General features: G+C 41.5%; 4 protein-coding genes across 7 annotated transcripts; all 4 read right to left on the bottom strand.

Annotated features, from left to right (window-relative positions):
* Nucleotides 1-39,355: 39,355 nt before the first annotated feature.
* rassf10a (Ras association domain family member 10a) lies at nt 39,356-41,420 on the bottom strand. 2 transcript variants are annotated; one of them, XM_030785838.1, is made up of 2 exons: nt 40,300-41,420; nt 39,356-40,236 (listed from the first exon to the last, which is right to left on the bottom strand). In XM_030785838.1, the coding sequence occupies exons 1-2, from the start codon at nt 41,186-41,188 to the stop codon at nt 39,806-39,808; spliced, it is 1,320 nt and encodes a 439-aa protein (XP_030641698.1). In that variant the 5' UTR covers nt 41,189-41,420; the 3' UTR covers nt 39,356-39,805. The 2 variants fall into 2 exon arrangements, with proteins under 2 accessions (XP_030641698.1, XP_030641690.1); XM_030785830.1 differs by having other exon boundaries at nt 39,356-41,420.
* A 3,497-nt stretch (nt 41,421-44,917) lies between these two features.
* tead1a (TEA domain family member 1a) lies at nt 44,918-78,520 on the bottom strand. 3 transcript variants are annotated; one of them, XM_030771801.1, is made up of 13 exons: nt 78,433-78,520; nt 77,877-77,991; nt 65,370-65,625; nt 54,351-54,415; nt 53,968-54,030; nt 51,114-51,248; nt 50,767-50,813; nt 50,283-50,345; nt 50,041-50,164; nt 48,578-48,751; nt 46,533-46,673; nt 45,911-46,063; nt 44,918-45,324 (listed from the first exon to the last, which is right to left on the bottom strand). In XM_030771801.1, the coding sequence occupies exons 3-13, from the start codon at nt 65,569-65,571 to the stop codon at nt 45,211-45,213; spliced, it is 1,281 nt and encodes a 426-aa protein (XP_030627661.1). In that variant the 5' UTR covers nt 65,572-65,625; nt 77,877-77,991; nt 78,433-78,520; the 3' UTR covers nt 44,918-45,210. The 3 variants fall into 3 exon arrangements, with proteins under 3 accessions (XP_030627661.1, XP_030627670.1, XP_030627679.1); XM_030771810.1 differs by lacking the exons at nt 77,877-77,991; nt 78,433-78,520 and having other exon boundaries at nt 50,041-50,166; nt 50,303-50,345; nt 51,123-51,248; nt 65,370-65,541; XM_030771819.1 differs by lacking the exons at nt 51,114-51,248; nt 77,877-77,991; nt 78,433-78,520 and having other exon boundaries at nt 50,041-50,166; nt 50,303-50,345; nt 65,370-65,541.
* Nucleotides 78,521-82,710: 4,190 nt separating this feature from the next.
* On the bottom strand, nt 82,711-94,667 carry parvaa (parvin, alpha a). The gene is made up of 13 exons (XM_030772796.1): nt 94,476-94,667; nt 90,302-90,391; nt 90,119-90,189; nt 89,882-89,984; nt 89,644-89,784; nt 88,907-89,022; nt 88,275-88,333; nt 87,241-87,260; nt 87,035-87,096; nt 86,855-86,923; nt 86,500-86,601; nt 85,221-85,293; nt 82,711-83,764 (listed from the first exon to the last, which is right to left on the bottom strand). Exons 1-13 carry the CDS (start codon nt 94,609-94,611, stop codon nt 83,688-83,690), a joined length of 1,119 nt encoding a protein of 372 aa, XP_030628656.1. The 5' UTR covers nt 94,612-94,667; the 3' UTR covers nt 82,711-83,687.
* Nucleotides 94,668-96,362: 1,695 nt separating this feature from the next.
* mical2b (microtubule associated monooxygenase, calponin and LIM domain containing 2b) lies at nt 96,363-143,938 on the bottom strand. The gene is made up of 35 exons (XM_030788935.1): nt 143,675-143,938; nt 139,487-139,694; nt 138,484-138,600; nt 136,655-136,756; nt 134,079-134,234; nt 133,239-133,339; nt 130,933-131,190; nt 130,042-130,157; nt 129,586-129,712; nt 129,396-129,483; nt 127,875-128,022; nt 126,323-126,522; nt 124,060-124,166; nt 123,829-123,900; nt 123,570-123,701; nt 122,060-122,179; nt 121,346-121,795; nt 120,915-121,022; nt 119,824-119,949; nt 118,901-118,999; nt 116,689-116,793; nt 115,225-115,411; nt 114,457-114,518; nt 113,786-114,131; nt 108,562-108,673; nt 107,917-107,975; nt 106,558-106,626; nt 105,503-105,612; nt 104,258-105,089; nt 103,232-103,311; nt 102,015-102,113; nt 101,732-101,825; nt 98,268-98,367; nt 97,800-97,873; nt 96,363-96,547 (listed from the first exon to the last, which is right to left on the bottom strand). Exons 1-35 carry the CDS (start codon nt 143,936-143,938, stop codon nt 96,363-96,365), a joined length of 5,613 nt encoding a protein of 1,870 aa, XP_030644795.1.
* Between the last annotated feature and the right edge of the window lie 241 nt (nt 143,939-144,179).

Raw genomic sequence — 144,179 nt, 5'->3', positions numbered from 1 at the left:
CCAGCTCAAAGTGCATGCCATGCGTTTAACATGTTAGTGAGCCATAGTTTTAATGTCTGTGCTTTACTGATGTTTACCTCATATGGATTCCAGGTAGACTCATACCCGTGTGTGTGTGTTTGTGTCCATGTTTACAGGGCTCTTGGCTGTGTTCCGTACCGGTCTCACCATCATGGAGCTCCTGGAGTCGCGGCTCATGAACATGGTGGATGAGGCTGTGGTGTTACCTGTCCTCCTCAGAGTACCTGTGGATATGTGAGTGTTTAATTCAAAACTGTGCTTCTCACAGTGCCTGTGGATATGTGAGTGTTTAATTCAAAACTGTGCTTCTCACAGTGCCTGTGGATATGTGAGTGGTTAATTCAAAACTGTGCTTCTCACAGTGCCTGTGGATATGTGAGTGGTTAATTCAAAACTGTGCTTCTCACAGTGCCTGTGGATATGTGAGTGGTTAATTCAAAACTGTGCTTCTCACAGTGCCTGTGGATATGTGAGTGGTTAATTCAAAACTGTGCTTCTCACAGTGCCTGTGGATATGTGAGTGTTTAATTCAAAACTGTGCTTCTCACAGTGCCTGTGGATATGTGAGTGGTTAATTCAAAACTGTGCTTCTCACAGTGCCTGTGGATATGTGAGTGGTTAATTCAAAACTGTGCTTCTCACAGTGCCCATGTGAGAACTGTCAGAACTGTTACCAGTCGTCAGTCAGTAGGAGACTATCGAGGCTTTATAACAGTACTGTTTTTTAATTGGACAGAATTCACTAACAGGTCTCTAAAACACCTCTGTAGGACATCTCTCAAGGGCTGTAAGGTTTAACAGAGAGAGGTAGATTAATGGACGGAAAACAGAAGTGCAATGAAAGAGTCAATGTTGAACCATGCTAGTGGATAATACCATATTTAATGTTGTATGGGGAGTGCGTCTGCGATAGAGAATAAAGGAGGATAAGAAGCTTAACAATTCTGTGTGTGTAGATATCTGTCAGTTCTGCTGTTAAACACAAACAGGACTGAATTGGTGCTGCGTCATATAAATATTTTGTATTTTTATTCACTTATTTTTTTCTCCATCCATTATGACAATCTAGCCACAATCATATTAAACCAGCAGTCAAAATGTCTTCATTAGTTTTTAGCATTTTCTTTTGTTATCCTGTATTTATCCTTCTTTTTTTATCCTCAGCTGTAAACTAAAACAAGTCTGTGTGTGCGTGTGTGTGTGCGTGCGTGCGTGTGTGTGTGTGTGTGCGTGCGTACACATTAATGTTTGTGTGTGCGTGTGCGTGTGTGTGTGTGTGAGAGAGAGAGAGACAGAGAGAGATATGAGGAATGAAAAAGGATCTCTTTCGCAGCCTGCGGTTAATACTGACTTGACAGCTAACGGGATCTCACCCATGTGTGAGAATCACTCTGTATTGTTAAATTGTGGAGAGCCAGTCTGTTCCATGCTGGTCTTTGGTCTGGTGTGTGAGTGAGTTGTTATGGCAACTCTTCCATACTCCTCTATTGTAGGCCCAGTGATGGGTTTGAGGCGTGAAGACGCGTGCTCATGACCTTTGACCCCTGGCCCATTCTACACCTACCCTCTATTCTGCTTCACTGAAGCTCCAACACAAACAACAACTCACCAGGACACCCAGCTTCTTTACCTGCTTCTTCCAGAATCTGCTCTGAAAACCGCATCAATTCATTCGAGAACAATTTAAATCATGACATCTGGGAAGCTGCCTTTTTTGCTCGAAACAATCTCGCGTCTCGCAGCGTCCGACCAGTTTAGAAGCTATTTGTAAAGGATAACTGCCACGAGAGACGACTGAATCACGCACCCTTTGTTCAGATCTTTTTTTCTGCATTGTTTAAGCAAATTAAGCTGTTGTTTTGTTTCACTGGGGTATTGGGTTTTGTCATGCAGATGCCGGCACATACAATGCTGCCACACAGTTTGGAGAGGGGCTCATGTTGCCGTCCTGGCATTGCGTCCGTGCCAGAGGGATCCTGGTTAAGTGCCTTTCCTCTGATTCACGGGCCAAGGTTCTTTTAGGAGTCCGGGAACTGAGCTGCCTGAGAGAGAGAAAACTGCCCTTTCTCTGAGAGACAAAGTTTGGCAGAATGGGGAGGGAAAAAAAGGCAAAGGCCTTCAAAAACGGTCAGAAACCACCAACGACCCACTCCTTCCCACTCACTCCAAACGTCTTTGACGTCCAGTTTTCAGCCGGGAGTCAAGTAGCATTATGTCATAATTCCATTAGTCGGAGCTGTTCATGGGGCGGACCAGCTGGTCCCTAGGTGTTTGTCGTTAAAGTGACTGTCTTTCACCTGTCAGCGTGGGCTTTGTGAAACCGGGCCCTGGGTTCGCCGCGCGGAGAAAAAGGGAGGGAGAGAGAGACTGGGGTGTCCTTGTTCTTTCACACAATATGCCCCCTGCTTCATTCAGCCTTACTGACATGTCACCCCCACTCCCCCGTGCAAAGCCTTGACAGATCATTTGTTTGCTGCCTTTCTGTGACAAGGCCATTTCAAGGCCTCCCCTCTCCTCACTTTTTTCTCTTTTTTTCTACAGTCCTTATGTAACACTTGATGGGACATCCAGCATGAGGGCAGAACTAGCTGATGTTTAGAGGGCTAATTTTAGAGGGTGGGGGGGTGCTTTGGATGAATTGTCTAGCATCTTTTATAACATTGTTTGTTTTTAAAGGTGAATATGCCCTGCAGTGCCACCTGTGTGTAATCTGAGCTCCTGTACTACAGCCTTGTGAAATACAAGTATTGTTATTTTGACAGTTTTTACAGATGCAGTCGTACCGTACATTGGAGAGAGCAGCCTAAAGTATGTTAGGAGATGAGTACCAGGGAGCTTTGACAGGGAAACACATGCTTTTGTGTGTTTGATGGTGGCCTTCAACAGTATGTCTTCCCTGTCACCATTTAACACAAAGTGTAACACGTGTGTGTGTGTGTGTGTGTGTGTGTGATCTCCTTAGATCTCAGCACTGTGTACTGATACCAGCTCTCTGGAGTACTGAGGTACAAGAATGGGAGATCACTTGCATGAACAGCCTTGTTCTGGAGGAGGCCAACGGACACTGCGCAGGTACTGAAACACACACACACACGCACACACACACAGAGTTTTGCGCTTATTCACATTCATGTTCTGAGTAGAAATGTATAGAGGCTCACTTCTAGATTATTCCGGTACACTCGGAGAGAGCGGGAGTGTATGTTATTATTACGGCAAATTTTTTGTCTATGAGACATGCATGTGCGGAACTCTGTGAGGACTCACTATTGTCACGAATGACAGAATATTCTCCACATAGAATGATAGCTCCATTCACGTATCTTTCCTAGAAACATACAGTACAACACGTGCAATACAACACATACAATTCCAATCTGATGTACATGAACCAGAAAAAACAAAAAAACAAAACTACATTCCAAATCATTCTGTCAAATAATGTGCTAAGTGTTCCGTAACATGCTTTGTTTGTGATGTGAGAAGTTGTATTGTGGAGCTTTATGTTGACCATATGCAACTACCGCAGTGTTTTAGCAGGCCAGTCTGAGGTTAGAAGCAAAGGTTAAGTGTTGGGTCTGACAGAGACACTGACAGAGACTGGATGAGGGCTTAAGTCACTGCTTTATCTGGCCAAAATGTCAGCGGCATTTTGTGTGGACCCATGGGAAGACACTAAATTCCTCCCACAATGCTTGCTCTGTGCTGGGTGTGTTCTGACTGGGTGCGATCATTAAACTCAAGGACAAAAAGACTCAACCATTAGAACGTAAAATGGATCTCGGCGTTTTCGCTCTGCTAAAACAGAATCCGGGGGCTTTGTCTTTTCCATACAATTTTACACGACATCATAGGCATCCCCCATCCCCCTGCTACTGAAACGCGTGATATTCTAGATACCTCGGCTCTGACAGTAATTCAAACTGGAGAGTGAAGTGATGTTAACTTAAAGTGAATTGGATACCTTTTGTGGCTGGATAGCTCCACACGCACACACACACGCACACACACACACACACACACACACACACAGTGTAGGTGAGCCCGACTACTGTGGATTATGTCATAGGGTGATTCCTCTTTTTTGTTTTTTGCTCTAAAATTCTCTTATTTTCTCGTGATGCCCTGGTGTCAAATGCCTTCTGTCGTTTGTCTCCGAGTGAAAGAGCTCCTTCACACACCCAGCCACAGTTCTTACATAACTGTCTGCTTCACCAAGAGATGTGGACTGAACCACCCCAGTGTGTCCCTGCCCTGTCCCGTCCTCCTGAACTCTTACTGCTGTCCTCTGGTAGACAGAGGAGAGATGTTCCACACTGCTCTAATCCTATTCGTACTCCGAGACTATAAGCTGCTAGATCACTGTTCTTTTCAAGTAACTCAATTCTTTACGAGTGACTCAAAACAATGATCGTGTTTTGGCAAAGTAATCGACTGGCGCTCAGTCACGTGAGTTTGTTTTTGTCTGATAGTCTGCGTTTTCTATCAGAGATACACAATAGAAGCATCGCGACAGCAGACATGACGAAGTATTGCCAGACGTGTAGCTACGCCTGCACGCCGTGACTCATCGACTTTTAATGCAGGAGAAACTCCCGAGGGCTCCGTCAGAACGAGACTGTGTGTGTGTGGTGTGGTGTGTGTGTTTGTGTTTAAGAGCGGCTGCCGAGGGGGTTTATTGTCAGTTCTGGATCTGGCAAGAGGCCCCTCAGCGCCAGGCTAATTGAAAGGCTGAGTTGAGAGTTTTACAGTGTGGATCTCTCATCAGGGCAGAGAGAGTGTGTGTGTGTGTGAGAGAGTCAGAGTGAGTCATGACCAGGGGACCTGCTGTCTCCTCTGCTAACAGGGTAATGAAAAGAAACCCCCTCACTCACTCACTGACTGACTGTTTTCAATGCTCCTGTGGACAGCCTGCCGTGACGTGAGTCTGCTACAGCTGTTCTCTAACAGGCCTGTGAATACAGTGTCAGTGACCACTGGGCCGGATTATACTGTATCTGTAGATTTTCGCAGTACATTTATGATAATGTAGAATACATGACTTTGACACAATAATGTTGTTTACTCTTTGCAGCATTTATATATTGATGCTGTGATTACAGGGAGCCATTTTCAATGTCTCTTCTGCACCTCATGTCATCGTCCTCTCCACTTTAACTCATAATACCTTTTTTCTCTTTGTTTTACAAATTAAGAAGCTGAGTGAAAGGAATCGCAGTTGTAAAATATCTGTGATCGTGGCAGATATTGTGTGTTGAGTTTTTAGGCAGTCTAACTGACTGGGTTTTTGTAATATGTTGTCAAAAGTATTGAAATCAAATTTAGGTTCTTTAAGTATTCAAAAATAATCATCATTTAACACAAAAATTGGCCTGAGCATCAAAACGGAGACAGTAAGAAATTGTAACCTTTTTCTCAGAGTTTCATTTGGCAAAATTTTTAAAATGCCAGTTTTTCCCTCAGATTTTCCTTAAACGTTAAACTTTAGCTTCTCTGTGTTTTTAATCAGTTCAGAAGAGGAGGTCCAGATTAGCCACTGTACAAATGTTTATTTTGTAAACCTTACCCAGAGGGTCCAGTATCTTTTTTAAGAGTTGCATTTGGGGTCAGAAAAGACCTCTGTATTTGCTGCAGAGAGAGAGAGAGAGAGAGCAGGAGGGAGAGAGAGGGGATTGTATTCTGCTTTAGTGAGCTTGTTGGCAGGTTCAAACCTTTGCTGTGCTGCTACCTCAGCACAACAGAGGGACTAATAGCAGGTGTTCTCTCTTCTCTCTCTCTCTCTCTCAGTCTGTCTCTTTGGTGCAGTGACTCAGCTGTTCTTAATGCTAACAAAGATGTTCTTGCTCTGGTTTAGCATCTATTGGCAGTCTCCCTTCATCCTCCTGAGACAGGGAGAAGGGATACAAAGTCATCACCAAGCCTCACTGCACATGCTCCAAGTTCTCTGAACAGCCCGTGACTGGACAGTGAACTGTTCGTTGGCTGTGTTTTATGTTTATGTTTTATATAACAGCTATGTGTTGATATTGGGGGTCATAGTTTAAACTGTGCTGTCTTGCCCAGGCGCAGTGCATATTATTCATATTTAACATTTTGGAATGACTTTGTGTAATTCGATACTGCTGAGCAAACTTTTGAGAACAGCCAAAAAAGCAAGTGAAGAAAATGTGAAAAATCTTAAACCTCTGTTTTTGATGATTCATTGGAGTATGTTTTCAGCTGGAGTTGAGTCAGTGAAATGTGATCAGTTACCATCTGAATGACCATCTGAATTTTTTTTCTTTCTTTTTTTTTTTGAGCTGAACTAAAGTCCTGAATCTGCTCTTTTGGTCACCTTGTATTATCCTCTTGCATTTGCAAAACAATATTTTCAGGCTTTTTGCTTTTGTGCGGCTTGTCCTCTAACCTTGGACGGTGGATTTGCAGAGGGTATTTTCTTTTTTAACAATCACATTTGACTAAAGTTCTGCTCAAGGGACCTATGTTCTGTAAACCAAGCATTTGTGAAAGACACATCTGATTAAAAAAAAATCTCAAGTTTGGTAAATGGGTGAAAAAGGGAGGGAAATTGGCCGGGCAGCCAATCAGATGTCTCTATTTGGCCTCAAATGGTCAGCACAAAGACATTGTATGGTGCAGACTGCAATCTCCCTTAGGCTAGTGGACACAAAGTGGACACACACTCAGTCAGGGAGATTAGTTCAGGGCTTAGCCAGGTTGGAAAGGTGACGTGCCTCTGCTTCTCCAGGGACAAAGCCCAGGAGCACCTTTCAGGTCTAAAACCATACCAAAGCTAACAACTAACAGCCCCTGTTCCACCCCATGTCTCATCCCCAAAGGCTCGGAAGAATATCCTTACCTCTCTCCATCCTCAAAGAAGCGACCTAATTTATGCCATTCTGTGTGACCTTACTTGTCTAAAGGTGAGAGATTTGTTTGATCTTTCTTCTGTTGTTTATTAATTTAGCATTGATATAAAGCCCCGTTTTTTGTTGAAGTCCCAGATCACATGTCCTGTGTGCACTTCCTCCATGCAACTTTTGTAACTTTTTAAATCACCAACCACTCCTCCACTTGAGAAAGTAAAATGAGCTATACCGTCTAAGATAAAAACAGACCAGGCATAACACAGCTGCAAAAATCTTTTGTTTGTGCGTATATATAATTGGCTGAATGTTTGACTCCTGTCAAATTTTCACTCTCCCAAGTCTTCTACTCAGAAACTGTCAGACTAAGTTCATGAAACTCATATCTCTAAAGAGTCTTTAAAACGGTTTCCTTGCCAGGGGACAACCCATAGCAGGGCTTTTATGAAATATTCAATTTGATTTACAGTAACATTGACTCGACTTAATAAATATTTAGCAGCGGCCCTGAGACTCGGAGGAGACGGCTGTGGCTGTTACGTCATGGATTATTCTGCCTGATGCTTTGTTAAAAAAAAAACAAAAAAAAACAGGAAAAAAGAAATGTTTGTTCAGAGATAATAGGTCAGTAACTCATATGAAAGACTGTAATTTCATGACGTTTGTCACACAGGGATCTCATTTTTTTTCTACTTCTTTTTCTCTTTTGTTTAGCTGGTGGTCTCTCAGTAAATGGTATACAATTAGCCCATAAGTCATGACTATAGCCTCGCGTGTAGCGTTTTCCCCCTATAATTAGTCCCTGCTGCTGATGGCTTTCTTTAGATATTACTCCTGGAGAGAAACAAAATTGGAATAAGGAATAAAGACCAAAAAAAAAGATCAAACAGGTGCAAAGAAGGAATGTAAGGAATGTTACTATTCTCATTACATATCAGACTGAACCAGGAGTCACTGCACAAGGCATCTGAGAGAGAGAGAGAAAAAAAAAATCCTTTTTGAAATGTGGGATGTTGGTGACAGTTGTAAGAAAAATTATGTGGAGGGAAAAAAAAGCTGCTCTGTAGTGTTTGTTAAAACACAAGGCAGAATAAACAGAGCAGGACGTTGTGGTTTGCAGTGACTACCTCTCTGTCCTTATGTTTGCTTGGTTCCCATAAATCAGCATAAGTTGGGGATATTCTTATTAAAAAGAAAAAAAAAAAGATGACGAAGCAACAAGGTCTTTTCTTTGCGTAGAGAATAAACCCAGGCAGCATTGTGGGTAACTGTGTCAGGCATCTGGAGACCACCCCTGTCAGGGTAAGGTAACGGCTGATTCCCTCTTCCTAATGTAGTGTGAAAAGGCATTGCATATGCTAGTCGGCCTTGTGACAAAGTTTGTTACATATTACAACTCCAAACGTCTGCACTCCGGGGAAAGGAGTCATCTTCGAGAACGACAGACTTTGCTCTGATCTACATACTTCAAATACTCCAAAGTCGTTCTCCATCATTGTAATTTATCACTTTGTTGGGTTCCCCATTTCTGAAAATCCTTTAAAGGTTTTTTTTAATATGCTCAACAATTGGTTCTCCCAATATCTGTGTTAAAATGATGTGTGTTTGTAATTCTTTATTCTTTTCTTTCTTTCTTTCTTTCTTTTCTTTCTTTCTTTCTTTCTTTCTTTCTTTCTTTCTTTCTTTCTTTCATTATTTGCTCACTCACTGGCTCGCTCGCTCACTCAGAGACTGCTGCATTGTTGAGTAGAGAGAGATTTCATCTGAAAGCACTCATATGTTCTGTATAGTCCCCAATCCATCTCAAAACAAAAACCATATCACCCAAAGCAAGAAGAATAAGGAAAATTAGAGGCCTGGTCCTTACTGCACATCATTTACCTGTCAACAGTAATTACTATGAGATCACGAGGGGGGGCGGGGGGGATGCCTTCGACAGAGCAAAATGGAAAAAAAAAAGGTACTGAAAAGGTATCCTCCCTCTTCCTAACCAAACCCCACTCTAAGCCCCTTTTTTTTGGCTTTTGGCCCCCATGTTGACCTCTGACCCTGACACAGACTTAAAGGCCCATTAAAACCCTGGTGCTGAATTGCAGGGTGTGGTGGGGTCAAACTCAGGGTCATGAGGTTAACACTCACGGCCCGTCCCTCTCTGGCCTCTCCCAGCGCTGGGGTTTGCTTTCTCCTTCACAACTGCCTCTTAACTTTTCAGACGTCTTTATGCTCCCCCGTAAAGACATCCAAAGCGCACTCAAGGATTTGACACGTTTGAATCCAATGAAGAAACAGTTTTGGATGAAACTGAAAAGTGTCTCTTTGAAAACGGATACTTTTACTACCTCCATGGGTGATGGTAACAGGGTTAGAGAGCCAACCTGCAGTCATTTTTGCATTATGAAGAGACTGCTGAAAAAACATGGAGCTAAATGTAAAGTATCGGTACTGTATACAATTGGCCAAATTAAACCTCACACAATGTGGAATGTAAGTTCAGATTCTGCTCATTAATGTAGCTGAATACCTGTATTGTGAATCTACGTTGGCATCGCCTCCGCATGTGTGTGTGTGTGTGTGTGTGTGTGTGTCTGTCTGTCTGTCTGTGGGTGAGAGAAATCGATCTCTGTGGCGGACAGTGTTCACGGCCGTCATCTTGACGTGTGTATTAACATGGGTCGTAGGAGAGCAGCGGGGGGCGCGGTGAGTGGCTTTTGTGGTCTGACCTTGGCATGATTGATCTTCATCAGGGGGACTGATAGATGGCTATGAGGCAGAGATGAGTCCAGGCTGATTGATAGCTAAGGAACCTGCGCTGAATGAGCACAATGTCAGACCAGCTGACCTCCACGGATCCTCCCTTTTGTTTCTCCATACACTCTTCATACACGGAGACTCCAGAGTCACTTTCCCACCGCGAGCCAGAGTGTTTAAGGAGTACTCCTCTTGAATTGTGCGTTTCTACGCTTAATTCAGTTTTTTAAATGATGTGTGAGGTTTCAAAATGTTTTTTTAAAGACCCTAATACCTTACTGATTTGTCAGTGTTGGACTGAGCTCACAAGTTCCAACTTGTAACAAAACATCACAAGAGATCTGACTGTGTAGTAGGTTAGAAAATGAATGAACATGTCCAGTATCAAGAATGTATGATCTACGAGTTCCCCACTGTGATTTGGGACCAAGCTGTGTACGTTAATGCTGGCATAGTCACAATAATTATGTAAACATTTGATTGGCAGATTTGAGCCCACAAAGTCCTCATGGAAGGTGTTTTCTACCAAAATGTCCAAGTGCATTGTGACATTACTGCTTCACAAGACAAGTCTCACAAAGAGAACTGCATCATAGGTTTTGACGTTTTGTAAATAATAAAAGTTATTGACAAAATGTGTAGAAAAATTAGTAAAACCTAGAACTAAATATTTAGGATACAGTGTCTTTTCAATGAAAGAAAATAACAGAGTTTTTCTGAGTTTTGACTCATTGCATAAAAATATAGCGATAATAGATGGTGAAAAGCAGAAGTTCTTTTACTTCGGACCCTTGGACAGTAAGGCAGTTATGCAAAGAAGTTAAACTTTTTGAATATTGACCCCCCCTTAATATGATTTCACAATTAGAAATATAACTGGACTTCTCTGTCAGCATGTTGCATACACAAATTAATTTCACATGTATTGAAAGATATTTTAGCCCATGACAGTGAGAGAGAGAGAGCTTTTGTTTCTTTGAAAAACTACTCTTTGATATGTCTAGCATTTTTTTCTTTTTTGATCAATGTTTTCTTTTTGATGAAAAGGTTAAATATGGGTATTAAGAGCACAGAATTATGTCTTTTGTTTTAAAATTAGTTTTTTTCGTTTGGTAGATTACAGATGAGAGAGGCTTGAGGTGGCGTTGCCATTAGCACACGTTTAAGGTCAATGAGTTTCTTTTCTGTTACGTTTATAGTCTGCTTCTTGAGGTCCATTTGCCTTTCAAACAACCTGTGTGTCGTTGGATAAGGCAAATCGAATGTTAAATAAAACACATCGCCCTCTGCTTGTGTCTTGCCTTGGAAAATAGCTCAAACATGACCTAGTTAAGTTCCTTATGTTTGTACTCTGATTAAAACCACTCTTCAAAGTTCGAATCTGGACAAAAAAACCCCCCGATAATCGTGCTTAATAAAAAATACCACTGTGTATTTCGATTCTGTAATCTGTAATTACTGCCTTAAGCCCCTATCCATCCGTCTTTTTTCTAGAAGATTCCACTCTAAGTGGGTGATCCTTACTAGCTGCATTTGTCCATTGTGTAGTCTGTCGTCCTTTCATGCTTAAACAAATTTTTAATTTTTTAAAAACATTTTTTTTTTCGAGTGTGTGGGATCATTCTTGGCAGTACTTTTTTTTTGGCCAACAAACTAATTGTGCTTTAATTCCCCACTAAGCCAGTGTCGCACATTTATTTTACTCTAGACTGAAACACGCACCATTTCGTGCATGTCAAAACTATAAAAGTCACTTGTCTGTGAAATCATATCTCAATGGCAGAACTGGATTAGCTTGTCCAGACAGAGACTTGGCAAATGGACAAAAGCCTTGTGTTTTCCTCTGGCCTGCTATGGGATGTTGGTTAATTTTGGCGCGTTTTCACTTTTTCTGAAAATGCTATGTGTGTGTGAGCTTCAAAAACTGTGGGTCGGCGAGAAAGACAACATGTGCGTTTGTTTATCTTTAGGCCATGATACAATTGAGTGCGTCCATAACTCAAATCCTCTTGGTGGTTTTTTTTTTTTTTTGCCTGAAGTGGAGATTTGATCTTCTAAGACTATTCAGACGTGCTCGGTTAATCATTTCTTGTAATCTGTTGAGCTTCCTCTGAATGGGTCGTGTTATGTGGGGGATTTTACCAAACATTCTGTAAGAAAGTGCTCCAGAATTCCCTCATCCTTAGGCTCCGTAGAAGCCCCTTAGGTCGCCTTACACTGTACTCATTGACCGTGAACGCTGTTTTAAGGGTAAAATTATGTAGTTCAGGTAGCTGTGTTTAAAATACATCGTCAGTCGTGCTTTCTGTGCCTGATACATTTTGAAGTTTTGGTGAATGCTGTGGTAGCTGTTTTAACTGAGGCTTATTTCCCTTTTTTTTTTCTTTTTTTTTTCTTTTTAAAGAATCATTATGAAACGCATTTGTTCGGTCAGCAGCTTTCTTTATCGTGTTTGTGTGTGTGCGCTGTGTGTTCCTTGGCTCAGTCTCCCGCCGTTTGTCATTGTCTCCGGGGTTAGCTGTTGCTTGCCTTTTCTGTTATCAGCTTTCCTGTTGAGGTAGGCCTCTGCCCTTTTCAGAACAGCTGCTAAAACCACTACACACACGCGCATACACTGTCCTACAACCTCTACTGCCTGTTTGTTTGCACTGTCTACTAGTTTGATAGTATCACTCCTGCCTTTCACTCCAGTCTGCGATTTTTGGCGCCTATACAGTCAGTCATTTAGGACTGTGATTGAATGCGTTTTACTCCTTCTTAAAAGCACCTACTTTGATGAAGTTGATAACTTAATTTTTTTGGGGGGGGGGCTTTGTAGTTTTATTGGGGTCTCTACAAGTCTGCCTGTGCCTTTTCCTGGCTCCAGGAAAATTGTGAAAAGGAAATTGTGCTCCTAAGGAAAATGGGAAAAAGTGTTTGTGTGTGTGTGTGAGAGAGAGAGAGAGAGAGAGAGAGGTGGAGGGGGGAGAGGGAGAGAGAGAAAGAAAGAAAGAGAGAGAGAGAAAGAGAGGTGATGTTACTGTTTCAGCTAATTTAGACAGAACCAACAGCTGCCATTTGCTTCCCTCCATCTTTTTCCTTTCTACCTGCAGGGCAAAATGATAGACAGATCTTTTCTCTGCTCGTCTGCAGGGAGGACACACAGGCTCTTTGAGAGAGGAGTCTTTTGATCTTAGAGATGGACCTCTGATAAGGTGGCCTGCAAGTCCACACAGCTTCCTATAGTCTGAGAAAGTTCATCCTAACCTTGAGAAAGTTCATCCCAACCACCATGAAGAGTGGATACAGACTCTTCTCCAAACTGTCAGGCCTCATTAAAAATGTTTATCCTCTGCTATGTAAATAAGGCAGACAGAGCAGTGTTTATAAGCACAGCCTGTTGCAGTGTACAGCGTTTAGTAAAATAGTGTTAGACTCCACCCCTCTCAGCTCATCGGTCGAGCATTAAAACAGAACCTGTAGTCTCAATGTGCACTTTTCTGTTTTTGATAGGGTAACGTATTCTTCTAGGACTCATCTGAACGTACTGATTTTATCTGGTCAACTTTAGAAGGGAGAGCTCCTGAGGTTAAGTCACGCTATCCTTTTCAGGCCTGAGGAGCAACAAGCAGCCAGCAGGGTTAGGCCGTGCAGCTCAGCTAATTCAGTAAAACCCTGTGTGTTGATTAGTTTGTGAAAGGTTTAGCTTTGCCCCTAAAGTCACTTCATAAAGCTGTCAGATTCGGTTTTGGACAGAGAGATGGAATCTGAAATTGCCTTGGTTAGGGTTTAGTAGGTGTTCATACTGAAAAAAACATCAAGAGCTGTTCTCTTGGTGCTGCTAAACTTCAGGTTTAATCTCACTCTGCTAGCGTTCTTGTGCAGAGATTCCATGGCAACTGGTTACCAGGCGACGCTGTTGATTTGTTTTGCGTCAGAGGAAGTGGTGGCTATCAGTTTCAGGGCAGGAATATGCTTTCACTGCTGAACCGTGCTGACCTGTACTCCTCCGCAGCCTGGTTCACACAGGCACCTCTGTAATGGAAAAAAAAGAGGGGGAAAAAAGAGTTTGACATTTTGTCTCTGTTTGAGTCCTCTAACACTGCTTAGGCTTTCAGTGGTCACAGAATTAACACTCAAAACTCAGTAATTTATTACAGCTATTGTATAGAACCATCTCAGAATACCTGACAGTTATTTTAAACATCCAGATCTGAATTTATTAATTTAAAAAAAAAAAAAAAATTATACAGCCAAAGAAATGCAACTGCTTGTTGTCCTGAGTGAATATGAGCCTGTGGCCTCCTAAACAGGAGTAAATTAAAATTTTGTGTAATAATGCATTTTATATTGCTGTATAATATAATGAACATATTTTATGTCTTCCTATCGTCTAACCAAGCAGAGCTTTACAGTCCACAATGGCAAAACAAATCCTCATCGTCGACACTTGAATTTACACGCTTGTCTGTCATTACTTGGATTTCAAAGCTACCAAAAAGTTTGTTTGTGTGGAGGTACAATGAGTGCTTCCTTTGTCTGAGTAAAGTGGACTTAAGAGCTTTCACAAGTTCAGCACAGTAACATGGGGGCTTTGAAGTGTTTTCCCTTTGAATTCAACATAGGCAGGACGGCAGAGGTCCTGTCATCAGCAGAGAAGGGGCGTGTACCCGATAGATTCAATGTGTATGTGGTTTGTTAGATCTGACTTTGCCTTATAGATTAGCTGTTCCAAAAATGGTTGGGCTATTTGAGGGCATTTTGTTCTCTTACGTAGGAACTGTCAGAAACTTTTTGGATCTCTCGGTGTTGATAGAACCTGCTGAGATTGCCTGTCTACTGTGGTGAAGTTTCTACGGTTGATTCCTGTCGTAGTATATCTATGTGACGGTCTTCAAACAGACCCTTAACTTCACTGCTTTTCGGGTTGGAAAAATACTTATTGCTTCATAGTTCAAGACGGAAATGTGTTAAGCATTAACCAGCTGATCTGGTATTTGTTTTCCCCTCTAATTCTTTATTAATAAATTGCCAAGGCATGCGTAATCAGCATTACAACTGAACATACATGCAAATAGCCTCTTTGCTTCATGTTTTATCTGCATAATCAGTGTGGAAACCGTAAAGTATCTGCAAAGTTGTCTTTTTCGTCGCCATTTGGAAAGCGGTCCAGTGGAGCAAAGTGTGTATATAAAGTATAGTGAGAGTACTGAGTGCTGAACGTATTTCCTTGACTGTTGAAGGATAATCTCCGGGAAGTAGAAAACCCTGGAAAACTGTCTCTTAGCTGATATCGTGGCTACTACCAGAGCTTTCGTGCCTGACACAAACATCGTCTTTCGAAACTGAAAGCTGGAACTGCCTCAAAGACTAATTACATTGGAGCATACCTTTACCCTTTCATTAGTACCTGACTCAAGCGGTAGGCTAATCATATTTCTAAATCACCTGAGGCTAGACTCGCACCTTCAAAGAGAGCGTGAATCGTTTCAAGTGTACGTCAGCGGACAGAGGAAATCACAGGGTCAAAGCAAGCAGACTTTATAGTAGCCTAGTTTCATCGTTACACACACACACACTAACAACACACACACACACTGCGTACATTAAAAGCTGATAGTATATAACCTGAGGATGACCGACCGTTTTGTCCCACTCAGCTATGCAGCTTCTGCAAATTTTGGATCAAGTAAATGTGAAATGAAATAGTGCATGCAGGCCAGTTTAATCAAGGCAGGCAGATCAGCCCATATGTTAATAATCTGTTTCCCTTTCACCTATTTCTGTCTGATGTTGCCTGTCCGTTAAACTTTCCCTCTGAAAGGCTTTGAATCAGCATCTGTTCAGAGAAGGGAAGAAAAAAATCTGTTGTAGCGATAAATTGATGGTGGGGGTGTGGGGTGAGATGGGGGGATAGAAACAAAGTCCTCTCCTGCTATAAAACAGTGCAGAAAATATTTTCTGTCATCACGGGATTAACCCCTCATCCCTGCAGATTTGTGACTCTGTTATTATGGCATTAGACCGCCGGGAAGCCTCTATTTTGCATCATGAGCTAATCCGGTCGACTCGCACTCTTCGAGGCAGAAGCCGCCGGCGCGTTGTTTATTGAGTTTTTCACCAATTAGCATCTACCTCAAAGAGCAAATTACACATCTGCAACTCCTCTGCCCTACTGTCCTACATAGCTGCCTTGCTCCAAGGAAACCTCTGAAAAGAATGAACTGAATGTATAATACGGTCATTTAGCACATACAGAGTCAAATGGATCTTTAGGCTATGCTGTATGCTTTAAAATGACAGGTTTGACTTCTATACCACATTAGCTGGCTGTCAGAGAGCTTGCACACATGCCAATACTTGTTGCTTTTTGAAGTTTTGCTGCCATAGAAAAGCTTTTAAGTTAGCTCTCCTGTTAATAGAGACAGATTGGAAAATAAGCACAGGTTTATTGCTTTTATGCTATTGTTAACTGACTGCTCTATCAACATACTATGTGTGTGAGGGTGTGTGTGTGAGTGTGTGCGCATGCATACACACACACACACACACACACACACACACACACACGCATATACACACAAATATATAAATATATATTTGAGTATATATTTTTATTTGTTCGAATCATCTGATTATCTAACAGTTTAGATTTGTAGATTTGTCATGTATAAGTTGATACCTTAGCATTTAGGGATGTTATTGCTTTGACCACTGAAATTTTTCAAATAAAAAGTTACCTGTTCAAATTTACTTGTAGAGTAAAATGAAGTAGTGTTCCCACATTTTTGGGAATAAAATGTAACTCATTACAGCTGGTGTTTAAAACTGCTAGGGAATGGTCTGTCTGATTATACTGGCACAAAATGATCACCTTCCTCTGTTCCCAGACAACGCAGAGCAGAGCCATGCTGCTCCAAAGTCCCCTGAGCCTACAGAACAGACACTTAATATCAAAGCACCTGAAGAGGAAATCAAGAAGACCACCAAGAAAGGTATGCAAGGTTTGCCAAGGGGTTCTGGGTAATGTAGGCAGATCTGAGTCTCCTCACACTTGTTAACTAAATAGGACATAATAGGAATGAGATGAATGCTCTGTGAAAGGTACACAAGGTTACCAAGGAATTATGGGTGATGTAGGCAGGTCTGAGCTTCCACACACTTGTTAGCTAAACAGAACATAATGGAAATGAGATGAACGCTCTGTGTCAAAACTCAAGTACCCATAGACCCAACACAAATTAAAGCAGGTAATTGGTAGTCAAACGTTCTCAGTCGTGCCAAGACCGGAGTTTGGCAGCGTGACACGTTGCGCAGAAACTTATAGCATCCATTTGAATCCAATGAAGAGATGCAGATTTGTGCCACTGGCTCAAAGCCCAGAAACAAAATGAGAAAAAAAGGCCAAGTTCATCCTTTTACAGTATCATGTCAGACTATTGTATACATCTCCACAGTCGGCGCTGTTGTCAGATGACAGGTTGTTTTCCGATCCAGCTGTGTAAACAACAAAATTATCTTTTTGTAGAAGTAGACAAAGCCAGTATGTGTTTGTGTGTGTGCGTGTGTGTTTTTTATCCCGCTGGTGAGATTGCAGGGGGCAGATAGGGCCGGCTTTTCAAATCCCGAGGACCGTGTGCGCTTGGCATAGATATTTCTCCTCCCGTATGTGGGCTGCGGGGTGGCACAGCTGTGTAAATTTGATTTACTGTGATAGCGCTCGGTTTGAACCACTGCTGTTTGTTTCTGAGTGTTTTTCAGTAAAAATTCAGTCTTTTATACATTTGAGTTGAGCTTTTACTTTAGCTTTTTTGTGCCTGTATTTAATTTCTCACGTTTAACGTGTTGACATCAAAAATGCATCGTATCAGAACTTTGTGCCTGTGTTTGCTTCATATACAATCATTTTCCTGTCAGAGGTCATTCTTAATAAAGTTATGTTTGTTTCCAACTGTCTGTAGGATCTGCCACTAAAAGCGTCTTTGTGCGGTTCCTACGCTTAGCTCAACGCTACCTCTCTGATCCCAGCAAACATGGCGGGGGTGCTAAGCCCTCCCCTGCGAAAAGCAGTCCTGCTGCGGCCCCCTTCTCCAAAACCAGGGCCTCTGCCTCCCTCACACAAGCACAGGTACAGTACCACAGGGCTCTCTCAGTGTGGGGAGTTCAGCATGAAACACGTAGAGATATTAGTGTATTGACTATTTAGAACATGTGAAGGTAACTAGTGTATTTTGTGAAGATTTGTTCCTCTTTAAAGTGCCTTTGTGTGTAAATTTGAAAAACAGTCATTGCTTTACTGGATTTGAGTAGTGAGTTTTCCCCTTGAGAAACTTAAGCTCCATACCAGTGGATTTCGTCATCGACAGTTGGACCCCTGCAGGCCATTTCAGAAAACAGTGCTTGTTATTGAAGCACATGGGCGTGTGGCGTGCTATTGAGCTACATGGCTTTGTGGATATTGAAACCGTGGGGTTATAGTTACTTGTTTAAAAGGGGGGTCACTATATAACCTGAGGGAGAATTTTTTTTTTGGAACCTGTATTCCCTTTGTGTTGTATGGCATGCCAGACAACATGGTAAAACTGTAAACTTGATAGCAGAGGCTTAAATACCATAGTGTAGTACGTGGAGTCATTTTTCATACAGACATTCAGTGAGAGAGAGAGACAGAGAGAGAGTGCATTCGTTCTCAGGTGTTTCAGAATGTGCCAGATTTTACAAGGGCGAACATCTCACTCGTAGTTTGGATTTTTGCCATAACTTTTTTTCTCACGCTGGTCTACCCACAGCCCATGTAAAGAGACTACTGTCATTTGTGTAAATTAGATCCAAGCAAAGAGGAGGAGCCAGAGGAGACTGTCCCAGAACACCAGTGTGGGTGGGGTCAGGAAAGGACCGCCCTCTTCACAGCTGGAGTCAGGTGGAGGTGGCGCTGAAGACAGGTGTGTGTGTGTGTGTGTGTGTGTGTGTGTGTGTGTGTTTGTGTGTGTTTGTGTGTGTTTGTGTGTGTTTGTGTGTGCTGCAATATGTGCAATATGTGCTGCACCAGAAGCTAAAAAAAGCTTTATTTAAGGGGCTTTGTCGATGGCATTTTACACCTGTGCCATTTTGATAGACTTTTGATGGACCATTTTGATTGACTTTATGACCAAAGCTTCAAGCCCCTACACCCTTTGATCACCTGCTTAGCACAGATATACGCAGTGAGACAGTCATAAATCAACTGTAAGAGTGTATTGTATAGCTTGTTTTGGGCTTTTCGTGAGTCCAATGATTTATGGCCTTGTGCCTACGTTTTTTTAGAGACACTCTTTACTTTTTTTTTCTCGTTGGCGCCGCAGCGAATGTCTCATCTCTGAGAAAACGCTTACGGCCAAGTCAGTCCCCTCTGTACAGATCAAGCATTTTTTTGGCTTTAATCACACAACTGAGTATCTCGTGCAGGAAAATCAAGTCTGCATGAACGTCAAACTTCTTCTTTTTTTTTTTTCCAATCGCTAAGAGGTTTTTGACGTAGAGCACATTATTGAAATGCCTCCAATCTGAACACGCCTTGAGGTGGACAAATGTTCCCACTTCTGATGCTCCGTCGTTTAGTTATCATTTCCAGATGCGCTTCATTTTATTCACAAACGCAAATTATCATTGTCTGTCTGTCTGATCTTTATTGACTGTAGGCAGAAATGGTGCCCTGGACAACCTGTTTCAACAGGGTCAATACAGTTGCCATCATCCAGCTGAGAACTTCTTAGATACGTTTCATAAACGTTCTTTTTCTAACGCAGAGTATGCCATATCAGCAGAAAGAAAAACAAAAAGCCTGGCGTCAGGGCTATTTAAATTATTTTGGAGATTTGCTGTCTAAAACATAAGTTTCATACTATAGCTCTTGAGTAGCTGGTATGGAATTGAGGTTGACTGAGGACAACACCCTGTCACGTGCCTCGCCCAACTGCACATCCTCAGAACATTCAACCACTACTTCTTTAAAATGAAAAACATCAGAAATACCAGGGAATCAAATAATAATACCTGTAATTAGACGGTAAAGATGTAATTTTAAACGTGTCTTAATTCACATGATCTTTACTGTATTGTATATAACTGCTCATGTGATATGAGGCAGCATTAGGTACTATGGTGGTGTAATTTTGGCAAGATGATACAGACTGGCTTTCAAAAAGGCAAAGAACAGTGACTCAGTTTTGTTTCCTTAGAGAGGAGTGTGTGGAAGAGAAGCCAGGAGGTGGAGAATGTAGGGAGTAAGTCCACCATCTGAGGGAACATGTTGATGTTATGCCCAACAAAATACAATGTTGAATTGAGGACACTCGAATGCTTCAGAATGATCCCCCATGCCACTGACATCACATACGTCAGAAAATGGTTTGGAAAAAGTTTGTTCAGACCCTGCGTGCTTGCAGTGTTCACATTGTGCCTCAGGTAGAAGCCCAAAAAAAAAACCCCTAACCAAATTCCAGTCACCAAATGTAGACATCTGTCCTATCAATATTCTAAATTATGTTTCCCCTCATTTTGGGGGGGGGGGGGGATGAAATGGTCCCAAGAGGATTATAAATGCTGGGGAAAAACATCTTCCAATTACATACTCTGTTCTGAGAGTTGAAAATCACTCTGAAATGAAAATTGGGCTTGCTGGATCAGGGTCATGTTGTTTTGGTGTGAGAGGAAAAGAGAGAGAGAGAGAGAGAGGTAGAGGAAGGAGGAAAAGAGGCAGTGTGTGGGATTTTGGGCAGAGGCCAGAAGAATGTGCGCATACCTGTCATTCCTCGCAGGTCTTACATTAGTGTCAAGTGGGTAAAATGGCTGGAAGGGGACCAGGTCACTAAGGGTCAATGAATGGATTATTCTAATTGGACAAGATTAGGAAATGAGAGCAAGAGGCGAGGCCAGGCCAGTCTCTTAGTGTCACAGCCAACCCCCCCGCCCCGCCCTGCCCTACCCCAATACTCTGCTTTTCAGCACATAATCTGCCTTCCACAAACTAGAGGATTAGAGGCATTAAGCACTGAGAAAATAATGAGCAGGGGCTAATTTGGTAGAAACAGAAGCTTTCATTTAGCTCTCATTTAAGACGTTAGAATGGGGTTCGCAGCTCCACTGGTCTGAAGTGGTGATAGTGGGAGGTGATTCGGCGGAACCTGTAGGTCAAAGGTCAGCGCGACTCCGATATCTCAGGCTTGCGGGCCGAATGCCATACTGAGATGTAACATTTTTGCCGAGCAAACATAAGAGTCCTCAGCGTTGAGAAATGCATGGTGAGACATTCATGCCATTGGAAGATGGAGATGCCACAGACTGTCAGTGGTCTAAGTCAGGAGGAACTCCATTTAAGGCAGTCTTCTTTCAGTAAACCTAATCTGCCACCCTTTGTACAACCAAGCTGTCTGCGTGGTCTTCTTTTCTTTTTTTTTTTTTCCCCCTAGCTCTTTTGCTTTTGTGGTTTCAATTCGTGCCCTGGTCCATTTGTTTCATTTCTCAGTGCTCCAGGTCTGTAATGTAGTTTGTTAATCAAATCACTCTCGTCTGGTTTATGTTGTTATGTTGCCACGGGGCGTGCGTGCGTGGGCGTGCGTGCGTGGGCGTGCGTGCGTGGGCGTGCGTGTGTGCGTGTGTGCGTGTGTGTGTGTGTGTGGGCGTGAAGGCATGTATGTGGGCGTGTGTGTGTGTGTGTGTGTGTGGGCGTGAAGGCATGTATGTGGGCGTGTGTGTGTGTGTGTGTGTGTGTGTGTGTGTATTCTTGTAAACAGGGTGTTGGAGTAGTATCATATCTCACCTCCAACCACTACAGCTGCTTCCTCCCCACAGACCGCGACTCTCTAGATAAAACAGCCCACTGAGGTGTGTGACAAGTCATCATTAGTAATAGTTAGCGTGCTTAACTTAGCCTCATCGTGTGTGTCCTTCCCCACTGCTGTTTGATGTGTTTATTTTCCACTTCCGTCTTGACAACTGCAAAATTACTGCAAAGTCGTGGCAGGATGTGATGGCCCCATTCATTATGGTCCTGAGCAAAAGCTCTCGGTTAGGATAAAATGAATAAATATATTTTAAAAATGTACAAAATGTATTTAAATTCACTTTGAGTTCCCCCCAAAGACGTTTGGTCCAAACTGATAAAACAGCATTGGAGTAATGGCTGCATGCTTCTCCACAGCCCTGTGCCGACCTTCAGGAGACTAAGGTCAGGACCAGCGGGTCGCGTGGCTCGGAGACGGAGCAGTAGCCAGCCCGGCAGAAAGTCCCTCCAGCTCCGCACCAAGACGACCCAGGGCTGTCACTCCCCTTCCTCCCGGGCCGCTGCTCCCCCGGAACAGAACCAGCCCACTGAGGCTTCTCCACCAAGTCCGCACAGGTAAACCAAACACAAACGGGTCATTCGTCATGACGGGGATTAGTGACCTCTTGAGAACTGCACCCTTTCACCTTCAGTCACGTTTGACTTGTAGATTAAGTGTTCACACTTTAAGGTTTGTGTTTATCTATTCAGCCAGTTAACCCAGACTGGATGGATATTAAGTCTGCGATGATCTTTTGAACTACATTTTCATCTACTCGTCTCCTCATGACACATGAAATTACAATCCTGTCAGATTAGCTGACATCAGTGGACATTTGTCAGGTTGTTGATGTAAGGTGTAATAAAGTATTCTTCAGTAAGGTACAGCTGCTTTGGTTCTGGCAGGTCATGTATCTGTTGAAAACTTAGTGGTCCTGATTAAGGCTTAATGAGAGGTATTACTCCTTGTCGAAGCATTTAAACATATCGTTGACAGATGGATTCTTTGTTGTGGGAACGGAAGTCAAAGAACACATCGCCCTGCACAGAATGTCTGAAATCTAATGTTTCATTCAGAAACTGAATTTTTTTGCTTTCATTACTTAATAAGAGAATTTTGGAAAATAAAATAAAAATGTAGTATGTAGAAGTGGTAATAGGGATTCAGTAAAATTGTTTGTGACAATCTGTGAGAAAACAAGTTCTTACATTTCATGTGGCAGGTGTCTTACTCTGGGACCTTTATTATGTTAATCCAGATTCTAATTCCGGAACACTCCGTAGACTTTGCTTGTTTGGAATGTGATTAGCCTAGTTCTCTCTCCCCACAGTTCAGTTTTATCATGAGGGAAGCCCTAGTCAAGCATGGAAGAAAATCGCAGTTAAAGAACACAAAACGATAGAATCCAGACATAATAACTCAAGGCTGAGAAAGAGCAAAAACACTCTGATATGAAAGCAGACTCCATTACACACGTATCTCTCTCTTTCCTGTCTGCTCCTACTTTTTCTTTGTCTCTGTTCCACCTGCGTTAGATACCACTTGTTTTGCAAAAGTTTTTCAAACACGCTCCTATCTTTCGGTGCCCTGGAAAAAGACGAACTATGCCTGGGCCCAAAAATAACCCCAAACCCTGCCTGCATCCCCCTTTTTAGTTCCTGGGTTTTTCATTCAGAGTCCGCAGGCAGCAGGAGGAGGGCCGGAAAAGGCGGAGGCGCGAAGGAAAATGACAGAGCCCCCTCGGCGCGCACGGTTATGTCAGCAGCCCCATAAAAAAAAAAAAAAAAAAAAAACCCTGTTCTGCGCTGCAGAAATCCTGTGTTTATGCCATTCACGTACCCCCCTTATCCCCCCCCAGAGCCCTGCTCCCTGACATCGTAACCGTTTCTTTCGGAAAGAGCTGGAGCTAGGACGGAGGACAGAGTAGATGAGTCAGGCCAGCTATGAAAACAACTATACGGCCCTTCCATTCTCAAGGCCTTTTAACTGCTTCACATAAACTCAAGGTTCTCCTTTGTACTGTCCTTTGTACTGTCATTGAACTGCTGCCGGGGGTGAGGGTGGGGTGGTGGGGGCTCTGAAACCTTTGACTTGCAAAATGATAGGGTTTTTTTTTTTTTCTCTCTCTCTGACGGAGAATAGACTTTACCAGCTGAGAATATTCAGTGTTCTCACAGAGTGGCTGAGATAGGAAGACGGGGTTCAGGTAAACACTCCCAGTTATATCTGAGCACACACCAAGGACTCAGTAATTGCTAGTGTGACTCAAAAAGCAAAAGTAGTCCGACTAGATCTTTTCCTTTTTTTTGTGTGCGTGTAACGCACGGTTTGAACTCGAGAGGAAAAATTTTACGACAGAAACAGACTGATTCCACTTGTTGGTTCATATGAGATAATGCCCTGATAGATTTTTTTTTCCCTCTGAACAAGCGTGGGAAGGTGTATGTTATGTCAGTGCTGTACAGCTGTGCGTCGTCACTCAAAAACACGAGGCCATAATTCTAGCGCGTTCATTTATGATTTGTTTTTTGTTTCTGACTGGGTGTGTAAACAAGTCAGTCTCCTTTTTAGTTCAGTGTGAATGTAATTATTTTCTTGTAAAATTGAGATGCCATTAAATTTTGGATTATTTTTGGAAGTTCTCTGTGGTAAACATTTAGGAAAAGTGTTTTTGCTTTGAAATGTGAGTGTGAAACACACTCTCACCAACCACACCTTTTAATACTAACGAGTAGCATTTGACATTAGAAGTTAAAAAGGCACATTTTTATAGGTAGGAAGTTTTTTATTTCCATAATCTTATGTTCTCTCATATTTATGGTTATTATCCATGTAAGCTTTACTGCCTCTTTGCATCATCACAAATGTTGAAACACAAAATCACACACGTGGAGAAAATGAATTGGTCCCAAGTGTGCCGTGTGTGCCGTGTGTGCCGTGTGTGCCGTGTGTGCGTGTGTGTGTGTGTGTGTGTGTTTGTGTGTCTGTGTTTTGAGACGCAGTGCACAGATGAGTAATCCCATGTCTTGTATTTGATGGTTTTGGCCAGGCACGTTGTAAGGAACACCCCTGGGAAGAGTGCAGATTAAACTACAACATGGGGCTGGAGCCAGTACTCTCTAAAAAACACAGTGTAGAAAGATTGAGCAAGAGCGTGGCTATGGAATTATCATTACCACACATGGGGTCCCATGCTTCATAAGACAAACTAAATGGGGATTTTCTTTTTATCCACGGAGCATGAAGCGTAAGAGAGAGAGAGAAAAGAGAGAGCGAGGGAGAGGATTACTGATCAAAATCACTTTGTCCTGTCTCAAATAAGAAGAAAGAGCTGAAATATCTCAGTGGGAGTGTTTGTGAAGTCATTAGATGTAACACACACAGAAAAAAACCAGAACAAAACTGAAAGACAGCCAGAAGCAGCGTGAGCTGGGACTGGGAAACTCACTGCTCTTCTGTCTGGATGCCACACTGAGCTGGAGTGGCCTTGACTTATTCATGATGTCACTCCTGATTTCCCAGCATTACCCTGCTGTTGAAAGCCGACTGGGAAATCATTACAGCCCATATGTTTTGAAACATAACTCCGTGTGAATTTTTTTTTTTCCCCATTTCTTTTTTTCTTTTTTTTGTGTACGCATGGTCGCAAAGAGAGATGAGGGGGGAGAGAACGACACACACTCACACTCACACACACACACACACACACACACACACACACACACACACACACACAGATAGACAGATAGATACCATAGATATATAGCTAAATGCTAGGATGAAATGACTGTGATTGGTTTCTTATGATCATCTATATTAAATTATAAATCAAACCAAAATCAAAGGTGAAACTCACAGCTGTGTGCACTTTGGCTTTGTTGCCAACTCCTTTTTTTTTTTTCTTTTTTTATCCTGAAAACATGTGAGGGAAGCAAACATTTCTCAACACTAGGACATGATGAATGTCACAACGGCACACCCACCTGTTTGTTCAGTCCCTGATCAAAGCAAGCCCACCTTTCTTTAAGACGAGTCAAAGTGAGATGAAGCCTCTTCCCTAGGTTTCTATAGCACTGTGAGAATTCCCCTCACCACACACCTGCCCTCTCACCTCTATGCCAAACCCTTCTCTTTTCCTCTGCATGTCCCGTTATCAACACACAGCAGATCAGAGCTAACGACCGTTCACTTTCAGACCTCTGCTTACCCACAAACTCACGGTCATCGTTTGGGCTTGAAAGTATTTTGCTTTGTGTGTTTGTTTGTTTGTTTAATCCAATTTAAGCTGCTTTGTTTCTGACTAGTGTATGTAGAATTTGTGTTTAGCCTTGGACGTCTCTGACGTTCGGGGGGTTTTGTGTAAGGTCACTGGAGTAACATTACCAGAGGCGGCTGAACCTAACCCTCTGATTGTTCTGTTTGGTTTTTTTCCTCCCTCTCCTCTCCGGCATAATTACATTTGAATAATGCATACGTCCGCCTAAGCATATAGGAAATAATTGCTTGCTTTTGTCTAATGTGGTAAGCAGTATCTCAGATGTGTCCCGAGCTCTGTGAAGACAGTGTTTCAGTTACCTTCCCCTGGGACAAGCATCAAGACTGAATGACAGCCAGCTCAACTCAAGCTACTGTAGACAATGATTGCCCAGTGTTAATCCCTGTAAATGTAACAATGAATTTTTCGGCCTGTTTTTTTTTTTTTTATAGCCCGTTTTTAGTGTTTGAATCTGACACTTAAAGAAGTGCTGTACCGGAGAGGTTCCGTACGGTGTCAGAGGTTGCAAAGGTCAGGGGGGGGGGGGGATGGGGGGGTCACGACATAATGTTTTATTCTGTACGCACGTTCATATGTGCACCACACATGGGCAGTGTTGAGCTGCCTGGGGTCAGAAGGTCACAAAGCTGCTTTTTTGGATATGAATCCAGTGGCAGCCTTCTCTAATGCAGCATATTACAGCAGTGGAATTTACCCAGTCTTAAGCCCTCCAACCAGCTGACAGCAAAAAAAAAAAAAAAAAGAAAGCATGATTTGGGACTTCAAATTAAGCCGGACTAAACTGAAGCACATTAAGTACTTAATATAGCAAGTTCCTCATATTTAATAGTTTGTGAGCAATCTCTTTTTGTCTTACCGTCTTTTCCTCTCACACACACACTCTCACACACACACATATAAACCAAGTTTTTTTTCTTTGTTATATGACAATCTGTGTCATGTGACTCACAACGTGAAACATTCGGTCTGTAATCAGTGGAGCTGCTTGTTTCCAGTCAGTTCTGTGTCTGGTGTAGGCAGGTGGTGGTCTGTGTGAAAGAGAAGGCTCTTGTGAGAGAGAGCTTTGGCAGAAAAGAGAGTGAGAGAGAGAGTCTGTGTTTGTGTGTGTTTGTGTGTGTGTGTGTGTGTGTAAAACAAGGAGGTGAAATACAGTGTTCTGTGTGTGTTTCTCCTCAGGGCACTAGCCACTCTGCTGCTGTCGAACGGCATTAACCCCTCTCTGATCTCATTTCTATCAGCCCCGCACGATAATCAGTATTTTTCCATTCTTCCCGTCTTTCATCCGGAGCGGGTGCTGTAAGCGTTTCGTCAGTGCCCCTCAGCCCGTCACGCAGGCCACTCTGACCCGGGCTCCTGTCATTCAGGATTACAGCAGGCGGACGGGCCGAGAGCACCAAAGCCATGGACGGCCAGACGTCTCAAGCCTGCTGTCTCCATCTCAGGCTGGCTTTGACTGGGCTTGTATTGTCCAACGCGCTGTCTTTCCCCAGCCTCTATTACCTCATGGTTCTAACACAGGACTAAATCCAGCGTGGCTAAACTCTTCAGGGTAATCTCCCCATAGTCTGATGTGACGTCCGCAATAGAGGCATGACGTATAGCAGCTGTTCTTCTCACCGCAGGCCGGGGAACGTAAAAAAAACCCCGACGTTCCGTGAGCTCTGACGGAGGAGCGGTTTTTATGGTGGACGGGAGAGAGAGAGAGAGAGAGAGCCAAAGCCACGTAATGGCTCTTCGTTGCTCGGGGAAGAAGAGTGAAAAAAAGAAAAAGCAAAAATCCCTTTGCATTGTTTGGAGGGATTTTTTTTTCTTTATCTGGGAGTATGTTTAGCGTAACGCATATCTCGTTTAGCCGTAGCTCCTCTCGCGCTGTGTCCCGTCGCACAGATGTGGAGGCAAAGCTCTTTGACCGTAGATCTGCCAGATGGAACAAAGACACTCTTTAGATTATGACTTACAAACCCTGCTATGTTTATGTCAACAAATTAAAAAAAAAAAAAAGAAAAACTTAATATCTTTATGTAAACAATAGCAACGGCATGTTGCGTAATATTCTGTGGATGCTGTGATAAAAGATAAAAGAAGACCCCACCGCTCACTGACAGAATCTGTTAGCACGTGTAACCGTCGACTAATGTCAACATAATAACAACATGAAAAGATGTAAGACAGATGTTATACGTGTGTATGAAATAATGCTATGACTAACTCTATGTCAGCAGCATTGTGGGTAACCTCAGCTGACCTGAAAGCACTTTTAGAAGAGGTTGTCTTTTAAGTAGTGCAACCAATGACATATCACAATGCCACGATGTCATCTTATGAGTAATTATGACACAGTCAGACAGCTGCGGGCTTTATTTGACACAAATTTATTTATTTGATCAAATTTATTTATTTTATCAACTTGATGTCTTGCTCTCACCGTTTTTACTGTTTTTTTATTTGTTTTGTTTTTTTTCTTTCCTTCCATTTCAAACACCACGTTCCCTGCGGTATTCCGGCTTGCGGTATTTAAAGCACCGGAGACATTCTCCATTCCGAGGCCTCTCATTGCCGTTTTTCTTTCCCCGAGCCGGAGATGGGAAGTGCTCTAACAGCCTCAGGTGAAGGAGGCGAGCGGGAGCGTCCCGTGCTTTTAGCGTTCTTTCACTCCCGCTGCGCCCGTCTCGGTGGGAGAATCCTAAGAGGCATGTAAACTAAACAGGCCTGGTCTCTCTGAAAGGACTCCATCTGCCCCCTCCTTTTGTGTCAGCCCCTGAACTGCCACAGTAACAGCAATGTTTAATCCATGAGAACTCATATACATGTGCAGCAACCGCAGGATGTGTTTGCAACTTCAAAAATTTTTTTTTTTTCATCTTTTTTGTTTTAGTCGTTTTCCCATCTGTGTATTCATCCGTGTACTCACGTTCGGATTAGAGTTCATTGTCAGCAAAAATGTTCTAGTCTCTAGCTGTACTGTTCTAGTTTCAAACATGTTGTTCCCATTGTAAGTAGCAATAAATAATTAAATAAAGACACCTGTGCAATTATGTTTTTTTCCCCCTGAGGGTAGGTCTGTATCCCTTAGTGAAAGAGTACAAACATCCATCTAATCTCATGTTTGTTGTTGTTGTTGTTTTTCTTGAAATGCAGGGATCAGTCACCAAGACGTCCAATGCTGGTTGAAAGGAACGTCGCCATAATAAGCCCAATCCCAGCAAGCCACATTCGGGAATCCCAGTTAATCTAAAGAGAAGCAGAAACACACACATCTGGGCAGAAGAAATAGAAACCGTCTCAACCTCAGTCTGGAACTTTTCTCTTGAACTTTCTCCTGTCGTTCCTGACACAAACACTACTTGATCCATTTACATTTAAAAGACTTGTTGTCCTGTTTAGTTCTCTTAAATTTGCCAACTTGTTATTAATGTCACTTTTTAAATGCACTTAAATGGAAGAACACCTGGGAAAGACTCTGTGTAGGACCTCAGGGGGGTTTTCCTCGGTGTTGATTCAACCCGTCCCACTTTCTCAGACTGGGTGTCACAAGACAAAGGGAATTCTCAAAGAGAGCCTTTCAGGAACGTTGGAGCGGGGCCAAGGATCCAATCATGTCAAATAGGTGTTTGTTCAAGAGTTGGAAGGTAACGTTCTCCAACCTCAACCTGCGCCGCAAATCATGGCTCCTACAGTTAAAGGAGCTTATGTCGCCCAAGCCTCCTTAAGCCCTGGTGAGAAAAGCCAACGTCAGCGGAAGTTTCTAGACCATGTATTTGTTTAAGTCGAAGTTTGTCGCTGTGTGTCAGATTATCAGTGAATTGTTGTGATTTTTTAATAGCAATTTGAAATAATAAAAGATTAATGAGGTTCTTAATGGTCTCTCATCTCTAATTTATGTTGATGTCCGGGATCCAAGTGTTTAACGGCGTCTAGTGTGGAAACATCAGCACTGGCTTGGCAGTGTTCTGAGATCTGCTTTATATTACACACCGCAGAGTTATCAAATATTTAACATTTAAATACTGAAATACGTCCTTATTGTTTCAAACTGATAAAAACACATCGCAGGTTAGAGGGCATATGTTGAAGATTTTATAGGGTTGTGTTATTGGATTGTTTCACTAAATGCCCTCTACATATTGATAGCATACTGATAAATATGAAAATATGCAAATGTGAATTTAGAGAGTATAGACAAAGAGACACATTAAACGTCTCTTTTCCGAACTTCAGTTAAACCGTTTTGAGTTTTGAATGTTACGTCAGCATTATAGTTTTGATTTGTCAGCAAGCTGAGTTATTGTTCGTGTCCTTTTGGACTTAGTTAAGAATGACAACACATAACTGTGGCTGATTTTGTGATCATTTGTCCCCAGTCAAAATCTATAAATAGGAGCCCTGTCGAAAGTACATGAACTGTGACTATACTAACAGGAAAAGTAACTAGACAAGTACTGTGTTTGTGTGTGTGTGTTTGTGTGTGTGGGAGTGTTGTGGAGTGTTCTGAATGCTGAAACTCCATAATTATCCTAGGTGCAGGTTTTACACAAACACAACCTCAGGCCAGCAATGACTGCACTGACATAGTAGTCACATGATTTTACTGTAGATGAGCTGGTTTCTGGTTTGTTTTTCTTTTCTTTTTTTTGTTTTGTTTTGTTTGTTTGTTTCTTGTTTGTTTGTTTGTTTCTTTCTTTCTTTCTTTCTTTCTTTCTTTCTTTCTTTCTTTCTTTCTTTCTTTCTTTCTTTCTTTCTTTCTTTCTTTCTTTCTTTCTTTCTTTTCTTTCCTTTTCTTTTCTTTTCTTTTCTTTCCCTGAGAAGTGATTTGACTCCTAACTCCCTCATGCGAGTTCCTTTTGATTTAGCTTAGAGAATCCAATACTTTCTGTTTTCTTTTCCACCCTCCACCCCACCCACCTGACTCTCATGGCTTTGTCTTGATCCTTTGTGATAGTGACACTGAAGTGTGTCTGTAATTTAGGTACTCCCCTCAGTCAGTCAGTCAGTCAGTCAGTCAGCTATGTCCGCTCAGGAAAAAAAACAACAACTCAGAAGTATGTACCTCCTCAGTCTTGGTACACTTTAAAATATACAAACTCACACACACACACACACACACACTTTTACCACACACATTCTTTTCCATTTGTCCAGTTTTGTAACTTGTATAAGATTTACCAGTGTCCTTGCCCTGGTATATGCCCTCACATACAATATGTTATAGTATTGCAGCATTTGAAGAATGCTAATAAAGAACCAGTGTCATCTATGTCGAGGCACTCCTTGGTACTAGTATAGCTAATAGCTTCATAGCTACATGTTACTATAGTAGTTACTATAGAAACTACTGTTACTATAGCAACACAGTAAAATAACAACACCATTTCTGTAGGATCTTAAACTGTATCTTATTATACAGTTGACTTATGTCTTACCTATTGCTAGCTGCTGGACTGGTAGAGTGTATGTATATCAGTGTCTGTGAGGAGGGTATCTAGGTTGGGAAGCATGCATACCTGAACTCCCTTCCCACATCCACCTCCCCCTCCACCCTCCACCCAATCTGGTAGAGTAGTGACCTATTAAAGCGCTGGAATGCTTTGAGAGAACCCTCTGACCTTGTAATGGCTCAGAACGACTAGTTCAGGATCAAAGGCGCTCCTCAGGCACTGGCCGAAACAGTGGGGCGGGGGCGGGGGTGGGGGTGGAGGGGTAGCTGCTCCTCACACATGCCCCTTCTTAACCTGGACCCCAGAAAATGGGAGTTTGGACATGTGAGGTCAGAACCGAGGTCATCGCTTTGTGTGTACATTAAAAAAAAACAAAACAAACAAACAAAAAAAAACCCTGTCCTATTCCCTCTGAACTTCTCACTGAACAGAACACAGGTTTGCACTCGTTAATGTGGCACATCATGCATAATTCATGATTAAAAGGCTACATTAGTCTAATTGTTTGTGACAACACACGGTGAGTGGAGAAAAAAAAATCAATCCGTGAGATCCACTGTTCTCTTAAGATGTTGTACTTTGGGAGGAGAAGTGTTATATTTTAACCAAATAGTGTGCCACATTGAATTAGTGTTGTCTTTTTCTGTGCTGAGGACAGAAATGGAAAGCACAAAATAAAGTCAAACATTAACAGTAAAAATTCAGCGTCTTTGTTTAAAAAGCGTTCTTCATCTGAATTTCCCAGCAAACCCTCTCGGTTCCGGATCTAAGCTTCCGTCGTGTCTGTTTGATGTTTGACCTTTTCTCCGTAACACTGACGAAACTGGTAAAAACTAAACATGCCTTTCTCTCGTCCAAGGCGGGTGAAAGATGTGGAGGCCCGTGAGCCAGTGTGTTCTGCGGTCAGCTAACAATTAGTCTTACCCCCTGTTTGTCGGAAGTGAGGTTTGACAAGGCCTGTTCAAAGACTCTGGAACATCTGTGTGAGCAGGAAAAGGAAATCAGAGAAGTTTAATTACTGACCGCTCTCTTTTTCACAAGCTTTCCACAAATGGAGAGGGTACTACACAATTCATTTGGGGAACAGAGATGTGGTTTGGTAAAGTGCATATTTAGCACACACACTGCTGATGCATGGTGTAGACTTCTTACTTGGGATTGTCAGACTCATTGGATTAGGACTTATGACAAGAGCGTAATGGTCTTTGCTTGAAGCGAGATGGTTCCTCTGTTTTTCTTCCTTTTTTCCCTTCAAGGGCTCTCTCTCTCTCTCTCTCACTCTGTCTCTCGCTCTCTTTCTTTCTCTTGCTCTCTCTCTCTCCTCTCTTTTTCTATCTCTCTCTCTCTCTCTCCCTCTCTCTCTCTGTCTTTCATTTTCTCTGTCTCTCTCTCTCTCCTCCCTCTTTCTCTCTCTCTCTCTCTCTCTCTCTCTCTCTCCACCCTCTTTCTCTTTCTCTCTCTCTCTCTCTCTCTCTCTCTCTCTCTCTCTCGGGTGAAGTCAGGAAAAGTGGAGCGCAGGAAAGGCAGAGTGGCCATCTGCTTCCTGAGATTCATGCGCTGGGTCGTGTGACGGAGCAGTGGGTGCCAACATCCGGCACATGTGGATGAAGTCAGCCTGCCCCTCTCCCCTTCCCTGCACCTCCAGCCTACATCTGGAGCCCCGAACAACACTGTGCTCCTGCTGGAGTAAAACCTCTGCTCCAGTGGAAAAGGAGCTACCACAAATTTCTCTCAAAAAAAGTACAAGACCTATAAGAAGATGAGTGTTTTATGCCAACAGTCAGGTCTAGCTCAGTATGTAAGTCCAGTTATTTATATATATATATATAAACATATAAACACTTACGACAGATCAATTTCTACTAATAGGAAATTGTTGCATTGGTTTAAAACCCTAATTACCTTCCTGTTAGGAAGTAACGTGGTAGCCCACGTGTTGTCTTGTTTATTAGTTTGCCTTCAGGTTATTAGCTTAGCTTTAAAAATACAGCCACGCACACGTGCATGCCTATGTGTGTGTGTGAGTGAGAGACAGAGAGACTGTCCTATTTAAAAGATAACATTAACAGGTGCTTGTGTAAATTGGTGATATATGAGAAGTGAATTCTCAGGCCAACCCTCTGTTCAGTCCAAATGCTCAAACACATTCTCCGGTGAGAACCTGTTCCTCATATCGAGCTTTTCCTGCCTGTCAAACACATATATCACTCCCACCTGTTACATCATTCCTGTGGGTAAAACCACAAGGGTTGAGAAAATGGATCAAATGAATCATTCTTTTTGGATCAGGAGTGATGAAAAAAAAAAACAAAACTGTTGACACATTACAGGCTTTGACAGCAAACAATGCTAAAGACTCAAGAGCATAAACGTTTGCACATCTCTTCATCCTTAAAAATACAGACAGTTATTTCTGAGACTGATCTTAATCTCCTGCTTGGAAAGAAGACCGGACAGTTTGGTGAGGCGTTATTCTGGGAATGTCTCGGTTAAGAGGAAACATGTTTGTAATTTGGCTTGAGAAGACAGGTATGTTCTTCTGTGGAGGAATGCTAGGCCCTGCGGTCGGGCCTGTGTTGCCACACAGTTAAGTCTTGTTTACCTTTGACAGGGGCTGTGTAGCATGGGGTCAAGGCTTCATGGAGGGATGTGTTTACTCTAGTGAATGTGTAATCAGGGGCCACCTTTGGGTGGGCATCCAGTCCTCTACCTCACTGTTCATGGCCTTCACTCTCTCAACACTAGGAGTAAACCTGTGAATTCACCAAATCAGCACACACCTGACTGGCCGACAACACACACACATACACCATGCATAAAGTTATTTTATATACCGGCATGGGATGCTGACTGTATTTCTCAATGGACTGAAAAAAAGACAACATCTTGATAGATAAGAACATGAAATCTAGGACTCTCACATCTCACCTGATTTATTTTACACACTCAAAACTGTTGCTGTGAATTTATTTTTTTTCATACACCTTACCTAAGGTAGGTGTGTGCGTGTGCGTGTGCGTGCGTGTATTCTGTAATATTTCCCTCTGGCAAAATATGTTGATAATAGTATGGTGCCAGTACTATTAGTATAAATATCTGAAAAATGTTGAAGAATATAGATTTGCTCGCATTAATTTTACAGTCACGTGCTCTATAAGATGTGTGAGGTTCTAAGTCAGTGAATCTCTGCACGGATCCGTTGCATTTCTTATTTTGTGCCCATGAGCAAAGCTGTCCAATTGCATTCCGTGTTTCCTCTCCGGGTTCATGTAAGAGCTTTGACTGGTCTTTAAGTAAATAAGGGTTGCTCTCTGTCTGTGTCTAAGTCTGTGAAATTGCCCTGTCAGATGGTACCATAGTAACTACGTTGTTGTCATCAAAGATTCATAAAGCGTCGCACTGGCCTCACTCCATTTGCCTTGACAGACTGATGTGAAGATCCAAACTGGCTCGTCAAGTTTATCAAACATCAGCTTACAGACAGACTCCAAACACAATTATGCTTTCCCCTTCCCTGCCTGCGTCAGTTGCTGCTTTGGCTCTCTTTTAGTACAAAAATAGAAGTTTCCAGAATGTTCTTCCTGTACTGTAGGCCTACACCATTTGCATCCTTTCATTTATCATGCGGTGAACTGAACTATTCCATGGAGGCCTTTCCATGGAGTGGCAGTGAAACGTGTTGACATTTTAATGTGTTACATAACCACCGCGCAGCGAGAGCACAGTCTCTCATATAGATTGTTTCCTCACCTGTGTTTCTCCATGGTGGCCCCTTTATTACAGCCAGTAAACATACTCTCAATACACAAGACATTTCTGTGACTCTGTGTGTGTGTGTGCGTATATGCACATGTTCATGCATGCTTAAAGGTGGAAGTGTGCGTGTTGTAATATGTATATTTACTCAGGGGATGGGATGTCACATGCGTTGTCATACTTATGTCATGTTTCTTCATTGGCTTCAGAGCACTTTGAAGTTACGGCCTACATACATATTACAGAACTTAAAAAAAAACAAAAAAACAAACAAACTTGAAAATGTTTTCGGCTTTGACCATATCACTGCATTGGTCCCCTTTAAGCACACTTTTGCAGTGTGAGCTGCCCGCCTGTACTGTCCACATTTTAAAGGGAAGTCACAGCTTGCTTTGCTGTGGACAGCAGTTTGGTAAAGAAAATTGTTGTATTGAGCCAAATGAATTCTGTGCCCAGGTTCGTTGGGAGCAGCTGTGTTTTTTGTGTGCCAGGTTGCCCAGGGTACAATGCGCTAATCCAACTCGACACAGCAGAAAAATAATACCCATAGACAGCTGTTCTTCAAAAATATAGATCTAGGGCCTCTGTCACTAACATGTATTGATACTTGTTTTTTTTTTATTATTGTTTCTATTACTCATAATGAAACGTTGCTTTTGCACTGAGAATTTTGGAGTTTATTCCACATGTGCAAGTTTCACAGAGGCCATTGTCATTACTGGAATTCTGAAGTAGAATTTAGTCTTATCACTTGGTCTCCAGTGACGATGAGTATGAAAAGACCATCATTATATTTTGTATATTCATACAACATAAATCACATACTCTAATCATTCACTCACTTCCCTGTCCACATCAGACTGAATTTCCCAGGTCCATGCAAAGGTGTTAGTCACCACTAAGCCAAAACAAAATGTCAGAATAAAGACCAAAGCCTTTAGTTGACCCCTAGTGACCACTTGCTCCATGATGCTTGGAGAATAATTGCAGGATTTTGAAAACTGAATGAACATTACTTTGAAGCCTTTCAAACCGAGAGCTGAAAGAGAGTAACAGACGTACAGACGTACAGACTGTTTGCTTTGATATCTGTAGTAAATAGTTTATGTGTAGTAAATCATATCTGTTTTTGTTCGTTTGTCAGTGGATTAAAGAAGTGGATTCGGTCTGGCTGTGTTCTGTGTGCCCTCGCTCGAACAGCTGATGTTCTTGAGGGGCCAAGGGAACGTAACTCCGGCCCCCTGCTCTAATTTGATTTCACGCCGGAGTACAATCAAACCTCAGATTACACAAGAACCACTGAGTTGATGAACAAAAAGAGTGAGGACATGTTGAGTTCAGGGGTATGTGTGATGTTAGCCGGAGGCTTTCACACACATGGAGGCAAGCCACATCGAGGTTAAAGAGATGTCCTCAACTGATCTAGTGGATCTTCTCATTAACGATAATGACATTTTCTAGACAGCGGAGCGCGACGGAAATTCTAACATGCTGGCTGGAGATTATTTAAGGACAGTGTCACAAGGTTATGCTAGATGACCTTATCTTAAAAGGTTGCTAGGTTGATTGGTTTGATATGGCGATAAACAGCCTTTGAGAGAAGCCTTATCAGCCAATGGCGTAAACGCAGCTGCAGGCACTTAATGGAAACGCATTCACACGGTGGGCAGTGTTAGACGTAGCCTAATCAACCCTATTTACTTACTTTCAATGTGGTTTTATACCATTTCGTTTGCCTGGTTACTTCTTACGTTCTCTCTCTCTCTCTTTTCCCTTTTTTCTCCCTGCAAACATAACTTTAACACCCCCCACCCGCACACGCGCACGCACGCTAACGATTGCGGTCCGTGCGGTTAGATGCTGTCATTCCAGAACTTCTTATTTGAAATTTAATGTCTTACTCTATGTAGTGCTGAAACTATTATTTCATCTGCTGATTAAAGTGGGGCGTTCCACATGGGTAGTTTTTTCATCTGTGTACAATGCATCGTGTCCAAATGTAAATAATGATGCTTTAATCTTTCAAAACGAACCTCCCATCTTGAGTTAATGACAACTCCTTATTATATGACATAATTTTTATTACATGACATAATTTTCCTGCTTAAAAACACACTGTAGGTAGAATATTAGTGACGCTACTTTGATCTACGAACCATTAATTATGTTTGTTAAATGAACCAACATCAGCTATGGATGGAAAAGGATTTGCTAGTTTAAGATGAAGATCGAATTAGCCCACACATGCATAGTAGTACCATTCGTATTCCATCAGCCAAACCCAAACACACACCACGGTGGATGAAAACATCATTATTTCTCTCATACTCATATTCTTTCTGAAACGAGCTTACGCCCAGGCAATCACTGTTGATGACAACGTAAATGTAAAAAGTTCAGTGGGTAAATCTCCTATAATTTGATGATGCAAACAGCACAAGAAAGTCTTCTTGTCATCGTACTTCAACATAATCAAACAGCTCCGGTCACTCAAACGCCACGCGTCAGCCCAGTGTGTCAGGTCTCGACCGAGTGTAGTACAGTAGAGATATCCAGAACTCGTCAAACACGGACAAACCGTGAGAGTCTCAGCTTGGCCAGATGTTCCTGACTAACACACCCACTGTGGCTGCTAACACTGTCATAATTGTGACATATCTGCCGAATATCTGTTTTGAACATTTTGAGAACGTCTTAATCTGATACAGTTTAAGGAACGACCCATTTTCTCTCTTCCTCTCTCCTCCTTCGTCTTCTATTCATGCTCCATAAACTCTTTGCATTCATTTAAGTGAACCAGGGAGAAAAGCAGGGACATAAGGGTTCTTATGACCTCCAATAACTTATACAAGAGCTGAGGACACAAGCATACTGTAAAAAAAAGAGAGAGAGAGCATCTGTTCATTCTAAAGCTTTTGTGACCAGAGGACCTTCATTGTCAAAAGTCTTTCAACACTGTCAGTTACTCTACTGTTTGGAGCCTCTAAACCAGAATTCACAGATTATTTGTATATTTGTACGTTATTATTAATAACCCTTGCGTGATCAGGTGTTGCATGAAGTCAAATATTAGACATATCAAAAATCAGTGCTGTCCAGCGTGTTTTTGCCGTTCTCGACCACAGGCCAAGCACTACAAGCTCCCCTTCCTCCAACTGACAAAATACAAAATTTAGATTAAAAAAAAAAGCTTAGCTGCGTGTGAGATTCATCTGCTTCCTGTTTTAAAACATTTAAGGATTACTGCATAAATCCTTTTGATATACGGATGAATGTACTCATTGGCACGTCGGCAGCAGCCAACACTCACATATACTATGTTTATGAGCTTGACTGCTCGGACGCTTTCATACTATTACTGCCACTGTTCTTTTTTCAGGCCAACTACTGCTACCTGTGTTAAACAAACTGTCCCACACTGTGAGCAGTGAACCTAATGAACCACACACACAAACACAAAACAACACACACACAGCTGCCTCTGGCTTGTGTAACCATCACACACACACACAATCCATTTCACATTCGTTTTTGACTCATGTTTGTGATTGTCTCACAATTGGTTGTTTGACAAATGAATTTGCAACTTGCTCTTAATTTAATGAGGATACTGTTCACTATAAATTAGGTATTTAGATTACTAGATGAAATATCCCATATTCATCAATGAATCAACCCAAGCAGACATGACTGGACACATTTCCATACTCCTTAAGATTAAATCCTACTCAAATCTATGTAGGTGGTGACCACTTGTACCATACTTACGCTTAAAGATTTGACTCAGTTTTTTTTTTAAAAAAGCTTTTAGTAATTATCTTGTCAAAAAAAGGTCTAGTCAGGATTTCAGTAAGTCTGTTCACGTAGGGTGTTCTGAGCCCCAAAGCAATGGAATTTGGTTTCAGACATATGAAAAAAAAAGACTCTAATAACTTCAAAGCAAACACCTTTTGAAGGCCCTGATGCTGCTCGAGATTTAATATGGATGTCATCACAACACTCTATTGTTTGGGGGGGGGGTTGCAGATTGTGTGACTCCGGGCCCTCCATAGACAACTTGCACTGTCTGGTGTAAGAGCTTGTGACAAGCAAATGAGTGAGTATTTCAGAAAAGTAACTAATGAAGATCGGGAAAAAACCCTTAATGCCAAATTCCACTGTAATGTGTCTGGGTCTGGCTGGGTTAATAGACTGAACATAGTTAAGTTTAAATTGCAGCAGTCTGCGTCTGAAAGGTGTACGCCTGCACCAATCATACATTATGCAGTCTCGGGTTCACGCATCGTTGCTCTCGAGGTATGACTAATTAAATACAACGGTGCGTGACGCGAACATTTCAAAGAACGCCCACCCCAAATTATGATATAAAACACCTTTGATCCACAGACTTTCTTCCCCGAGACTTACTGTCAGATGTATGTTGGTACTTCATATTGGCAAATCATGCAGAAAGAACGGCCTCGTTTAATAAAATGCGTTTCCTTGATAACTTTAATTCCACAACATGATTACGTACACGTTAAATGGCATCAAAGTCCTCACGGTTATGCTCTGTATCTGCAGTACAATGCAGCCGTTTGGTTTTCTTTGCTCTAAACATTTAGAATAAATAAGTTTGTAATATCTGATCTTTACACTGAAAATAGAGTCGGAACGTACACGTACAATTCAATTTTCCCCACGATAGTCTGATAACAGACATGATCCTACAAATGCATTGGTATATGAGTCACTATTTGGTGTGAAGCCTTGTTTGTGGCTGCTCATTTAACCGATTAGCTCTGTGAATAGGCATCTAATTGTGAGCTGTCCATATTTACTTCAATAATTTAATGCATGCGGTTTGTTCAGAGGAAACTTTAAACATATGGGAGTCACTGGATTGAGGCGCATAGTTCCTTAAGTTTGCACACCCAGGTGTAGTCATACTAACGATTCGCAAACAGGTGTGTTATCCGAGTCCTGGCTATGCATGGAACTAAGTCCGGTGTCCGAATCATCGTCGTTAGCGTTACAACTCTTTGAGAGACCACGGGCTTGTTCTACCCACTCACTGTTCTTTTCTATAGAAGGCAACCCCTCGGTTTCAGTGACTACGAGTTCGTCTTTGTTTTCCTCTGCGTCGTTCGCTTCATCTATTTCCAAAGAGTCGACTTTCGCAAGCAAATCCTTCAACTCCTTTTCTTTTGCATCCCACAGTTTCTGGCTCATGTCCAAATCGCCCTTAACAGCCTCTAAATCTGTATTCAAACGAAGTCCAATGTACAAACTTGTGTCCAGTTGCGTTTTGATTCTCTCTTCCTCCAAAAGTAATTCATTTTCCGATAAATTGTCTACTTCTGGCGCAGCGGCGTCTGTTTCCGGAGAGGCTGTTACCTTGATGGCCATCTCCTCTGCTAAACTCTCGGTATCTACACTGGAAAGCTCCTCTTGGCGACGCCTCATCCACCTGTGGTTAAGTTCCTCTTGAATCTCACCCGTGAGGCTGTCCAGGAGAGCCTCGCGCTCAGCAAGCTCCTCTTGAAGTCTGATAACTTCCTCGCACCTTGACGCGTACTCCTCAAACTGTGCAACAGCCTCCGCCGTGTATGGCACATCACGCTCTACATTCGAATCCGTATCCGAACTCTGATCGACTAAATATGTGTCCTGCACGTAATTAATTCCATGTCTTTTCATTCTGTCAAAGTGAACTTTTGCTTCATACCTTTCGATTTCACTGTCCAGTTCTCTGATGCGCTGGATTTGTTGTCGAATGGTATGATCTTGGGAAATAACAAGGTGCACTAGTGTTTCCATTTTCTCGACTGAAGACTTATCCTTGGACATAGCTTCTTCTTTCTTTTTGTTCATTTTGTCCAACTTTCTGAAAGCTTTTCGCACTATACGGCGTTGTTTCTCCTGCGAGAGGGCCATGGTCACTCTCGCCGTGCCCTTGTACGCGCACGGACTTTCCTTACTGGGCACAACACGCGCCTCAGCGCTGCGCGGTCCGTTGTTTGGTATATACGCATCGTTCTTTACCAGAACAAATCTGACATTTTCCTGCTCGTCTCCCCACGCACTCCAAAGACGCAGGATTTTGGTTTTGTTGGGTAAAATCCTCTCGAAACCTCTCCATTTCTCCACAATACAGTATGACTGGGGAGAGCTGGAGAGCATCGCCGCAGAGGCACCTTGCTTTAAGTTTTGGTCCTCCAACAGGACTCTTATAACATCGGCACAGGTGGTGCGCCTTGACAGTCCCGACACAAGTTTCTCCTCCCGACAGACCCATACTGAGATTTTACAGTCACCGGGATCCATTTTGAGTCGAAAGAGGCAGTTGTCTTAACACGTTTCGAATTTCGAAGACTTATCTCTTAGCTTGCGCTTTTTGTTCCTTTTCATTAGCCTTCTGTCATTTTGCTTACTCGGTGCCAGATCATGTTGTCTATCTCGTGAATTTATTCCATGCTTTCGCTCGGCGCTCCTTTCGTAACTGCCTGTACCTCACCAACCGTCTCCTCCAGACACGGTGTCCACCTCCCACCTCAGCTCACTTTGTTGTGACTCTTCCAACTACAAAATCGCGTTTCACGCGCGCAAGCACCTCCTACAGCTTCTCGCTGGATCATGTGACACTGTAGGACAACTCTTCATAGCATATCATACTCTGTAGGATTTATTGCTCAAAATGTAATGCGAAGTGATATTTCCCACTATTATGTTACATTATATTATAGGCTACTGAGTATAATAACTAACTATAATCTGTTGCAATTCATTGTTTCACAAGAAAATAACAATCTATTATTAGATCACTTGATCATGTGATATCACAGTTGAGCATCTGAAATATTCTTGTCTCAAATATTTGTCTTTCACTTACGCCATTTTAAAATGTTTGTTAGGAAGCTGCGCTTTAGTAGGACTCAGAGAAAAGGATTTGTCTGCCATCAGTGTTCTGTCATATATGTATGTTAACGGCCTGTCCGGAAACGAAAGCTGCCATTGCCAAGGGATTTAGACCACTGAAACCCAAAGTGACCTGAGGGTAAGACTAACTCCGCTGATGAAATAGAGTGTAAAGCTTTTAAGGTTATCATAACGGTTAAAGATCTTCCCACATCAGCACTGGCCGCACAAGCTGTCACTTAGATGTCAGGAACAAACAAACAAACAAACTGTTTATGTCTATATATGGCAGACATAAAATGCAGTGTCAAATTTGTGAGAGGATCAATTTAGTCATAATAAACGATAAACTTTCATAAATGAAATAATGTTGACTGTGAGAACACCTGTAACTGTTTAAGTAGAACTGATGTTATAATGATGTTGCACAGCCCGTGTAGGCCTATTTTAACAAGATTCGTCTATTTTGCAAATGCATGGCATAGAATTCTGTATATTTTTCATGTATGGGAAAAGAAACGTGGGCCACATACACGAGAAAGCCATTCTTTAGAGTGTGGCGCCATCTGGTGGTAGAACCGTTTGCGTGTCTCACCGCCCTCACGAAAAATGGAGCCATACCCTATGATACGATTTTATAGGAAAGTAAGTGTCTATTTGCTCAGGAAAATGCTCTGTGGAACGAAGACTTCACACTTTATCGTTAATAACGGGACAACTCTAATGTCACGATGAAAAGCCAACAGCATGTATGCTATGGATCTAAAATATACCCACCAAAAGCATGTTCTGCAACCTCTAGAGTGGTGATACACATTTAGTTCTATAAAGGTTTATATTCTTAGATTCTAGAAGCTACGTTTACGGAGGGCAAACACTTTAAAGTTTTACAGATGTGACTCTGGAGCATGTAGTCCAATGTTAGAACACGCATTAAGTTTAACTCACCTCACCTTTATCCTTTGTTAAACTGAAGTAAAGTACAAAAAGCAACATTCGTGAAGCTACATTTTTTCCTTGAATATTAAAAAGTCAGATCCCAAAATTCTCTTAGTGCTTTCTAAGCAATATATATAAATATAAAATCCTGTCACCAACAAAATATACCAATATCACCAGTGACAAAGACCATACAAGAAGTAAGTCTTCACAGAGTATAGGTTTTGTCAAGTTTTATTGTCATTTCACTAAAACGAAACCTCCAGTAATGTATCACCTTCAAACGAATTATATTCTCTCAGTCCGTATGGGAACAAGAGGTTCAGCAAAGCGCTCAACTGTGCCATTAACGTACCAGCGAATGGAGACCACTGAGCTGTGATTAGGCGGGTTTCTTGGTCTTAACATGGAGTGTCGATGTTGTCTCTAAGTCAAATATCCAGAGAAAGACGATTTTAAGACATAGAATGGACCGTATAATGCTCTGCAATGACGCATATCAAAAACATATGAGAAAACTACTTACAGAAACATAGTCAACACAAAGGGATAGAAATAACCACACACAAGGACAGTTCTCCACATTCTCCAAAAAGCAGATTAAAAACACACTATTAATAACAAAATTACAAGAGGAATAATAACAATAAAAAATTGAAATACTCGACCAGAAACCACTTTTTGATTCTCTTTTTTTTTTGTTGTGTCTTCATCCTTCTGCAAACCATACGCTGCGCAGCCGTGTTGCCTAAAACCCTAAAAACTAGTGACACAATTCCAACGTGGTCATTTTAACCCTGATTTGGTAGGACATTGATCAAAAAATGTCAACTGATTCTTCTTGCTATAACTTCTAATATTTTCAGCTAATCATTTTGTAATTACCGGTAAGTGAGATCAAAATTCTGTAAAAAGGCTGAATATTTGTGATCACAAAACACTCTTTTCTTAAATCATCAGATAAGTCTGTTTGCGGAATAAAAATTATTTTGTATGGGCAGACATAAAGACACACACATATAAACACACACACACACACAATGCCCAGATTCATTATAATGTCTGTTAAAAGGCATTTAAGGTGATCCATACCCAAACTGAGTTTGACTTTTTGGTTTTACTGCTTGAATACCTTCTTTTCGGAGCTGAAGAGTCCATATCAAAGGCACTTTGATGCTACGATGTGTGTAGCATTTTCAGTTTGCTTGACACTGACATATTGACGCTCTGACGTATTTTTGGTCTATTCAAAGAAAGGCAATATTAGTGACTGTGTGCTTAGATCGGTAAAATGATTGCGTAGAATGTATGCCTCTCCCCACAGTAATTTTTAATAGGTCACGACGGACGTTGTATGTATACATACGTTTCATGGTTAAAACGGTTCGTAATTAAAAGCATGCAAGCAAAGGGTATTTATCAAAACAAACACTAAGGCACCGCATACTAAATATGCTTTGGCTGACACGTACTCATCCTAAAATCGATTATTGTACTGCTGGTCAGACGTAGCCTAACGTTAATCTGAAGTAGCACAAAACAAGTATAAATGTTGCCTTCTTCTATATTACACTCACTCACTGCCGATAATTAACTGATTATAACCGCACTGCTTTGACGTGTTTTTTCATATTTGTCAATGGGCTCCTTCATAAATCCATTAAAATTTGGTTTGGTTACACTTTTATATTTGGGAGGGAAAATGGTGGGGGGGGGGTTTCAAAGAAGGGCATTGCTTTTGCCACTACATTGGAGTTATATTGAGAAGGGCACGTTTGAATTCTTACGTATTAGAGGTTAGGTATTTCAAGAACACTACAGTACCTTTTTTAAGCTTTCCTTCAAAAGTTACAGTAAATAATGGAGTTAAATAGACATCTCTGTCTTTAGGAGAGCAATATGTGAATCTTTTTTTTTTAATATATATTTTTCTTCCATGATATTGAACACGGTAGAATGAAAACCATATTTCCAGAAGCAAGACAGACACAACTTTTGTCTGAGCAACTTACACACAAAACACATTCATCTCTCATTAAAACAGGAGATGATTCCCTCCAAAAAAAAAGAAGAAAAAAAAAGAGAAAAAAAAGTAACAAAACTGTACCACTATTTTTCCTTACTGTTTCACTCATATACATTTACATTTAAAACACAAAACATTTAAGACAAAAAATTATTATAATACATGTAACTGTCAATAGACTTCACCCAGAGGTGATAAAAACACACACTGGATGGGACTTTTATTTTGAAGAGGCACAGCCACTTATAAGAGGTTGTCAAGTCTATAAAAGGTTCTTGCAGTGAAGTCTGGCTGTCCTGTCTCCTCACAAGGTATTAGTTGTACTGATTTTGTGGCGTAGTTTTGTTTCTGTTGAAACAAAGACGCCTCCGTTCCTCGGGGGGACCTTGGGGGGTGAGGGGTGGTGTCTGGGGCAACGACTAGCTGCCTGACATGTCTCAGTCTACATGGTGTGAATGTATGTCTCTCATTCCTTCACCAGTGTGTAGATATGATGTTGTGCACCATGTTCACTGTTGGACACTTCAAACACACATGCCATGCACAGCAGGGTCTCCTGTGTGTCTCTATTTGTGACCACCTAGAATAAATGAGAAAAAATACATTGTTGGTGACAATTAGACACACAAATGCACACAGAAACGTGTGCACGCACACACACGCACACACACACACACACACACACTCTGGAGAAGGACACTCACTCCACTCTTTAAAAGGATGTTGACTGTGTTAGCCGTGTTTTTTTTAAAAAGTTGCACGAGCCTCACCTGTCCTAACCGAGTTGTTTTTCTTTTTTTTTTTTCCCAGAACAAAGCTTAATGTTAAGGTATAAAAAATATTTTCATTTTTTAAAGAAATATAAGCTGTGATTTCAGATACAAAATCAAATACATCAATTAGCAGTTTATCATTGATTGCTTTATCATGCAGTTTATCATGAAGCTCTATTGTGTACACAATCACAAACAGAAAAGCTCCTCTCATTACATTAGATCTTTCTTTCTTTCTCTCTCTCTCTCTCTCTCTCTCTCTCTCACTCCCTCTCTGTCTACACCCCCCCCCCCCCAACATAACAGTAGTGTTCTAGAAACATCCAGATGCTCAACCTCATCTTTTTTTTTTGTTGTTGGAGTAACAGTGCGATGTAACCAACTGGTACTTACCAGTAGAATAGTGAAGTTCTCCAGTACACTGTTCATCATATATTTCTCAGGTAGGTGTTTTAGTTTGTGGATGAAGTTAATCATATATTCACACATGGGCGATCGGCTGATTTTATACACGAAGCGTCCATTCTCAAAACGCGCATACTCCGTCTACAGGTGGTGGGGAAGACACACAGAGAACATTGTTTGAAAGCAGCTACACTGAGACCAAAAACAAACGAACAGACAAACAAACAAAAAAACAGATTTGTATGCTTTCATATTTTTTAACTAAAAGAGAAGCGTTACAGGTTAATCAGCTTTAATCCTTGGGAATCAATAAGGCTAATTTAAAGATCAGTCAGTAGGCATGATCATTCTTCTTTTTTGACCTTTTTTTTTTTTTTGGTCATAAATGACACAGATTTTAAAGCTGTCTGAGATGGAAATTCTCTTGTCAATTAATCAAACAATTATTCATGACCTGGGCAAAGGCTGAGTGTTCCTGTACACACAAAAAAAACCAAGAACAAGAATGCGAAAACAAAACAAACAAAAATCAGTGACATTATTGTACTATGTGAATTTTCTGTGAAGTTAACGCTTTTAGCTTAACGCTAACCAGACTCTCACCACGCACCTCCACTTTCTCCACCACCTGTTTGCCGAAAGAGCAGACCTTGGTCGAGCAGGTGATGGTCATGTTTTCTGAGCTCTCATACTGACTGGTCACTCCATAGAACGCCCCAGAATCTTCCTCGATATTGCAATTCAGGTCAGCCTGTGAAACACGGAAGACTTTCTCTGGTCACTGCCAACAGTGAGGAACTGGCTTCTATATTATAAGACAAGGGAGCTTCCACGAAATATTATTTTCATGTATTACTGTCAAGCCAGGGGTTCCACAAACATACAGCCAAAAGAGAAAAAAAAAGAAAAGAAAAAATAATCAAAGTGAAAGACATTTGAAATGAATCACCGATGAAAAGAAATACATGTAGCTTTTGGTTTTGATGAAACATCTGCTCAATGGAGAGGGCCTGAATTCAACTGAAGCTGCAGAAAAACCTGTATGTATGTATGTATATGTGTGTGTGTGTGTGTGTGTGTGTATATATATATATATATATATATATATATATATATATTTTTTTTTTTATTTTTTTTTAAGCTGTTTTTCAATGTATCTGTCTATGTGTATCTGAAGAAAAATATATGATGAATTAATGTTCATACAAAAATATATATACTGTATATAATTGGTTGCCAACGTTCTGCCTTCCAAGCTATAGAAACGTTTTATACTGTTGTGCTGACAAAGTACAAGCTAATAAATAGACGGGGGGGGGGGGGGGGGGGGGGGGGCAAACAAACAATTCTGCTAGCCTTCCAAAAACACAGTTTTATGTTTGTGTTTGGCAATTAAAACCATGAATAGACTGTATTGCTTTTTCTTTTTATACCTCTATCTGCTTCAAGGTTATTCATCTTTGACGGTACAAACGGACAGCTTCTCCATGCAGTCTTTTAAGTTTTAAAATCAAAATTTGTGCTGATTTTGGTCACTTCTATTCACATGAAATCACATGCATTCTGGTATTCTTTGGGAAAAATTCTGCCATTTCTTGGGGAAGTTATTAAGTGTGGTAATTTCCCTAGCTGAAACTGTAATAATTTTGCATAATATTTGCGTTATAGCCAATAGTGAGCGTGCAATGACACTAACAAATTTTAATCTAGCAAAAGGATCTGTTGTGTTAGCTGCACTTCACACAGCACACTTTTATTTACTGACAAACTGCCAACAGGCAAACTTCTGTGTTCAAAATCACAACAAATAATTCTTCAAAAATAAGAGCAAAGCAGCATTTTGTGTACCTGAACAATGTTAAGCCTTATTTATAAAACAAACAAAAACAAAAACAAGCAAACAAACTCTGTCAGTTATTAAGACAAATCAGTCTAATGCAACGGATTTTAAAAAATATGCCTGACACAGTGAACATCCAGCAATGCCCAGAGAGTGGTGCAAGAGAGGGAGGGAGAGAGAGAGAGAGAGAGAGAGAGAGAGAGAGAATGTGAGTGTGAGAGTGAGAGAGAGAGAGAGAGAGAGGGAAAGAGAGAGAAAGAGAGAGAGAATGTGAGAGTGAGAGAGAGAGAGAGAATGTGAGTGTGAGAGAGAGAGAGAGAGAGGGAAAGAGAGAGAGAGAGAGAGAGAGAGAGTGTTTGTGTAAAACAGAAGGATTGGTTATCACAGGGTGTTTTACTCTCTGTTTCCTGTCAGTGCCAGCACCTGTCGCCCTGAGGGGCAGGTGTTTAAACAAAGCTGCAGCCTTGGAGTCGACAGCAGCCACAGCCCTGTTCAAAGACCTGTTCCACCAGCGTGATGTCTAACACTGACACCGCTTCACCACCACTATCTCACACTCTCACCATGTCAGGAGTACAGCACCCAGTCACAGCTTAAACTCCAAACAACACTTCCAACACTCGCATTTGTTTAGCAACACGAAGTAGAGTAAAAGAAAAACAGAGCCGCATAGAAGCACTGGAACGTGGCTAATCATTAATATATCTGTAGAGTCAATCAGTCTCTCAATTTTAATTAACCCAGTGCATTGTTCCATCCTCTGGTTCTGGGCCAGTGTATTGTATTAAGCATATATGTCAATATAGAGGACTCACCCAGAACTTAACTAAGAAGAAAGAGTTCTGAGGTCCTTTCCCAAACAGTTCTTTCAAACCTCCTTTTTTCTCGGGGAATTTGTCGTAGATTTGACGGATATCCACCGACTCCAGGAGGGCGTCGCTGTACGAGTGGTTCGTCTGGCCGATGTGCACAAAGAGATGCTTGTTGTACTGGAAAGGAAAAAGAAAAAAAAGAGAGAAAGCATGGTTAGGATATGGTGATGCCCTGACTTAAATTGAACCTACTAGGAAAAAAAAACCTGATACAACTCAATGACTCCAGTTGCAGAGCTGTGCTGGTTGTGCTGCTTTTTACCTGAGCAGCTGTGTGTGTGTGTGGTTGCTGATGGAAACATAAGTGGCCTGGAGTTCTTAACGGGCAAAAATTGTATAGTGTCACATTAAAAAATTCAGTTAGCCCAAATAATAAAAGTTTGATGAAGGCCTGCTGGCTAAGGCTTTTAACACTGGTTTTCTCTTTATATTGAGTTTATGCTACTGCTCATGTCACACTGTGTTTGGGTCTGTTTCTCAGCATCAAAGATATATTGATGTGTGTGTGTGTGTGTGTGTGTGTGTGTGTGTCTATGTGTTTAGATGTACTTTTTTTTTTTTTTTGAAGATGTCTCTGAAGCTCTGAAAATAGTTATTGAATATTTGAGGAATGAAGCCCTTGGGAGTATATTAATAAAGCTATTTCAAAGTCTCGCCTGCCCTTCACCTAAACAGAACTTTTATATTCTCCATCTACAGTTCAGAGAATACACATCATTTCACTTATTGTTGCAAATATAAGATTAATGGCTACTGTCATGAAAGATAAGAATAAATAAATTAAAAAAACAGTGCTTCACAGAGATGCTGACAAAATGATAGATCACCCACGCCAACAAAAAGAGCAATGTAACAACTGTATGTGAGAGACAGAGAAAAAAAAAAAGCCATTCAAATCCAAAACTAATTTTTCTCATGACCTGTGCAGGCTGTGTCTTTTAGTCCCAGATCTCAACCAAGAAAAAAAATGATTACTCTTTTCGCACGGCTTTAAACAACCATGCTAGTTTCAATAGTGTTGTGAATCTTAAAAGGGTTGTTGCTGATTGGTGATGTATCGGACACTGGGTAAAGCATGAAACAAACAGGTATCATTTCCCAATGTTTCCTGACTATGTTCAAACTATTTTAAAATGGAAAAATAAAATAAGTTAAAATCTACACTGCTTGATTAAGATTGCAGGACAGTATTTAGAGTGTGGTCCTTTCTTGATTATATCGTATAAATATGAGATCCTGTCTGATTCCACTGCCAGTGCAACTTAGAGAGTGATTGTTCTAAAAACAAAATTCACAGCCAAAGGGTGTTGCAGGCAGAAAAAGGACAGAGAAATGGCAGGTCATGACTGTGCTCGTGGGTGGAGCGATGGAGATGTATTGAAAGGCGGAAAGTTTCTTTTGCTCACTGAGTCGGGATCTCGCTGCTGTTCCAGAAAGGCGGAGAACTCGACTAGCCGGAGTTTGGAGGTGCCAATGGAACGGCCCTGCCAGGCGGGTGCGGTGGGGGCTGGGGCCGTGGGGGGGGTCATAACCTGTTAGAGGAGAGACCGTCAAGTCAATAAAAAAAAGTTCTCCAAAAGGACAGCCAGTGTCATTCTGAAGATCCAGAACATCATGTAAAAGAAAAGGACAGGAAATGGAGTTGTGACCTGAAATGGCCGTTGTCACTGCCGTCTGAATGGGGTAGGCCTGCTGTGTAAACGGTTTTATACTGCAGAAAAAGGGGCAGGGACAATAAGGACAACAAAACAAACAGCATACAACATCACAGAGAGCAGTCTAAACTCATTCTAGCCAACACTACCACAGGAGAGTCTGTTGGTGCAGTCAGTAAACATTGTAGAAACACAGAATTCTATCTGTTTCCTTAAGGCTCTCAGAACACTTAGTTATAGAACATTCTAAGAATATCATGTTTTTATGTTTAGTGACAATGTCTGCAACGTACTTGTGATAATGTTTAACATTAACTTTAGAATAAACAATGTCAGGTCTTTACAATTTTAGGTGTATTATGTGGTAGGATTTAATTATTCAATATACACAGATGCACAAAGAACAGGCGTTTCAGCAGAGGCTTGATAGTAACATTTAAAACAAGCAAAATCGGTTTGAGTCCGATAATCACTTACTCTTGTGAGGATCCAGCCTGACCCGTGGATATCATGCCCTGCCAAAACTAGACAGAAAACCAACCGGTAACTGTACAACACACATGATTGAAACAGAACAAAAACCAAAGCAAAGCCCATTCATTTACAGCAGTTTATGTTTATTGATGAAAATCGATGTTTCACGAAGAACTGATTATGAGACACGCATAAGAAAACATAAAAGGTTCAACATGCCAAACCTCGCCGTGTCCTATTTTAGAGGGACCATCTTAAAGGGATTGTGGCAGTATGAAATAGCATTAAGCCTCCACATCCGTAAAGTTGTCTGAATGGGTGGTAATGCGTTTTTCGGGTAGAGCTCTTACCCCTGCCGCCCCGGGGAAGGTGGGTCGGGGGATGCCTGCCAAACCCAGCTTGTTGTGGATGGCCGTGGCCGAGACGATCTGAGCCGAAGACATGGAAGCCATGCTCTGGAGCGCTTTGTCCTTCACGCTTTGATCCTTCGACAACAAGACCGGAAAAAAAAAAAGAAAAAGAAAAAACAAAGGGGTTTAGCCAGAGTGTGCAGGGCCAGGAGGGATGCAGCAGGAAAAAAAAAAAAAAAGAAAAACAGTCTTCAACAAAAGCCACACACACACACACACACACACACAAAAGAGGCGGCACAGTGTCAATTCCCTTCAAGGCTTCAGAGGCAACTTTCATTTGTGAGAGGAGCTTACAGTTTAACAAGGCAGTTTAAAAATGAGGCATTTCACCTATCAAAGATTTCATCTTAAACACATTTCTGTCTGTGAGACACTATGCATTCCTTCCGCCAAAACGCTAAACCACTACGCTAAGGTCAATAACGAACCAGAGCATTTCACTTCTATTTCCCATCATAAATCCACTTTTTCCAGCTGACATGGAAAAGCCAGCAGCCAGTTTCTCCCTACTGGGCTTGTATACACTTGGCAATTTGAATGACTGAAACAAAACTGAAGAACTCTTTTCTCAACTGGTTTTTCTTCGTCGTAGATGTTAGTTCGAGAAGCACAAACAAACTTACGATAAGCTCGAGAGAGAGAGAGAGAGAGGGTTCGGTTAATGGCATGATGGGAATTTTGTGGTTATCGGGGTAAGAAGCAACCAATCAGTAGCAGGCACTGCAGAGGGTGCTCAAACCAGGCCGTGTCATACAGGAGTCAATATAAACACTGGCAAGATGAGAACAACACAACCATGGGGTGGTGAACACTTTCTAGACATATTTGCCAATGTAACACTTGTAAAATAAAAGAGCACCATTAATTCAATTCATCATGTATGTACGTGTGTGTGTGTGTATACATATATATATATATGTGTGTGTGTGTGTGTGTGTGTGTGTGTGTGTGTGTGTGTGTGTGTATGTATGTATGTATGTATGTATATATGTACATACATACAAACACACACATTCACACTCTCTCTCTCTCTTTATATATATATATATATACACACACTACTAGATTCTAATTATACACATGTTGGCTATGATTCATAAATAGGTGGTTATTTATGGCAAATGTGAAAGAAAGTGTTATAACCATGTGGTGTGGGTCAAAAGCAGTGCTTTAGTAAGGACAGAAATGCAGAACCCTCCTGAATGATGGGACAGGGGCGGCAGACTGAATTTTATTAAGGTCAGAGCCCAAAGCAAAGCACATTATTTAGAATTGTACTCACCATGTTTGTGACCTGAATGCAAACATATTACATACTTTAATTATCCTGCATTCACGACTCATCAACAGGTCAACAGTGTTTGGCTATAAAACCAACGCAGAAGTCTTTGGTGCAAACATATTCACAATAAAATCATTTCTGAAATGAGTGTTCTAAACAGATCAGTTTCAGCCCTGAAAGCATGTAGAACCATTCACGTCATATAGAATTATATAAACAATTTACGTTAATGTTTTCCTTTTGTCTCACTCATACTCTCTCTCTTTCAAAATAGAAATTATGAGATTAATGCTTTTTAATAAAACAAAAGGTATTTACGGCATGTGTGCTAAAGCCATGATGTGCACACATTTGTTTCGCTTATGCAAAAGTTATATGGCCAGTGATTGGTAAAGTTTGTTTACACATGCAAAATAAGTATATAATTAGTAGAGGAAGAAAAGAAAATGTTAAGGAGCTGATGGATGGAGATCTTCAAGACTCAGTTAGGTTATGAGAGATGAGGAGTGGACTCCAACCTCCTGTCTGCATCGCAGGAAAAGAGCAAGCAGGTCACTGTCCGACACGGGCGAGAGAGAGAGAGGGCCAAAGCAACACAAGTGCAACATCCAGTACTCAAAGCCAAAATTCAGAAAGGCAGAGAGGAAGAGCTCTGCTCAGAAGACCAAAGCCTTTGACCGCCCTCATGTCCAATACCTCGCGTCTGCCTGCTAATAAACGTCTTAGCATGCTGCTCTGTACATGTGGTGTTAGCTAGCTTGGTGATCCGTACGTTTGAACTTCCATCTCCATCTGCGAGTTATTCACATTCAAAAAACTTTCATAATGAAATACAGTATAGGTCTGCTGCTAAACAAAGTGGAATGTGTTGTTTTTATAACATGTCAGGTACATAAACTGATCTTTTTCATGCACATTATGTTACTGTTTTAGACAGTACTCTGAGCTTTGGGGAGATCTCATTTAGACTTTCTCTTTTTTTGGACATTAGAGAAACTTCATTTAAATTGCAGACGGCCGTGCTGCTCCAGTCCTTGACGGACGCTAATGGATTGGCCCTTTTCACTGGACGTTTAACACCAGGCCTGTGAGGCACTGATGTCTCGCTCTCTTCACAAGCACTTTTGTCAAGCCAGCATAAATAAGGGTCCGGTCCAGTCCGAGTCAGAATCGCTGAGCGGGTTGTTACATTGCCAAGCTGAACGCTCTTCAGTCCAAAACAAACTCACTTTTGTAAGTAAGAGGAAGGAAAGAGAGAGAGAGAGAGAGAGAGAGAGAGAGAGACAGACAGACAAACTGGCAGAGGGAGGAGGGGTAAGTGTGTGTGGAGGGGGGGGGGGGTTGGGTTTGGGCAGAAAGAGTCAGTCCAGCCAGGCACATACTAAACAGGACAGTCACATGCGCGGCAATCTAGGTTACGGACGGCACGACAACACGGCCTCCGGCCGTCTCTACGGAAACGGTGGCGGTGCTTGCGTTTGCGTAAAGGAGCAGGGCTGTAATACGTACCTTTAATTTGGACTGAAACTCACGGGATTTTCTCCGGGCGAGGACCTGAATGTGACTGGAGACCTGCGGGGAGGGGAGACAAACACAAAAGACACAACTGGTAACTACGGCAACCGAAAGCCCTCCTGCCATTAGGGGCAGACTCATCTACCTTAATGAAAACCTTCTTATGCTGTTCTTCACATTATATATTTAATAAAGTTGTAGATTACAACTTATTAATAAGGCTCAAAGTTAATAATACAAAAACGTTTTTTAATGTAAAACACTTATCATTAATGATTAGAGTTATTTAAAAAAAGTTATTATTAATGTTACGTTCAACAACTGCATTTTTCAACCTTGTAATTTACTGTGTTTGAAGTGCAATTCAAAAAACAAACCTGCTTCCTCGTCCTTGTCTTTCCTGTCCTTAATTTAATATACCTGGCAATCAATTCATTTCGACCTGTAGGGGAAAGGAAATATTCAGTTTAATCAGATAAAAGGGAAACAATGAGAAGCCTCAGGTCTGTAAATGTGCTTAAGATTTAACATATCAACATAACGTGCTAACGTGCTATTTTTCAAACTACTGGGATTTATTAAAGTGAAATGCAAACTTTTATTCTAAACAGGACTGTTTCAAGAAAACAGACAGTCATGTAGACAGTACACACACACACACACACATACACACACACACACACACACACACACACACACACACACACACACACACACACACACAGAGCCCTGAGTCCTGATTGGTGTAGAGGTGTGTGTTACTGCTGTTTGTCTGTGGCCCGTGCTCTCCAAAGCCCTATACTGTGAGGGCCATTGGGGCTGTAAGGACAACATGTGACCTCAGACCAACAAACACATCATCTGGGGATTTTCTGCTGCTACCATTTAATGCAGCGTGCCTACACTGCAATCTCCCATGGCTCAGACCTGGGCCTCGTCTATTCTTCCATCACTCACTCACTCTCTCTCTCTCTTTCTCTCTCTCTCACACACACACACACACACACACACACACACACGCGCACACTTACACTGTGTACACATATCACCACAATACAACCATTCATGCATGCTTCGCTCTCAGATCAAAAGGCCCCAAACAGGCAGCTGTACGCATGCTTACTGCTGAATAATTCATTCTTTTCAGACGCTTGAAAACACGCTCAGCAGGACCTGGCAAGCGTGCAAAAACAACCTCCAGAGAATGAGGCCTGGGCCGTCGGGCGAGCACAGCCCCCCCTCCTCGTCGTCGAGGAGAGGGCACGCTCCGAGCGGCGTAAACTAATCACCCGGATGGTTCTATTTTTCCCCCCACACAGGGCGAAGCTACGACGACACGCCGAGAGAAAAAGGAACCGAACATGCTAAATCGCCAGGAGAGCTAGGGCTAACAACGTTTTGCGGGATACTTTTAATTTGATTAGAAATGAGATACATTCAAGTTTTGACTCAAATTTAGTGAAAGTTAAAGATGAATTAAGATGTACAGACTCTTTGATAGCAGCAGGCATAACTAATTATGCCTCAACTCCAGTAAAACTACAGAGCAACTCTGCAGCTCTCATCACCACAGTACGGATATGAGGGCATGTAAAGACAACTTCATTCTAGCACCTTATGCTAATATGCACAGAGAAACGGTAACACGGGGGCAGCTGGAAACGAGCTCATTTCAACTCAGGACACCAAAACACTAAAACATGCCAAATCTCAGGTAGCTGATGATAACTTCCTGCGAAAATTCAGCCAGTGATGGGTCGGTGATGATTCAAGAGACTCATCACTGGCCATGAGCGAGTTCATATAACAGAGAACCACTCACCGGCTCTCAGACACTTCTTAATTTCCCACAAATAAAAGATGTATCTAAAGAAGGCAAGGCAAGTGGAGCAACACAAATGAAGCGGATTGGTGTGTGTGTGTGTGTGTGTGTGTGTGTGTGTGTGGGTAGCTGTGGTGGTGAGTAATGCGGGCCAAACTCGTGGACTGAATGAGAGAATGACCACTGGAGAGTCATTCTGGAGAGCAGTGAGGGATCTGAGAGCTGTGGAAAATTCCTTTAGAGAGGAGAGGCAAAAAGCTGCGGAAAAGGGTCAAGGCTGTGGGATGACATGGCGCGGGTGGGGGTCACAAAACAAAGGCTAGTGAAGATGTCACGGGTCAAAGGGTCACGAGGTATTAATGCCGGGGAGGGGCTGAGACTGTTCCAGGATCAGTTTGGAGCTCTGGTTGAGATGGGAATAAGCCAAGCAAGATGATGACTTAAGCCGCCCTCCCACAGTTCCTCTCAGCCAAAACGAGCCTGATGGATGAGCGTCCTGCCTGGCCTGGGGTGAGGGTGAGGGTGGGTGACCCCCCCCCCCCCCCCCCCCCCCCCCCCCCCCCGGACCCTTTGAGTCCGAAGGCAACAGAGAATCACAAGACAGCAGAACGTGTTCATAATGCTGCCCTGACTGCAAACGCCTTAGTATAAACATTCTTCTGTGAGAACCCAAAGTGCCTCTTGAATAAGTGAGAAGTGTTGTACACTGAAAATAAACACAGATTGTTGACCCCCCCCCCCCGCCCCCCTAGTATTGCTAAACTCAATTCTTCAACAGGGTTTTGACAAGGTAATGCTTCATTCAGTTTTAAATCATAAAACAGGTAAGTCAAAGACTTGGAAATTACTTCAGGTTTCAGATTTGCTTTGAGGAAGAGGTAAAGCGTACGTAGCTGCTGAAAGTGTGGAACGCTGAGGGAGCTTAGCAACTGTATGGACTTTACAGTCTGTTTAGTGATGCTTTATTTTACAGTTTGCTAATTACCAGTTATTAAATAGGAAACGAGATGGTACTAAAAATACAGTTATTAGGATGGGAAACACCAAATAATTTCCTGATAAGTACATAAAAACCTATTAGGAAACTAGATGGCAACAACCCTAACCCTAACCATCTACTTTCCTAGTAGGTTTCCATGTACTTCCTAGATAATATCTTAGTACTTAATACACATTTCTAATACTTTCTGAATAACTATATTTTGTTGCCATCTAGTAGGTTTCTATGTACTTACCAGGAAATTATTTAGCACTTCCTATCCAGTTTTTTCTGGCACTTCCCTAACAACTGTATTTTTATTACCATCTGATTTCCTAGTTAATACCTGGTAATTAGCAGACTGCAAAATAAAGCATTACCGTCTGTTTTTCACACAGGCTAACTCAGCGACTGTGTTTGTTTTTGAAAAGAACTCCCATGGAGCTGTGTTTCACAGGGTTATGTCACAGGCTAAAAGTAAGCCCAGTTAGGGATCTCTCACTCACACACACGGAAAACCACAGGCAACTGCGGACACACACACACAGAGAGAGAGAGAGAGAGAAAGAGAGAGAGAGAGAGAGAGAGAGAGAGAGAGAGAGAGAGAGAGCGACTTCAGCATACAAAGCTTGTTTCCCCTCCTCTTTCGCTTGATTTCTGAGGCTCCGCTGAGGGGAAGCCATTTCAAAGGAAACAAGACTCCAAATCCAAAAGCAAGTCAAAACTTTGATGATCTAAAAGCCAATAAACACACCGTCATTTGAATGTTCTTTTCCATCCGTGGTTTGTCGAAATTTTAAAAGAGACCACAAAAGTGGTACAGCCCATGGCTATACTATGATTTAGAATTGGACCTGTTGCTATGAAAAAGGCGGTCCAGCTGTCACTCATTTAAACGTTGCGACAGGCACACTTTGACATAGCAGATCACACAAAAAATAAATGCATGAACAAACTGGTAAATGACAACATCTGGTACCAACAACTAACATCTATTACAGAGAAAAACAATTATTATATCGTTATCTAACCGGTGTCACATTCAGAGACGCTTACGTTTCTAAATTCACAACTTGAGTTTCTAGGACTCAGTTTTGCACCACAAAAGGTGCCTCAGACTGGTCTGTATTTATATAACAAGCACATTCCTCCTCCTTCTCTCTGTCCCTCTGCCTGTCTCCCAGTGTGCACTGGGGGTATCTGAGCGAGGTGAACGGGCGGGCGGAGCGGGCGGGAGCCCCCAAATCCGCTGGACAATGGCTCTGCAGAGCCGCCAACACTGATGGATGACTTGAGGGTCTGGGACTGACATTAGCATGACAATTCGCTGAGCCAACAATATGGAGCCTTTCAGTAGGAGGTCCCTGCCCAGGGAGGAGAAAAAAAAATTAAAACAAAGTCAGACAGAGACAGAAAAAAAGAGAAAGAGAGTGAGAGAGAGAGAGAGAGAGAGAGAGAGAGAGAGAGAGAGAGGGAGGGACTCCGAGAGGCCAGTGCTTACACAGCAACAGCTACTTCTGTCCATCTCATACGCAAACTGAACTGAAAGTACATGAAAATGGTAACAGTAATAGTTAAATTAATTCAGTTCGGCTAGTTGAATCAACCTTGGACGTGGAGGTTCTACTGGAAGTTTGCCAAAGCTAAAAACTTTTTCCCAGAATGCATATGACTTGGTTGACTTGCTAAGGTTGTGTGATTCAAATCACACATAAAAAAACAAAAGGTGCATGCTCGCTTCACTCTACCTGTTGATCTAGCATGCAAACAAGCCGTCAGAAAGGAGAGAGGGAGAGAGAGGCAAAATGCCATATGGTTTTAAGTAAAGGTCAACCTCCAAAAAACCAGATGGTGGTCTAAACAATCCCCTCGTTCCGAGTCAGGCAGCTTAAGCTGATATCATCTGTGGCCAGAATGCAGGTGTTTTCCTGGGAACGCGTCTGACGGCTACTTCAGATAGCACCATTCATTCATACTGACACTCTCTCTCTGTCTCTCTCTCTCTCTCTCTCTCACACGCACACTCACACTTACTGGCCTGCTACCATCTGATTAGAGTGGACCAGCTGTCCTTTTTGAGTGGCGTAACCCGAAACTTGATGACAGCCCTGTGTCCCCAGGCCTCATTCAGAGGGTGGGTCTGAGAGAGATTTCAAGTCCAAAGTCAGATGGCCTGAAACTGTGACGGAGCCCTCTGTCTATCCTGGTTTACCCCCCAAATCCCCCCCGCCACCTTTTCCCCCTTAACTTGCTTTGGAAGAATCGAAGAACAATTAGACTGAGTGTATGTGCATATGTGCACGCACACACACGAATACACACATGCGCGCGCACACACACACACATCCACCAACACATACCGACACCCACAGCCTGACAAACAGAAAGGTAATAATACATTTCTAAAAATGTCAAAAAAAAGAATGAAAAATAAACAAATGACAAGTTTTTTGGTCCACTTCATCAATAATAATAATAATAATGATGATAATGATGATGATGTCATGAGCTCCTTTGAGACCTCGCTGTCTCAGTAATTTTACCAGAGGAACTTCAGTTTTTTACTGTATGTTTACCTGTAGGACTCCACGTCAGCTTTTTACTCCCTCTCTAATGAGAAAGCCACAGACCACAGGAGCCTGCTCTCAGTTTGGAAATGGACAACGCACTTTATTTCATCTTTACATCTGAGCGGGTACTTACTGAAAATCTGATCTCCCTCCTCTGAAGCAGGCTGTGTGTGTGTTTGAGCATTTCTGTATATCCAAAATGCCAAGCTCAAGTCATTAACGGGTAAGCTGAGTTGGTTAGAAGCTTTTGACTTTAATGGGCGTAATTAGCCATGCTTCCTCTCCCTTTCTCTCTCACTGTGTGTGTGTGTGTCTGTATGCGTGTGTGTGTGTGTGTGTGTGCGTGTGTGTTTGTGCGTGTGCGTGTGTGTGTGTGTGTGTAACTGTGCCCTGATAGGGCACACTGCCTGGAAACCTACCACCAGGATGCTGGAAATCACACATGGAAATTAGAAACAACCCGGATTGACCCTCCTCTTCTCCCTGACGCAATGCAATTACTGTGTGTAATGTCTGTGCGTGTGTGCGTGCGTGTGTGGTTCATATCTAACCTGCCAGCTGAAAACCACAAAAACTACACATGCTCAATTGGACCAGACAATTTTTTCTTAGGACAGTCTCTGTTGTCCAAGCGAATGCTTATTTACAACATTTACTTAAGAATTCTGTGATGCAACTCATGACAATTTGACCCAATCAGTTTCTTTCAACAAAAAAATCAAAACTCTTTTCGATGCCTAAAAATAAACATGTACTTAATTTAACTTCCTTAGAAAACAAGACTAAAAAAAACTGTTCAGGCTTCATATATCCTTCATATACTGTACATATAGGACTTTTTTGTCAAGCACACACAACACGTGTTTATCTGTCAGAGCTTCACAGAGAAGAGATTAAATTATAAAACATTCTTGAATGAGCCAAGCAAAAAAATTGAAAAAGCATTGTGTTGGCTTCACTTTAGTCAGTGGCACATTACAAGCCGGTAATAAACACGAAATACAACAAAATGGCCTTCGTGTTTCCAAGACTAGCATATCAAAAGAGAGACATCCACCATTCAACTGTTATCAGTCCTTTTCAGACATACAACTTAGATACTCATCTCTCAACACAGAACCCAGAGAGCGTGGTGAAGTGTCAGCTGTGGATATAACCATCCAAATATTTGTCATAAGAAAAAAAAAATCACAGGCTTAATATGACACCATATTACTTTCTATTTTTAATCACCACTTTTCTCGACGCTCTGTCGTTTCACTCTGGTTGAAAAGTGTGAAACCAAGACAAGCTGAGACATGCCAGCCCAGTCCCACCGAAAGACTCCCTCCTGATAAGCCTCCTCCCTCTCTCCCACTGTGTGTGTGTGTGTGTGACTCTCACTTATTTCCCTCCTCTGTAAAAGCAGAATTCTATAACACTATTCTCCTGGGTTGATCCGTGCACTGCAGGTATTGTGAGTGAAGCTGTACGCTGCAGGTACTGTGAGTGAACTGAGCAACAGGTGCAGGCTCCCAAGCTAATCCCCACACCTTGACTAAACTGCCACTGGCCTGTGGACAGCTATCAGGAGGCTCCTTTCACTGGCATGAAATGTTATGAATTATCTGAGAATGTGACAGTGAGAAATCTAGAAAGTTAACATCATTTGGTCCAGATGTTTCACGCGGGCCGCCTTGGTCTTAAGGAGGAACTCGGAACCAAAGGTTTTGATTTCCACTGTTTGTGTGTACATACCTAAGTACAAGTAAGCAATTTTAAGCCTACCTGTATTTTTCCATTAAACATTGTGAATCACGCAAGTTGCCATGGCAATTCCGTACCTAAAAAAATTACATTACCAGTACATTACATCTACCGAAATGATGGGGAAACATCACATCAGGCTGACCTCGTCGTTGTGCCTGCAGCTCCTAAACACTTCACAAGAAGCCACACATATAGCTTTGTAGGGATGGTCCCTAAATGTCTTCTGGAAAAAGTGTGAACCTCCTTAAGCTTTGAATTATTCCACTCTTCAAGCGTCGCAGGGACACAATACAACCTTTATCATAAAGCAATTCACTGTGTGTTTCACCAGCACTTCCCTCTTTCTTCATACACGTCCATTCTGAGGGTCTGACCTTATTCCGGCGCTCTCAACGAACCACAACAAAAAAGGTGATTTCTCCGTTCCGCGCCGTTATGGAAGGTAAAATAAACGCTGTCTGTCTTAACCCAATCTTCCTTATAACCCCTTAGCACCCAATAACGACGACAATATACAAGACATAATATTACTCTGTCTCTGTCTCTGTAGGGGTAACGCTCCCAAGGAAAACGGAAGAAAAATGGCATTCATACGCAGTTGAGTTTTCGGCTGCTCTAATTCAAGAATATTGTTGTTGTCATCACTGACCGCTGATGCTCCATGAAAACGTTTAGCCAGAGGGTGACCCAAGAGTGACTCAGATCTCAGATACCCCCCAAAACTCCCATGAGGACATTAAGGAGGCTTAGGCTAGCTGCCGGCTTACAGAAAACCCATAGTATGTCATAATAATGATAACGTATCTCATAATTTTGAGTTAGTATCTCATAATTATGACTTACTGCCTCATAATTATGACTTAGTGTCGCATAATTTTGACTTGCTGAACGTATCTCATAATAATGACTTACTGTCTCATAATTATGAGTTACTATCTCATAATTATGACTTACTGTCTCATAATTATGAGTTACTATCTCATAATTATGACTTAGTGAGATAGATGACTCTGAGATAGATGGCGTGTTACAATATAAGTCTGTGCCTACTGAAATATGTCATGCAATAGACATATGCAATAGACATATGCTTTGAACATGTTCAGTATCACCTACTGTACATATATAATCAACCTTCACCATCCCGACCCGAGCACCCCCCCCCACCCGTCCAGTCCAGTCCCAGCAGATACGTCCAGGGATGCATTTCTTTCCCAGTACACCCCTGCTCTCTGAGTCGACACCAGCCCAAATTGGGTTTCGACCAAGTGGTTATGTTATCACCACCAAGCACTGTTAATTTTTGACCGGTAAATTTAAAACATTTGGCAAGATAGTACTGTGAAAATGACGCACGGAAGGGATTAATTTACCCCCAAATCTATGATCTGATAAATCAAAGAGGGAGCCGTGAGGACCGAGAGAGTCAGCGATGGTCCACTACGGACAGATGGTCTTATCAGACATGCACACGCACAGTAAACATCGTCTCCTCTCCTCTAACCTGGAACATGTTGTGATATTTGGACTGTAACAGATTGCTAACAGAGCCACACTTCAGACCACCGCCGAGGTAGTGGAGAGGATGTGTTTCCTCTGAGACAGCAGTTATGGGCTGGGGTGGAACTGCTACGATTAGATATGGCCTTCATCACACCCAGCAGGAGCCTGTCAAATCAACTTAGCCATACTCTCTCACTGCCAGGGTTAATCACTCAGAAAAGCGGCACAAAGCACTCTTCGATATCAGTTATAAAAAAAAAGGTGGGTGGGGGGGGGGGGGGGGGGGGGGGGCATATGCTAATTTTGTCGAATGTGAAAACACTTGACATATGTTAGACACACGACTGATTTCAAACACAAAAGCCCCGATCTGCTGATGACAATGCAGCGAATAACCCTTGAATGGCATCTCTTTATTGGAAATTAAAATAAATAAATTAACACTTGCTTTGTTTGTTGTGGTGTTGTGTGACCACACTTTGTGGTAGAAGCCTGGTTAAGAGGGTAAATTTAAGTGGGCCTTTAGGTTCGGTCCCCTACACTTTCTCCTATTGGAGAGCTAGTGCTCATTGCAGCTGTCACAATGGTGTCTACCGCTGGCAAAACAAACCCTGCAGCCTGGCACAGCGCCAATGGTGTTGTGACTCAAAAACAGCCGAAAAAACCCTCAGGTAAACAGGGCGATAAGCTCAGCCACCACAACCACAGCACAAAAAAGGGGGAAAAAAGGAAAGAACAACCCCCCCCCCCCCCCCCCCCCCCCCCCCCCCCCCCCCACCACACACAATGTTTTGAAGTAAGAGCCAGTTGCTATAGAGACTGTTGCTAATTAACTGCATTGAGCACACAGAACAGAGAGACTGGGGTACTCTGTACCTGAGTCTTAGGCACTGAGTATAGAGAATTGTAAGTCGCTTTGGCTAAAAGCGTCTGCTAAATACCAAATTGTAAATTGTAAATTGAGTAGAACATGATGCTAACATACCACAACCTATAGGTCTTTCAGAGGGGAAAAAAAACAGAACAAAATTGAGCTTATTTCAATAGGACAGCAACCTATATCTCCACCATTTGGAAAACATTCAGCATTGCAAGAATTTGACATGCATTGCTAATAAAAGAACACTGTTTTGTTTGGTTCTCATTAGTTCTAAGAAGTTTGAACAGGAGCTAATCTGGCCTATACTGTGACAAAAGCAGCTCTTGTATTGAACAGCAAATTCCTGCCATGGGAAATGAAAGACTTAACAAAAAAGAACGCAAACCGTGACGTCCAAAGCAATCCTGGACGCTTGGATTTTAACTCAGACCTTGATCTTTTCACAACGTTACTATAAAAAATGTCAGCCGAGCCCTTCACGCTTTTTGTGAGGGAAAACCACGTTTGGGTATATGAGAACCAGCTGTAATTAAAGCCGTGGAGTTCAAATCACATTACACATTGAAATCACATACGGCCAGCACTTTAAAAAAAGGATCAGTGTGAAATCAAGAAAACTATGTAAAACCTATTTGCGAAAACTTGAAATAATTAAACCGACCCTTTATCATGATAACAGTATAAGCGCTGAGTCCTCAAGGTCAGAAGTTAGTAAGAGAATCAGTAACCATTCTAGTTCTCTATATATCACATTTTTTATACAAGAGAATCAGTAACCACTCTAGTTCTCTGTACATCACACTTTTTATACTAGAAAATCAGTGACCATTCTAGTACTCTGTACATCACACTTTTTATATTGGAGAATCAGTAACCATTCTAGTTTCCTATACATCACAGTTTTTATACTAGAGAATTAGTAACCATTCTAGTTCCCTATACATCACAGTTTTTATACTAGAGAATCAGTAACCATTTTAGTTCTCTATACATCACAGTTTTTATACTAGAGAATCAGTAACCATTTTAGTTCTCTATACATCACACTTCTTAATACATGGGATATAAATTTGACAAAGATGAATATGCTCACACTCAATGTGAGCAATACTTTTTCTTCTGCATGTTTTCTGTACCCAAAGGGCTTTTTGAAAGTGTGAAGGAAGGGGGGGGGGGGGGGTTTGGGAAGAAAAAGGGGGCCATAAGAAACTCCAGGGTTGAGGCAGAAAGACTGAATCTGTCATTTAAGACCATCAGTTATTCATAAATGGGTTACTAATCTGACAGAGGTTTCACTGTTAAGCGAACTTTACATCTCTCTGGGCACTGTATTCTCTCCAGACCGATCAACTCATCTGCCAAAGAAAGCAGTAGGAGCAGCAATCCCTCTATACATGACATCATCTCAACCAGGAACGGTGGTGGGGGTGTTTCGGTAGGGAAGAGAAGGAAAAGGGGAGGGGTTCGGGGAAGGGGGGGGGTAGAGAAAGCGCAGCTGGTGTCAGCCACACGACCATCTGCTCTTCACTAATGGTTTACGCTGGCTTTACAACAGGACTCATCAGAACTGCTTCTCCAGGGGCTCCACAGCCCAGACTCTCTCCTCGCACTCTCCCAGGACCCACTGACAACTTCCCTCTCACAAACCCTGTCTCAAAGCTACCTTTCTGCTCTCCACTACAGAAAGAGAGAGAGAGAGACTCCTGTGGACTGTGGGATTACGTGAAATCACAATGCTCATTCACACAAGACACAACAGCACCTGTCCAACCGTGGCAGAATTCAGACGGAAACCGAGCATCAAAAGTTGGTTCAGAAGTCAGTCACAGCTGTCGAGGCTTTGGTATTGGGAGAGATCAACGACGGCGATCCAAAACCCCCTTTTGGACTCACCGTACATCTTTCCCTCATCAGACAAGATGATTTTCCGTCTGCCGCAGGGGGGGTAAATGGCCAACGCCTCCTGGAAGCTCTGCTCGATGTCGGGGCTCCACACCCCCTCGGCATCGTTGTCTGTGGGCTTGTCGGCCGAGTCGCTCATCCTCTCGATGTCTTCTCCAGCGCTCTCGCTGCCACTCCAGCTGCTGGGATCCATGACGACGCCCGGGAACTCTGAGCCAGAGTCTGGAGCACAACTGCAGTGAGCGACCTGAAGATACAGCAACAGAACATACAAAACAGTCAATGCCGATGTTCTGTTACTGTGCAAGGAACTCAAATCACTTAAAAAAAAAAAAAAACACTCTTCACGCTCCCTCACACCAACAGGCCAAGTTATTAGAGTGTCAGAGTCAAGATGATCAAGAAAAGCAAGGGAGCAAATAAACCTGTCAGCATGTTTTCTCAGAAATGCCGTGAATCTGATAGAATGTGAACGATTCTAATCACACCTTGTAGAGAAGCTCTTCTCACTGCCTTGACAAAAAGCATCTCCATCTCTATATTAGGTTCATCTGAATTCTCTCTCAAAAAAATAAGTCATCAAAATAAAAGCATATTCACAAGGATATGACTGAAAGGTAATAAAAGAAAGTGGGGGGAAAAAAACCCTCTGTGTAAATCAAGAGCTAATTTAGGAGAGGCTCTTAATCCATCACAGATGGCATCTTGTTAGAAAAACAAGAAGTCAATGTTGTCAAGCAGAACATTTTCACTGGGATCACATTTGTGGAGACTGAAGGTTGCACATGAAAATCAATAGCTCTGCATAACAACTCAATGTTCAATGTGAATTATTATTGGTAGACATACATGGTTCTAAATCTAAAACTCTTCGAGGCCCCTAGATTCAGTAACATCAGCCCCCCCCCCCCCCCCAACCAAAACTGTTAAGAGTTTCTGTCTCTGTCTTTGTGCAGACTAATGTAGTACATTTAAACCTCATTTACAATCTGATATCTTGTTTCACTTTAAAACACTGCACCAAGTATTAGAAAATAGATCCAGTCAGAAGTGTTCAGCAACCAAGGGTGGAAAACTACATTTCCAATGCGGTGAATCCCACGTGTACACAGCTAAAAAGTAAAAAGACTTTCACATCTATACACTCATAACCCATAACTTTATTGAGGGAAATGATTTATTTAGACTGGTCTGGATGGCTGGAGACATATTCTGAATTAATAGATGTATATCCACAACTTACCCCAGGCAGCAAATATTGCCAAGGAAATGCCCTTTACAAGCACAGCAGTCTTGTGAGGTCTTGTGATTGGCAAACATTTTTGTGTGTGTGTGTGTGTGTGTGTGTGAGTGTGAACATTAATTAGTGACTAACAAACACACAGAAAGAAAGAATGAGAGAGAAACAGACTCTCTCTCTAAACTGCTGCAACTTTAACTGAATTTATTGCCCCTTTTGTACTCCAAGTGCTGATGAGGCAAAAACTCCTTTTGCAAGTGTGATGGTGATGAAAATGTACACCGCAAATCCGCAAAACGGCTATGCCTCTTAACTATCATCCTCCACGGAATAACAAATTTAACAGACTGATGTGTGTCCGAAGTGCTTTATCCAGAATTACTTTGTGATCCTGTTTTTGTATTTAAAAAAAAAAAAACTGGCTCAAGTTCTTAAACCCAGTCTCCCAAGATTAGTTTGTTCGACTCAGCAAGTTTTCAAACAGACATTAGAGGCTTAGAGGCAGTGGCAAATTACAAGGTAAGGAAACCATTGAGCACGGATCTGTGCATGAGACGTGTATGCAGATGTTAGCATGACAAAGCTAATTATGACACTCGTAAGTGTGTCGGAAAGGTCTTCAAATCGAGGTGTGATAAAACCTTTTCTCCTGAACACTTTGTCTCAATTATCACACCAATGGGGGTGGCTATTCAGGAAACTCCTTTGTATGTGAGCATGGCTAGTCATGGAAGACACCACCAGACTGTAACACCAGTAAAAAAAAAAAAAAAAGGGATGCTTTTAAATGGCGCAGAGGAGAAGTTGGGGGGGGGGGGGGGGGTTGAGAGAAGAGAAACATGTGGCTACAAGCTGATCCAAAAGAGAGAAACAGCTGTAAACACACAACTGCTCACTGTAATTTGCTGTGATACACACTTCAAAAGCACGCCCAAGTTTTAAACACGTTTTTTTTTTTTCTTTTTTCTTTTTTCTTTTTTTATGTCTACTTGGCCTTGATAGAGGCAGTGGATACACAACTCTGCCAACATATCCAATAATATCTGCTGATTTATGGAGCACAAAAAAAAAGTTACTTTATTCCATTGTTGTTTCACTGTTCATCACTCTGCATATTAAATAGGTTCTGGGCAAGGTCCAGTTCCTCTCTTTTGTTTTATCCAAAACAGCAGACATGCCCTGTATTAAATACCGTTACTAATCTGAAAACTCCATCAAACAATATATGTATATTCCACTCCAACCTTTCTTTTTAAGACAGATCAAAATCGTTAGGAATTCTAACTTTTGGGACATGTAGGTGAGCACAACTAGGGGGGCTGTTTTCCCATACTTGCTTGTAAGTGATGAATTTAAAAAAAAAAAAAAGGCCAAAGTAAACTTTCCAGTTAGTTTTAGACTTGACTCCAGACCTCCATGTTTAGTTATGCCTACACGTGTGGCGGATGTAACTCTCGTCTGCGGCCCGTCGCTCCAGCCATGGCTCTCCGCTGTGCTGGTGCGGCTGCCCTTGTGTGTGTGTGTAGTGCTACTGGGGGAGAGTGGAAGGAAATCAGAACAGTGTGAAATATGGCAGTGCTGGGTGCTTAAGGAGAGTAAGCCCCCCCCCCCCCCCCCCCAAAAACCCCTCAGTGGCAGATGGAAAAGGCAGATTAGTCATGCAACAATATACAACGCTCACTTCACCCCGCAGGCTTGTCTTCGCCCGGCCAAACCGGCCACAACCCCCCCCCCCCCCCCCCCCCCCCCCCCTTCACATTCCCTGCCCGGGCAGCTGTCTTGCCTCCACTTCTCCAGACCAGTGCCAGGTACAAGAGCCACTTCTGCATCTGCGTGTGTGTGTGCGTTTAAATATATATGTGTGTTTCGTCATAGCTCTGGGCAAGACCATCAACACTGTAACAACTAGTTGTAATACAATCCAGTGAAATGCGTATGAATGTATCCACTTTGGTCAGGTGATCATTTCAATGATGGTGACGAAGAGCGGCACTTTAGTAAATATTCATGGTATTAATGTAATCACACATCCACTCTGAACTCCACACCCCAGTGCCTTTTATACATCTCAGGTCTGAGTGTTTTAGTCTATCACTCTTAATTACAAATAGGGGGTTAAAAGCCCCTCTGTTGCATTAGCCACACAACACCTCGTCTGCCCTGCTGCTCCATGGCATAATGAATTAGCCCCAGACTGCCACGTCGAGAGCCGAGCGCTAGCGAGCTGCTCCATCTCACTTCATTACCGAATTAAGCAGTGACAAAGCTGCTGCTCCAGCTTACAGCTCCACGGTGACACTCTCTCTCTCTCTCTCTCTCATGAATGTGATGAACGTCACCATAAACAAATGTGGCATGTTCAGCACTGCTGTCCATCAATGTTTCTCATTGATGCAAATATTTGGTTCCTCAGAGTGAACTGTTTGATAAAAAAAAAAAGAAAAAGAAATGACCAAAACAAAAAAAAGGGAGGAAGCCAAAGCATTAACGTATCGTCATGTGTACGAAGCGATCCACACAATCAAAGGACGTGATCAGAAATGACTGTGGAGAGCAGGAGGCCTGTATGCTAGGGGAATATGACAACACAATTTCAGTAAGGGACTGGGACACAAATTTGATAGATTAGATACATAAGTGCACGAGCCACAGGATTCTCATTCTGAACATGCACACAAAACCTGAGAAGAGAGAGAGCTTTAGGCGGGAAAGTGACAGCCACATTACTGCCCATAAACTCACCTCCCTGACAACAATACAACGCACACGGATATAATGGACAAGCTTATTATCTGAGAGAGGATCAAAAAAAGAAGTCTTTACCCCACCAACACTGCATGTAAGTGATCAGGAGAGAAAGAGAGAGAGAGAGAGAGAGAGAGAGAGAGAGAGAAAGAGGTTCTCTTTTGCTGCCGCTGGGTACATTTGTAGCATTGCCACGAGATGCTTGCACAATGCTGTTAGGCTCAGTATTAGTCCATCATCAAGCAGGAAATTCAATTAAGGATGACCTAAAAAATCTCTCCTTTCAAGTCTTTTTTTTCCCTTCTCTGAGAGAAGCTTTTGCATTTCAATGGCAGCGTGTCAAAACAGTGAGGCAGTGCATCTTGTACTAAGTGTGAAGGTATAGCATTTGCTAAGATGACATACTATTAGTTCTTTTTCTTTCCTGCCTAGAATGGACTTCATGAGTCATTACAGCAATACATTGCCACAACCAAAAGTCTCTCCTATTATGTTTTTTTTTTTCACCACAATCTTTTCTCAACCATCTACATGTCTGTCTAGTGTATTAATTTCACATTGGATTGTGTGGCTTCTTCATTTAATGTTCTGAAACACTTTCATGGTTATTTACTAGATTCATGATGGTTCTCCAATGAATAATGAAAGGACAATGGGAGTACAAAAAACGTGATCTTGAACAGAGAGAACCTTGAACCAGACAGAAGTGATTTTTATTGGTGGTTTGGATCCTCTGCTCTCTGCTTGGAAGGCCTCATCTGTTGAAGAAAAGCATTGATATTTATAACCACAATAAGAATCTACACCCACTCCTTAATCAAATCTTTTTGTATTTTTTTAGGTTTCCACTTGATTTACAGTTGACAGAATCACCCAATACACGTGTTATTTGGCAGCACTGCTGTTGAAAAAAAGCTTTCCAATATGTCTACATCCTCACAGCACTCGGGTAAATTTTTTCTGTTATCTACCACATTAATGGCTCTACTGTTGAAAAAAGGGAATTTACACCAAAGACACTTCAATTAAGTCAAAAGTACAAGAATTAAATTGATCTCAAAGGCATTACATACTCCATTCAAAAGAAAAGAACAGTGTGTGTTTTCTCTTCGAAATGCTCTCAGTTCAAATTCAGATAAAGTAAGGAAGTGAAATAAAAAAAGAAGTCCAGTCGAAATGCCAAAAGAAATACTTTACTGGAAGAGAACAGATGGTAAAGTTTAGGTGTACCGGAATATTCTGCAAATAGTACAGCTGTGATATAAACTGAACAATGTTGCTTGGTTGTCCGTTGGAACAATTAGCCTAGCACTCTCGCTGATGAGATATTAGCTATACACTACCACTGCCTCTTTTATCTTCAGATACCAAATAAGGATTTGTTTGTGTTACATCCTCCTGAATCCAGTGGACAAAACTAAATCGCTGTACGAGAAGAGTGAGTTGCCGTTGAGCTGTCCTTAAAAAGAAGCCGCATGGATATGAAAAGTGAATGCGCGCTCATGGCATGCGGCTCTTGACAGATTCCTCACCACAAGTTGGGGGTAGTGAAAGGAAACCTTGATATGATTATTTCCGTTAAGCCTCCATCATCTCCTATCATCTCACTGCTAACGAAACAAAAGTGACAGGTCAGCCTGTGGAAGGCTACTCTCTGTTTCCTGTAGAAAGCCTGGCTCGGTAGTTCTTGAGACTGGAATTTTTCAACTGCACAGTCCTTCTGTGTCATTACAGCCAGGTAAACTGAATAAACATTTGTCATTTATCACCACGAGGGAAGGCGAGATGCTATGCTGAAGCACGGAAATAGACAGCCCTCAAAAGCACACTATAGATAGATAGATAGATAGATAGATAGATAGATAGATAGATAGATAGATAGATAGATAGATAGATAGATAGATAAGATATTTTTACCTCACACTAAGCAAGGGCATCTGTAGTACATCTGTGTAAACTGATGAAACACTAAAGTGCATCTGTGCATAATGGTGTAATAAAATAAAAACAAACAAACAAACAAAAAAAACCATAGAAAATTCTCTAAAACTCTATACTGTAGCTGAGCCTGGGGGCTGGTTCAGCACCTGTGCGTACATTAAACCTAATTACAGAATACAGAATTACAGCGGAAGGCATTTTCCTAACCATGCCCTTAAGTCAAACGGTTCAAAACTAACTAGAAAAAAAGGTATGAATAAAAATGTTGTGTAAGACTGTCAGCAGAATTACTGAAAAGTTTAAATTAATCAGAAAACAGAGGTAAGCCTGGCAGGTGAAGTAAGCAAGTGCATCCTGCCAACTGGGAAAATACCCCCCCAGCTACAACTTGTCAGTCATAGAACTTGGTGATTATTGACGGTAACCATGTCTCCAAATCTAATCCAGAATTAGGTGCCATTTCCATGTCAACAGGTTATTTGGAAATGCTGTCTTTTACTGTGACCGTCCAGCTAAAGTAAGCATCTGGAGTACACTCAGTGGCGATGGTTTTTAAACTGGAACTGTGTGATTTGATCAGATAAGATTAGACAAAGCTCTTTCAGCACACACAACACTGGAGTGTTTATCGAGCTTACCTCAGATTTACTTTGATTTACATATGTAGAGGGCAGTTGGTCTGATGCTAAAAACAGGTAGTCCCAGGAATTATGACTCATGGTTGTTATGGTTGTTTGGTGTGTCGTTCTAGTTTACTTCACTCAATCATTAATACTTTTAAAGAAAGTACCATGTAAATAGTATCATTTATTTCTAACTCTTCTCTGCCATGGTTGCCCTTTGTTTCACAACTGACTGTACTTTTAATACAAGTAAACCAGTCACTCCTGCCATACTAAACAGGCTGTGATTGTATGTGATACAATGAACAATCTCTTTGTGGTGTTTTAAGTTTGGTTATTTAACCACTTTCCTTTGACAGTGTCCAGACTTAGTTGGCAAAGGTTCTACACAAGGTCCACTTCCTTGACGTATTGTGAAACAACCCAGGAGCAGGCCAACTTCCTGTAGGTATTGTGCTCTTGATTTAATCTGTAAGTACTCTACAGGCTCCATTCTTCTGTGGGTGGCCTTTCTTTCTTTTTCTTTTTTTCTTTTTTGCAGAATCAGTCCTTACTATTATCATTCCATCTTCCTGGTGTGCCTTTCTTCCTTTGCGGTCAGCTACCCGAACCTCCTCCAGGAAATGGAGTGGACAACCTGTTCAAACAAGTGTGAACTCGGAAGAGGCACGGCCAATATTTGCTTGTGACCTTCTCTGGCCAGTCATCAGGGGTCACGTACTTGGTGTAAAAGGATGTAATGAACCTTGGCTACCTCCCTTTTTACTCCAGGTACCTGTAAGGACTTCCTCCAAAATTGAATCACCTTAAGAGAAAAAAAGCGCTCAAATTCACTGACAAAAACATTATCTAGAGTGATGGAAGCATCTTGTTTATCCTCACACTAACGTTAAAGAAAATGAAAAGATGCCCTTCGTCATCTTGTTCATCACAGAGATGACATATAAAACTCATTCATTGATGAACATTATTTTTGGGAGAGAATTTTGTTTAAAAAAAAAAAGGAGGGGCAGATGGGAGGTGAGCTCTACTCCTACTGCAATACAAAATATACAATGCTCTGTTCTGTGACAACGGCATCAATTTTCTGGAAGTCACATGCTTGATGTTGCGACACAGAATAAACTTTCATCTCTGAATAAATTCACTACATGCCCCTCATTAATGGACATCCAGTGAACTCTCAAGCAAATTTCAGCATTTACTCAAAAGATTTTGAGTTCTTTCCACATCCAGTTCTCTTCTGACTCATGTACTTTAAAAAAAAAAAGAAGAAGAAGAAAGAAAAAAATTAGGCCCAAAGCAGAGAATTGTGATGTTTTCAGAATACTAATGTATTGCAAAGCACTGCTTATCTGATTATTTTTTACTTGACTTGAGAGAACTTGGAAATGACAATGCTGTGGGTAACATTTAACTTCATATTTCTACTTTCCCAAGTCAGTGTAGTCATGGCTGCTTTCACAGCATATTGTGTTACCACACAGTTTCACCAAATGACATGGTTTTTGGTCATGACTAGCTCAGTGAGGACAATGTCCTTAGAACAGGATAGGAAAGGAGTTCTGGGTTTCCTCCTGTTCTCTAGAACCGTGAGTATGAGGTTTGTTTTATTTCAGGAACTGACTCATCTAATGACTCTTAGATTATATGTCGACTCTGTTAAGTCTACAGCTTTAAGGCTTTTTGTGTTTTATTCAGCACTAAGAAATAACAAAGGGGAAAAGAAAAAAAACACAAGAGTTTAAAAACTTTAGACGTCCCTTTTATCTCAGTCGTTCGTAATGAAACTTAACATCTGACCAAGGTAAATCTCACCACACTGAAATGTGAGGGTTAAAGCAGCCTCTTTAGTTTCACTTACAATAGGAAAAGCCATGTAATTACAGCCACAATTCAAAATCTGTCTGCTTCAAAAAACATATACAAAGAGTTGACCAGCTGAATACCAAACTATGACGTGCAGATATGCTCTCAGGAGAACTTGAAGGTTAAAACAGACACTGACTGACTGTAGCACTTGGCTTAGCATGAACTCATACAGGTCCTACAGGAGTTACTGTGATACAGTTGACTTTGTGTAAGGCACAACATCCAAACTACATACCTGCCCCCCCCCCCCCCCCCATCAGCTAAAGTATTTTGACTTGTTTCAGATTCAACTCCATATGATTGTTGGAGAGTCTTTGACAACATAAAAAACTGAGAACACCACAGCAGTGGTGAATGCGAGGCCAGATGCTAAAGCCACACAGTTGAGTAAGAAGTGAGCGAAAACCAGAGGCAGTGGTTTTAATATGGTACAGACTCATACATAAAAAAAATCAGTAACCCTGTCTGAGATTTCATTCCCCCCCCCCTTTCTTTTTGTTTTGTTTCTGTTCAGGGGCTAAGTTGGTAGGGCTGTGATAACGACAGCTGAAAACGCCATGGAGCGGGACTGAGCCCAAAAGCGGGTTCTTTTGTGACGTCGGGTTTACCTCGGGCCACAGGGCAGGGCCTCCTGCAGCCCGGCCACTGAGGCCAGTCATTGTTCCAGCGTTGCCCAAACAAAGCCTGCCCCCCCGTAACCCCACTCCACACAAACCCACTGAGCCATTGTTACTATGACAAATGCTAACCCCAAATTTCATTACAAATGAATTTCTTTTTTTTTTTTGCCCCCCGTCCCCCTTCCCCCATTCCAGACTCCTGTTCCCCTCTTTTTAGTCTGCTGTGACGGCTCTAAAAAAAACAAAGTCCGATAGCTCTTTTGTTTACCTGTTGTTTTTCTGTTCTTCTATTCATATGAAGGCTTGTAACCCTTTATAGTATGGCTATATCTTGCAGAAGGGAAGAAAAGAGAATGATTTATGAATATGATTTATTGGCATATTTGTGGCAACCCCCCAGTCATTCTAGCTACTCCAGTGGAACAAGAGTGAAAAATAAGCTAATCTAAACAACATTTCTCTCCCAGGCTAGGGCTAAAACTCTATATGGTTTCCTGTATCAATATTTACCTTCAAGACTTGGATGAAAATGGAAAGCGTTGCAAGTCTTTCGGTCTGTTTGTATTCAGATAAAATGATAATTACTTTTTTTCCCTGGCTGTAGAGACAGGCACCTGTTGAGCTGACATCATAAGCTGATGTTGGAGACTGATAAAATTCACTGAATAATCATCCTGAGACAGGTCCTCTAACACTGACATTTCTCATAGGAAATTACTTCTTTTATTATGGATGAAGAAAATTGCTTTACTATGGACTTTTGCTTTCCTCTTAAAAGTGAATACAATTCCCCTTTTAGGCACTTCATCAAGGAGGATTAAGGCAAAAGCACTATAAACCATAGACAGCATATTTTATCAAGTCAAACACCACCTGTTATAGCAGAGGGTACCGAGATCCTTACCCCAACACGACTGCCGTTTATCATGAGTTGGAGCCAGTGTGTTTGTACTTTGAACATGACTATATGAGAATCTTGCTGTGTTGACGTTCAACCCCCCCACCCCCTCCTTGTTTTTTTTTATTTCTTCTTTGGGACAGTAAGGCCAACTCAAACCTGTCATGTTGTATTCTTGCTGACAAATCCCATGATATTATGGAGGTGGATTACTTTGGCTGCCCAGTTATGAGGGCTACTCTGTAATATGCTATGTCACAGAGTTACAGAAATACATGCCATATGGATTATAGTCCATTTTCAAGGCCCTTTATTCTGCGTTATGAGAACATCCAGTTATACTTGGGCGCCATTTTTTGTGAAACACCTGCCACACAATATTCAGTCAAATTCAGCAAACTATCGTTGGAAATGTGAAATCTTTGTTTGAAATCATTCCAGAAACAAAAGCATCCTTTGACCATGACACAAACAAACATGCATATCTGATAACATGTCTGATAACTACCTCTGGAAAAATAAACAAACAAATCAATTTAAAAAAACTCCCACAGTGTTCATAACATTACATTAAAAAAGCTTTTCACTTAATTGTATTCATGTTGAAAATACTGTAACAGTCACCCATTTGAATAAAAGAGAGAGAGAGAACTATTCACTCCCCCTTCTTTCTCTCTCTCTCTCCATACAAAGACATGAATACATAGGGACCTCCAGTGAAAACATTATAATAGCACTGATAAGCTAAATTAACAGATAGCATTGAGACACACAGAAGCCATATGGTGCCGTGACCACTGCTGCCTGTTGCTACCATAACAATGAACCAGCTACACAGTGAGTGGCAGAGCACAGTCAGACAATCGCTTGTTACTTAGAATTACCCCAGCAACTGAGCAAAAGCGCACATATGCACACACACGCACAGACACAAACACATACATTTGCATCTTTCACCCTACAGGTGTGTAAGGAGCACTAGACCAGATGTCGACATATGAATGGCCAGGCCTTGGTGATTCTGTCTCTACCACAGCACGAACAATAAAGCTCCCCCCATTCTCCCACAATCCTCTGCTCCCAGCTGTACCCCAGTGTACCCCCCCAACACACACACACACACAGTTAAACTTTTACACCATGGTAACTGTTTTTCTTCTAATAAAGTATATGTGTAAAATCACAACAGGGGATCTGACAGTTTAAGCCAGAGAAAAAAACATTTGCATATTACAAGAGAATTAGGGATGTATAAAATTCACGCGAGTAAACAACATTACATGAACTGAAAAGAAGGAACGCCAAAGAAGGGTCAAATACAACGCAATGCCGATGTCCTGACAAATTTATCCTCTACGAATGAAAACCCTACCTGTTGTTTATGCCCATGCGCACGCATGCGGATAGGGTTAAGTTTAGGGCTGAGGGTGGGGTCAGGGTTGTGGTTAAGTGTTGTAAGTACTGTGGAAACAAACGCTGATGGGAAAGCTGAAAGTTGCTGAACAACTGGCTCAGCTCCGTTCAGAGCCAGTTGTGAGAATACATGGGAATACAACTTCGCAACATCAACAACGTATTACGCTTTCTCTTTGTAAAAGGATTACAAGGCACATCTATTTTGTTAAAAAAAAATGCCGTTCCTACTGCAGACAGTCAACACGCAATATCAGTGAGACATAGTAGGTAATGGCTGGATATCTCGCGAAAGATGTCCCGAAATCCTAACAACTCTTTTCACTATTGTCGTGAGGTGCCTCAAAAACAGTTGAATTGTTTGTGGTGTACAGTATTGCCGGTGTGTTGTTATTTCTGTCACATATGCTAGGCTATTTGCCTGGTCAAGATGTAAGCAAAAACAAACAAAAAATGTAGCGGATACATATTGTGTAACGGGAAGAGCAAGGTTTAAAAAATAGGTCCAATGAACACTCTAATCTTGATAACTTTCAAAATATGTCGAGGTGAACTCGATATTTTTTTTTCAAATTAGACTATCGTTACATATCAATCAAAATGTTTCCATGGATTCATGTGAATTACACTCTAGAATAAAATATCTCTTTGCTTACACTTACATCGTGCATTGTCCTCATAAACAAAGTGCATTTTTAAGCACACTGAAAAGTGATTCAACAAAACTCATCCAACATCCAAAAATCTCACGTAAAGCGAAGCTAAAATCTAAACTAACATCTATACTGCGAGTTTACAAACATGAAACCTCTTTGAAAAAATGTATCTAGGCTCATTTGGGCCAGTGAGTAAATCATTAACGAGACCTCCGTCCGCAGCGTGGACTTTCTCCTACTTAATAAACGCGCTTATTACCTAAATGTTCTTCGTGAACTTAGAACAATGTTTTGGCTTTACTCTGACTTCGATTCCTTCAGGCTTACTGTGGGGAGGTAGGCCACACCAAATTATCTAACAAATACAACTGAGGTCAGCAGATTTCAATGTTCAAGGATACTCAAAGACTTAAATCCGTTTTGAAACATGGAGTGGGAAAGTAAAACTAAGAGAAACGCTCATTCAAAGAATTCCAGAGAGTGAACTTACTGCGTGGAATTTAAATGACACAACTGAGGAGAAACGTGTATCCTGCTGGTGCAACAAGTCCTCTCAAAATGATGTTTTGGCTCCGGGAGAGATAAAATCTTCTCTGTTGTTCCGGCTGTGGCAACGAGAAGGAAGGAAAGCGACGACAAAGGATGACAAAGTCATTCTAAGTACAAACATAGCTCAACATTATCTATCGCGCTCACGAGCTGTGCTCAATGAGGCTTTACACACTTCTCAGAAATGAAAAGAGAGAGGGAAAAAGATCCGTGGTGGACTAAAATCAATTGTCAATTGTCCTCTACGTGGAACAGCCTCCTGGGAGAGGTAGAGACCGGAGTCGGCAGATGTCCATTCGCTCATCGAAAAAGTATAAATGTAGCGGATTTGATCTTTTTAAATACTACCATCATCCAAAAGCCCCACGAAGCATTTTATCATAATATATCGTATGGTTTATTCGTTTAGACTGATAAAAAAGATTTTTGGGGGGGTTAAAGACGAACAAGCGTCACAATAACTTCTGATAGCCTGCAACTAAGAATAAAAAACTTACCTCAAACACCTCAGTTTAATTCCCTGTGCTTTCCACTACCTAATTAATCTCAGTGGGCAAAGTACGTTTTTCTTTTTTTGCAACTGGCTACTTTTTTACAGGCCCAATTAGTGTGAGAACGTGGATTTGCAGCGTATCTACAACGATGTGAAGTATGCGCGGAATGAGGGCAGGAATGAAATGAACGCAAAGATTGAGTTTGCGTTAGGGCGGAGCTCCATCGGCGTCATCGCTGGCGCTCCGTAGCCAGCGTGTGGGAGGGACAGCAGCTATGGAAGACCTGGGTAGGGATGCGCTACTAAAACGAATGGGAACCACGAAACATGTGAAGTATTTCAAAGAACATTTTCTGAACAAACAGTCTCTTTTTCGTAATACTGCAACAATTAGTGTAATCCCTCGTGTGGTGACACCATACGTTCTCACATTCATAAAGTTGTGGGTTACTGAGACGGTTTCTTTTTTCCCCTTCTGAACTTCTCAGTTTTAACAGCTGTTCATTTAATATAGGTGATCGAGTAAAATAGAATTGCTATATATGCATAATATTAAAGGGTTTTCCAAGATGACTGGACTGTTAGTTCAGCTAGAACTAACAGTATATCTGCTTTATGGTAAAACCCAGTATGGACCGATGTTGGTTATGTGTTTTGTTAGAAATAATCAGAAAAAAAATCGGAATGCCAGGTAGGCTACAGATGTTACGGCGTGTGGAAATAGCCCACACGAAAAATAGCCCACGAAAAAACTAAAGACAATCCAGCAGACTCTTGCTTCTACTCCTATATTTTCACCAGACCGTCGCTTCAGTTCTGTTCAAGCGTCTGAGCTTCGGCACTTGTTCACATCCAGGGTTTATCTGAATGGCTGTTTCTGAGACAAGCCCTCCTAGAAAGGTGTTGTGGGTGAGCGATTGATTCCTGCATCGTTTGAAAGGGCGAGTAAGCCCTCCATTTGCGAATGGTTGCCATCTTCTGGCCAGAGAAGAGCAAAGCGGGGGAGGGGGCGAACAGAATGACAGAAGATGATACAGCAATGTTCTACATAAAAATGCTTTCAGGTCATCGCCAATGGAGCCTCTGGGATTTAGAAATTCATTTTAGCCCAACATTGACCGATGTTCATCTCCGGCATCTTTTCTTTCCCAGCAACACAAATTCACTTATACTTTATTTTATTCTATTAAAAAGAATTGCCATCATGCCCAAGGGTCAGTTGGGGCGAATGTATGTAAAAAAGACTGTTCTATTCGTCGTAACGGCTAATGGTATATTCTTGTTATTTCCAATGACGCAGATCATCAATATGGCATATATGTGGCACATTATATTATTTAATTTTCAAAAACCCTGTCCAGGTTTTACCCCCGTTTGCTATTTCCAATGACGCAGATCATCAATATGGCATATATGTGGAACATTATATTATTTAATTTTCAAAAACCCTGTCCAGGTTACCCCCGTTTGCTTCATTAGTTGAAAAAATATAGGAGTGTATGTATGTGTGAACACATACAGATACGCACACACATATCTTTCCAGGTTTTGAACACTAATGAAATGAAAGTTTTGTGTTGTTTACTGCCATGGACACTTGGAATGCTCTTAAACGGTTGTCTATTCCCGTCCATTTACAAGCTGAGAGAGAGAGAGAGAGAGAGAAAATAACCGAATCCAAGACCTGTGCTCTTGACAGCAGAGGGATGGTAAAATGTTCATAGAGCCGCATAAAAACCTTGGAAAATTAATACACAGGCCTATACTGAGCGAGTAACCGTCAGAGGTTTGTAATTAAAAGGCCACATAACCAGCTCTACAGAATGACCATGGAGACAGCTTATTAGCTCGTTTTTAGTGCATGTGTAGAGAAAATAGAATGTGTTGTGTGAAGGGTGCTTCGGATGACCATTAAGAGATCTGTTCATGTTCGATTTTTTTTATATTGCGGGCTCGAAACGAACATTTTCATAAACAACAAACTCCGAGAGGTTTATCAGAGCTGACATTTTTTTACATGTCGTTATGAATAAGACTAGAAAAGTCATTAGCAAACGGTGTGGAGGGGAAAATCGGTATCTTACGTCAGGACAGACTTGTTCATTTACATGAGAGGCCAAGATTTGAAATGAAATCCAAACTCTCTGTAACTATTGAACAATAAAAATAATCATTACATCTCTTAAAATGCTCTATTCCTACCTCACATTGCTTCAGCAAAGATAACTAAACATGATTAAATGCCACTGAACATATTCCTAAGGACAAATGACAATGCCTGGATTCAATCTCCTGGTATTGGAAGGATGAAACTGATACCAGTAAATTTAATACAAAATATCTGAAGAGACAGACACAGACAGAAACATAATAAAAAGACCACAAAACTACTTTTCAGTCTTTATTGTGCAAAATGTTCCTGGGGATGGGGTTGAGGAGAATCAGTATGACAGGAAAAGACCATACTGACTAGGGGAATATTTCATATTTTAAGATCCTTGCTTGTGAAAACTCTACTCAGCACAGGTCTGTTGTGCAGTGTTTGATGTTGTGACTGACTGAAATTTTCTCTGACTTTGATGTTTTCCAGTGGACTTCCAGGTGTTAAGTCACTCTGAAAATCCTTTCACTTGAAGGTGGAAGAACTGGCTAATCAATGGGCCTCTCTGGAGAGAAAAAAACTGGGGTTGCCAAGGGGAGATGGAACTCTTCATCTCTTGCTTGTCCTCAGGATGGCAAGGTCATCTTTTTACCACATTCCCTTCTCTCATGGGTCTAACTCCACTCCCTCCATTGCTTTGTCTGTCCTCTACTTTTTCATATTAGGCATATTAGCCATGTGGATTTTGGATGGCTTGCAAGCTTTAAGTGGAGATGAGCAGAGGAAGAATGAGAGAGAGAGAGAGAGAGAGAGAGAGAGAGAGAGAATGTGTGTATGTGAAACAGAGAGGGAATGAGAGGTAGAGAGAGAGGTGGAGAAAAGACAGGTTTGGGTAATTGCGAACTAATGGTGACAATGTTTCAGTTCAGCACAGGAGAGTCACTTAGTCCTTTTTTTGTAATTTTCTCTCTGAAACAGAGAGACAGATGGAGCACACATGCACTCTGAGCTTTCAATAACCAAAATGTAATAGGCAGGCAGAATGTACGAGAGCACAATGACTTATCACATCCCATTTACACATGCTCATTCAGACAGCTTCATTTTAACAGAGGATTCTGACAGATTACATAGTCTCTTTGTTTCACTCCACACACCATTGTATTAGGAAAACCACCACAGTAAAACTAGGCACTACGAATGTGACAGATTTCCAATGAAATGCAACTACGCGCTGTCAGTGAGGAGAGGAGGGAAAAAAAAGACATAAACATTTTGATTTCAAATAGCAAATGCCAACATTTCAGTTTATTTGATTTTACTGATCTGGAGTCAGTCATAATAAGCTTGTATGAGTAAACCACACAATAAAGACTGATTACCAGTCTTAACAATGTAGTAACTGCCAAGATAACTAATGCCAATTTTTTTCCTCTTTTCACTCTTAAATACTAAGACTGATTTTAAATGTCATGAAAACAAAAAGAAACAAAAACAACCTTCTCTTCAAAAAGCTGACAATTAGGCTTTGACATCTTACATGGTTCAATAAAAATTCAGTTAGAAAAGAAAACATGCTTTCTGCAAATTTTCTATATTCTTTTTTTATTTTTTTAAAATAATGAATTCCAAAGGTTGAAGTTAACCATACTTTAGGTGCATTATGATATGATTATGAGGTTTGATGTCTGCTGTGTCACATTTTTAAGTTACAGTGTGTACACTCCTGTGTCACTACTTAACATAAACACTGTATGTTAAAGTGTGCATTGAATATACAATAAATAGATGATATATTAATGTGCTGACAAAGCCTCTCATTTTGTTTTAAAAAATGTTTTGGTTCTAATGTCACTGCTAAGCATGAGAGGCCAACAAACCATTTGTCTTTACCAGCAGATCAGAGATTGTATGTAAATCGTAGGTATATACTGAAAAGATTCTTTTATGTTATTATTAATATTTAGCTGCCTGGTTACCCCAACAGTATTCTCATAATTTGTAGTGAGCGTACGTTTCCCTGTTTTCTACACTATTCTGACACAGGGAAGAAACCTGGTCTTTTCAGGGACATATTCTCCACTCAATAAAACTTCAGTCAAAACAAAGCACTCGAAAACCATGTCATCCAGCCTGAAGCAAGAGCAGCAGCAGTGATACAAGTCCAGTGACATCAGCAAGGACAGATCATTCAGACTTACTTTATTATTGCCTCAACATTTTTTTTGATACATTTTTTTTCCCTGTGTGTGACAAACAACGCATTTAAGACAACTTTTACACAAACAGCTCGGTTCATATCACCTTTTCATTTTCCAATGATTAATTAAGCTGCTATTTGTGATTAATTAAAAAATACTCCATTCAATACTCTTCTTTGTTAGACTCTTGTAATTATCACAACATAGCATTATATATTTATAGTTTATCATCAACTGTGGAAGATATAAACAATTATGCCATATAATAGATCTCTCGTAGTTCAAAGGAGGGAAAAAAACCCTGACAGAAATACATGGAACTTCATAGATACAGTACAAAAACACTGTCCTACACTGCTCTAAAAAGAGGTGGAATTTTTCTTACATTTGCAGATCAAAAAAAAAACAGTGTACAATAGCAAGTAGAGGCTGAACTGTTGCTAATATCTTGCCTCACGTGGTCCATTCTGTTTCAAATTCATTTGAATGACTAATAACTTTTATTAACACTCCACTGTAGTGTATTATCCTACAGTCAAAAAGTGTAATCATATTTCAGTTCATAAACTCAAAAAAATAACCAACCACTTCTTTTATCATTTATTCTATTTACGTAGTGTATGACGTACTCCCTCCAAAAACATATTGTTCATATGATTTTTGGTGAACTTGTATTCAAATAGGCTTTAGAATGAGCACAAAAAGCCAAAAAAAAATCAAAAAGAAAAAAGGTGTTTCAGTCCATAAAAACCTGTGGCCTTGTGAACGAACAGCACACTCTCCTCAGTGGTTTTCAAAATAACAGATAAAAAAAGGTGATGTGTAAAATGGCGTGCAACCAAGTGGTGGGAGTGTTCAACGAAAAATATGCTCAGCGCTTTCAATAAAAAGCCCAAAAACAGTGAAGAAAAAAAAAAATTGGTCACCTTTAAATGTCCCTAAACCTTGCTCATTCTCTTACTCGACATGTCTGTATCTGGTAAAGAGGTTGTAGAGAACTCGCAGTGTTGATTTTAGGTCGCAATTCACAATATCTGAAAAGAGGGAGAGAGGGAGAGAGAGAGAGAGTAACCAAGATAAAAAGAATAATTACTCCATAATCAGACAAAGTCAACATGCAAGAGCTAAATAAAAATGCTGTTTGAGTGAGTTATGAAAGGCCATGTTGCTTCTTGTGTGTGGAATATGACTAACATGTGAAGAGCGAACTTAAACAAAGTGCAGAAACTACACTCTTTCTCTTTCAAAAAAAAAAAGTGTTAGGACAGACACATGAGAAAAGATCAGAGATGTTCATGAGAGAGTGTCAAACATATCATGACAATGTAGATATTTATGTTCAGTTGCTGAAGAGCACTTCATACACACAGACACAATACAATGTAGAGAAACAGCTCAGTGAAACACAAAGACCAAAAGCACATTTCATCAGAAACATACACACGCGCGCGCGCACACACACACACACACAGAGTTCTTTTTTTTTAATGCTCTTTTGAAAAAAAAGAGAAAGTCTCATGTAACAGTGTGTAAACATTGTGTAGACAGACTGATACACTGACAGGATGCATGGTTCAAGAACATTTCAGTTAAACACCTTCATCTCTCAACCATCCACAGGAGGCAAAGCAATGAAACCAGAGAGAAACAGGAAGACTGGAATAGCCATTTATTCTAAAATGTCCTTTCTCTCTCTCTCTCATTCTTGTTTTTCTTTCACTGTAGAAACTTAAGAGTTTAATGTGAATGTGAGTATGTTCCTCCTGCCTCAGTGAGGGAGTCAAAGTGTGTGGCAAAGCACTGTTATCCAAATCCGACAGGGGCTGCCAAACCAGAGTAGAACCTGCTTTTCTCATTAAATCAACCCATCTTAATGCTGGTTCCAAACTTCATTTAGGACAGAGTCAATCATTCATTGTCTTAAAACTTACACACACACACACACGCGCACACAGAAAAACATCCTAAGATGGATCTAATTTTTTCTAGAGTATTCTGTCTCCTTGCTTCCTACTGAAGACTACTCAAATTCCTTAACAGCTACTCAAACCTAAATGTTAAGGACTCTGGTGTCTTCCATGGGAGGATAGGTTCCACCCTTTTGAGTCTTGGTTCTTCTCAAGGTTCCTTTTTGACATCAGCTAAAGGATTTTTTTTCCCCATGGAACTGTCACTTTTGGCTTGTTCACTGGTGGTCTTAGGACCAGTAAGGCTTAAAGCTGCTTTGTGCCAATGTCTTTTGTGAAAAATTTTATACAAACAGAATTGATTCTAATTGGACTTTCAGTGCCACCCATGACAAAAAAGCATTACTCATTACCCACTCAGATACACGTTGACTGGACGGACCCAATAAGATGAATGGGATGACTGGCCACACGAGATGACAGAAGGAATCGCTAGGCAGATTTATGAGTCCTGATGCTGTTATTGTTCGGACGTATTATTGATCTGTTTCACTTGTCAAAATGAAATTAAATAGAGTCTTACCCTCAGGCCTTGGTTTGGGCCTGTCCAAGCCACCGTCCTGCATCAGCTCAAAGGAGAAGGAGACGTTATGAACCTGTGAGAGAGAAACACCTGTGTCAGCCAATGCTCCAGCACAGAGATCTCTACTCCAGCACAGAGAGAGACACAACTACAATCATAAACATACAATAATATAAGACACGATAACGCAGTGGACTACGATATTAGAAATAAAGCATTCAGTTACGAACATTATAAATAGTTTTGTCCAGAACTTTCTATGAATAGGTCATAATAGGTTGAAATCCAGGAAGACTCAGTGTATGTTTTGGGGAATAGAGACTGTTTAGTTGGAAAGCAAGCAGACAGTAATATGCTTGTGTTAGCAAGTCTGCGATTCTGGCTTTGCTTCAAATGTATCCACAGAGCTTTTGTGAGCTGCTCCATTTGATTATGTAGATCAGCAGCTACATACAACAAGTCTGTCAGAAACCCGTATCAATAGATTCACCACTCTTCCTCTCTCTCTCTCACAAACACCAAAAGTTCAAAGGCAAACAACAGCCACGACAAAACCCGTAAACTGTTGACGTTACGCGAACAGCTCTCTAAACACTGTGTACAGAAAGGGAGAGTGATTTTGTAAGATAGCTTCACTGATTTTGAGTGTGTCTGTGCATGTGTGTATTTGTGTGTGTTTGAGCATGTGTTACTGTGATGGTGTTAATGTTCAGCATTTGGTGGATGTTGAAACAGATTACACTGGATCAGCAAGGATTGGGGAAATATGGAGAGCTTAATTAGTAGTCAGTGTGAATGTGTATGTGTGTGTGTGTGTGTGTGTATGAGAGAGAAAGAGAGAGAGAGAGAGAGAGGGAGAGAGAGAGAGAAATAGAGAGAAAAACAGACAGAGGGGGGAGGATTCCTTCAGGCAAAAGAGGATATGGCTCGCCTACAGCAGCTGTCCCTGTGAGACCCATCTCTCTCTCTCTCTCTCTTTCTCTTTCTCTCTGTCTGTTTCTCTCCCTTTCTCTTTCTTTCTCCCTCTCTCATGCACATTAGTGTTAATCTCCCGGCCACTTATCCATTTCCTGTGCAGAGGCAGATTACAGATGCAGCCTAGAACATGCCCATTTGGCTGGGGACTGCCTGCTGGAAGGGACCCAGGTGAGAGCAGGCGTTTGGCTCAGACTGTCCTTATGTGGAGCAGACTGAGGGCAGCAAGCCTCGGCAAGAAGCTGACAAACACTGCATTATCTTCCCATTCAGACACAGAGAGAAAAGGCTGTGAAAAATCTACCTTTTGGTCAAAGTTTTCTGGAGTGAGAAAGAAATTATAGAGCGGGATAAAGTAGCCCTCCAGTAGTCCCATCAGCAGAACCAGATACACTCCATCAGCAAACTGAAAACACATAAATACACACAGCCTTTACTCAGAATACTGTGACATACTTTGGCCTTTTTCTTTCTCTTTTTATTGAAAAAAAGACCAGAAACTGCACTATAAATAAAAGTCCTTCAAACAAGTATTTTTGCTTGAGTGAATATCAGAATTCACTCTATAATCATGTTTAAGATGAATATATATATTCATCTTAACACATACACATACACACACACACACACACACACACATATATATATATACAGAGTACCTGTGTGTCCAGCTCAGCCACTTCCAGGTTAAGTTTGTTCAAGTGTTTGTTGACAAAAGTGATGAGAGTCTGCAGGATATAAAAACAAAAACAAAAGTAATAAAAAAAATGCCCAGTTCAGCCTGTCTTGACAGCACAACGTATAGACACACAAAGACATGTGGAGTGAAATGTTTTTACCTTCTTCACTACGTTCAGTTTATCGGGAGCATGGTCAAACAAGGTGTCAAAAGCATCTCGTTCTGGGAAGTTACAAAAGCAGCGAGTTTACAGAACATGCCGCAAGGACAACATCGGAAAGCTGAAGTGTCACATTGATCAAAACAGTGACATCAAATGAAAATCTATGTCGCAACTAATTAAAAGCATTTCTTAAGAACACATACCATGCCTCCCAGACAAAGCCCTGGAGAACGAGAGAGAGAGAGGGAGAGAGAGAGAGTGAGAGTGAGAGAGAGGGAGAGAGAGAGGAGTTGAATACCTTACACGGCAACACCATCACTCTATCACTGTACTATCACTGTTTACACTGTACACAAGAGAATGCTAGATATACAAGATAAATATACAAAGGGTCAGGAGCTGTTACTCAGAGGCATATGGAGTTGTGACCATGGTTTAGATAGTGAATCTGGATTATAAGGTGAACATGGTTTAGATTGTGGCTGTGGCTTACATTGTGACCGTGGCTTAGATGGTGACCGTGGTTTAGACGGTGAATGTGGTTTAGATCGTGACCGTGATTTGTTTCAATGGTAACTGTGGTTTATATGGTGACCGTGGTTTATACGGTGACCGTGGTTTATACGGTGACCGTGGTTTAGATGGTGGAGATGCAGCCATGCGGTCAGAGGAAACAGGCCAGTGTTGGTCAGCGTGAAACAGGGGCAGTCCTCCCCATGGGCCCCTCCTCTGCTCTCTCTCATCTCATTCCTGCCAGCCACCAGCCTGGGCAGCAGCCCCTGTTTCTCATCATTTTCTAGGGTGTGTGTGTGTGTGTGTCTGACTCTCTCTCTCACACGAAAAAAAACACACTCCCCAGATGCCTTGTGCCTGTTGGACCACTCTGCCGACAGCTGTTTGTGTGTGTATGTGTGTTTGTTTGTGTATGTGTGTGTGTGTGTGTGTGTGTATGTGTGTGTATGGAATTTTTGGCTGGCTTAAAATTAGAGCATCTACTAAGAATTCAATGAGGTGCATATCGAAAAGGCCACAAAAAATGGTTCTCTCTACATACCATGTATTCCACACAGTAAACACAGACACAGAACAACGACACAAACTCCAGTTATCCCACTAGTATCTAGACATTTGGGATGAGACGTGTTGCAGTGACTCTGTTAGGAAAACACACAACCCTAAATGTGTGTGAGAGCTGATGAAAAACTGTGAAGGGTTGTTAGACCCAACCCTTACTTACTCAGTGTTCCCCGTAATCTCCTCCTGAACCTGTCGAGACTGGAGAATTCCGTCTCGTTTCTGCAAGGAGAGAGACAGAAAGAGAAAGAGAGAAAGCCCACAAAACACATAATGAAGTAATGAGTCAAAAAGCCAGCTAAAAGTGAGTGTGTGTGCGTGTGCGTGTGCGTGTGCATGTGTGTATGTGTGTGCATGTGCATGTGTGTATTGAGTGGTCTAACAGAACAGTCCTTCTTCATCTGCATTCCTTCACAGGTGCAGTCTCTGTGAGATCTCCAAAGGGAGGCTTGTATTTTACATTTTAAAGAAATGAAAATGGAAAGGAATGCAGCTGTAACCAGGGCATTTCTGACATTTTTTTTTATATCTGTTCCAGTCAGTTCTGCAAACACAAATAACTAACCTATTTTTTTTTGGAAACGTAACTTATGTGTCCACAAAAAAAAAAAAAAAAAAAAAATATCGAAACTAGTGTTCTACAGAATTAGGCTCAGAGCACCATGTTTGTTTAGATAAGAAACTGCTGTATAACCACACCATTTAAATACTGGTTACAGTATAACTTGATAGAGACTTCTAGAAGGTTGCAGGCCAAATATGATTAGTGTGCACATATGTAACGTCTGTCCTCACCTGAACCACCACCACCTGTATGGACACGTGATCTGGGAGCCTGATCGGTGCTCTGAAGTGTTGAGACAGGGCGACCAACAGGTGTAGAATAGCCACAATGCTCTTAGCATGGACCGCTAGCAAAGATAACCAGATACGGAACATCACTATTGATTCAAAAATCCATCAGTATAGAATTCTTTGCCCTTTTATTCTTACTAAGCCGTAATAACCACAGTCAGTGGCAGGATATGGGAAAGGCTGACTAAGTGAGGCCTTAGAAGATCTGAGATTTGGCATTTTGCTCCTGTTAATGCAAAATCAATAGGAGGAATAAATCTTTCTGGCCCATAAAACCTTGCAACCCAGGAGAGCAGGATTGAAAGCTCTCTGACGTCTGATTCTTCCTCTTGGAAGCATTGAATCCCTATAGTCAAATGATTGTTATATCACCTTTAAGTGTTTTTCTAGTCTTTTGAAAAGGAAATCCAAACAGAGCTCAGTGGAGGAGAAAAGAGAGAGAGAGAGAGAGAGACAGAATGAGAAAGAGAAAGAGTGGGAGGGTTCATTCATGTCTTTCATCTAACAGACATTGCTGTGTTACACAGCTATTTCTCTCTGAAGAACAGTGGCAAACGTCTACCGAGGCCAATGAAGAGCACTCAATAAACTATACATCATTCACTTCGCTTTTCTCACAAACAGATTCTTTTCGCTTGGAATTCTTCTGCTGAACGTGTTGATGGAAATTCACGTACAGTCTACATTCCATTTGATGCTCCTGGTGGAGAGTTTCAGAGCATCGTTGATCCTCTCCAACACGGTCTGAAGCTTTTGTTTTTGGGCAATTTCAGATTGGGTCACCTCTGCCACGTTAAGCTTCTCTCCCTCTAGTTTTTCTGAGATAATACCATAACAAAAAAGTGTCAGAGAACTATACTTCATGACCAATGCTTGAGAAAAGATGGAGAACAGAGAGATGATTCCAGCCCTCACCAAAGAGTTTCTGAAGAACCTGTCCGTCGTAAAGATCTTCAGCCAGGTCCTTCACAATGATTCTCTCTCCTACCAGTACGTCATTTATCCAGTCAATGAGAACCTGAGGTCGAGGGAATGAAAAATACGGACAAAAATATCTATTTGAGCTCAGACGTGAAGCGTTTTTCTAAAACACAATGGACAACATCATGAACTTTGAAGCTGATGGTTCCATTTGGCTCATTATACGTGTACCTTCATCAGCTCTTGTAATTTGCGGTCGTTCTTTGAATTAGGGTCTACCATTGTACGGACCTCATTTTCCTCTGTTGAGAAGGAGAGAGAGAAAGAGAGAGAGAATGCATATATCAAGGCTTTAGACGGTATTAAACTATGTATGAGAGAATTCCTCTGTTCCTATGGTGATGAAATGAATACCTAACAGGGTGTCCTCTGGGTGTACCTCAGAAGGTGTGGGGCTCATTGGGAGATTTATTGCGTTCATGCCTTCCTCCTGGAGCTCAGACACTTCAGAACAAATCAGAAATAAGGGTAAAAAGTGGAAAAAATTAAAACATTTATTTTCAAACAAAGTAACGCATTTCTGACAAAACTGCACAGCAATGTTTACACACACACACACACACACACACACACACACACACACACACACACATATCCAACTACAAGATTTGACAGTTGAAAGTTTGAAATGTCTGGTTAAAATGCCTGAACTCAGTCTTTGTCTGTATATATTGAGTGGTATGTTGGTGTAATGTTGTTCTGTAGTTTCCCTTTGTGATTTTGCATTGGACTCAATCAACTCAATGCACCAAAGAACACTGCTGGACAAACAGCTTACAGCTTTAATCGCTCTAAACTTTCTATGCCCTTTTTTATTTCATAAATGTTGGTATTTAAGGCTATCAGCTGATATCCCTTTAACCAAAACTGTCTTTTCTTCATCCATTTGGGGGGGGGGGGGGTCTCAGCTCCTGTGGGGTCTCAGCTCCTGTGGGGTCTCAGCATGCACATCAGCATGTCTGCATCTCAAGCAACGCCTGCAGGGAGGAGAACTTCCTGTGCTGGATTGTAAAACTCTCCCACAGAGGTTGACATCTTATTAATCAACACCATCTCCAAAACCTCTCCAAAGGCACACACGCATGCACGCACACACACACACACATGCACACACGCACACACACACCTCTTCACATGCGAAGTTCTTCACTGCCTCTCACTGAGCTGAGTGAAAAAAAAAGAAAAATCTTAAAGTATGATAATTACCTCTAACATCTTTCAGTTTATTAAAAAACTACAGCAACAAAGTAGTCTTCCAAAACATTCGAAGACTACTATTCCTCCACCTATTTGACATTTTTGTCATAATATAAAGAAGAAAATAAATAGTCAGACAGCAACCATCTGTAAACACAAGGTTAATGTGTTATAAAAATGACATTGTTGAATCTAGGCTCTCCTAAAACAGACGGTTGTTGTGAGATTCCCCTCTGTGAAGAATGTCTGGTATAGAGCTGTGGAAAAGGAAGCCCCACCTGGACAGAGTGCTCCACATCCCATCTCTCTCTCTCTCTCTCTCTCTCTGAGGTAGCAACATTCTCTGTATTTTCTCATGTCATTCCCTCTCCTTGCTCTGTCCAGCCACTGTCCTTTATCCCTCCAACACACACACAAACGCGCATGGACACGCGTGAACACACGCGCGCACACACATACGCTCGCGCACCAGTCCTCCTTCATTCTCCTTCTCTGCTCTGTCCAATCAAAAAACTTAATTCAAGAGGCCTTGCCCAGTCTCCATTCTATCTGATGTCACATGTCCATAAATGTCAGAGAGCTGGACAGACACAGGTATTAAATGTGCAGATGCCATCTGGGACAGGAGAGTCTCTCCTCAAAGCACAAGTCATAAGAACACCAGACGCCCTAGGTATTTCTCATGTCCTTTACCATGAGTGCACAGGGGAGGGGGACAGAGACACATATACACACACACAGGGTGGGGGAGGATGGTAGAGGTAAAAATAATAATAATAATAATAATAATAATAATAATAATAATAATAATAATAATAACAAGTTTATTTAGAGCCCAATCTCACTATTTATAGTCTCAAAAGGCTTTACATGTCTATAACAAAGTCAAATCAAAATGATATTATCCATAAGTTCGAGAACATAGATAAGTCTTTAGTCTGGTTTTAAAGGTATGGAGAGAGTTTGCCTCCCTGACTTCTGTAGGTAAACCATTCCAGAGGAAAGGAGAGCGGTAGGGAAAGGCTCTGTTGCCAGCAGACTTCTTTTTAACTCTTGGAACTAATAGTCCAGAATCTTGAGAGCGCAGGGTGCGAGGGGGGTTATTGGGTGTAATTAAGTCAGACAGGTAGGAAGGCGCAATGTAAAATTTTATATGTTAATAAGAGGACCTTAAAATCTGCCCTTGCATGAATTGGGAGCCAATGAAGGGAAGTCATGACAGGTGTAATGTGATCAAACTTCCTTGTTCTGGTCAGACTTCTGGCAGCAGCATTCTGGACCAGTTGAAGACTTTTGGTACTAGAGGGTACTAAAGAACATTGCAGTAATCGAGGTGAGGTGTGACGAATGCGTGAACAATGGTTTCTGCATCAGCCATACTTAGAAATGGCCTAATTTTAGCAATATTACAGAGGTAATAAAAGGCAGTTTTGGTTGTGTTTTTGATATGAGTGACGAATGAGAGATGAGAGTAAAAAATCACACCAAGGTTTTTAGCTGAAGAGTACTGAGAGATTGTCAAAATTTAGGGTAAAATCACTAAAAAGATGCTTATGCATATGGGGACCAATGACCAGCATTTCAGTCTTGCCTGCGTTAAGCATCAGGAAATTCGAAGACAGCCAACCTTTAATAGCACAAAGACACACCTCATGGTTAACAAATTCAGAGCGGTCATTGTCTTTGATAGGTAAGAAAATCTGAGTATCGTCAGCATAACAATGGAAGTTAATGTTGTAACTATGAATAATGTCACCCAAAGTAAATAGAGAATAGAAGAGGGCCAAGGACTGATCCCTGAGGAACACCATAGTTAAGCTCACAGTATTCAGAGGTCACATTATTATAGTGGACACACTGCTTTCTCTCAGAGAGATAAGATTTAAATCAAGAGAGCGCCATGCCACGAATGCCAATTTGATTTTCAAGGCGCTTTAACAATACAGTGTGATCGACCGTGTCAAATGCTGCACTCAGATCAAGCAGAGTAAGAATGGAAGTAGCACCAGCATCCATGGCTAATAAAACATTATTGGTTACTCTTGTAAGCACGGTTTCAGTAGAGTGAAAACACCTGAAGCCAGACTCAAATATTTCAAACAGACTGCTAGAGGACATATGGGCTATCAGCTGAGCAGCTACAATTTTTTCAAGTGGTGTGAGGACTCAGCTGCACTCTGCTCCATTCAGTTTTATGAGTGCTGATTGACACAGAGCAATCACAGGAGAAGTGCACCCTGGGAGCATGGTTAACTCTACAGAAACACTCCACTCTAATGGACAGCATACAGCTTAACTCTTCCAACTAATAGACATGGATAGGACAACAGTGGATACAGCACTACCACATCTCCACTGATGATACCTGCCAACAACTGGCAAAAAAGAAAAAAAAAATACAGTTGCATTTGTCATGCAAAAAATATGAAGAATGTGGAATTACTGTGCAGCTGCTCCAGTCTCCGCTGGCTCTTGCCTCATTCGTGAGTAATTACATTTAAGGGCGCGTACTCTAAGCCTGCCTTACATGGTTACAACAGAGCGTCTCGAGCAGACGCCGTCTCCGGGTATGTCTGCTGCTACTAGCCCAGAATGACTCTGGAAAATAAAACAACAAAAAAGACAAACAAGCAAAAAAAAAAAAACCCCGAATAGTTTCTCTTCCACCGGATTTGACAATCTGGATACAAAGCATTGGCGCTCGAGTCTTGGTATATGTAATCAGAATTAGATTTAATTTTCTAAAACCCAAATACTAGGCTGTGGCGAGCCACAAATATGGGTGGTAAAGGGTGTACCCAGTCACTCGCCACGTTCTTGGATTTTCCAAGTGGGAACAATAAAAAATATACATATATATAAACTGCACAGTTCGTGCAAAACTAGGCGTGGTCGTAGAGACTGTAACTTTTGCCTGAAGGGCACTATTTTCGGCAGATAACCAATGTAACGTATTCAAATAATGACTAATGGGACTTGAGGGCCGCACTGCGAAAAGAATCGTCACTTTTGAGATATTCCCCAAATGTTGTGTTGCATTACAGTGTGAATTATTGTATACAGAGAACCTTAATCGTGACAGATTGCAACACGCAATCTGACGAGAAGCCTACCGAAAATCCGAAAGAAACGTAAAGCGATGAATGATAATTTACATAGTTCAACGTTATCGGGAAATTTGGATAAATTTTGTTCAGTTGTAGACAGGGCATTAACAATTCCCTTCCTTCCCAACCGTGTTGAGTTTACAAAAGTTTGGCTACTTTGGTAAAAAGTACTGTTTCTGATTAAATTCTTATGTAAAGTTGTCATTTGGAGTAGTTGCAGCTACCTTCCTTTGCCTTTTTCCTTCTTGCCAAAGTCCCTCCAAGTTTTCCAAGAAACGAATCATCTTTCTTCCTTGAGGGCGGCGACTTTGGAGTTAGCGATTTGGGGGAAGACGGAGACTTCTGCGGAGAAGACGCCATCAGTCTAGAATATCTATACGAATACTACACGAAGTTTCTCTTAACTCTGAAGATAACTGATTTCTCTGTCAGGTTGGAAGGTCAGCAAAAACACCAGCGACGGAAACGGAATTCCAACTATGTGCCCTGCGCTCAGACGAAATTTCCCGTGAGGTTTTGCCTTCCTTGTTCTGTGATCCCACCCCTTTTCCAGAGCGAGATTCACTTGGAATCAGTTCAGGGACTGACCCAAGTGATCTGCTGGGCAGACAGCGACACAACATCCACCGCTACACTCGAATAGCTCATTTGGTAACATTTTACGGAATTATTTATTAAGCTTGTAAAATGTTGGAAAATGTTTAAAAATCAATTTAAACAGAATTATTACTTATATTAATTTTACTTCAACTTTTATTTCAGTTAAAACTTAACTATGTCAGTTCATAAATCGCAGAGGAAGAAGACGTTTAAATTTGAGTGTATTCCAAATTTAGCATTTTAAAATACATATTAGAGTCTACTGGTACGGTAATTGAGGAGCACGCGACCTCAATCTCCATTTACTGTTATTGTGTGTGAAGAACAGATGCTATACAATAGGAACAAAGTTCTTCTGCATGGTTCTTATTACCTACTTAGAACCTCCCCTGTCATAATGAAAACCACAATAACTTATAAATGTGACTGTTACAGTATAAGTTCAAACGTATTAAAACAAACATACAATCATTAGTATCATATTTATTAAATAAATTACCCAAATCATACAGAACATTAAAACAAGATTTCCAAAACTAACAATAAGTACTCTCAGTAGTTGATTAGTGAGGGTGAAAACAATAAGTACTCTCAGTAGTTGAGCAGTGAGGGTAAAAGCTATCATCCAGTATTTGGCAGTGTTTCAGGCAAAACGTCGATATGTTTGTTTGGGTTTTTTTTTTTATTTGAGGAAAAAACAAACGCTCAGCCATGATTTGAAACCTTAACTTATTCCAGACCCAAACCCAGCGCGTTACACAGAACCTGCTGTTGGCTTTTGTAGATCAAAACAAAGGGAGGGAAAACAAAAGATTCTTGTCAGTGTTTAGACAGTTAGGTGCTGATTAAAACAACAACAACAATAACAAAAACAACAACAACAACAACAACAACGACACAAAAACATCACACAGATATCACATTCATTAAAAAAAAGAAAAGCACAATACCAGCACATTCATTCAAAGTTGTACATTTCAAAAATATAGTGAGACAAACACAAAAATATCAACACATGAACACTCAAAGGCTGTGTCTTGCACTTCCCTGCATATGAAAATCTGTGCTCAGGGTAACTCTCCCAGGCTACACACTCAACAATTGCAAGCCCAGGACAGATACTTAATATTAGTGTTTAAGTTTTGGTCAGTAGTGAAAAAACAAACAAACAAAAAACCCAAATAAACTAGTGAACGAACACAATACAGTTTGAATGAACTCAATTCTCATTAATGAGGAGGCACTTAATTGGTTATAATTTTATTTCTTAAAAAGCAACCCAGCAGTTAGACGGTATGGAGGTTTCTTTTGTGTGAGCCAGTCTGTTATAGCAAACAACAACGTTCACAATTCCGCAACAAGACAACATTTAAAAGGAAAATCGATCAGGTAGGATGTAGCACTGTCTTTCCGTCAGGTTCCAGACATCGAGTAAGGTCTGGTTGGTTAACGCTATGTCAGTGTGACACTGATAAACCCAGGGTAGGGTTTTATCTTGGGTTTGGTTCATCTCAGGTCCAGTGGAACTGGTAGCCTTTGGACAGAACCAAGCTCTCGAGATCACGGTCCTCTGCTCTCTCCTGGAGCCTCTGCTCCTCCAGCTGACTCACCAGGTAGTCTCTTTTCTCTACCACCTTCATGATCTCCACCAGGAGCTTCTGCTCCTCCATCTGCTCCGCCGAGCTCTTGCTCCTCTCTGTAAGAGATGGGTAACCAACAAAACAATACCAGCAGTCAGCTACTAAGGTCATCATTTTTCTCTTTCTGAATGGACTGACTTGTACTAATGCTTACATCCGACCCACCACACCACTGCCAGATATACTGCTTATATTTTTTGTATACATATATTTTAATATATTTATATATTTTATATACTTATTATATATATATATATATATATATATATATATATATATATATATATATATGTGTGTGTGTGTGTGTGTGTGTGTGTGTGTGCGCGCGTGTGTTTATATATAATCATTTTAAATTGAGGTAAGTCCATGGAGATGTAAACACTAAATGTATTAGAGCACCAGGTTGCCACAGAAACTCAGGCTAAAATTCAAAACCTTAATAACCAGAGCACTGGGGATGTGGCTCTCCACATACCAGGGTAAAATCTCATCAAGGAGAGAGCAAGTTAGCAAGTTTATATTTACAGCCACATACAAAGACTGAAATATTCAATATATTTTCTATGTTCCATAGATAAACAACACACAGAACAACACATCTATAGAGGTTGGCAAGGTGAGCTATAGATGGATAGTAACTGAAGACACTGAATAGTAATTTGGATGAACAGTAGTTTGGAGAAATTCACAAACACTGATTCAGTTTCTTTCTCCATGTTGGTAACCTTGCAGTGTGGAACCAATGTTACATAGGTAAAATGGCTACTGTACTCATTTCTTACATTTTAATATCAGATGATTTGTAAATGTAATGAATTCTATTATTGACCCTCCAGTTGAATACAGCTGACCTGTTAGCTATACATTATATCCTTCTTCTGTGTATTGTTTATAGAAAGTAAAAGTTCTACTGGAGGTTACATCTAGAGGACAAGTAAAAAAATAAAAAATAAAAAACAAATTCCTAACTGCTTTGCTTTCTGAGCAGAAATAAACTCTTGTTCCCGGAGGCCAAGGACCCACCATAGACTTGCAAATGAGGATATCATCACCTTGAACAATCCTATTCACTCACAATCACAGTCCTGACACATTGTTTTATATAAAACCCATTTCCTATGCTTTATGCTTTATTTATTAGAGAGTTTATCCTGAGAACACTAATAAAAATGATTTCTCTTTCTCTTTGTCAAAATGGAAAAGTATGTGATAACTTAATACAACAACACACAGGATCACAAATGTTGTGTTACTATATTGTATATATTAGTGAGAAATTGTATCTGTGTAGGTGTGTGTGTATCTCACCATCTATGGCCATCCTGCGCCGTAATTCCTGCTGTAGCTGACTTTGAGTATCCTCCAGTTCGAGTTCCTCAGCACTGAGAAAAAAAACCCAATCAGATCAGATCTGCTGAGATGAGGAACGTCAGACAGAATCATTACATATACCTACCCAACCTCTGAAACACTTTACCTGTAGCATTCTCTCTCCTTCAAACTAACTTTCAGTAACTAAGATTTTCCCAGATAATTATGGATAGCTCCTCTGGGCGTTTGCATTCATATCTTGACTAAATGACAAGAGGAGTGCTTTCATTGGATGTCTTATCCACCTCTGTTGAGACTCTAAACTCACTGCAGGAGACTAGCATATGAGGAATTCTCTTCATATACAAATGGAGAGGAGGAAAAGTATCTCACCCAAAAGGAAAAAAACAAAACTAAACATAGGCCAACATGATATGTCAAAACTACGGTGGCAACGTCACTCACAAGATCATGAGCTCTCTCTCGTATCGGGACAGTTTGTTCTTTTCCAGAACCAGTTTGAACCAGTTTTGTAAGAGCTGGGCTTCGTCCTCTGAGTCGTCGTCTGTAAACACATTAGAAACACAGAAAAAACTATGTTTACTACCCATAGCGGCTCATGGCGTCCTCACCAACACCACTCCTGCGGCAAATGTTCAGTAACTGAGCAGATGAGCAATTTCTCACAGTTATAGAAGTTAGTGTACATACTTAACACACTTAAACCCCTCATAGAGTTAAAAATGCTTTAAAGCATTTGGTATATTTTCTGAATACAGATTGTTCCTAGTGACAAACAAAATCTCTTGAATTGGTTTTACTAAGGGCCTCATCAACTTTAAGACCTCTCAAAGCATATGGCACATTTTCAAGTTGCTGATTTTTTTCTAATTGACAAGTCTTTGGCTTAAAATTTCTTTTTTAAAGGATTTATTTATGAAACTGTGGAGCCCCAAAGACCACCAGATGTTGTGTCCTGTATATGGAGCTGTGTCCCCAGATAAGCCATTATATGTACAGTTTTCTTTAGGAGACCTTTGGAATTTTCCTCTCTCCTTTGTCAAACTGCACAGAGGAGCTTTCTGTATGTCAGCATGACCAGAGAAACAAGAAGAAAGAAAAATGTGTGTTGTGTGTGTGTGTGTGTGTGTAGAGCATCAACCAGGTCATTGCCACACATATAGCCTCAATGGAAAAAAAAAACTGTTTCTGCTCTCTTAAATGCAGGCTTAGTAGTTAACCACAGGTACAGTTTCCAAACACTTTTACCTACTCCTGTTCCATTTTCTTTCCATTTGGAGCCTGCCAGTGTCACTTAACAAAGAACTAACTCCCCAGAACACAGCACCCTCCCAACCACCACTGTTTTATAGAATAACTATCTGCACAAAGATGCATAAACACAAGGTACAATGAGCAGTGCTGGGTTTCAACCCTTCGTTAGCCCTTCGTTAGATGTTCCTCATGCATTTCTTAATTAAAATCCACAATAAGGCACTCTCAACTCAAATGAAACCTGCTGGATAAAGACATCAAATTCCCATCTCGATACATGTGATGTAAACGAGCATCACTCCCAGTGCTCACATCCGTGAAACATTAAGAATCGACGGTTGAACAAGAAATGCCATTTTCGATACTTTGGTCTCAAGAGAGAACTGATTAGCTTTTCGATCTCAGAACACACGACTAACACTGAGCGGTCACATGACTCACTTTCAGATACAGCTTTTCTTTCTGATTCTTTTCTTTTGTCTGATAAGAGTTAGAAAGAGGGGAGTGCATCTTTGCTTAGAAGTCTGTACTCCCCAAGTGTGAGTGGGGACCCATTCAACCATCACAATCCCAAATCCACTTGACAGTCTCTGGACACAAAGTGCGGTTTGCCTAAAAGCTGTGAAGCATTAAAAGGTATTTCGGAGGAGGTAGAATGGGGTGGTTGGAGAGAGAGGGGAAAAAACTGAAGCATGGCAGATGTTAACATTCAATTTACAGTACAGGCAATAACTCATTCTTGGCTTTCAGCACTGTGATTATAAACTCATTACGGGCAAAAAGACAGCGAGGATTTGCCTTTTTTGTCATCGGAAAGAGCTGCTGGCTTTAATGACAAGCATGTATATCAACATTTGCTGAAATAATGAAATATTACATTTTCAGACCATTTTGTAGGATTTGACTTATTTATTTTTTTTACATGTCCTGCTCTATTTACAAGAACCATTACCTCTGCAGCCATTTCAACACAATTTTAACTTTAAATGGCCATTTGTTTGAATGCAAATCATCATCATTTGAGACTCGATTTCCCCCCCCCCTCTGCTCCTCCACAAAAAGCTTTGCTCTGTGAAACGGTTTATGGACCATGATGTTCAAGGTGGTGAAATGTATGATTTTTGAAGCACAAGTAAAACCATGTGACAGAAAGAAAAAAAACCCCAGCACACACTGTCCTTTACTATCTGATTATCCACACCAATAGAATAACCTTGCACAAGCTTTTTTTCCCCCTCATCATAAACCCACACACAATAAGACCACTCTGTGTTAGGGAGCAGAGCTCCACGTGGAAACCATTGTTACTGTCTGAGAATTATGGCCACTGATATCGGAGCATTGAGGTTTGGTTTAGATTCATCTGATCAGTCAAAACAACAGCACACGGCCAAAAACAACAGTCACGCGAGTCTTTCACACACTGGTTAAAGAGGAAAATACCCAGTGTCTCTCACAGGCCTAGCTTGATTTACACTGCATACATACTTAATGTACATTTCATTACATTACAGATGTGGGATAAAACCAGTGGTGCATATATCCTCTCCATGTTAAAACATGTAATTCATATGGATGACACTGTAGAAAAGACATTGGCTGTATGGCCATGTAAGATATTAAGGGACCTATTATCATCAGGGCTTCATAAACACACCTGACATGTTTCATGTTCACGTTCATTAATTTGATCCTTTGTGCTTTGAGATCCCTCATTCATTAACAAATGGACGAGTGAGATACTCGACTGAATCTCTCACCAGGCTCGTCTCTTCCTACTTACATCACAGGGTTCAGGTGATTCTACAAAGTCACCCATTACACACACACATACACACACTCTTACAAACCACATGACGACTGAACATTAGAGTAGCAGAGAGCAAGTCTCTGGAGGTTTGTCAAACAACCTGTTATTCAATTTGTAAATACTAAAAATAAAGCTCATGAGAAATGACATGGGTAATGACATTCGTCATCCGTTCCTTCTGGTCTTCTGAAGCATAATATTACTCAATTCCTTCAGAAAAAGCAAGTGTTTTTTTTTTCTCAACGGAGCTGAGCTACATTAAATCAATCAATCAACCAATCAAAAAGGAAAAACCCTTCTTGTCCTCTCTCTTTTGCCGGATTCTTTTTGCATTAAGAGAAAACTCTCTTATGCAAAACTCTCTAATGGTGCCCCTGTCTTAACCCCATTTCACAGACAAATGAGACTTTTTTGGCAGAGCACTAGAATAAATAGAGTCCTTAACACAGGGAAGCAGTCATTCACATCTACCACAACAGTCTTGTATTGGTAAGGCTCAAACTCTGAGTTTTATGTTTTGCCACTATCTCTTGTCTTTTGGTCGTGAGGCACACATAAGACAAAACTGTGTGTGCGTAGTCACACAGAAAACACTTCGTTTAGCCTTTTAGAGCCCTGTACGTGGCAGTTACCAACTGACACATTTAATTAAAAAAAAGTATCAGGGAAAACACCCCAGTGTTTGAAGGATGTTTGGGAACTGCACAACCCAACAGATGCATTCATGATAAGTGCATCCCCCCTTCCCCAAACTGTATGCCTATCCTTGTAACTTTGTGTTGAAACACTATGATCTAACTAACAGAGGTGTGGTTGTGAGCGACTCTGCCAGATTGTTCCTTACCCGTCTCTCCCCTTAGGACCTTCTCCAGGGCCACACCCTTCTCCTCCAACTCTCTGTGTTTCTCCTCCACTTCCTCCAGCTGCCTTTGGATGATCTGAACCAAACATCACACATCCAGTCACAACAGGCAATGACACACACACACACACACACACACACACACACACACACACACACACAGAGACAGACCCATAACCCACAATAAACCTTCAACGTGCAGTGTGTATACACAAACACACACACACACACACACACACACACACACACAACACACACTGCTCACCTGAGCTCTGTGGAGTCTGCGAAGCTGCTCTCTCTTGGTCTGCTGAATGAGCAGCTTCTCCTGTTTCCTCTGCTGTCTCTCTGGCGAGCCGTTCTGAGACTGAGATGAAAAAGCAAACGGCAGCACAGCAAGCGCGGGTCAGTCGCTTCAGTAAAATTAAGGACGTTAATATCACAGCTTCAGCACCAAACTGAGCAGCCAAAATGATTTTGTAACCCTGTTAATTGTTAATGAACATGTCAAGACTCCAGAGATTTAAGAATCTAACTGATGCTTTGATCAAAAAAGTAATTAAGTAATTATTACAGTAATTCATTTATACATTTGGACAAATTCCCTTTATGAACATGGTAAAAGGAAGATTTTACTTGGACGCCTGGTAAATGTGGAAATGAAATGAAAAACATTGAAACACTTATTGAGCTACTGTGTACTTATCTCCCATTGAACACCATGGCCTTGAGATAACATTTGAAAATACAACAGTCACTGTATACAGGGAAAAAATAAAGACATCAAGCTTTCCGGAGTGAAGAGCTCCTGGAGTGGGCTAGAGAAAAGCCAAGTTGTATATGTTCATTGTCAAACAAGGTGTGTGAAAGGGAGAATTAAGAATTAGTAACATGATGAATAGGAATCAGCGGTGGGTGTTGTTGAGGCAGAATGTTAGCAAAAAAAGGTGCTAGACATATCTTTATAAACACAGTCACGTTGCGTTTCAGGAAAATACGGCAAATATACAATTTATCAAAAAATACACACACACACACACACACTTTTGCACAACAGTGTCTCCTTGGCCTTTATATTTCAATATTCTTGATTTCGAAAAGGGCTTCACAATTACAAAGGTCAGTCTTTGGATTTACAACCTACAATAGCTTTGTGCATACAATGATCTTCTTGTCAAAAGAAGGAGTTATCAGTTCTCTCGCAAAGCAACCTTTGCTTTGCCACACACCGCCGCAGAAAACACAGACGCATGCTCTTGATATAAACATTATACCACCCAGGCCGTTTGGAGAGAGAGAGAGAGAGAGAGAGAGACAGCGGGGACACACACAGTGTTCTGTAAATAGTTATTGTGAGGATGTGAAATTCTTATTCAGTCATGTTCAGTCGTAATCCTTCTCCTAATGCAGACCGATAGTACGCTCCCGATCCCTGTTTGTTTAGTGTGGCTTGTAGAGGACACAGAAAAATGATGTGGCCTTTACCTTGGTGGGCTCTCGTTCGTCCTCCTCGCTGGAAGTGCTGTCCACCTCCTCCTCTTGTTGTTGCTGATGCTGTGTGGATGCTGCCAGTAAACAGTGAAAATCACAATCAGGACATCTTTACCGCACACATGGTTTACAAACATATCCAAACCTGCGATTAACCTAACGAAACTCTACATAAAAGCTTACCTGATATGTTTAAAAATGATACAATTGAATTATTTTAAATTGTATAACAAAGTTGAAAAATTCTGAAAGATGAAGGCTGGGCACCTGGTGCCAATGGTGTAGGAAAAGTACAGTGAATAGTTCACCATGAATATTAGACTAAACACTAATATCACTTAGCCATAACTATAACCTTACTCAAGAATCTGATTATCATTTCTGCCTGAAAATCCCAGTTTTATGATGCTATTTGTAGAAATCTCATTGACCACTCATTAATATACTGTCGAGATATAAACGGCCCTGTCGGTACCAGTTCATTTTTCCGTGTGATGTAAGATAGCTTTTTTCCCCCCAGTATGGCTGCTGAAAGAGGCTTTGTTATGAAATATTGTATAAGACTAGATTTTGACTAACTCACTACAAGATCTGTGCCTAACTGCTGCATGCTGGGAACATAATGAGAGACAGTGGGAGATTATTGTTTAAACAGACCCAGACCATAAATAACCATGGAGCCAATCAAAGAAAAGCAGCACAGCATTTTTACTCCCCAGCCCTAACACACCCTCACCCTGCAACCCCCCCCCCCCCCCCCCCCCCCCCCCCCCCCCATAGAAGAGAGAAGCATAACATAGCCTGAGGAATCCATGGCTTGCATTGCAATCTTAAAGAAACAAGTTGTTGATATTCCAGTTAATATGTAAACACAAGATTAACCTTCTAGTTCAGCACGAGAAAAGAATGTTATGGTTGTATAATTTTTCACAACAAGTAATTTTTGTGTGATTAATAGGTAATAAACAGACATGAGGGAAAATAAGGGGGAGCGTGTAAAATGAAGGTCTCTATGGTCACCTTTGTTCCTGAATTTGGAAAGGATGGACCAGATGTCCCTCTCCTTGTTCTCCGCACCTCCGCTCCTGGCTCCTTCCGTCCTCTGCAACCTCAAGGAGGAGAAGAAGTTGAGTTTTCTGGTTGGCAGCGAGGCCAGGTCATCTTTGGAGGTCCTGGTCTTGTTACTGTCCAGGGCCACCTGCTCAAGGAGGGCGGTGATCTCGCTGCCGCTCCTCAGTTCTGATTGGCTGCCCCTTGAGGTGGCCTCCGCACCTGCGCTCTTAGCAACCTCTACAGCAGGGGCAGCAGAATCCTGTCTGTTCTGGGTGGATGATCCAGGCATGAAACTATAGTTGAAGGAACCTTCAGAGTACGGCCTGGGTTTAGGGACCACGTTCCTCTTAAGCACGGCCGTGTTGGAGCCTGACTTGCGGGAGATGGATCTCCGGAGGGCGCTGGACAACAGCTGGAGGCCCGACAGAAAGTGGCTTGGTTCAGGCTGGTAGGGGTGTGGTTCCTGCTCTGGCTGGGGTTGAGGTAGTGGAGGTTGCTTGGTTTGAAGGTCCTCAGTTTGGCTGTTTCCTACTTCATCTCTTCCCTCTGTTGCAGCTCCCTTCAGTGAAACCTGGTCCAGCGAAGGCACTTCCCAGTTTAGCAGGTTTTCCTTCTGAAAAGCGGAGAGGCTGAGTTTTTTCTTGGGACTAGAGGAGCTGTGTTTGTCCAGGGAGGTGACAGTGATGTCAGGTGGCTGTTTTGGGGAGGGTGTGTTGAGTTTGGGGGTCTTTAGACCGAGGTGGGAGCGATATTGGGGGAGTTCGGCCTGGGGTGACTGCTCCTCCTCCTCCTCTTTTGACTGGACGTAGTGTGAGATTTTAGACAGTGTGTCAAATTTTTCTGGGGATGCCTGTGTGTTACAAACACACATACATGCACACATACACACACACACACACACACACACACAAAGACACTGATTCACTTGGTTCTTATCAACAGTGTATTTGTAATTTTGTAATCGCTGACATACAATAGTTAAATTCATGCATTTAATTTAACACAGCATGCAGATTACGTTAGACAGAAAACATACAAAATATCGTTCTTCTAATGATGAAACAGTTGTAGAATCCAAATAATAATGAATTAATAATGATTTCATGAGCTGTTGCTGTGTGTAACTTAAAGGACATATGCACAAAATTCAGTAATGACAGGTTAATTAAAAAAAAGAAAGGAAAAAAAAGAAGAATGATTTACAGATCTTACAGGTCTTTGAATCTCTTCAAAATCTGAGTCTTCCTCCTCTTCTATGCCTGTGTGATCTTTATCTGCTGCTCTGCCGTGGTCCAAAGACCTCAGTAGAATCAAGGGCAGCGCTGAGGATGAATAAAGAGCTGCTTCATTAACACTGGCTAAACTCAACAACAAATATGCATTAACATACGCATAAATGCCACGTTAATGCATTTAAGATGTATTTGGACCTTATTATCACTGTAAATGTATGCACCATGCTTCGGGGACTGTGGGTCCGTGTTATGTGTGTGGGAATGAGAAAGTGAATACATGGAAGGGCTGAAAGTCATTACGAATAAATTACCATAATTCACTTCCACTTACAATGCATGAGAATCTTACACTCTCCCTTGTCGTGAGCACTTAATTGCCTTTGCATAATTGTCATTAAAAACAATTAGACATTGTAATGCATCACAATGAGGCCCTGTGTTTTGTCCTTTCAACAGTTTTCCCACCACAGAAAAAAAAAGCCTCTTTTCAACAGAAGCCAACAGCGCCCTCTAGTGAAGACTACACAAGAGCATGTTGCACTGCAGAGTCAGGTCTAACAAAACATACTTACAGAAATGATTAAACTAAGAAGATATTAATTACAACTACACTGACTAGAGTCAGATGTTTTTTTATAGAATATTTTTCTAAGTGTGACTTAACGTCTCATCGTCTATATTCAAGGTTCTGAATTTTATATTTCACGACAGGATGTTTTGCCAAGTATTTTCTAAAGATGTGTTTTTGGATATGAAAATATACTGGGCTGATCTATAACATTTCCATGGCCAAAAATGTTTTAAAGCTACAGTAATGAAACAGAACAACAGTAAGTTGACAAATCTGAATCCATTTAAGATGAATGAAAGGTCTACAAATTAGATTTGCTGCGGTGGACACCGAGAGAGATACACGCCGATTCTTCACTTGCTACCTTTTGTCAAGAAAAAGAGGGAGTGATTTAGCAAACACATGACACACAGACAAGATGCAGTTACACAGACAGAAACAGAACTTGAAGACCCACTCACTGGCTCGAATTTTCCTCCTCCAGTAGCTGCTTCGGCTGGACGGCGCTCCTTTGGCATTGACACGCTCCGCTGAAGGAACAGACGTGTATAAATGAATGCAGGTTTATGAAACAGTCTCAGTAGAGGGTTTTTTTTTTTTGTGTGTGTGTGATTTACAGCTGAGACGTTTTCCACATTACCAAAGTATATGTACCGCTTCACATAACTCAAAATTTATTCCTAGAAAACTAGACGCATATTTTTATATTACTCTTCTCAGTTTAGCATACTGCCAGCTATAAATGTCACTTTTATCACGGAGTGCTTTTTTCTTACAGCAAGGGCTCGTGTTTGTAAGCTTTATTCAAGCCAGACCAGCAGACGCAATCTTGAAAGGAATAATTTTATGCCGTTCTTCACGGAACACACACATACAGGCACGCACACACACACACACACACACACACCAGCTGCTGTTTAATCAACTACATATGTGACTCTGAACACAGTGTTCAATCCAAGACTGTCTAAGCTGCCAAGACAAACACTGAGTTTATGTGAGAGGCTGCTGGGCCTACCACTCCCTGATCCCACTGATAACTGAAGCAGTGAGAGCCCTAATACAAAACTGTGTTTCTCGCAGACCTGGGGCTAAAAGGGGACACTACCATAGACACTACCAAAGAGGACAGTCTACCATAGACTCAATGTCTTAACACACAGAGTTGTGAATGGGGCATATGAAACAAAGGATACGGAGACTGTGCCGTCTAAGGAGAGGGACAGCTTTATTTTAAAACACTTTGAAGTCTTTACAATGGGAATTCTTTACAATGTCACCTTTTTCCTAAAAGTGTACGATGGAATTTGACATGTACACAGTCTGTTTCAGTGTGTAGGTGTATCTAAAGGTTTGTTGTACGTTAATTGTCATATGGTTGTCAAATGGTCTAAAAGGTGAATGAAAGAGCTCCCAACAAACTTCCACTTTGTCACTCCTCAGGAAAGACTGACGGAGACGATGACAACGATGAAGAGCTGTGACATGGACGAGTTGTCGTGCGACCTGTCACTCGATGGCTATTTTTCATTTCTTTACTAATAAAAGTTTTTTACTTTCATCACCTCTCTGTGTCATTATGGCTTATTTGAGATCATCTCTGCTTCTTTGCGAGTAAACTGAGCGTTTTAAGTAAAACGAAGAAAACAGTTTTCTGCTCAAACTGTAGTAGAGCCAGGTTAAAAACAGTCAATGACTGTATGAAAAAGATGATTTAAAGAGTTTTTTTGTAACGGCAGTGGCGAGTGAATGCTGTAGGGTTTGGGAGTGGAGATAAATCATGATGTGTGTGAAGCTGTACATGTAGAGTGGATACTCACCTTTGTGCTGGTGTGAAGAACTGGGACCCAGTGGCTCTTTTCCATCATCTTTAACAGCACTGATCAGACCAGAGAGGGGGGGGGAAGAGGGAGAGAGAGAGAGAAAGACAGAGAGAGAGAGAGGGAGAGAGAGAGAGAGAGAGAGAGAGAGAGAGAGAGAGAGAGAGAGAGAGAGAGAATGTAAGAAAGCAGCTGTTAAACGCTGAATGAAAATATCTGGGGATTTCTGAGGGTAACTGGGGTTAAGTGGGTGTTTTCATTATATCACAAGAACAGGAATTTCTTGTGGTTTTTTGTAAAACTGGCAATGAAAGTTGCCAATTTTCGCATAACATGAAGACACTAAACAACAGTACCATGTTTTACAGCTGACCCTTCTCTGTAGCCAAAATATAAAACAACCAACGTGAAAAATAAAAATGTATCAGTCAGTGTGCACACTGAGAACATGGTCTCTCGTTTATGAGGCAAATGAATGAAGCCTTCCAGCTCCCAGACAAAGATGTGTCTTCAACTCTGTGTCCTGCTTTCACAGTAAGACCTCCACACGGGTCTCCTGTGGTCCTTATTTGAAGTCTGTGAGAAGAGAGGCAGTCTGTCTGTCTGTCTGTGGAGTGTGTTTGACTGCTGATGTGGTAGACTTACCTCATGCTAATAACCTCAGTAGAGTCAGAGAGCTCCATCTCCTCTGGCATGTCTGACACCAAACTGCTTCCGTCGCCATCACCCTCACGATCTCCAGCCTCATACTGAGATCCTGCACCGTCAAGAAACACATCATACACACACACACTGATATACATACATACATGCACACATACACATATGTGTCTCTGTGTGTGTGTGTGTATACATATAAACATACCATACCATGCACTAACGCACACACACACACACATATATATATATATGTATCTATGAAATATATGCATATGTTTCATGTTATGGACTCAACTATCACAAATGCCAGCAAGCTTCTATTAGCTCTCTCTGTTAGCATAAGAAGTTCTGAACATTTCCTAAAGTGTGTCGGTACATTAGACAGATGAACTGTGCTGATGCCTGCAGATAAGCAGTAGGTAAAAGAGAGCACAAGACTTCATCTACATTTTTTGTAGCATGTGTTTCAGTTGTGAGATGCCTGTATGAGGAGATAGTCATGTCATTTAAGAGAAGGACACTTCAGTTTTCAGATGACTAAAAGGTGGTGTTAAATGTTTGACACTCCTGGTGTTGTATCATTTCTGTGAATGAGATACCCTTGAGATATCCTTGACCTCATAAAAGAAGTGATGAGAGAGAAGTATACTGGCCTACTCTGACAGCATTTTGTGAATATGTGAGAATGAAATCAGTTTGGTTTAAATTAATAACTTAAATATATCTGTGCTTTTAAAAGATCTAAGATCATGATGTAGAGGTTACAAAAGGTCAGAACAGAACTGCTATGGGGCTTTTCCATTTAAACCATTTAAACACAGCAAGCCACCGAAGTTTTTTCCTTTTCAACCTCCAGTTTTCTCATTTCAAACCTATGTCTATGAGGCATATTCAGTTTCAGGGAGTTCATATTCAGGGAATAAGAATGTCCAAGGTGAACAGTATTTAGATGCTGAAAAAAAGGAAGGAAAAAAAAAGAGACAAAAGGAGGCTCTCAGAAGCCCAGGATGTTGGTTTGAGCTTTTGCTGTGAAGATGGCCTTGCTAGCTTGTCAGCAATGGTTCAGAAATCCTTACAGCATGTAGACAGATTCAGTTCACAGAAGCGGACTGCAAAACAACCTTGAGACGCTTTTTCTTGTGTTTTTATATGCTGGTGTATTACAGCAGCATTCAGCATAGCTCCTTGCCAACGACTCAGTCCGGTCACAATTACTCATCGGGTTTCTAATGTCTGTGGTATGAATGGTGAGTGTCATCAAGACCAAGTTCATTCCAGCTTATTAACTTTTACATGTACAATTAGTGTAATGTTAGCATGTCACTGTTGACAGCTATATATATATATATATATATATATATATATATATATATATATACACACACACACACACACACACACACATACATACACACACACACACATATGCATGTATGAGAGTCAAACGAGTATGCGTGCACCTGTGGAAATACTTGGCAACATTTCCATAGCTCTATCAATGACACACATTTTTGGATCTCAGCAGTGTTCAGTAGTGCTGAAACTCCAGACCCATGGATCAATTATGTGTCCAATATTAAAAAAATATTAATATTAAATATTAAAAAAAAGAACCAAACTAAGGTTTTGATTTTTGGTAAATAAAGGAATTTGTACATCATTCGGACTCTGACTTAAATTTTGACTTGAAAGCGTAACTAAGACTAGTTTTTCACCCACTGAACACTGCATGTGTAAGACCTTTGATAAGGGCTTTAATTTTTAAGTCATTTTTCCTGCCGTTATTCACTCTGCACTGTGTTGAAACAACACCACTTTTCACTGTGTCTAACAAGAGCGTGAGACAGACTGCACTTACCCACACTAACTGCTTTTTAAATCTTGTTAACTTCTTTTTAAATACATCTTTAGCGTGTGAAAATCTCTGTGTTCACCAGTCTGTGTGTATTAAAATTCTCCAGTGCCAGTTTACACAATGCATCAAAACTGAAAAACACAACTAGAGAACAATCAGAATTTCTTAAACTGTATCCGGGTTTTCATATAGACCTTTTTATCCCTTCACACTTTTTCTTGTTATCTGTTTCATCCTCAGTCCCTGTAATGGCCACACTGAAGATCAGGAACAAGAGGTCAATATTAATGGCCACACAGGAACTAGAGGTCAATATTAAAGAATAGTCTGTCTATCCACAGGCTGTTAGCAGCCTGCTCTCCTCCTTTTCTGTCTCGTGTCTGTAGAAGAGTGGAACAGAGAAGAGTGATTTTGTGATGATCCACGCAGAAGACATGAAAAGAGGACAGAAAAGAGTCCACAGAATCACCTGTGTGGTGGTGCGGTTTATGGTTTATAGATTTGTAAGGGCAATACCAGTTGAGTCGCATTTGTATTGGGTCTCATGTAGGCACCAAATGACGCTACACAGAGGAAAAAAAGGATCTCGCATCAACATCATTAACCCCTGGCCAAGAGAACGAGTGTCCCGGAACAACCTTGGTTAAAAAAACAAACAAACAAAAAAAACCCCTTGGCTAAAAGTGTCCCAAATGACGACGTTCAGAGACTACAAAATACCTTTATAAATAGGAGAACTTTATATGAGATGGTTAAAATGAATAAATAAATATTGCTGGGTAGGGACCATTGTTTGTTATTGGTAAATAAAGGTTGTTTGAAGTTGGGCTATGCTTGTGGACAGTGTTTTATTTTTAAGTGAAGCAATTCTGTGCTGATGCAGAAAGTGCAGAGTTCTTTTTCCCCTTTTATGAGGGAAGTTCTTTGATTTGTTAATATTGTTAATAGCTGAATATTAACTAGTTGTATTAAATGATATCACTGCAAATGGGTGAACAAAAACTGTAGATAAAGGTACAAAAATATCCAGTACTTTTGAGCATTTCAAAGACTAAAGATCTAGTTTGTTAAACTGGTAGACAAAATGAAGATACGAGAAAGTTACGGCCTCAGAAAAAATCATTTATTTTCATTCTTACAGGCTTTGAATATTGTAAGTTAAGAAAAATACGCACTGCAGATTATGGTGAAATGTACAGACTTGCAGGTGAATTTTTTATAAATAGAGCGAAAAATTTACATCACATGTCCCATCCACAAAGGATTTCGAGAAATTGTGCAAAACTAGTCTTCTCTTGCAACGACCTTGTTTTAGAAGGAAGAGCAGGAGAGAGCTTGCGTGTGGGGCTCTAAGAGAAAAGCAGTGTCTGGAACAGAGGAATAACATTGGGACACAGACAAAGAAAGACAAAGAAAAATGGAAATTATTCTACGGTATGGGGTGGAGCCGGAACGCAAACAAAACTCAAGCCGCTAAACGAAAGAGCGAGGCAGAACCGCAGAGGGGGTTCAGTTGTCTAAAAACATGCTTGGGGGTGGGGCGGGGGGTGGCGGGGGTTAATGACAAAACTGTGCAGCATTTCTGTTAGTAGGTTAAACTTCGGGAAACACTCAAACGTTTTGATCCACGACAAAATCTGACAAAACATACATACAAACAAATAAACAAAACGCCTGTCACACTTATGAAAAATGTCTCCATACACAAGACCCATACCATGCTCTCAAAGGGAAATTGTTAATATGTGGTTAAGCCGCTATGCTGGAAGCCACTGCAAAGCAAACAAAAACAAAAAACAAACAAAAAACCCTCCAAAAACTGTTTTGGGGACCCATGCAGGCAATCACCTTCCTGCTTTCACGATTCAGCCAATCAGAGGTTGCAGCATTGAAAACTTGAAACAAACTTTGTGAGGGTGTGGGAACAGAATGGAAGGATGAAAAATGAAGAGGGATAGAGGAGGAAAGAGAAAATATATAGGCACTTAGATTCACCTTTTCAAAAGGGAATTTCATCTGAGAAATATCAATAATAAGCCTGCATATTATATGTCCAAAGCTCTTGAGGCTAGAAATACCCATATATGGCAAAACAGAGCCAGTCCATTTGAAAATTTAGAATTAATCTTTCCAATTATTACAGGTAAATAACTAGCTATCTCCAGATCAAGACCACCACTAGAATTACAAGCCACTTCATACAAACAACAAAACATCAACTTCAGTCATCACTATTCATTACTCGCTAATCAGATCGATTTGTCTGAAATATTTAAAAGAAAAAGTAAAAAAGTAAAAAAATTATTTGGGAGAAGAAAACTTTGGCAGAATAATCAAGGATTTCTCAAGTATGTTGCACAAGTTATATTTGTACAAGTAATACTGGTATAACTCCCATGTCACACTTTCCACACATCAAAAGATGACATGACTGTCTTTTAAATAAATACAGAAACAACACTGTCTGCACACTATGAACGAGTGTGACTGTTTTGTACCCAAAATCATTTCACATGGACTCACACCTGACTTCAAAACAAACTGAAAAAAACAACTAGCACAAGAGAAAAAAGAACAATGAAACATGAAACGTAATTAAGAAATCTGAGATATAATTGGCTTTCAGTCTTTAACAAAAAAGGTAAAGAAATGAAAAACAACAACAACAAATCAACAATGTTTGGCATTTCCATTGCACAAAAAATGGTGAGAGGAGATGCAGGTCAAAGGTTTTAAAGCAGCCAAGAGGGCTTTCTCTCTCTCTTTCTCTCTGTCTCTTTCTCTCTCTCTGTCTCTCTCTCTGTCTCTCTAAGACATCAGTACCTGTAGCAGCTAGCACAGGTCTGTAGTGCTCCTTTGTCTAAAGTGCTTCCATTAGACCCTTTTGGTCAGCGTTTTTAAAGAGCAACAACACAAAAAAACAAACAAAAAAAACCAACCAAACAAAAAAAAAACACTGGCACAGTTTACACACAAAAAAAGGAGAGGCCAGAATCTTAAAACTACAAGCAAGTGCGAAATATTTTAAGGCCACAAACTGGATGCATGATCTCAGTAACCGTGAGAAAAACATGCAGCGTCAAAATTCTAATTAAATTTTTTTTCTAATTAAATTGTAAGAAATCCGACAACCACAGGGACAATTTGAGTGAAATCGTTAAGTCTGCACTCAGTACTGAACCAGACAGCGCATGTTGCTGTATGCCAATAATCAAACGCTTGTGTCTGTGATCATTATGTCGCCAGGGCAACAGGATGAAAGGGGTCTTATATTGCTAGACTGAGGGGGCCAGAGCAGCATGGTAACTCTGGGAACTCTCTAGGAGAGCCCTAGTGCGGCATGCTGCTCTGAGCTCTGAAAGGTGATTGGTTGGGAGAGCGGAGTTTCCTCCAGACTCATTTGGCCCAGTACCTCCTGCAGAGCACAGAGCAGGGGGAAGCCCAAGCTCAGGAGCTCGTACAGGAAGGCGTAATCCTCCCGTCGCCCCCTGAGGTGGCTCCCCGCCGCTATGGCCGCCCCGTGCATCCAGCGGCTTAGCCGGCGGGGCATGCCGAACAGGGCGTGGCCCACGTGCAGCGGCCAGTGCAGGCTTTTCCTAAGGAGGGAACTCAGGGTACCTGAAGACTGATTCGGAAGGATGCCGCTGGGCGGGAAACCACCGCCTCCGTCAGTCGTGCATACGCCACCTCCGAGGACCTCCTGAGGGAGAGAGAGTCATAACAGTACTGCACCGCTCCAATGCGTCCTTCTAACAGGCATGGTAAAATATGCTCGATACCTTCTGCATATCTGTATCGAAAGATTAGACTGGAAGGCAAAGAACAAAGAGCCAGCACACAGTGATCGATGAAGACTAATGAACAGTGCAAGCTGGTAAAGCTCCCATGAATGTCTGTGATGTAATGAGAGTCAGTTTCCATCTGTAGGTCTGCTACATATTATTTAACAATGTGTTGAGGTGACTGAGGGAAAATATGAGTTTTATTTAAAAAGATAGAACATCGATATACCAAAAATCCATTACCTCTTTCCTCTTCTTGAAGTTGGTTTTACGTTGAGAAAAGTGCAGCTTGCAATAAAACTTCCCTGAGACAAGAATGACAAAGAAAAAAAAAAGAAAAACAAACACCTTTACAAAAAGTCAACAAGATAAAATTAAAAAATAAAGGCATAAATGAAAATGCAATTCAGCTTTGTTCTCAGGGTTTTTAGAGTCTTCATCTATCATGAGAAAGCGACAGTTACGAGCGGTCTGGTACCTTTTAGTTTTTAGAGTCTGAAAAACATCTTTGACTGAAGTGCCTGCTTGTATTAATGTTACTGAAAAGCACTACATAAAGATGTCATATTGTTCTATTATTCAGAGTGGAAAAGATAAATACCAAAGGAAACATTGTTTACAGACATTCCTCTCACAGGACCACAGAAGAGTCAGAGCTGATTTCTAAAGGATATCTAATGAAAATACATTCTACCCCTTCACACAGACACAAGCCAAATCAACCCTCAGTAGATTTATCTTGGTTTTTTCATCAAACTGGCAACAGGAGGTTGACACTGCTCGCTATTGTAATGTCCTCCACAAACCACACATTCACAGTCCCCGCTTTGTGACATACAAGCATAATCATTTAAAGATTCAAGTGCCGAGAGAATTATTCAAAGCGCTGGTGTAGCATTCATTCATTTTAACCTTTGGGGGGAATACATATTTTAAAATGTCATTCCACTCCAAATCAGCCCATTGTCTGATTAGGGACAGCGGCGGATGGCGGGCTGACGCGGAGCGTACCTTGGGTGGAGTCGTAGGCGTGAACCCCGAGCCTCAGGGTACAGTTACAGAAGTCACAGCGGAAACACTCTCTGTGGAAAAAGTGTCCCTCCGCGCTCAGCCGCTCCATCACGTACACACGCTTCTTACAGAAATGACAAGTGTCGCTGCCGCCCAGGTTCTGAGGGAACTCCCTCTGAGGGTTAACCTGTCAGGACGACACCACCAATAAAGAAAAGTCAAAATCAACAGGAGGTTGGAGGAGGGCCTTTCAAGATGAAGAGATCACAAGATATGTCCTGTAATTCAGTGGAATCTGTAACAAAAACGATCATCAAACAGTCATATAGTATATATCAGCATGACGTCAAACAAGCCCAGACATATGGCTAATGGGTCAAGCCAGGTATGTACTGTTGCTGCTTTACTTTACATACAGATACATACAGCACACATACTATCAGTAAGTCAGGCACTTTTAATTGACATGGGTAAATTCAGCTACACTAACCTTTTTTTTTTTTTTTTAAAGCTAGAAACACATGAGGTTTAAAATGTAGCAAAAGGATCACACTTCAGGCTTCAAAGTGTGATCCTTATAAACACCACTCAGAAGCCCTTTAATGCCAAGCTAGACTTCCACTGTTATATGCAAGATCATTGTAGCTTAAAATACAGTGTTTTTTTTAGGAAACTGGGCCCAGGACTGCAGCTTTAGTACAGGGGTACATTCACTAACAGCACAAAAAAAGGATTTTGTTGAATGACGCTTTGATTCGGCAAATGGATAAAGATGAAAAAGGTAATTCTGCATGGCAGCCAATGCCTCTCAGCTCATCGCAGTCTTGAATATTGGGCACACTTATTAACACTATTAAAAACACAACTGTTATTAGTCAAAGCATTTTAAAAGTCAGAGCAGTTTCAGCCACAGGGCGCAGACTAGCCAGGGAGAAGACATTTACCCCTCCACAGTCTCGGCAACATCCGTGAGCTGACGCCTTGGCCTGCGGACAAAAACAGCCACATGACGGCAGAAAACTACTCACGCTGTGTTCAAACCCCCTCCTCCCCCTCGCCCTAGGACACATCAGTACTCTCAGCAGGCCAAGTCACACAACACACTCTTCCCACGAATCAGGTCACTCCCCTACACACACTCTCCTGTATCAGTTCCACTCTTTACACAGCAAAACATTACCCGTTTACCCAAATCAACAGAGTGTCCACACGGTAAAACCCCAGACATATGACCAAAGCCTTCAGCTACTAGTCACAAAGACTGGTCTTTTAAAGGTACAAATCAAATGACTGAACCAAATGATATAATATGCATCACGTAACAATCAAAGAACGAGAGAGTGGCAAAAACAACACACACACAGAAAGAGAGAGAAGCAAAGTACTTGAGCGCTAATAAAACACTGAGTACAAATGGTGTGGGGTCTATATAGTTCATAAGGAATTTTTCTAGATTGTTCTTACCGGTGAGAGAGAACAGGGAGCATTGGGCCTGTGATCGGTCTCATAGAGAATGGCTAGGGTCTCAGCTTTAGCCCCTATGACTGAGGAAACCCTACCCACTGTCCTCTACCATGGCCCAGGGCAGAGACACAGGGTCGGATGGGTCAGGGGAGGACAGGCCAGGAAGGATGACAGAGTAGCCAAAATCCATGGAAGAAAAAAAAAAGACAGCAAATGGGAGGAGAAGGATAAGAAATGGAATTGTGAGGTAAAGTCAAGATACAGTGGAAAAGCAGGGATGGGAAGTGTGGGAATGCAAGAGGCAGCTCTACATGCAGAGGAATGGAAAAAAAAAAAATCTCACAGGCACCGAAATACATGCAACCAATATTATGTCTACTTTCAAACACTAAAACCATGTTACCATAATCCTTAACACAACATTACAGAAAACCGTGAGTTTAATTAATTTGTTCTGTTAATTTACTGAAATACTCAGGCCTGTATGATGTAATATCAATATTTTTTATGGCATCTTTAAAGGTAAGAAGTCACCTTATCAGTGGAAAACAACTTAACAGCTCCATAAAAGGAGTGGTGTCTTTGTTATTACAATTGGCTGGAACAAAGAGTGTCGAAAAAAAAGGTCAAGAAAATAACAGAGGATAGTGTTGGGCTTTGGGTTGGGTTGGAGTCACCAGCAAATCTTTCATCTGAATATACACACAAACCTGGGCAAGTGGGGAAATCTACTCATAGCTACAGTCATCTTCAAAATAAAATACAACAATAAATCTTGAAATGTATTTACTTTCACCCTCAAGCAAACTACAGTTTATACACCCCCCCTCCCCCCAAAAGCGTCACAATTATTGGCATCCCTGTTTTCAGAAGTCTGGCTTCCGTCCCCATATAAACACACTGACACTCAGATTAGCTGTTGTTTGTTTGGTGTGACTGGAGACTGAAAGAGGTTCACACAGGGAGAAATCTTAGCCTGTTACTCCATAATCTTTTCAGATACTTGAAATATTTCTGCCTGCATTTGTGGGCTGCCTGTCTCAAACACAGAGACTAAGGCATGCAAAGCAAGAATGCTCATTTTGTGGTAAGGGAACCATTTCTTTGTGGATTTCAATAAGTTCTCAGGGTCATTTTCTTGCTGGAAGACCTGCTTTCGGCCAAGTTTCCAACCTCCTGCTGAAGGAAAGATCATCCTAGATTTTGGCTAAAAATGACACTATCTTGTCAGTTCACAGAGTTCATGGTGTGCGGTACTGCCATGCCAATTCAGACACTTCACACTGTCCTTCATCTTCATCCACCTGCTTCTGATCCAATCGTCTGTGGTATTCATCAAACTCCAGGCATTTATGTTGTATAACATCACTGATGGGTTTTTTTGGGGGGAGCTACCACTTAGAGTAACCTCTTGGCACGTAAGTAGCATCTAATAGTAGATACAGAGACTTGGAGACTCAAAGATGGAACCAAGTTCTGTAAATCTCCAACTGTGGATTTTTCCTGATCCGGGAAGCGTGTACCCCACTGTGTGTGGGAGAATAAAGGAATACAGCTCTCTGCTCATTGTGTTTTCCATCGTTCTGGTGGTTTTCCACTTTTTATCATCTTGAAACTTGCTTTTATGTCGCCTGATTTTATATTCTATCCATTTTTTGAGGGCCAGCATCCTTGTCTCTATTTCATGAGTTTTTTGCATTTTCCCATGGTAATGGATGACCAATTGATTTTAGATGTGTGTAACCTTGTTTTTACACCCAAGCACAGCCACTGAAAGCCACAACACCCTCTCTCTTCTGACTGAGCTGATCTTAGAGTAGAAAATTAATGCAGCTTTAATTTCATTCAATTACATTCAAAAAAGGGATTTTCATGCAAATATTTTGTTTACAGAACAAAATATTGCTTGTTAACATCCCACTCCTTTTCTCTAAGCAACTGCATTATAATCAAAGAATACATGCACCCCCCACCCACCCCGCCCATTTTTCTGAGCACTGAATATAAAACGTGACCTGTGTTATTGACTTCACACATATTTTCTACTCATTTTAATCAAGAGTGGTGTGACATTTCTGGAGGTGAGTGTGGCTTTTCATGCCATGCAAATTAAGTGTCTTTCTTTCTGGTAGCATTCTGTCTAAAATATTTCAAAATGCTGGCTGTCAATGCAGACATTAGATGGAAAACCATGCTCCAGTAATGACAATACCTGTTTGGATTTGCTTAGGTACTCAACTTGATTGGGCCTGGGCTCAGGCTGATCTATTCGCCTGTGCACCTTCTCACAGGGCTCAGAACTGACGCTGCACTAAACCAAATGAGGAAAAACACCACCAACAGGCAAACCATTAGACCTACCACTCATTTGAATGGGCTGTAATAGTATTTATGGTGGAACACTTTACAACTGACTACTTTTACTTAAGTGCTCTGTTATTCTCAAATAAAGCCCCATCTATTTAAAATTTTACACTTCCAAATTGAGTCACTTGTGAGAGAGTTGAAAGGATATCCTGGTCCCATTTTACATTGACCAGAGGTTTACTAGACCTTTGCTGGAAACACACCAGTGGAGGAGACTGACTACAATCATCATCATCATCATCATCATTATAATCATGTAACGGCTTTTCCCACTTTGAGAGTTTGAGACATGAGACAATAGCCTGTTGGCTGGACATATAAATAGCTGTGGGTTTGGGGAGCTGTCAAAAGCTCTGAGACTGCTCATCTGCAGGAAAGTTCATGTTTCACATAGACACCTAGAGACAGAAATCTTACGCAACATTCTGCTGAGACCACAAACTCTTAGTATTCATGAAGTACATACAAAAATTCCCGAGGATTACAACTGGCTGTGTTTACCTAACCGTTCAAGAAATTCAAATCCTCCTAAAACAAAACAAAACAAAACAAAAAAGTACTCAGTTGTCCTCACATCCCTTTATGTTTTAGGGGTACAGGTGTAGGATGTACAGAAGAAAAAAAAAGAGAGAGAGTTTTAAAACAAAGTACAGACATGCACTTGAAATCTATCAGAGTAATTAAATACCTGTATCCAGTGGCACTATGGAACCCTTTTGGGGAGGTGACACTTGAAAAATATGAGGTGTGCCCAAAACCTGTGTTTACCTGTTTCTGCGTAACAGGAGGCATGGGAGAGAGCAGGCAGGACAGAGCAGAGGATGTTGGGAGAGAGAGGACAGAGGAAGGGCTTTTAGGAGTAGAAGTCTGAGCAGTGGGACAGGTTCCATGTTCCTGCGCAGAGAGAGGAGGTACATACAGAAAGCCAAACCATGTGAGAAGAACCCAAAAACAGTAAGACATCTAGAATGTTCCACATAGAACAACAACTGCTTGTTCCTCACAGATTCACCGTCTCTTTACAGAGGAAACCTAACACAAAAACTGATTAGTAACATCACAAGCCACCTTACATGCACAGTGAGATACAGAGGAGAGAAAAAAAAAAAGACAGATAGAGTAGGGGGGGGGGGGGGGGAGCAAGAGAACTTCCATTCACCCATTCACTAGAGGCTCCCACAGAGACGTGACCGGTTATTGCATTCCTAATTAGTTCTGACTGAAAGGACAGAGTTCCAAACAAACAAACTGTACCCTGTTTTTTTCTGCTTCAGCTGTGTTCCCTTAATTAAATAAGTCAAAATCATGACAGAGACCTCAGCAGCACAGTGCCTGATGGTAGTTGGCACAGAGAGAGAGACAGAGAGAGAGACAGAGAACACGCAAACAGCTCTGTGATCATGCAACCAGTCTTAAGTTGGAGAACAATTAGGGCTGCGCTGCCAGGAATGGATTTACTTCTCTGCTTCACAAAGTCTGTGGCCAAACTGAAGGTTTTTTTTTTTTTTTTACAATGTTTTAATCCTTTAAGGCCATTTCTGTGTTTTTCCTGCCTGATTTGACTTACGGGACCGCAAGAACAGAACCCTGTGACTGCTGGAGTTCCTCCCTATGAAACCAAACCTTTTTTTTCCCCTCATGGCGACTACAGGCCAATTTCTGGAGCTCCATTCTGTGATGAGGCGACAAACGAAACGACATGGAATCAAATGAAACGATTAGCAAAGGAGTTAGTCTTCCACAGGCAGGCTGGATGGTAGAGTGTATAGTGCAGGAGGGGAGAACAGGAGAGCAGGCTGCATGCTTTTAACCTGGGTCGGGGTGCAACAGGGGCAAGCAAGGATGGAGAGAAGCTTCACCTGAGGTGGAGCGGTCTGATGGCCAGAGAAGAGAGAGCAGAGATGCAGAGCTTTCTCTTTTATACTCTTTTTGGTGAAATCTCTAGTGCTTATTGTCTGTGCTTTCCTCTGTGAGAATGGCCAAAACACAAAAAAGAAAAGAGCAGTGTGAAATAAGGGAGAGAGAAAGAGAGAGAGAGAGGTAGGCAAATGTTTGCTGTAGACAAAGAGTTTTAATGCTGAAAATATTAATAATAAATGAAAAAGTACTTCACACAAGCATTTTCTGTTGACCGAGTGCTCCAGGGGAACATATTTAGACACACGACATCAGATTTCTAAAACTTTGCTATACTGGCAGGCTTGAATGTATGCAGTGTGAGGATAAAGTTCACTGTATGTTTTTAGAGACTATTTCCAATGGATCAAACAGTCTCGACTGCGCCATTCACCTGGCTGATCTGGTCCTCCAGCCGCTGCATGCGCTGGAACATTCCAACCACTGCCGGTGAGGTCAGAGGGTCAGAGAGATCTGTTGTGGGCGTGGCCTCTTTGTGATGAGGTGTTTGGACGGGAGGAGATGCTTGAGCTTTGTTGAGAGTGCGTAAATGGTTGGGCACAGTTTCACTGTGTGATGGAAAACTGAGTGGGCTTTCAGAGCGTTCAGCAAAACTGGGTAGGGCCTCAGAGAGATCAGCAAAGGTGGGCGGGGCCTCAGAAAGATCAGCAAAACTGGGCGGGGCCTCAGTCAGATGAGTAAAACTGGGCGGGGGCCCTGATAGGTCAGTGAAAGTGGGCGTGGCCTCATAACCTTGCGTGTACTCGGACATTGTCTCTGAATGCCGGTCAGTGGAGTTCTTGGTATGAGATCTTGACTCAAGCAGTCTCAGATAAGGCGATGGCTAAAAACCAGGAACACATAATAGCATTCATGAATGAATGATTTTGAGATTTCAGTTGTGCATGGAAAATTTAATTTGGATTCCATTAAATATTTTGAGCTAGCTAGACTAATAATGATTTGGATTCAAAGGAGCCAAGAAGGTAACTTCTACCGACAGAAATGTGAGCTGAGTGTTGAACCAATACAGGACGGGGAAGAGCAGGCATGGGTATTGTACATGTGGACATCACTGCTCCCCTGCCTGTTCGCAGTCCCAGCGTACCTGCCATTTAGGTTTGGGTGGGATGAGAGGGCAAATAGGTTGGTCCTTAGGTTTAGCAAAGCGAGGATTCTCAGTCATGTCCAGAGAGGTGTGTACTGACAGATTTTCATCTGACACAGTCTAATTTACATAGAAGAGAAAGCACAGAGAAACATGAACATGGAAAAGTAAGTTAAAGTGATGGAAAGACTAATTTAATTTACATAGAAAAGAAAGAACACAGAAGAACATGAACACAGAAGGAGGCGTTACGGCGATGGAAACGTTGAGGGAAAAGTAAGAGAGACAACAGATGTAACAGATGGATCTTGAACACACACAAAGAACCCAACTATATTTTGAGGTTTCAGACAGCGCAACTTGCTGTCCCCAGTCATTCATGTCTTGTCCATTCAGTCCATAAGCCATTCACAAGGAACGATGTAATCTAACATGTGACCTATATATTCTAATCCCATTATCAAAGAGGCCAGACATCTCAAGCTTAGGTGATCACCACTAATCTCAGTGCCAGTAATGGAAAGTGCTCTATGCTTATGTAAACAGTGGATAAGAATTTCTCAGTGGGGTGCTAGGAGAACATTCAATACTGGATGGAAACATCTTTGTCAACCATATAAACAGGTCTCCACGTGTTTAGCCGCAAACTTGGAAACTACCTGAGTATCATGAATGGAACAAACACTCCGACACAAGACAACTGGAACAAATCCAGTATTTGACTCCTGGTCAAACAGGAATTTCAGGCTTCGGATGAACACTCATAACATTTAAAACATCATTCCTGGCAGTTCCCAAGTAGCTTTCCTTCAGATTTCTATTTTTAATGGAGCTTTCTAAACAAATCACATCCCAACACAGCATCTGACAAATTTAATATCAGTTACCATCACCTCAACCAATTTAATATTTCTGCTACATGACCACGTCGCAGGTTTGGAAGGGAAAAGGGGCCAATTTTGCTTTAACAAAGTCACGAAGGATGTCACTGTGAATAGAGTCTTTTCACAGGAAAATTGAAAATGAAAACCACTCTGGTCTCCTTTCCAAAACTGTCCCTCTGCCATACCCCTGGGTGCATGCTATTCACGGGCACTGGGTCTGAGGGTTTGTAGGGACCTGTGCTCCTGTGTTTCTGACACAAAAGCGAGTATTCATGGAGGATTAGAATGGAAGATGCCAAATTGGATTTGAGGACACCGATGCCCTGTGGAAGAGGTCGGAGAGAATCAGACAACACACAACACATCCCTCTACACACATTCTCCTCTCTGTTTCACTTACACAGAATCCACCCTTTTACAATAAAAAAAAATCCTAGTTTCACAGGGACAATTCTCGACTAGGGCCATATCACTAGCTCAGTTACACAAACAAGTGTAGACAGCGTGTTAGCCATCTGAGGTGCGTGAATTTTGTGTGTCGAGTTGGAGCTAGATGCCTTGGAGATGTATTCATGGTTAAAGTTGGATTTGAAGACAGCAGTTTGGGATCCAGGTTCGTTGCTTACCTGTCTGCGTAGAGCACAGCTCGGTGCATTCTCCTCAAACTTGGCCAGCAGCTGGGTTGCCATGGAGCGTACCTTGTTCTCCTTTAGCTCTCCGCCCTCGCCCATAGATGAAGCACTCTGACTGGCCACCATCTTCTCCAAACAAGAGAAACAACCAGTCAGGACCAGCCCATGATTAGTTCAAGAGCAGCAATGCCAAAATCAAATTCCAAAATCTGTTGGCAAGGACCTGTTAAGTGAAATCTGGTTCTAAGCTCACCTCCTCCAGATAGTGACCACCTTTTCTTCTTTTTCTGTTCATGGATTCACTGTCCTCTACTTTCTTATCGTTCTAAGACAGAGAGAGAAAACACTTTGTGAACTGCTGCTGATCAAACAGCTGTTTTCAAACAAAATGGTATTATTTCACACACACACACACACGCACGCACGCACGCATGCGCGCACACGCATGCACACAAGTCACAAATGCAGACATGAAAAAGGCTACCTTTGGAATCCTTTTTCTTGGCTGTGTTTGGTTTGTGAAGTGGTTAACAGAGGTTCCAGTCTTTGATGAATAGTCTTCATTGTTCTCATCTGTTTCTCTCTGAGTGCCTATAAAGAGATGAATAACTGTGTTACATGCAGTTTTTGGAAACACGATATGTTTAATCATGATAAGCTAAATATCACACACTCCACTCAACCAGCGCATTAACTAACAAACCAAGCTTTGTCCAGAGTGACGAGAAAGTACTATCACCAGTCGGAGGCAATCAGTTTAAAATGAAATCACAAAACCAGTCTACAATGAAATATTACAATTATCTTTAACCATACTAGATAAGCATTCTTAAAGTGTAACAGATTAGGCAACTGTCCAACTAACAACCTCAGTGGACTAAAGCCCGTCTGGGTTTTTAGTATTGGGAGCATTGTATTGTAATGATGAGGTGGAGGAGGTGTCAGGTAAGTCCAGGAGACAAGACTCGTTTTCACCAAAATGTGAGATTTGTCTAATCCAGGAGCAGAGGAAAGAGGGTGAGGGTATACATTTAAAGGTCACACACATGTACAGACAACCACCCGAAATAAAAAGCCATAATATACTTATACTGACACTATGACTGGATGTCACACTTTGCCCTTTTTAATGACAAAAAAAGGATTGTTCTTATGGCACCAACACAGAATTGGCCCCTCTTCCTCTGTCACTGAGGGCCTGAGCCCTTCTGACTTAAACAGACTCAATAAGTTCACAAGCAGGAGAGAAACAGATCATATAATATATGGTATAAATGACAAAACGGTGATTACACCTCAACAGTAGGAATAGAATTAAAACCAATTCAAATTAATAGAAAAGAAAAGAAAAGAAATATCTGAAACAGAGGCAATATGTGGTAGCAACAAAAATAAGGTGTTAAACTCTACAAACTGCATGACCACCCGTAAGGATCACTCACAATGACTGAACATCACAAGATCGTGAACGCACCTCTATCTCACAGCAGACGTAGCCAATCAACCAGGAAAGCTTTGAAAAAGTTTGAATCACAGTAGATAAACATAAAATAATTACTGAAAAAAAACCCTCGCTTCGACCAAATTTAAAAATCCATTTTAAACTGCTCATATCTAGCTTCATGCAGAATTCATTTCCATCAATTTCACTGAAACAAATATGGGCAAGTTCTCCTTCATGAACATGACTATAAATTTCAGTGCTAATTGATGAGAAGAGTCTAATTTTGTAAACCTGGTTTGCCAAGCGTTAATCGATTAGAAGGGTATGATTTTGTAAACCTGGTCTGTCAAGCTGATCTTTGACTGTAGTCTCATATAGTAAGACTAGAACCCCCATCCTCCAGTGAGGTCTGTTAAACCAGGGCCTGACCGCATAACCCAAAGACCTCTACACCTCAGTCTCTTCATTCACAGGCATGTGTGTGACTGAGAAAGGCGTCTAATCTTACAGATGACCTCTCCATGGAAAAACCAGATAACACCATGTTCAATCCGTAAAAATGAATTCAATATGCAAGAAAAAGAATAAAGAGCAAAAATATCAGTTGACTGGTACATTGCAAACCTGCTGCCCAATCTCTGTCCGCGCCAGGGATTTGGCACAAGCTAAAGAAAGGACACTTTGACAGTTATGTTAAAGTCATCGTTCCTCCTTTAAAATGATGATGTGTGAAGTCATGATTCAGGCGCTCAATTTAGCGCTTCCCTTCCCACAGACGACGGACTGAAGCTCTGTTTGCACTATAGGGTATAAGCGCATACTGCTCTGTTCATGTTCACAGGAAAACAATCAGAAATAATAAAACAATTATTAATAATCAGAATAAATGCCCAGAAATAATCATACTAAAAGGGTAACTACAGACTATTGGGGTCGCAAAGAGAAAACTAAAGGATTAATGGAGAAGTGAAGGTGGCCAACACCCTAACTCATAGAGACGGTTTGTAGAAGTGGAGTAGGGTGGAGTTTTCTGGTTCTACTTTTGGAATTACTTGATTTCCCCCACCCAGCCAAAATCAACCAACCAACCAATAGAGAAAATAATAAAAGTTCTCGACCCATGAAGTCATGTATTTTTTTTAACCCTTATAAAATGATCTTGGATGTCAAATGTTTTGTTTTATGAAACAAGAGTAAGATCAGATTATATAAGATTTTGAGGGGGGGGGGGGGGGAAGAAAGAAAACATGAGGGAAAACATGGGGAGCAGCAGGGGAGGGCGTGAGGTTAAGGGAAAACCTACCCGTGATGAGCTGGGAGGGGTTGTGGAATGCCTCGTAGAATTTGGAGAGGTAGAGAACCATAAGGAGTTTGTCTGGCTCTGGCATCAAGGCCATCTCTTGCCCTGTGGTCACAGGCTGAATGCCAAACTCCCGCTCAGCAACATCAAATGCCAGCTGGTTGTTTTTTGCCGAGTCCGCCTCATTCAGGGAGTCAAAGTCACTGGAGTGTCAGATGTGGTGAAGGAAAAAAAAAAAAGGAGGGGGGGGGGTGGAGGGTGGGAAGATAATGTAGAAAAAGGAAAAAAAGAACTTATCAGATCATAATTCCTCTTTCATCACGCTGGCCTAAAATTGCAAGGGCCCCTAAGTAAAGAAATGGTATCCATGGTTACCCTCAGCAACATTTTTCAAATACTTTTATTTTTCCTCATATGAATTACCCTCATAATGTTTAGAATGATTTATATTCAATCTCTACTTGTGACAGCGAGAGAGAGAGAGAGAGAGAGAGAGTGAGAGAGAGAGAGGGAGAGGGAGAGAGAGAGAGAAAGAGAAAGAGAGCGCGAGAGAGGCAGCTGGTTCTAGAGTGATAAATGGTTTGAAGTTGACCAAAAGACCAGAATGAAGTTATGTTGATTAAACCCGCAGGCCCTCACTCATACTGACTCTCACACCACCATGGCATGAGAGATGACAAAAAACAAACAAACAAAAAAAACCAAACAAACAAACTCAGGGTGGGCCGGGCACCAGGATGATATTTTCCCCCTGCAGATGGTAAAAGAGCCCTGATATCATCATTGAGACATGTCTTTTTAATATTGCATCAACCAGGACACCGGGTAATGGTGTGTATGCTCTGTACCGCTTCAATTCTCTCTCTCTCTCTCTCTCTCTCTCTCTTTTTTATACACACATCCAACCCTTCCATTTCCCCTTTTTCTCTAAATCCATTTCTCCTCTGTGTGGGTTGAAATAGAGAAGAAGACATAGTCTAGTCTTTCTTAACTGAAGCACAGAACAGGAACAACTGAACACAATGCTCAATCAGTGCCACTGTCTAACAAACAAACAAACAAACTGCTGTACAGTAAGCGTGATCAGAGGATTCTGTGTGGTCATGTTTAAGAGGAAACGACAAATGTGTGTGTGTTGTTTCGGCTCATGCAAAAAAAATCACTGACAAAGTCAATGACTGTTCAAAGCATTCCTACTGCACCACTGTTCAGGTCATGATTTGGTCATTTAATGTTAACGTATGAAAATGAAGCTAGTTATCTAACCTACTGGACCATTTTTATTGCTTTGTAATTTTGAGTGTGTGTGTGTGCTCAGGACTCATTGCTGCTGTGTTAGTATTGTTTTAGCCGTGTTGTTTCTGCAGAGAGTGTATTGCACACCCTTTCACATGCCATCAGGTTATCTATCTGAGTTATTACTGGAGGTTTTATATGAATGGTCGATGATTTCCTCTGTGAGTGTGTCTCTCTGACATGAGTCAGGTCTCTGAGCTATTACAGGAGGTTTTATATGAATGGTCAATGATTTGCTTTGTGGGTGTGTCTCTCTTACATGAGGTCAGGCCTCTGACGGTGAATGAGGGCACAAAGGGCCAGTCCGTTCTTCCATGAGGAGGTGAGGTTAGTCACGTCCACGCCCCTGTAGCCCTGAGTCTGCTTCTGACACCATAGCAACAGCCGACTAGGCCGTACCTCCGACTCTGAAAGAGCCAAACAACACACATATACATACATACATATGCACACACACACACACACATACACACACACATTGTTCAAAGACAGGTTCACAATTAACACCCTATTTTCTGAGACAATTTCACCTAAAAATTTTGCCTTAGTTTGAATCCCTGTCATTTGGGACATTTTAGTAGGCAAAAGAACACAGCAAACTTGTTTTCAGCTCAAACAGATTCACACTAAACAATCTGAAAAGAGGTTGACCCTGTAAGATGCAAAATGCCACTATTATTATCATCATTGTGTGGACAGGGCATGTCTCACAGGAGCTGCAAACAGCCACATATCATCCCAGAGAGAGAAAAAGAAGGAGAAAGAGAAAGAGAGAGAGAGAGAGAGAGAGAGAGAGAGAAACCACCAAAGAAACAAACACAGATAAGATGGCCAGCATGACGTAACCACACACTCCTCAGGTACGAGGGGAGATTCACTAACAAAGTTGGAAGCAAACATCTCCCTGGGTTTTGAGGCATGTCTCTCTCTCACTCCACCTCTGTCTCTCTCTTCTCTCTCTCCATCTCTCCCTTCTCTCTGTGTCTCCTTCACACTCTCTCCCTCTCTTCTTTTTCTTTCTGTCTCATTCTGTCACTCTCTCTCTGTCTCTACTGACAGGTTATGAATACTGTCTATGGAAACAACATGGATATGTGAGAACCCCACAGGACCCTTGGGTGTAGAAAGTCTGTAAGAGGAATAGCGCTAACAGGTGAGGCCCCCTACGTTATGTTTGGAAACAGCGGAGGAGAGCCAAGGTCAACTGAAGCAAACGGCAACAAACTGTATCAATCAGAGCCTGGACCTCTGGAACAGATCTGATTCTAATCTAATCCTAATTCTGCCAACACCTGTTCCTATAGCGTTTGCATTCGGCAACTCATATCAAATGACAATATGCTCTGTTGTAGTTTGGAAGAAAACAGTAAATCAGAGCTAATCCAGCACTGAGTGATATGGAAAAGGTAGTGATGCTGGTGTAGGTATTGATACAGGTAAAGGTATTGATACAGGTGTAGGTATTGATACAGGTGTAGGTATTGATACTGGTGTAGGTATTGATACTGGTGTAGGTATTGATACTGGTGAAGGTATTGATACTGGTGAAGGTATTGATACTGGTGTAGGTATTGACACAGGTAAAGGTATTGATACTGGTGAAGGTATTGACACAGGTAAAGGCATTGATACTGGTGTAGGTATTGACACAGGTAAAGGCATTGATACTGGTGTAGGTATTGACACAGGTAAAGGCATTGATACTGGTGAAGGTATTGACACAGGTAAAGGTATTGATACTGGTATAGGTATTGATACAGGTAAAGGTAGTGATACTGACCTCGTCTGGAGAGATTGACAGACCTGCGTGCCTGCCCACTGTGCTCCACACAAGAGTCCTGCTCCCCATTTATGTACAGATGCCGTACCTGAGAGAGAGAGAGGGAGAGGCCGAGTAGCAAAAGCATGAGAAAACAGGTCTGCTTCATCAGTTTCATGTCTTTCCTGGGCTAATCTGAAACCGAACCCACCTGGTTGGGACGCACACAGCTGGAGTTTAGGTTGGGGTACCGCGTGGCTGGGTCAATGGTGTACTGCTCGAAGTTCTTGCTGATGTTTTCGGGCATAGTTTGAGGAAGGAGCCGGTAAATGCTCTCCCTGAAAGCAGAGAAGTACAACCTTGTCGCACTTCACTTTTTTATTATTAAGACCAACTGTGCCTACATAAGGAAGTAAGAAACGACATTCGTCTGATCAATTTTTAATGAATACCAGTTTCAGATTTCAAGTGGTGTATGTGGATGGAATGTTCAGTCTCGGCCAGCACAACAGATGTACGTAATGTCAGACAGTGTGTCACACATGGGAATATTTTGACAGAAGAGCTCTGCACACAGGTGACACATAGTGATACCAGACACACACACACACACACACACACACACACACACATACACACACACACAAACGCAAACACACACGCTCACCGTTCTGAGAGCACCTCCAGTGGAGACTTGCCCTGAGCCCAGCCCCGTACCATCCAGGCCGTGTCGAAGGCAGCGAGAAAACCTCGGGCACAACCTGTCCCCATGGGCCAGAACGGCTGCGGAGAGAAACAGCACAGCTACAGACACAGTCTCAGAGAGTCACAGACACAGTCTCAGAGAGTCACAGACACAGTCTCAGAGAGTCACAGACACAGTCTCAGAGAGTCACAGACACAGTCTCAGGGGAAGGGTGGTACTGGAGTCAACTACGAGGTATAACGGCTATAGATATTTGTGCTAAGAGAATTACCATGCTTTTTTTGTATGGGGAGAGAATCAAAAGAGACAGAAAATACAGGAATAATCAAAGGAAAATGTGTTCTTTTATATATTTCTAAAACATGCACTAATATTTCAGACATAGTGTTACACAGTGCTAAGAAAGCTAAATGTGGTTGTGAAAATTACAGTGAAGTGAAAGGGATTTTGACTGATGTTTAGGACTTGCATCTGCTTAATGTCATTTTCTTCAATGGAAGCTAGTGTTGTGCATTGTGAAGAATCACTAATAGCATTCCCTCCAAAAATCAGATAACAGCAACAATGAAATTCCAATATGGCAATTTTTTGAGCATGAAAATATTAACCTAAACCAACAGCAAATAACTGTCCTCCAGTAGGAACCAATCAGAGTGACCTGGCTGAGCTAAAGAAGGCTCCAATGGGTGTCTAAACTCTGTGACTTCCTGGGGGGTATACTGGAGTTTAAACAAAGGGGCTGGAATCTTCTTCAGGAGGTCAGGTCTCCAAGAGTGACAGTTGGTCACCACTGATCTGGGCTCCGGATCCAGGCTCCATATGAAAAAACCTTCTGCCACAGGGGTCTCTTACCTCTAGAAGACTGTCTCCCACTAGCGCTACAAGCAGCTGGTGCCCGTTCTTATCCCTGATCAGCGCTGCGTTCTCTGACGCGTACATGCATGTGAAGTCAAACATGGCCACGTCAGGCTGGCCGTAATGGTTGATGGCGTAGTCCAGTGAGGGCAGCTGGTAGTTGGTACCAAAATCGGCAGCTTCACGGGCATAGGAGAGCAAAGCCTCCTGATTCACATTGTCACTGTGCAAGAGCCTCTCTGTCTCTATGTAATCCTGTATGAGAGAAAGAGAGCATAACAGACACCTTTAATTGACCTCTCTTGGCATATTGACATCACCTTAAATACGACATCAGAATCACTCATTGTGAAATGAAAAGAAATTAAACAAATGTTAGTAAACATACAAACTGGCCATTTTATTAGAGACACCAACGTGTAGGTACACCTTGTAGGTGCACAGTTAGAGACTATGTCCTATCTGTTGCTGTGCATAGTATATGTTAGCCATCCTCTAAACCTTCATCAATGATCAGTTTCTGGCCACAGGACTACAGTTGCTAGATGGATATTTGTGGGTGGTGGATCACTCTCAACCCAGCAGTGACACTGACGTGTGTAAAAAAAAAAACCCCAGCAAGTCAGCTATGCCTGATACACTCATACCAGTGTAACACCCACTACCACGCCTCTGGATATGATCTGGGTGGCAGAGCATTCTCAGGGACAGTCAACAGCCGTTCTGTGGCCAGAAACTGACCATTGATTAATGGGGCAGAGGTTTGTCTAGCAACAGATGGGCTACAGTCTGTAATTGTACACCCATATAGTGCACCTATAGAGTAGGTATAACTCAAGTGTCTAGTTAGTGTCGGACCAAGGTAAGTCTTTCTAATAAAGTAGGTGCTAAGGGTCAATCAGAGATGACAGAAAAATAAATAAGAAAAGAGAGAGAGAGAGAAATAGAGAGAGAGGGAAATAGAGAGAAAGAAAGAGCAAGAGAGAGAGCAGGAGCAAGACAGAGAGAACACATGAAAAAAAAAAAACACACAAGTACCTCAAAGTTTTACCTTTCCCGAACGTCTCACTGCTTATTAAAACACATTTATTCATCGCACTGCATGTTGACACACCAACAAAAGACTGAGTGTCAGCAGAGCAGAAAGCTTATCTAAAGAAGATTACTACTCTTTCATCAGGGGGGGTACTTCTTGGATAAGCGTATCCACTCTAATAATACACACCCTTGTACTCTTTTATTGCATGTGTAATGAGAGGACTGTAATTAAAGGATTTGATAAACAGCTGAGCTCTGAGTGAGACGGTGAATAATGTCAATATATGCCATACTCGCTACAGCAGCAAAAATTGAGATGGAGAGTATCACTGTCCTAAAACGGTCGCGCACCATGAAACGTAACTTTGGACCCTGAGGCGGGTTAACATGACAGCGTTTCTGCTTTAAGAGTGTGTGTGTGATTGTATGCGTGTTGGGTGGGGAATGGAACAAAAAAGCTCCCTGATAGAGTTTTGTGTTCAGATTAATTCTCTCATCACTTGCTAATCCTCTCAGAGAGAAAAAACATCCTAAAGAGGGCTCACACCCGTGCCTCGCTTAAACTCTGGCAGAGTCCACACACACTCCCACCACACCGATTTAGACAGTTACACCACTGTCAGGGGGATGGCTAATGAAACATTCCTAACATTTCCCACACCCCTGAGGAAACACACACACTCGGGCACACACACACAAATTCATACATACACATGCACACGCACACAGACACAAACACAGACACACTTGCGCACACACACACACCCACATAGACACTCTTGTGCACAAGCATGCACAGACACAAACACAGACACACTTGCGCGCACACACACACCCACATAGACACTCTTGTGCACAAGCATGCACAGACACGCACGCACCTGCACGCACGCACGCACACGGACACACACGCATGCACACGGACACACACGCATGCACATAGACACTCTTGTGCATAAGCACACACACAAACACATACACAAACACATACACACTTGCTCCTGCTGGAACTTTGCCAGCGGAGAGGCTGGATCTGTCCTCACCCGGCAACATTGTTCCTCTCTATGTCACATATATCTTTGCCTCGCATTCTCTCTTTTATCTCCCTGCCCTGTTTAAAGGCATAGAATCGGCAGACTCTTCACGACGATATTTAGATGTAGAAATGCCTGAGCAAATGCAAGCCTCAAGAGCAACAACACCACAAACAACAAACAACAACAACAACAACAACAACAACGTATATACATCTATATCCTACTCACATGGATGATCACTCCCTTGTCCAGCAGACTCTGTTTCTTCGCTGTCATGACAAAGTAGTGAGTGTTGTCCTTGTAGTACACAATGTTCTCCAGATCAATGCCTGCAGTAAACAGTGAAACACAAAGACAGAGCCAGTGGCATTTGCGCGTGAATAACTGAAGCTTATAAACAAACTGTGCGATCTGACTTGAATTCAGTACGTTTGATTTCTCACTAATCCCAACCAAAAGCACGAGAGACGTGTGTAATGTTTTTTGTGGACAGGCCAGAAAAGCGCACATACACGCGTGCGTACACACACACACACACACACACACACACACACACACACACACACACACACACACACACACACACACACACACACACCCATTTGTTCGTCTCACTTCTAAATATAAACAGGGCCATTTTTTTAGAAAGGTTCGTAATTAGCCACCACAGTATGTAACACCTTCATAAGCCCAGTCTAAAACTGCCACACACTCTGGAAAACTAATAATGACTGCACTGCGCTGACAGACTGGAAGCCTTGACGGATAAACATGATTCATCTTATCTGATGCTTCTAATCTGCTGAGAATTGGCAGATGTTGACAGCTTTTAGGAAGGTACATGGAGTATGTAGGGCTATGTTTTGTAGTAGGCATTAGAGTGAATATGCATCATTTAATAAAGTGTGCTGTATTACATTTTAGTAAACTACTTTGTTTCACTCACTGAGGGGAAAATCTCATCTATGTAATGGACATGTGAGTGAGTGAGTCAGGCAGTGAACAAATTGGAAACAATCAGTTAGGAATTTGACTCAAGAACACAGAGAACGGAAAAGTAGAGCTCACCTGTCTCCTCCTTCAGGTCCAGGAAGAACTTCTGATTGAAGATAAAGGCCACTCCACTGATTTCCTCCACCTTGGCTTCAGCTGTGGTGTTTCGGTTAACAAAGTTCGCTGTGATGGCAATGGCTAGCTTTCCGCGGAACTCTTTCCGTCCGAAACCTAAGATAGGGAACCAAGATTCCCTGCATTATTTTCAGGCATGTCAGTGAGAATCAGGAGAATCAAGACAACCACATTTTAGTCTTTCACATACAGCTGTGAGGAAAAGTTTGAATACTTGTGTTTAAGTTAATATTTCAGTCTCCACTTGAGCAGAGGCCCTCGTCCTTAATATACGGTTGTGACCAAAAGCGTGGACAGTTTAAAGTGTATGCTTCAATCTCCATAATGCAAGCAGACGCTTGCTCAACCTCCTCATTATGCAAATTTGATTATGCAAAAGTTTCTTGTACATTTTAACGCATAATTATATCTTATATAGTTATGCTTAGGCTTGGATATATCTTAGGCTTGGTTTCTGCCTATACAATTATGCTTGGTTTCTGCCTATACAATTAGGCTTGGTTTCTGTCTATACAATTAGGCTTGGTTTCTGCCTATACAATTAGGCTTGGTTTCTGCCTGTACAATTAGGCTTGGTTTCTGCCTGTACAATTAGGCTTGGTTTCTGCCTGTACAATTAGGCTTGGTTTCTGCCTATACAATTAGGCTTGGTTTCTGCCTGTACAATTAGGCTTGGTTTCTGCCTGTACAATTAGGCTTGGTTTCGGCCTGTAGAATTAAGCCTGGTTTCTCAATTAGGTTTGGTTTCTGCCTGTACAATTAGGCTTGGTTTCTCAATTAGGCTTGGTTTCTGCCTGTACAATTAGGCTTGGTTTCTCAATTAGGCTTGGTTTCGGCCTGTACAATTAGGCTTGGTTTCTCAATTAGGCTTGGTTTCTGCCTGTACAATTAGGCTTGGTTTCTCAATTAGGCTTGGTTTCGGCCTGTACAATTAGGCTTGGTTTCGGCCTGTACAATTAGGCTTGGTTTCTCAATTAGGCTTGGTTTCTGCCTGTACAAGGACCCCTTCTTTTAGAGTCTACCCGTGGACATAGCAAATGTATCAAAATGTAGTTCCTATAAGCTATAAAGCAAAATGGTCAGAGCTCATAGACATCCATGTATAGTCTAAGGTGACGTCTGTTTTTTAAGCCCTACGCAAGTTCCTTACATGATGAAAGAGTGTTTTATTGACGCTTTTACAAACAACACGACGCAGCTGTTTGCTGAGTAATCGTTCTGAAAGGTAATCTTTGGACTGTCTCCTTTTAAGTGCTGAGGTGAGAGGTAGTGTCTTTCCTTTCATGGTAGTTATGGTGTGTCAGAACGCTATCTTGCATTCACACACACACACACACTCACACACTCACTCACACACTCACACACCAAATCATATGATTTCTGCTTGTACACACAAGGTGTTAATAGTGCTTCACATGGTAGTGGTAGTGTTAATACGGAGTCAGTTTCTTTGAGAGGGAAAAAAAGAAAAGAAAAGAAAACAGAATGAAATGTATTAGACTCTCAGTCAGTGTGAACTGTGTTGTTAGATGAATGTTATCTCTAGCTGTATCAGTAGGAAGGGTGTTAAAAAACAAAAGCAACACAATCTCTCAGTGTCTCTCTCTTAGCCAGGCCTCCTCATGCTTCTAATCAACACAATGAGAGCGGTAAGCTTTCAAAACAGGTCACTTCAAAAGCACTCCTTTGACAGAGCCAGTTTAAAAATTTGGGACAGGTATGTTTCCCCAGTGAGCACTTATGACTCCAGTGTGTGCAAAACCAGTCCAATGGTCTGTCACAAATACATAGAAAACATCTTGACCAGTCACTGGTCTCTATTGCTGTCGCATATCTCAATAACTTCAATCATTTTAACATGAGGAAATGATTGGCTCAAGGCAACTGGCCTGTCTTCACTCTGCTTACAGCAAAAGTCATTTGCCTATATCTTGCTTTGCCAGTTAAAGGTATCATCCATTTGTATATTTTTGGTTATTCTATGCATTTCTGTCTTCACAAAAGGAATCCAAAATGAGATGATGTAGGGATAGGAGGGGTCTGAGACGTTGATGAAAGAATAAGTTACATTCAGACATCCTGTCATTACTTTTAGAATTCATTTTGGTTCAGTTCACCTGTTTACATTGCACATGTAACTTAAGGTTTTCCCAACTCTGGGCTAAATGGGAGGGGGCACACAAGCTAGAAGTTAGAAACAGTGTTTCGTTGTGAAAATGAACTGACTATGAATATGCAAATAACATATGTTACAGTAAATAGGAGAGGAGGAATGGCAAGTTGCAATCTATTCAGAAAACAACAACAACAAAAAAAAACAACAGATGCTTCCGACAGTTTGTCTGCACAATGAACCAGCTGAGTCAGGATTTGTTATGATTACACTATACTGTTCCAGTTTTAATGGAAATTACCAATGGACAGATCCTTATAGCCCAGCCCCAACCTTGGACTATAACTGACCCTCTGTTTTACAGTCAGTCAAATCTGAATAAAACACATGCACTTTATCTTACCGTCCAGTGTGTTCCTGCGTCCATCTGCTCCGATTATCGCATCGAAGTCAAAGTCTGAGACAGGGTGATCCACTGGACGGATCTCTGCCCTCCACCCAGGCCCTGTTACACGCACACACGCACACACACACACACACACACAGAAAGTCAATGTGACATGCAACATCTAATCAGTAACTCACACTCAAACAGAACCCCAGTCTCATATACAACAGCTAAATGTGTCTCAGAGAGAGAGACAGTGTTCAACTTGTCACAGGCTCAGACACACACACACACTCACACGCACACACTCACACATGCGCAAACACATACACACATGCACTCGCAAACACACACGCACACGCACACGCGCACGCAAACACACACCCATCCACATTCATGACATCTAAACTGATTGACTGGGCCCAGGTGAATGGATGGAGAGAAGCAGGCTGAAATCTACACTCCTCCTCCAGTTTAAACACAGTAGAAGTAGAATCTCCACAGGTCAGGCAGGGGATAGCGTTACACCAGGGAAAAGAGGGATCAGTTTAACAAAGCGCAGCACAGAAACATTTTCACAAACCAAAGCACAGTAATCACAAACTTCTATTTGTTTTAACTTTCACATTGGAAGCAAAACTGCCAGTCTATGAAAACCCTGGCCTGAGGAGCATGGTAGGAGAGGTGTTAGTCAACCTGACGACCCTGACTCTATTTATAGAGGAAGGCCGGGAGTTTATCATTTACACAATGTGAGGCAACGAGTGGCAGTGACGTGTGAGGGGACTGAAAATATTCTCAGCATCAAATCCTTGTGCATGTGCCGCTGTAGTGTAGAGAGATGTGTGGAAAGTGACCCCAACACCCTCCACCTCTCCCCGTCAAATGAAAAGGGTGGAGGTGTGTGACGGAGGAAAGGAGCCAATTTTCAGGGTCTCATCCAGACACGCCGACTATTTTTACCGATCCACAGCTATCTCAGCAACTGACAGTCACAAATGCCGGTACATTATCCTCTTACAGACTAGTATGGCTTACAGAGGCACTTTTTTTAACATTACAGCTGTGCACAAAATAATTGCATGATTGGTCAAAGAGGTCTTGCTAAATGCCAACACCTCAAACTCTGGCAGTAGGTCCTTGACGCTAATTCTAATAAAATACGGCACTGGCCAGCTGCATTCTTTGGTAACTGATGGTATTCTTAAACATAAGCTTCATACTGCATGTCTTGTGTTAAGCTCCCAAGAGATGACATAACATTAAATGACAGCTTTTTTGGAGCTAAATATGTATCACATGTTTCAAAAGCAGATGTTTCTATTCTGTGGTTGTTGAAGTCTGAGGTAGGCAGATATACTCAGGAAAATGTCCCTTTTACGGTTGTGTATTCCTGGTTGCTGGGGATATGTTTACAAAGTAGGAGAACGTAAAGTTCTTTTGAGAGAGATGGGGGGGAAGGGGTGGTGGGGGGGCTTGCTTCGTAACACCTATCCTGTTTCCTCTACGATGCATAGTGACGTTGAAACATAACACTAGACAGACCTGCATGACAAACATGTGCCCACATCTCTATTTTCAAATGCATAGAGAAACGAAACTCAGAAAGCAAAGCATTAATGTTACGTATACATTGACAACAGGAAAAGGCAAGGCTTGATGAAGTAGAATGCGGTGTAAAACATCGCCTATATCTATATCTGTACAACATTATGTACGATTATATATAAGTTAGACTGACTGTAAAGGTTAAGATCTTATTCATAGAGTATGTAAGATACACACACACACACATATATTCTCTCTCTCTCTTATAGGGATGGTTGTTGGTTTACTGGCTTCACCTTCATTTTCCTGGTCACTGGGGGGCTCCAGAAGCTTGACAAATTCGACGTTGACGTGCACTTCCACACCCACAATGAGACTGATCTTCAGCAGCATAAGCTGGAGCTGACGAATACCTGAGAAAGAGGGGAAAACAGATCAACTTCAGACAACATACTTATTCCAGTACTGTGTGGCATGACATGACACAAGGCACTCCCGGTCAATGTGAAAGGAGAGGAGTAACCAATCACGGGCAAGTACATGTCAAGCACAACTTGATATTACCTTATAATATGACCTTAGACATTAAAGTGTTAATGGCCTTAGGGCATCATACAATGAGCAATAATTCACACACTGGGCAGTGGTTTTGCATATGTGTAAAGGCTTTTCTATAGCACAAATCTTGACACCAGCTTAGTATCTGCAAATAATGGTAACAAATGTGATTAGTAAATCAGGCCAAATCGACTTAATACACTGCAGTTAAAACCGTGTGTGGAGACCAAACTCAGCAGTTTGTCTGAGAGAGAAAACACAACACAGACTGTAGATATGGTGTACAGTGTGTAATAATGAGAGGCAAAGATGGAAAGACACTGCATTTGCATTATGTGGCTCCAAAGCAAAGAGTTTTACATATGTTTTGGTTTGACAGACTGGGATTTGACCTAGCTCTGCCGTCATAGAAACACAGATAGTCCTCACAGGAAGATTTGTTGGCTGAGGTGAAGAGAGATAACAGCATGTGTTTTGATATTCAAACTGAAGGATGCTGACAGCAGAGAGCAAAAACCAAAAGCCTTTTTCAGCATTTCATCCAAATATATTATGGTTTTCAACTGATCTACACAAAAAGTAGCATACACACACAAATCCCTCCCCCACAACTGACCTACAAAAAACCTTACATTCTTAAAGGACTATGCTGCTCTAGTCAAAGCCCAACAACACCATGAGAAGAAGAAGAAGAAGGCGCATGGAAGTGTACAGAAGTGAAAAAAACAGGACAGTACTCACTGATGTGGTCTATGGATCCAGCGCAGAACTTTCCATAGAATTTCTTGGCACCCAGTGCTTTGAGGTCATGGATAGTGTAGGGCCAGAGGTGCAGCACATTATTTCGGGAGAAGGTATCCCTTTTCTCGACCACCACCACCTTTGCACCCAGGAGAGCCAGCTCTATGGCTGTCCTCAGCCCACACGGGCCTCCACCAATGATCAAACACTGCAGCAGCACAGAAATACAAAGCCGTGTTGGTGTGAGAGCCAGGGCCAGCACAGCATTTTATAAATGATATAATCACATGGCATTATATAAATTATACACTTAAAGGTGGAAAGAAGTTAGTCACCAAAAAGCCACAAAAGACAAGAAATTTCAACTAAATCCATAGATAAGATAGAAAATCCATATGTAAGTTACTTTGTATCAGGGTCATCAATTACATGACTGGATATAAAATTAAGCATGTTTGACGTTTAATTCATTTGAGCATTACTGAGCAAATGTGATAATAGAAAATCTTCAGATACAATAACTCAAAATGAAACTTTCAGTCAGTTTTGGTCAAAGTTTAACTTCCCTTTATATGATTGCTTTGAGTTGTATTTCAATGTTGACAAACAATACCATGAGGTAATTTGCCCCTTTATTGAACAAAGTGATTCTAATGCTTCTTGTCCTAAGATGGTTTTCTCTGCTGCAGCCACATCCATAAAAGGAAGATTCCAGACTTCCTTATCTCTACCCCTATGTTAATACAGACCAGTCATAAAGATCTGTCAGCTTTGCTCCCTCTCTATGACCTATGGTGAACAAACAGATCTAGAGAGGTGGGCTTATTTGGTAGGAGTGGTTTCCAGGCACACCGAGCATCTACCCAGATACGTTTTTGGATTAATCCCCAATAGATGTCACAATTAGTCACGTGAGAATTAAAACTGTCTTTACTATAGGAATAGCATCAGCTGAAGAATGTTCTCCCACAACGAGTCATCAATCAATGCATCCAAGCAGAATTTAATATAGAGGGCAAGCGCTGCTAGACTGTGACACAGCTTTGTGTAAGGACACAGGACAGGTTGCGTGACATCTCGGCACAGGTGTAGAACCTGTCAGTATTTACAACATACATAGTGAGACTGATTTCCTGCACGCTTACTTTCACTGAGCCGATGCATGAGTCAGTGTTCAGGGTTGGGTTTTTTTTGTGTTGGTTAATGGATGTAACCATAAAAAGCTTTGTCAATCCCTAATCATAAACCAGGAACGTGATCAATTTCATCTCCCTTTTACAGCCAGTGGTTTTATTAGCATCCATAGCTCTGGGGCTATACAAAAAAAACACCAAATAAGGCAATAGGGAAATACCAGACTTCCTAAAGCAGGGCTGTGCTTCAAGTGCATGTGCTGTTTACACATCAGATGATTGCCTCTCAATGGATCTGACCATTTATATCAGTAAACTGTAACTGCGCTTTGCTTCAGCAGAAGTGAACATGGGTTAACACTGGCAGGTGTGTCCCTTACCATGCAAGGTTCAACCACACAACGTATTAAAAAATGGGTGACAGGTCTTGTTTCTTGACCAAGCCTAAAACAAATTTGAGCATATTTTTTTTTTCGTGTGAAAACATCATGTGTTCCATTCTACTCCGCCACCACAAGACAGCACAGAGCAAACACTCTCGTTGTGTTTATACGACACAGGTGAGTTTGCTATGAGTGCAAATACACCTCACCTCGTTTACTTAAGCCTTCATCTAGTTTACCTTAAAAAAAAAAAAACAACAACAACAAAAAAAAACAGTTCAGGGGGTCAATAACTGATCAAAGTATGTGAGATATGGCCAATACCGATCACTTATGTGGCCTTGCATGCGTAAATAAGGTGAACCTGTGCAGATTATGTCTGTCAATCTTAATCTTCGCATACATGTTCAGTTTCCCATTTGCTTCTCCAAGTGTGCTCCCTTATATTGTAAACTACTCGGTCAGTGAGGGAAGTCAGTTTCATAACCTTTCCTACCAGCGTCCCTAAATGTCTGCCATCATTTCACAACCATGCAGTAAGAGTAATTCTGAAAGGTTTTCCTGTGAGGCACTGGAAGGCAAGTTACTTTTCCTGGGTTTCCTGATAATATGTCGGGAACCGCTCACAGCGGAAAACACATTCCGCCTCCTCCTCTAGCCACAGCCTTAGCTGTGCATTCCTTAAGACGGCATTCGCTATAGTCTATCGCTGGAGTGGATGAAAAGAAGGCCGTGCCTTGCCCTGTTTTTTCTTCTTTTTTCTGTGCAGACTCAAAGATTAGACTGATGTGGAAGACCACCAAGAATGCAGGGACAGGGAAAAATTGCCACATGTATAATCTGACACCACTGAAATTCCAAATGGATTTAATGCACTTAGAGTTGAAATCTTTCTGAAAAGGCTAAACTGCATTGTTCACTTGTCATTGTAATGGCAATACATGCTTCTGGAAAAACAGTGTCAAGGTAAAGTCAACAGCAGCATCTTGTACCATATATCTTTATGTTTATGGTATGGGAGGTTTTGTTACGGTATGAAAAAAATGTGTATTGTAACATTCATTCATTTTCCAAGCTGCTTATCCTAAGTCGCAGGGTTTGGTCAAATTGCCTCGAAACTAACTGTAAACACTCGACAAGTAAATCAACAACCTGCACCTCGAAGAAGATTGGTTTTTCATACCTCTATTTATCAAAGCACAAGGTCAACCGCACTGAATTCAAAAGATAAACAGAAATGTAAACTTTAGGTTTTGTCACAGCCACAAAGCGTATTGGCAAACACGTTGGAATTTCAGCAGTCTCTAAATATAACTGGAATATCTACAGAATCTCTCAGCTGCTTGGGTCTTTGACTTCCTCCTGCTTCACGTCTTATCGACTTCTAATCGAGCCTTGCTGGAGTAAACAAGACATTCAAACAGTATGCAAAATTTATCAAAGCAGTTTAGCCTATATGGTCAACAGTCAGCGAATGATGTTTACCTCTCATTGGCCTACATAAATCAAGTAAATCTAGCTCATGAAGTCAAGCTGTGAGCAGTGCTGCTGACACAAAGGAAGTCTTGCTTTATGAAACTGTGCACAAGTGATACAGAAAGCAGCGACCCCTGCTTTCTTATTTTTCCAAATGTTCAACCGATTTAACTTGGCAGTAGTCTATCAGATGAGGCATTCTGGAGAATGCTATACAGTGGTATATTCCAGAAGTTCATTACAGATCATTCCATTCTTACGTGAAAAGAGTTCCACTGCTGTTCAGATGAAGACAGGGATATGACCAACCCCCCTGACCCAAACTTAAACATGTCAAATTAGAAAAACAAAGTTACTATAAAAAGTTCTTACAGACTTAGTGCAGAAGAACTTAGGTCCAGTGAAATACCGAGGGGAAATCCCATGTGAGAATTTGCCTAGTAAGATGATGGTGCTCTATCTTGATGGGGTTGCTATCTGTACTGTTAACTACAGGAACCGCAGCTCCTAATGAGCCATAGATCCACTGTGAAGCTTTCCAAGCCTCTGAATCCCTCACTAGCTGCCCTCTGACTCCTGACCTGTGACCCCAGAGCTTGTCTGCTGTGGACATGCCAGTGTCTAATGAGCATTCCCATCTGCATGCACAGATTCACTTCCTCTGTGGCAGTACAGAAATAGAACAATGGAAAACCAAATGCAGGACCACAGAGATGGAGAGATGCCATGTCTAAGTGATTTAACTAACAAAATTGAGCAGGGAAATGAGGATTTTTTTCCCCCCGGATCATTGTACTCTTATCTGTCTCTTTAGGTTATAAATGATAACCATGAAGACTTTGACACCATTTGAGTTGAATTTAATCACCATCCTCTTTTCATTTTGACTTTTGTTATTGACTTTAGTTTAGTAAACTTAAACCACTGGTCATGAAGTTGGTGTCCCTACTGATAGACTAGGACACAGAAACACTTGACTTCAGACAGGATATCTGATAAGCCAACAGGGACCATTCTCAGAAACCAATCAAGCTTATAATGTAGCAGGAAGATAGGGGAAGCATAAGACAAGGAAGCTATGAATTACGAGGAACAAGCCGGCAAACGACAACTTATACATGTATAAATTGAAAAATCTGTGTGTGTGTGTGTGTGTGTGTGTGTGTGTGTGCGCGTGCGCAACATTGCTGTCTTACCTTGGTCTCCCTGCAGGCTTTGCCATTCTCATACTCCTTATGACTAGCTCTCTTGTCCAGCTTGTTCCAGAGTGTCTTGGTCTTCCATGAGTTGACAGCAGCCTTCAGACTGCTGTAGAAGCCCCTGTGATCGGTTGGGTCCAGGTCCAGCTGCCTGCACAGGATACTGAAGGCCTGCAAAGTGCCTTTGCAAGTGGAGGCCTGCACAAAGTTCTCGAAGAGCTGGTCGGCCTGAGAACTTCGTTCATCCTCCGTCTCACCCATCTTCTCTTTTCTCGTCTCCCTTCGTTTAACACAGCCGCAGAATGGCCTTTACCTAGGGCTGGGTGTCTGCTAGCATTCCCATGCAGTGCTGGAGTAGAGGGAACAGAAAAAGTCTCATTACTCACTGCTTTACAAATACACATGTTAAATGTCATCTTATTACAGAGGAACATTAAAATTTCATGTTTTAACTCTTTAACAGCACAGGAAGCAGTCCCTTCTCTATGTTGTGTGGAGCTGG

Source organism: Chanos chanos, chromosome 1 (assembly GCF_902362185.1).
Source record: "Chanos chanos chromosome 1, fChaCha1.1, whole genome shotgun sequence".
NCBI lineage: Eukaryota > Metazoa > Chordata > Actinopteri > Gonorynchiformes > Chanidae > Chanos > Chanos chanos.
This window is presented reverse-complemented; position numbering and strand designations above follow the sequence as displayed.

What these genes read in the sequence shown, in the direction of transcription:
- tead1a (XM_030771801.1), bottom strand. Translation starts at nt 65,571, where the DNA reads ATGGATCCCAGCAGCTGGAGTGGCAGCGAGAGCGCTGGAGAAGACATC. An exon ending in GTGACAACGGCCATTTCAGG is followed by an intron (nt 50,165 to 50,282) that starts TCACAACTCCAT and finishes CCTCTAACAGGT; the next exon opens with TATGACCCCCCCCACGGCCC. An exon ending in AGAACTTCACTATTCTACTG is followed by an intron (nt 45,325 to 45,910) that starts GTAAGTACCAGT and finishes CATTTATTCTAG; the next exon opens with GTGGTCACAAATAGAGACAC.
- parvaa (XM_030772796.1), bottom strand. Translation starts at nt 94,611, where the DNA reads ATGGCGTCTTCTCCGCAGAAGTCTCCGTCTTCCCCCAAATCGCTAACT. An exon ending in AATTACAAGAGCTGATGAAG is followed by an intron (nt 89,985 to 90,118) that starts GTACACGTATAA and finishes CCTCGACCTCAG; the next exon opens with GTTCTCATTGACTGGATAAA. An exon ending in GAGATTACGGGGAACACTGA is followed by an intron (nt 87,261 to 88,274) that starts GTAAGTAAGGGT and finishes CTCGTTCTCCAG; the next exon opens with GGCTTTGTCTGGGAGGCATG.
- mical2b (XM_030788935.1), bottom strand. Translation starts at nt 143,938, where the DNA reads ATGGGTGAGACGGAGGATGAACGAAGTTCTCAGGCCGACCAGCTCTTC. An exon ending in TGGGAGACAGTCTTCTAGAG is followed by an intron (nt 130,158 to 130,932) that starts GTAAGAGACCCC and finishes TTCTCTCCGCAG; the next exon opens with CCGTTCTGGCCCATGGGGAC. An exon ending in ACGAACGAGAGCCCACCAAG is followed by an intron (nt 102,114 to 103,231) that starts GTAAAGGCCACA and finishes TTTTCATCTCAG; the next exon opens with TCTCAGAACGGCTCGCCAGA.
- rassf10a (XM_030785830.1), bottom strand. Translation starts at nt 41,188, where the DNA reads ATGGATCCCGGTGACTGTAAAATCTCAGTATGGGTCTGTCGGGAGGAG.